Here is a 144,179-nt window from a genome sequence, read left to right on the forward strand (position 1 = left end):
GACCAGAAGATTACAGTGGGGGATGTGAAAATGCCCATAGTGATCCTATATGATCAGGCTTACCCCTTACAGCCCTGGCTCATAAAGCCTTACAGGGGACACCTGAACAGCAGTAAAGAGCAGTTAAACAACAGGCTAAGCTGTTGTCCCATGGTCGTTGTGTGCCTTTGGCACATTGAAAGGGGCTGGAGGTGTCTTTATGGCAAACCGGACCTTTTGGAAGATAGTATCCCCAAGGTGGTGACCACATGCTGTTGCTTACATAATACGTGTTAGAATACAGGCTCATATGTAGGAATTTCTGGGGCAGAGGTACTTTTTTTCTAAATGTGGACCACAACAGTGTGAAAGCACTCCCCACACCATGGTGCCCCAAGTTAGCATGCTCCAAATGATGGTTTAGTACAGAGCTGCTCCCTGTAGCAATGTGCTACCAGTAGCAGTTTCTGATTTGTATGACTGTAAGGAAATGCTCCTGTAAGATATTGCTACCAGAAGTAGCACAACCCTACAGGGAGCAGTTACAGTTTTTTTTTTTTGTATAGAACTGCTCCCTGTAGGACTATGTTACTGGTAGTAGTTACTGATATGTATGATTACAAGAATCTGCTATTATATGACATTGCTACTGAATGTAGAACAGTCATGCAGGTAGCAGTTATATACATATAGGCTGGGTCTAGACTGGCATGATTTTCAGCAAATGCTTTTAATGGAAAAATTTTTCCAGTAAAAGCATTTGCGGAAAAGAGCGTCTAGATTGGCACAGACGCTTTTGTGCAAAAGCACTTTTTACAGAAAAGCATCCATGCCAATCTAGACGCGGTTTTGCGCAAGAAAGCCCCAATCGCCATTTTCGCCATCGGGGCTTTTTTGCGCAAAACACTTTTTAGCTGTCTACACTGGCCCTCTTGCGCAAATACAAAAGAGGGCTTTTTCCCGAACAGGAGCAGCATAGTATTTGCGCAAGAACACTGACAATCTTACATTAGATCGTCAGTGTTCTTGCACAAATTCAAGCGGCCAGTGTAGACAGCTGTCAAGTTGCCAGTCTAGACGCAGCCATAAAGTGTAGGAAATGGCTATTGTAAAATACTAATACCAGATCTAGCAAATTCCTATAGACAGACTAGTGATTGTTATCATATTTCAGTCTTCTCTCACAGTACTCCAGTTGGAGTCTTAATCAGCGTAGAGTAGAGCTCAAGAATTACTTCTTGTGACTTTCTTACAACACTGATGTTTGCTTTTTTTCCAGGAGTTTTATGCCGTTGATTCATATTTAGCTTGTGGCCCAAAGCACTTGCAAACCCTCCCAATGTGTTATCGTTCACAACCTTTATAAGTACACTCTCTAAGCAGAGGCGACTGGTAAGGGGGGACCTGGAGGGCTGGGGTAAGGGCCGGACAACCTCCACCCCTGCTTCTCCTTTCCCTAGCTCTGCCCTTCCCCTGCCTCATCTTTGCACATACTAGCAGCAGCAGGGAAAGCACAGCAAGGTGGCTGCAACTCTCTTTGCTCCACTTCTGCCCATGCATTTTGGGGGATTGTGACTGTCACATAAAAAGTCGTATAGAAGTCCAGCAGCTTAGCAGGCCTGGGATGGAAGTTTTCATCCTTTAAGTACATAGCCTGGAACCCTACAAGTACAAACAGCAGCTGGCCCTTATTAGCTTTAACCCATGCCTTGAGCTTGGAAACTACTAAACTCGGTAAACAAGTTTGACCTTGGGCTCAGCTCATTGAGAGTATTAAGTGTGGCACTGAGCCAGTGCGCGCACACCCGGTTAACAACTGTAGTATAACTGGTGTAGGGAGTCCCATGTCCAGTGAGTCTCACCATGGACCTAGAAATCAAAGGGTGCCCTGGATTCCCCCACCTGGAGCCACATCCACTGTGGCCTGGTGTGAGGTGACAGGAACAGGACTCCCCACAGACTGAAGAGGCGTAAGCATTTCTAAGTGTCTATTACTCTTTTGTGGATTGCTCTGCCTGTGTTTATTGATGTGCCACTTTGTGGTAGCAAGGTAACCATTTGGCAGTGTTAACCCTGTAATAGTAATGATGTAGTGAGATTAATAAAAGCAACTATCCCTAATCAACTCTGTTGTGAAGCGAATCCATAATCCCGTTTGGCCATGGCCCTGTGATTTAACCGTGACCACTTGTGACCACCTGCCACCCCGTCTCATCCCTGCCTCAAAACCATTATTTAAAGCATCGATGAAGATTTTAAACAGAAATGTATCTAAAATGTATACAGTGAAGGACACTGTTCATTATGTCCTTCCAACGTGACTGTAAACTACTGATAACTACACCATGGGCACTATTTTCCAACCAGTTTTGCACCCACTTTATTGTAGCTCCATCTAGGTTACTTTAGTATAAAAAACTTTACTAAAGTCAAGATAAACCATGACAACCACTTCCTTCCCTACCATCCACAAGACTTCTTACTTTGTCTCTCCTAGACAGTTGGGATTAGGAACCAGGGCAGCGGGTCTGATAAGAGTCTTTTAAATACTCAAAAAGTATTACACAATCTCTCCAACTCTGCATGTCAGATATTTCACAGCATTCTGTCTCCTGTCCGTATAGCAGTACAGATAGTGAGGGACTGCATATCTGGCAGTGAAAGCCAATGAATTAGAACAGCTGTACCTTTAAGATCACAGGCAGGAAGCTGCCCTATGCTCCTACACAGCTCCCAGAGAGGAGTTATAAAACCCCCTCTCTGCCCCCCACCTCTGCCTTTGCACACTCAGCAGGTGATTCATCCCCCTGGGGTAACTGTTCCCCCTGCTGTCCCTCTCTATGTGTGGGGCAAAGCCCCCACATAGCAGCTGGCAGAGTCTCCCCCTGGAACTAAACCCCAGCTCCTACCCCCACTTCCTAATTTTTTCCCCCTCTACCGCCTCACCCTAAAGTGGCTTGATCCCCCCAGGCCAGTAAATTTCTGCCCTCTGCTCAGAACCTGGCCAACCCCTTCCTCCGTTTTGCCCCATCTCTCTTTTTAACCCCTGTAAAGTGTAGTCAGCAGAAACTTATAAATAGTGTGGGCAGGGCGAAGGGCAGTGGCTTCAGCAGAGCTACTGAGCATGCTCTGTGCACCTGGTTTAAATAATTAAATAAAAGCAGATTTGAGCAAGTTATGAAATCCCTCTGCCATGGACACTCTTTCCCCCCCCTTCCCCAAAGATTGGTGCCTTATTGCCACTGGGGTAACTGTTTTTACCACTTCTGCCCTTCCTGTGCTGGGGCTTTGCTCTGTGTCCCTACAGCAGCGGAGCTTACCAGCTGCTGCTCCCCCCATCAGCCCTGATGTTGCCCCAGCACCGATTCTAATGCTGCCTGCCGCCACTTCACCCCCTTGCCCAGTCAATTTGCACCCCTCTCTGTTTAGCCCCCCTTCTCCCATTTTAACCTGTAAAATGTAGTCAGCAGAAACTTATACAAAGGAAGGGCAGGGGTTTCAGTAGAGCTATTTAGCATGCTTAATACATGTGAGCATACTTAGTAACCTTAAATTCTCCCTAAGCAGCACAGTCCTAGGGAGCAACTCTCTACAAACCACCAGCTAGGGAAAGGTAAGAGCAGAGCACTGCCTGAGCCTCCCTCCCCCATGCTCCGGCCAGCCGGGGAACGCTGTGCCTGATTTCTCCCTTCCTCACCCAGGAGCAGCAGGGAATCAGCCCCAGCCTTTCCCCGACTAGCTGGAGCATGGGGGAGGGAGGCTCATGCAGCGTGCCCACTCCTGCCTTCCCCCAGATGGCTGAAGCATGTCTACATGGAGGCTTATGGAGGGGAGGGGTTGCTTTTGCACCCTTCGCACCCCCTCTGCATACGGGCTTGGAGTAAGGAGTGAAATGTTTGCCCGTGGGAGGCACTGCACCTGGAGGCATAGTTTGAACAGCCAGACACTCGTGCTGTTAAAGGAATGCATAGGGTGGCTATCAATATCAGGGGGGCTCAGAGGAACCACTTTGACAACTAGGGGCACTGACATTTCTGTATGTTGCATCTCTGCCTCATCACTCTGTTCATCCTGAGTTAGTCATTCCCATGAAATCAAGGGATGTTACAGCCTTCCATGGGGGCCAATATGATTGGTGTGGGTTGTGTCACACAAAATAAACTCATGGAAACCTTAATCACATTTGTCTTTATTGATCTCTTTCAAATATGGTGACAAATATAGGGTAAATATTTGGTGGTAAGGGTTATTGGAAAACCTCACAATTGTGTTAACATCCAGCTGTCAAAGTCACAGCTGCTGTGATGGGGAGCAGAGTGTGTTGGAAAATAGCCATTACCTGATTGAGAAAATGAGTGTGTGGGCATAGAGGGAGGGTTGCTGTGAAAAGAATTCTGCATGTGCTGATAGGGAGGCCTTTGGTTCTGTTTAATCTGCATCTTGATAAAACATTTCAGCATCTCATTTTGATCTTCCATGAGCTTTAGCATGTGCTCAGTAGCTTCTGTTCTGACTTTCATCTCTCTAGCCCTCCTTTGCTCTCTTTAAAGCACTGAATTCTGCATAACGTCCTTGGGCAGATCTTCTCTCATCCTCTGAGGTTTTTCCCTTAGTTGACAGAGTTTGTCTGTGGGGTGGGAGGGAGGCCTGCCTGACTTCTCAAGATCTGATCTATAAAAGTAACCATTAACAATAGAGTGATTGTACTGTTCCTGATAAAGATGGTAACACTTCACTAACATGCACGTCTCTGAAAAAAACTGGCCACTATTATTCTTACCCTAGAGGCAAACATAGATCTCTCCAGACCCTTTGATCCTGGTGAGTTTTAAAGGTACGGGAAGGAGGAGAAGGAGTGCTGGGCATGGGGCCTGTGAAGGAGCTAAGTCCTGCTTCCTTGTCTCTCGCAGCCCCACTGGACCACACAGCCTCCCAGTCGTCCTCTTACGGTGTTTTTACTTTCACTTTAAGGCTCTCTGACCTATCGAGGTTCAATTCAGTCTCAGTGCTATGGGCTTTATTCCCACCAATAGCAGTCGGGATAGGGGGACTTGGACCCACCCTCTCTCACAGGTCCCAGCCCAGGGCCCTAAGGACAGGTTCAGTTAAGCTCCTATCCAGCTGATGGGGCTTCCGGCGGTAACACACCAGCCCGTGGGCTCTTAGAAAGAAAGCCCCGCTCTGAGCAACTTTGTACCCCAGTGTAGTTACACAACAGAGTGGGGATCGTTATTCCCACACAGCCGCTGTATTTGACCCAATTGTCAATGGGCTGCTCGTACCCAGCTTCTTCCTTCTCGCTATCTCATTCCCCCCCTTCCTTCACCTCTGTCCCCTCTTCTCCTACTCCCAGCGCCACCTCCCTCCGCTCCCCGTTCTCCTCCCTTTTTCCCTTCTCGCCATCCACTTTTGTATTTCCCACCGGCCTTCTGGCGCCGGCCCCTCCCTGCCATACCCACCCAGCAAGTCCCCCAAGGCCTCACTGCCCTACATCACTCTCGGGCGCACTGTTGATGCGGCCGCAGTGCACACACCCCTGAAGCCATGTCGTTCAGCCCTCCTGTGGTGTGGGAACAGCGCACAGATGGCGGTCTGTGTACCGCGGTCCCCCCTGAAATATGGGGATCAGGGTGTGGGCGAATCTGTCCCGTTACACCCAGGGAACAGGCCGTGTAGGGTGTGGGGAGAGTCCGTCCCATGCTGGTGGGGTGGGTTGACCCCATCACAGGGCCCCAAAAAAGTATAGTTACACGCTTGTACAGCAGGTATACATGGAAACAATTTGTAATAATCCTACCCTTGTACACAGGCTGCCATGACTCTGGCTGACATATCCTTGCTGAAGATTAACAGGCAAGGATGTGAGTGGGAGGCATTCCTGACTTCTCAAGGTCTGATCTGGAAAAGTAACCATTAACAATAGCTAAACTCTGCGGTTCTGACAGCACAGTTTGAGGAATGGTTTGGGAGAGTGTCATGCCATGATGGTGGGGAAATGGCAGTCCTTCCATGGAATCTCCATGAGAAAATTAATAAGTACATCAGAAAAAGCTTCAACAGCCTTTCTCAGCAAGAGTACTTTTAACAAGGGGTAAGAAATCTTGTTTAGGGTGAAAAATTAGTCTATTAATAAATCTCAAGGGGTAGCTGTGTTAGTCTATAACTTTAAAAATGAATTGCCCTGTGGCACCTTAAAGACTAACAAAACTATATAGAATCATGAGCTTTTTTGGGTAAAAACCACTTCATCAGTCACTCAATCATGGATTTAAAAGTAACCCATTCTACAATGGAATTTTACTAATCAATTACAGAGAAAACTGGAATTCATCTACAAGATTAACACTGTTACCCTGGGCTTGAATAAAGACATTAGCTCAGTGGCGGGCAAATTCGCAGGTCTTCAGGGTTAGTCCCTGATGGGCCCCCACCTCTATGTTTACCTGTGCCTTTACAGGTAACAGAGGATCACAGCTCTGGTTGGCTGTGAATCACTGTTTGCAGCCAATGCAAGTGGTGAGAAGTGGCATCATGGTCCGCAATGCTTCCCACTACTCGCATTGGCTGAGATCAGTAATTTGCGGCCAACCAGAGCTGCGATTCTCTGATACCTGCGGAGCTGCAGGTAAACATAGTGTTGGCAGCCCGCCAGGGACTGACTCTATGGGCTGCTATTTTTTTTATTACTCACCCCCTGCATTAGCTGGTTGGCATATTCCAAAGCCAATCTCTCCTGCCTTTACCATCTGCATTTTCACATCAAAAGCTATGAATGGGACACATCCAGTCCAATAATTAATATTCTATTAATATTATTTGAGGGGGTCAACAGGCATGTTGACAAGGGTGATTTAATGGATACAATGTACTTAAATTTTCAGAAAGCCTTTGACAAGCTCCCTCATCAAAGGTTCTTAAGCAAACTAAGCTGTCATAAGAGGGGAGGTCCTCTCATACATTAGTAACTGGTTAAAAGATAGAAAACAAAATGTAGTATAACCCTTCTGTCAGGTGAAGCTAGCAGCAGCCAGGGCCAGGTTCAATACCTAGGGCTACGTCTATACTGCGCTGTTTTGCGCAAGAAATATGAAAATGAGCTGAAGCGTGGCATGTCGCTGTGCCTCATTTGCATAATTAATGAGCAGCCGCTTTCTGCGCAAAAACCCCCTCTTGCGCAAGAGCTGTTCTTCCTGAAAAAAAATCAGAAAGAGAGAGAAAAAAAAAGCAGAAAGCGCAAAAAAGCGGCCACTCATTAATTATACAAATGAGTCGTGGTGATATTCCATGCATTGTCTCATTTGCATATTTCTTGTGCAAAACAGTGCAGTATGGACGTAGCCTATGTGTTCCTTTTCATCCATGCAATACAGAACTAGCTCGAGCTCCCATCCAGTAAAGATGGGAAATTCACACACCGCCCTGGGTGTCTCTGAGCAGCAATGCTTTCCCACTCTTAAGCACAGTGTCTGAGCATAGAAAAGAAACAATTTCTCAAAAGAATACATGGTTTTCAAGACACAGTATTCACTGAGAAGAAACTTTTAATAAAAGGGAGGGAAGTAACTGGGCATTCTCATAACACAAGAGCTAAGGGGTCACCAGATGAAATTAATAGGCAGCAGGATTAAAACAAACAAAACAAAGTACTACTTAACACAATACACAGTCACCTCATGGATCTCTTTGCCACAGGATGTTGTGAAGGCTAAAGCTATAATAGGCTTCAAAAAACAACAGGTAAGTTCATAAAGGTTAGGTTCAGAAATGACTATTAGCAGGATTGGCAGGGATGCAAAACCATGATCTTAAGTGCCCCTAGCCTCTATTTGCCGGAAGCTGGGAATGGGCAACAGGGGGTGGATCACCTGAACCTGTTCTGTTCATTCTCTTCGGGGCATCTGGCATTGGCCACTATTGGAAAGCAAGATACTGGGCTAAACTGATCACTGGTCTGACCAAGTATGGCCATTCTTACATTCTTATCCACTGGCAAATAAGTTCCTCATATTCCTATACAAGGGAAAATCAGAAAGTCAATGGACTATGGAAACTATACAGAGCCTGTTATAGAAATACCAAAGGTACTGAAAGGAAATCTGATTTTACAAAGAGTTTCCCAAACAATCAGTCTCAAAGGGGTCGCTATGTTAGTCTGTACCTTCAAAAACAATGAGAAGTCCTGTGGCACCTTGGAGACTAACAGATTTATTAGGGCATAAGCTTTCTTGGGTAAAACCCACATCATGAAATGAATTGGTATGGAAATTTCAGAGGCAAAGGAGTATGTGTATAAAAGTACAACAAAAGAAAGAAGTTACTTACCTAGTATAGAACCAGGATTAATGAGGCTAATCACATTAGGGTGGAAGTGGCTCATTCACAGCAGCTGATGGTGAGATGTGAATACCAAGAGAGAAATTGCCTTTGTAGTGGGTTAATCAGTTTAAATCTTTATTCAGGCCTAATTTGATTGTACTGGATTTGCAAATGAATTGGAGTTCAGCTGTTTGTCATTGTAATTGGGTTTTGAAGGATTTTTTTTGTAGAAGGATGACACGTTTTAAATTCATTACTGAATGTCCAGGGAGGTTAAAGTGTTCCCCTACGGGTTTTTGTATGTTACCTTTCTTGATGTCTGATTTGTATCCATTATCCTTTGGCACAGAGACAGTCCACTTTGGCTAATATACATGGCAGAGGGACATTGCTGACACTTGATAGCATATATCACATTTGTGGATGAGCCCTTCATAGCGTGGCTTATGTGGTTATGTCCTGTGATGGTGTTGTTTGTTGTATAGATACGTGACAGAGTTGGCAACAGGGTATGCTGCAGGGATAGGTTCCTAGGTAAGTATTTCTGTGATGTGTTTTATGGCTGCTGGCGAGTATTTGCTTCAGATTGGGGGGCTATCTATGGGTGAGGACTGGCCTGCCTCCCAAATTCTGTGAGACTGAAAGATCGTTTTCCAGGATAAGTTGTAGATCGGGGAGGGGAACCTCCAATGACATGGCCCCGACTGAGATACGGAAAAGACACTCCTCACATTCTCCTTGCACACTAGAGTCCAGTGGGGCCCAGGCTAGTAGATTGGGTGCTCCAGCCTCACAGAAGCGGGGGAGTGGAGCACCAGCGTAGGCTCCCCAGTGCTGGAAGGAGGAGCCTTAAGCCTCGGGGGCTGGATCCAGACAAGCTTGGGGCCACATCCAGCCCCCACAGGCCTTAGGTTCCCCACCCCTGTTGTAGATTGTCAGTGATGAGCTGGAGTCATTTTAGCTCGGGGCTGTAGGTGATGACCACTGGTGTTCTGTTCTTTTCCTTATTAGGGCTGTCCTGAAATAGGTGACTTCTGGGTACTCATCTGGCTTTGTCAATCTGTTTCTTTACTTCCCAGGTAGGTATTTAAGTTTTTAGAATGCTTGATAAAGATCTTGTACATGTATGTCTCTATCTGAGGTGTTAGAGCAGATATGGTTGTATCTTAGAGCTTGGCTGTAGACAAGAGATAGTGTGGAAGCTAGAGGCATTTAGGTAAGAAACAAAACATCCACATGGTGCAGAGAATCAATACCTATCCTACAATCATATTACACAGGATATATCTCATTTTCTAAACCATTGGCCCTAGACCACCATTGACAGTCAGATTAGGGACAAAGTTTGTAAATGCCTTTCCATTTCATTCCTCTCCAATTCTCAAAGATAATTGGAAGAAATTTGGTATAACCACAGATACCACCTCCTATGCAGAGGGCCAAAGAAGTAGTCCCTGCACATCTGTTTTCAAGTGTGTACTCTGTTTTTGGAGGTAAGAGATTAATGGATTCCCAAAGGCAATGCCAGAACTTAAACTTTTAAATAGTTGCACAAAACCTTCCTTCAGGATGGAAACATTAACTTCATAATATTAAGACTTTATTTTAAAACCTAACCTGTCTGCTTCCAGAATATTTTGGTATTTGTCTGATCCCCAACTTGACTTAGGGCCCTGATGAAGATGAGACTGCTTTTGTCTTAAACTGATGATAAATGAAGCTGCAGGTATATGCTCCCTGATCATCATATTTGCTGTCTCCTGAATTGTTTCTTTCAATTTGCCTCTTTCAAATATGTCCTGTGAGAAGGCAAAATAATATCTTTAGGACTGTGCAGAGGGCAGTGCCCTTGGTAACTGTTATTCTGGTAGAAAAACCTGAGTACCTTTTGGTGAGAAGGATGAATTGGCACATATTGACCAGCAGCTGTATTAAGATCTGAAAATCCTTTTGAGAAATCTTGGGCAAAATGGAAGTCCTCTTTCTGACCATGCAGAATGAGGAACCATGTTCTTCAGGGCCCACCGTTTCTTCAGACACATAGAGAAACTTTAATGAGAAATCAGAACTTGCAAGTTTGGAGAGCTCATAGTTGGAAAAATGAAAGTCAGTCAGTTTGGAAGATACAGAGAAGAAATCCCAGTGTAAACTTCTTAGAGCTTTGAACAATAAACTTTACCTTTCTAGACTTTTGAACATATATCCAGAAAATATGTCATTTTGTGAGGTCAGACAACAGCTACACAGTTACATACCTTAACAAGGAGGGGAGTACCTGCAACCAGTTTCTTAACCAAGAAGCCATTTACTTTTTCCATGGAGCAGACAGGGATAAGCTTTTGTAAAAGCACCTGAAGAAAGCAATCTGGATTTATCTGAAAAGAAAGAGACTAGTGAGGAAATAGACTACAATATTTGTGATCCGTCATCCACAAAGAAGAGTGGGAACCAAGCTCCAAAGTCTGTTATAGCAAATTAAAACAAAGCTGGCAAACTGCTAAGGATATTCCTCCTCTGAAAAGTATTGTAATTCATTCTACGAGATCAGTGCTTACATCCTGGACTGAAAGACTTTGGGCCTCCTCTTTTATAATTTAATACAGGAATGGTATGTATATGTATTAATTTATCTGGTGATAGTATGGCTAGAAAATTCAATGGCACCCGTTATTTTAGTCTGTTTATAATTCTGATTTTAACAGAATGTATACTTTATCTAGTTGGTCACTGGTATTTCGCCTATCTTCTTTACTTCATATTATTATTGTGCAGGAGTGGTCATATGTAAATAGTATCAGAGGAGTAGCCGTGTTAGTTGAGATCCGCAAAAGCGACAAGGAGTCCTGTGGCACCTTATAGACTAACAGATGTATTGGAGCATAAGCTTTCGTGGGCAAAGACCCACTTCGTCAGATGTCAAAATGCATATGTAAATAGTTAACTGAATATCTAGTTAGCTACTAGCATGCCTAGCTGTTCACTTTTTCTAACTGTAGACTTTTGGAAATGCTCATATGACTATATGTTCTGGAAATTGAGCTATTTAGGGATTTGTCTTCCTTCCGTCTTTTAGACTGCTTCCAAATTCTGAAGCATGTATGTATCAATTGTTAGTGTGGACTGCTTGTCCTGTTATTAGAGAAAAGAAATTAACTGGTATGAATTATTTTTTTGCACACTTGTGTAGCTTGCTATTCCGGGATATCAGTGTTTTACAAATGATGAAAAGTCTTTTAACATCCTCATGAGGAAGGGAGTTGTTTAATCTATCTTACTTACCATTAACCTGAACCTTATATAGTACCTACACACCTGTGCAAAGTAGATGTTAAAGGTTTATTATTTGGATTTGGTAGTGTTTTACACCCACTTTGCACTGGTGTATGTGACTACACAAATTGCAGGGAAACAAGGATGAATCAAGCCATGAAAGATTAAAGCTCAGATTTGAAAGTTTCCATTAATTTTGAATCTCTCAGCTTCTGTGCACCCAAACTGATGTTCAGGACCTACATTTTAGAAATGCAGAGCACCCATAAGTTCCACTGAAGTCCTATGAGGCACCCAAAATCTGTAGTTGCTTCTTTGAAAATATTGGACTAAGTATTTTGGCCCAAGGTCACTACAAATATGTGTACACTCAAAATGGTACAGCAGCACACATGCTGCATATCCACCACTGTAATGCTTCAGTGTAGTTGCTGCCCATGCCAAGGGAAGGGGTCTCCTGTGGGAGGTAATAGCTAGTTAGAACAGTAGATCTTGGTTCTATTTACAGCTTTGCAACAGACTTCCAATGAAATTCTTCTGTGTAATGGCACTGTCTAGAATAGATGGAGGACTAGGTTGGGATAGCTACACTCCTCAGGGCTGTGGCTTTTTCACACCCTTGAGAGACTTTGTGTAACACTAGCTATACAGGTGCAAGTTTCCAGTGCAGATCAGCCATCAGAGAATCTGTTGCAAAGATGTAAAATAGATCAAGATCTACTACCTCCTGCTCTTAAGCACTAAAATCGATCATGCTTTGTGAATGAAATGCAGCAATGTCAGTGTAATCTATATAGATAAAATATCATATGTGTTTTTACACTGGCTACACTATAAATATTACTTTATGAGAAGTGTGACCTCAAGATTTAAATAGGAGGTGAGGGAACAGGAAAATTGGATTTAATTCCTGGAGCCCTGCGATTGCTTGATATCTAATGTCTCTGTGCCTTAAATTACTCCATTTTACAAATGAGGAAAGTATCATATAATAATTCAGTGGGTAGAGTGTGCTGATATCTTAGGCACCACAGAAATGAGTGGTGGCTGTATTATGATGCTCTAGGATCTTCTGTCTCAGCAACATGAACCATTTACTAAGGGTCAATATTTGCCAATGGTGTAAACAAAGCATCCTGCTGTCCCCTTGCCTTGTAGCAGCAGGACCCTTGGGGGTAAGGTGTGTGGTGAAAGGATTCCCAAAGCGGGCTTCTGGGTGCGCTTTGTGGAGACAGAAGTGGCTGTGCGGCTAGGGAAGCAAGACGCCCTTCGGCTATGCTAGGAGTGCGTGGTTGCCTATGAGCTGCTCTCCTCATGCACAGCAGCACAGCACTAAGTCTCTCTGAGCTGTACATCCCGCCTCAGCCAGCCTCCCCTCCACTCACTTTTATATTTACGCGCCCTTTCAATGCTCCGTGACGTGTCCCGCTTCGCGGCCAATCCGCGGCGCCCTCTGGTCAGGACAATGGAAGGGGCTCCACCAATCAGGTTGGCCGCTGGCTTGGCGGCCGCCAATAGGAGCGGGGCTGTGTTGAGAGTAATGTTACCAGCGCTGAGAGCGTGAGGAGGCTGCGTATCGATCCCGCTCTCAGCCATTGCGGTGCATTGGGCTACAGCGAGACCAGGCAGCACTGGGGGCCAGCGCGAGCAGCCGGGCAAGTGTCTCAGCGCCTGTGGCTCGCTGGTGAGTGAGGGAGCGGCGCAGCGCGCGAGGCGGGGAATATCCCGGCTCAGGCGAGCTGCGCGCTCCGGCGGCTGCGGGGCCAGCCCAGCGCTCGCTCTGCCGCGGCCACACAAAGGCAAACGAAGCTGCGGTGGCGGAGGCTGCTGGCGGGGCTCGCGGGCGGGGCGGGGGCACGAGCCATGGCGGGAAGCGGGAAATTGGGTGAAACGGGAGGGAAAATGTCCCCGTGGGGCTCTGTCCCGCGGGCGGGGGAGGGGGGGGGCCACTGCGGGCGGCGGCGCGTTGCTCCCGGCGCCCTGCGGCAATTGCCGCTGCAGGGCCGGGGGCGCGGAGCCGGGCGCTCCCCGGCGCGAGCTACTGCCGGGGCGCGGGGCCGTGTCGGCGGCGGGCGAGCCGGAGCTGCGCTCGCTGGAACATGGCTGACGAGCGCCGTGCGGAGGACGCGAGGCGCGGGAGGGAGGGAGGGTGAGGGCGGGGGCGCAGTTCTGGGGAAACTTTTCCGGCCGCTTTTTCTGCCTCCGCCAAGGCCGCTGCGGGGGGTCCCGGCCGGGGCAAGCAGCTGGCCGCCGTGTGCGGGGCGCCGGGGGGCTGCGGCCGGACTCGGCCAGCTCGTCAGAGGCTCTGGCCGCGCTTGGAAGCGCGCCGGCTCTCTCCCCCCTCCTCCCCCCCGCTGTCATGGCTGAGCGTGCGCCGGGCGCGCACACAAAGGAAGGCAGGAAGGAGCCATGTTCTCTGCGCGGCGGCGAGCAGCGGCCATTCCGGGAGGCAGCCGCGCTCCGAGCTGGCGAGAGCGGCGGGGCCCGCGCTCTTGCCGAGCTGTGGGGGCCCAGCCGCGCCGAGCGGCCGCAGCGCACGTTTCAGGGGGACTTTCTCTCATGCCCGGGCCGCTCGCTCAAAATGGGAGGAATCGCGCTGCTGTCGCGGCCGCCCTTCCCGGGCTGCCTCCTGCGCCTCCGCAAACCCTCTCCCCGCGCGCGCAGCAGGAGCCCCGCCACAGCCCTGCCTGGAGACTGCTCAGACACGCGCTCCCCGAGAGACACGACTGAGGGGCGCAGGCTTGGCAGTGAGGCTGTCTTAGCCTGAGGGCTTGTGGCAGCGCCAGCCCTGGGCTTACTCTAGATCCTGCAGTCACATCTGCAGCTGTAAAGCGGTACAGAGACATGATTAATAAACCGCAGGCTTCTTTTTTTTTTTTTTTCCACCAGCAACAGTGGCACAACAACACGATTAAAAATGTGTAATGCTTAGACGTATGGGGATTGGTTAAACACATGAAGCCACAACTAAACCTTCAGTTGCCCCCTCCTCTCAATTTATTGCCTCATGTCTTTCCAGAGTTGAAAGATTATTTTTTTACGGGAACATAGGCAGCATGGATTGTGTGGTGTTCATTGGTTCTGTCCCATTTGCAGCATTTTAAGAAAATCTCTTTTTAAGGGAACTGAAGCTTTTCTCCACCACCTTATGTTCAACATGGTAGGAAGACAGCTTTTCAATGCAACTTAAGATGAAGTTGCAGGGTTTTAATTGGAGTATTTAAGGCGAAAAGATGTTTACAGTGTTAATAAAATGAACTGGGAAATACCAATTCCTTTCATTTTCCCCCTTTTATTTCCCTCCCACTTCCTTTCTATATGCAGGAACAAATGAGCCAGCCCTGTGTGTACACTATCCTGAGTAAAAGGGTTGCCCTGGAAGCATCTCCATTGCAGGCAGGAATGACTTTGGTTCTATAGCCTTGTTTACTCAAGAGAAACTTCAAACCGGATGTGTTTAGTCACAGAGTAGAAATCTGTTTGTCCATACGCCAAACTGATCGGAAACGCTGCTTCTGTGGCAATACATGCACACACCACCCACTTGTTTCACTCCTTGAGTAGCAAAGTTTATACATCAGTGGGCTAGGGATGATTCTCCCCGCCTCCCCCAGATAATTATGGTGAATTTACATATCTAGTGTGTTAATGTGCTAAGATATTTTTACATTCCTTGTACCCTTTAAAAGATACGGGGATGTCTGTGCTCATTGAACACAATCTTAGTAGTTATAGATAAATAATGCTTTTAAGTCCGTTGGTTGGAACATACCATGTTTGAGTTCTATATTTAATTTGACTGTTTCTAGCCACACATTGTAGGGAGAATAGATTTTGCAGTATAATTAAAGTAGGAAATAACAGAAATAAAGCACAACCTCTGTATTTTTTATGCAAATTCATGTTTGTAAATTTTTTTTGAAGGTTTAAAAAAAGGGGAAATCGTTCATAATCCAACAGGCTGATCCAGATAGAGTACAGTAATATTTTTCCCTTGTCCCCAAACTATTTCCTTTTGTTTTAAACCTCTCTAGCCCTAATTAGCTGACATGTATGTGGCTGCAGTACTACGCTACCAACTAGGAGGAAATGCAAATTGGCTAGCAACAGACACTCCTTGATTGCTGATGACCCTTTAAATATAATCTGAAGTCTTTTGATGGTAGTGAAATGTCTTGAAGCCTAGGTTGTTTGTATTGACCAGGTGATCTACAAGTAATGAATAACTTTCTAGGAGAGGGCTGTAACTTGGGAGGTCTTCTCCAAGTTCAGAAAGCTGCTTTTACAGACCATAGTTAATGTATTCATTCTTCTTAGCTTCCTATGATATTGAGTGGGATCTAAAAGTAGTTATAAAGGTCTGTTTGTTTTTCTTTTGTGTTCTAGAAAAATAAGCAAAAATGGGTAAAGGTGATCCGAAGAAGCCAAGAGGTAAAATGTCTTCATATGCCTTCTTTGTGCAAACTTGCCGGGAGGAGCACAAGAAGAAGCATCCAGATGCTTCAGTGAACTTTTCAGAGTTCTCAAAAAAATGTTCAGAACGGTGGAAGGTAAGATGAGCCAAAAAAATCCTGTACTATCTTATAAGGTAACAGCATAATTACCTTAGATCAGGGGTCTTGGGTAGTCGTGTTAGTCTGTAACTAGGAAAAACCTAAAACACAACAAAGATCCTGTAGCACCTTAGAGACAAGATACTATTTATATATTTTTGGTTAGTCTTTAAGGTGCTACCAGGACCATTGTGTGGGTTTTTTTTTTTAAAGTTTTGTTAGGTATGGGGTTCTCAAATTACATTGTGCCATGACCCCCTTCTGAAAACCCCAGGAGGGGGGACTGAAGCCCTAAGCTCCACCACTTTGGGCAGGGGAATCAAAGCTGAAGCTCAAGGGCTTCCATCTAGGCACGGTGCCTGTAACCTGGGCCTCTGCAAGTCTAAGCCAGCCTGGGCAACCCTATTCAGAGGAGAGTCCTGACCTACAGTTTGAGGCCAGATGCCTTAAATGAATATAAATTCAGTCTTGATTATATTTACGTGTAAGGCAGGAAATACTATTTCTGCTATGGTTTAGAATGGCAGTGGATGCACTTTTAAATCATACACTCGTATTTTGCTTTATAGACTATGTCTGTTAAGGAGAAAGGAAAGTTTGAAGATATGGCAAAGGCTGACAAGGTTCGTTATGAAAGAGAAATGAAAACTTATATACCACCCAAAGGGGAAACAAAAAAGAAGTTGAAGGATCCTAATGCACCAAAGAGGCCTCCGTAAGTAGATTTCCAATTAGTGTTTGTTGCACAGGAGCATTGCATTGAAATGTATCCTTAAAATACTCTTTTTAAAACCAAGTTTGGGGATTTAAGTATAGAAGAGTACAAATCTAGTGGTGCAAGTAACCACATTTTAAAAACCTTTGGATTTACTGTTTCAAACAGTACATGATTTTTATATATCAGACTGGAAATAAAATATAACTTATGGTGAGCGTAAAGTTGCAACAGTTGGCCAGCGGTTGTAGTGGATTCTTTATTGTTGACCACTTTTAAACCAAAACTGGACGGTTTTCTAAAAACGGCTGTAGGAATTATTTTGGGGAAGTTCTGTACCTGTGACAGACAGGATATCAGACTAGATGGTTAAAATGATGCCCATTCTGGCCTTTGAATCTGAGAATCTATAAATCTGGTCCATTTCAACTATTGTTTACTGAAACTTGACCTAAAATTGAGTAGATTTGAAAATAAACCCAAAACTGTTCTGCTCAATTTATACTTCGATAGTATTTGCTAACAGCCACACTTAACAACTCTACTTTAAAATTGTGGTTCAATATTAGGCCCCAATACGGCACTGTTGTAGTGTTTGCAAAACTGTGTCCACATAGTCTCTTAGCAGTTAGTAGGGCTCTGTATTGGTGCAAGGAATTGCCTTCATAAACAGCTTATAGAATGAACGTGAAATTACCACGCCTGTATGGTGCCTAAGTCTTTCAGTTGTTTTTGAAAATGGGCCTACTACTAAAAAATAAACTAAAGAAGAATGAATGGCTGGTATTAACCTCTAGAACTCCTCCTACAGTAATCATGAGGTTGTATTTCCTGTGAAACAGCACTGTCCATGTTCTTAGAACTGGTAAAATAAGAGAAACTTGGTGAGTGGGGTAATCTACAAGATGGGAGTGTGATTTTTAGAGCACACTGTGTTGCATGTTAATTGGTTTTGTAGACTGCTGGTGCACGCTATATGTTCCCTAGTGTGGTTTAACATAGTACTATTGCATTGTGTAGTGAAGATCTCAAAACTTGCTACATCTAATACAATACAATAAAATTTTATACTTAATATTACAATTTTTTTTCTCTTTAGTTCAGCTTTTTTCTTATTTTGCTCTGAATTTCGTCCAAAAATCAAAGGAGAGCATCCTGGTTTGTCTATTGGAGATGTTGCAAAGAAACTGGGAGAGATGTGGAATAATACTGCTGCAGATGATAAACAGCCCTATGAAAAGAAGGCTGCTAAACTGAAGGAGAAGTATGAAAAGGTAAATAACAGGATTCAGTATGACAAAGGGTTCTCTTCTGCTCTAGTTCAAACTTGTAAATAATCATCAAGATTGTAAATAATCATCTTTTTGGCAAAATGATATAAACGCTGCATGCGCATAAGTTAGTGAGTAGTGTGTATGGAAGGATTGACACCCTCCGGCCCCCCTTAATACTTGTACATTTCTATGTCCTAAGCATAACTATAAATTCTCAGCATCTAGAGAATATCTGTATTTCAAATATTAAAAGTTATGGTTCATAGCAGCTTTTGAATTCTGCATCCAAGTGGCACTATTAAGTAATGGCAATAAGGGGAAAATATCCTTTATGGTTGTGTGTGTGTGGTTTTTTTTTTTTTTTTTTAAGCACATGTTCATATGTCTTTCAGTATAAAGTGTTTAATATTAGAGCATTAAAAAGGTGTTTGTATTTGATGCAACAGAACACGTCTGTGTTGATTTCCCTTTAACATAGCTAATGCATTTTAGAAAATTGTTAAATTGTTAATAGATTAACTTACTTTCTTGTATTGTGAAGTCTAATATGTACTTAAGTGATGTGAATTGCGTCGGCAATCTAGAGCAATGCCAATGGTATGTTGATTTCCAGAGCCATATTCCCATCCCAGGACAAGCTAGCTAAGGGGGTGGGGGATGATGAAATACATAACAGCCACAGACTTGTACTGGGGTGTATTTTGCACTTCAGCATATACGCTAAAATTTTGATCAATAGTGTCCTCTTGCTGGCAAACAAAACCACTTAAGGGGTGGTGGCACATTGATGGACAAATAACAATGTGGTAGGGGCTTCTAGCATTTTTTAGGAATCATGCCCTGCAGATACACTGTGGGGTGGGCAATAACGTTAGAAGTTGGGTGGGGGAGGGAGGGAGGAACACTTCACAAATTTTTGAAGTTACCCTGGGCTGTCCCAGAAAGGGCAGGACCTCAGGTAGAAATGTGGCCAGGATGCTACTGTGCTCCACCACCCACAGACTGGATTGGACTGTGGGGAAGTGTGTGAAGTCTTTACCTCTCCCCCCCGGCACCTAGAGAGAACTGCTAGCTGTTCTGAACCTCTAGTGGTTCAGTCAGGGCCTGTGGGTGTGGGAGTACGCGAAGTCTCTCACTGGCGGTTCACTCGAGATGCCACACACTCCCCTGTCTTCAGGTCTCAATTTGGCCAGTGGGCAGGGGAGCAGCAGGGCTAGATCCGGTCCGCAGAGGCTCTCTTGCCCACCCCTGCTGTAGGTTAGACTTTGTATGCAGCACAACTTGCACACAAGCATGTTAAGTCTAGAGTTCATAAATACTTAATTTAAAAACCATTGATATTGGTAAATACCTGTAGTTTATCTGAAGTTTGAAAAAGTATGAAGTTTGCATTTTTATGTAGGAAGTCATAGAATACACTTGGTGCATACAGAAGGTGGCACTGTCTACATTTTAATTAAAGTTTGTGTACCTTTTGTTTAATAAACTTCAGTTATGCAGAATGCCACAATTGCATTTTACTGAAGCATAACATTATGTCCTAGGTAAGTATTTTTGTATGCTTTTTTTTTTTTTTTTTTAATGTAGATATTTTAGTGGTTACAGAATATCTGCAAATTCTTCAGTGTCATTTGAAAGTTCATCAGAGCTCTTGCCTGGTTAAATCTTAGATCTTTTTTCCCCACTTCTCTTTTCAAGGATATTGCTGCATACCGGGCCAAAGGAAAGCCTGATGTAGGCAAAAAGGTAGTTGCGAAGGCTGAGAAAAGCAAGAAAAAGAAGGAGGAGGAAGAGGATGAAGATGATGAGGAAGATGATGAAGAGGAGGACGAGGATGAGGAAGACGATGAAGAAGATGAAGATGATGATGAATAAATCTCTTCTAGAGTAATTTCTTGACTATAAAGCATTTAACCCCCCTGTACACAACTCACTCCTTTTAAAGAAAAAAATTGAAATGTAAGGCTGTGTAAGATTTGTTTTTAAACTGTACAGTGTCTCTTTTTTTGTATAGTTAACACACTACCGAACGTGTCTTTAGATAGCCCTGTCCTTAGTGGTATTTCATTGGCCACTAACTTTGCCTGGTACAGTGTGGGGGTTGTAAATTGGCATGGAAGTTTTAAAGCAGGTTCTTGTTGGTGCACAGCACAAATTAGTTATATATGGGGATGTAGTTCATTTTTCATCTTCAGTTGTCTCTGATGCATCATAAAAATAATCGTTGTTCTGTTAACTGAATACCACTCTGTAATTGCAAAAAAAAAAAAAAAAAGTTGCAGTTGTTTTTGTTGACATTCTGAATGCTTCTGAGTAAATATAATTTTTATTAGTATTGTTGTCCTTTTAATAGGTGCCCTTGAAATATCATAATTTTTTTCTTTTTTGAGGGGAACTCATCTTTACTTTATTGTATGCCCATTTGGGATCACGTGATTATTACAGTTTTCATCTTTTCATATAACCAGCTGATAAATAAAGCTTTTGATCTGCATACCCTTCATAATCATGACAGGGTAAGAAAAGAAATATACAGGCATATGATAAAATGGAATTTTCTTCCGTAACTGGAAACAAAACAAAAAATTCAACCAACTGATACTTGCTCGGATTTTGTGAAATGTAATATTCTATTGAGTTGCGTAAGTTTACCAGTCTTGGAGAGTTGAGACGTATAGAATTCAATTTTACAACATGAAATACTTCAGGAAAAACCTAAAATGCTGTCCTAGAAGGACCAATAGGAAGGGTATACTCTTATCATGAAATGTGAGGAATTTACATATGTGACTCATTACTATGTAATGGAAGTTGTATTTGTAAATCTCTGAACATTTGTAAGAGAGAGATATGCCCCTAACATGTATGAAGTTAAAAATTATAGAAGTACCATATTGAACTTTTTGTGACAGTGCAGTGATGGCTGTGGACTTTATGCCATAAATCTCTCCTGGTAGTAAACAGCCCACAAGACAACAGGATTTTACTTTCAACATTTCTATAAATGGTACCATTATTTGTTAGATCTATGTAAATTCATATTTTTAATCTTAAAATTCTAGTTTTAGCCCTTTAAACAAAGTTGTATATTGTCTCAAATTAAAAATGAGATAAGATGTATTTTTCCTGTTAGGTTTTATACCGCACTCTTCATTTTTGCCCACTTATAAGTTAAATATAGTTGTATGGAAAAGTACATTTTATTAAATTTTGCATTTAAAAAGTGAAATCTTTAACTGATATACCAATGTCTAATTTGATTAAATGTAATTCTCTCTTCCAAAAGCAAAGTTTTTTGCATATTCAGTGAAACTTCAAGTGCTGGCAACTGTAACTATTTTCACATACCTGCTTACCAGTTTGGGAGACAATTTGGCAATTTCGTGGTTATAAAATTATGGTTCTCAAGTGCCAGTGTTTAAAAATAGCATTGTAATTTTACACGCTTTTGTGATGGAGTATTGTTTTGTTATACAATTTTGACTTTCAGATTCTTATTTCAATTTGCATTTGTTTATGTATAACTTCAGGAGAAATACTGAACATCTGAATCCTGGATGATACTAATAAACTAATAATTGCAGAGGTTTTAAATATTTAGTTAACTGACTCGCCTTTGTATTCTGTATACATTTACATATTTTTCTTTCAGCACTCGAGAGGCGTGCCAATCAACATGTCTCTTCATGGAGAGTAGGAAATCTAGGACTGATAAAATTACTTAAATAATTGTGATTGGACACTGTTCTTAAATCATAATAATTCACTAGACATTTTTATACAATAGTGTTTTTTTCCTCTTGGGCATGTTGGAGAAAATAAATTTTATTTTTCTTTCTCAAAACAAAGGACCTGTGTTCTAAACGATAGAACAAAAACAGTAATTTCTCTCTCTCTCTCTCTCTCTCAAAATGGGGGGTGTTTTCCTTTGCTAGAAAAGGATAGTAGTTCTCCTTTTGCTGTAGTTGTCAATGTCTTTCGCCTTCAGTAAAGTTGAAAATACAGAAACAGCATCCCTAAGTATGAAGGTAAGTGATGGGGGGATGTCTGTTACAGTTAATCTCGAAGAATTTTATTTTTTATGATTTGATGGATATTAATGTTTTTATGAATTTCTAATTTAATTTTAATACTTAATGGAGAAACTACAATAATGGTAGATGTTGAGATTCAAAAAGTTAGTGTTTCATAGTCATTAAAACATTCAGCATCTTAATATAGAAAGTAAGCAGTACTTGGTGTATCTGTTTACAGATGAAAATTAATCCTTCCAAGCCTAATTGTTTGCTGTCTTCTGAGAACAAGAACCAAAGGTAAATTTTCTTCTAATGTAACTACTTTTAGAGATTCATTTGGAACTTTAGTCTCAAATGTCTGATGCTATGTCTAGACCATAAAGTTAAGTTGGAAGAGGCTTTTCTGAAATTTGTCATGTTTACACAGTGCCAAACTTTGGAAAAACCTCTTTTGAGCCATTGGGATGGTGAAAGAATGTCTGCTTTTTCTGAAATTTTTTCGAAAATCTCGCATTCCTTGGACACGGCAGTGCTTTTCAAAAAGCATTGCAGTCTAGATGTAGCCTGAAATACTACATGGCCAAATTCTGCCCTTATGTATTGCTTTGAAATAAATTTAAGCGTAGTGAAAATGCAAAATTTTGCTTAAAAGGTTATTGATCACGGGTATCTGCAAAAAACTCAGTAAGAAAACTTGAAATGAAATCTACAAGTAAACAAAACTTTATATGTGGAAAGAAAATTGTTACGGACTTCAGATAAAATATTTACCTAAGATACAGAGGAGTTGGACTATAAACTAAAACTTTCTTCAACAGTAATAAATCAAATCTGGCTGTAAGCTGCAGGCCTGCTCACCTTTGTAATTGCCTTAATAAGATGCAATCACAGCTATCACATTGTTTAGCAATGGTAGATACAGTAGTACCTATATGTTAAGGACATCTTGGGAATGGAGGTTGTTCATAACTCTGAAAACTTAATAACTGCACAAAACATGGTGCTTTCAAAAGCTTACAACTGAAAATAGACTCCATCGTTTTGAAACGACGGGGGGAAAAAAATTTAAAAGCTTTTAGTAGTTTACATTTAATTGTACTGTAAACTAATCTGCTTTTTTCCTTCCTGCTCTGCTGCCTGATGGTGTATTGCTCGTTCCAAATGAAGTATGTGATTACTGTATGGCTCTCAGAGCTAGCTGCTATTAAGTGTTAAAGAACTGGGTACATGTGGATGTTAGTGTGTAGTTGATGAATCAATAAGCACTGGCGTAATTATTTGTGTAATCATATACAGCTGCTCTCCGAGTTATGGACCAACACTTGGTCCATAACTCGAACTGTTTGTAACTCGGATCCCATAGAGTTACATGGTGACTGCGCTGTTCGTAAGCGCGGATTGCCATTCGTAACTCAGATCTGCATTTATGACCACTTTGGTCATAAGTGCAGATGGTCGTAAGTCGGGGAGCGGCTGTAAACTACATGCAACCCCTCCCTTTGCTACATCTGTATCAGAGGCAACCCTAAACCTAAAATGCTGTGGGATTTATTCCTTCAGTATAAATTATTTTTAAAACTTCATTTAATCATTCTTTATATCCAAAACAAATAACTTAATACAAACAGAAGGGATGTCAAATATCTGTGGAATACATATGTTGGGCCTAAAATCACTGGTGTCCCTTTAAATGAGGGACTGAGTTCTGCAACAGTACTAAGAACATTTTGGCTTTCCAAGTTGTTACAGTGCAGCTTTCCTTATTATTCAACAGCTAGGCTATGTCTAGACTGCAAGCCTCTTTCGAAAGAGGCTTTCGAAAAAGCCCCTTTCAAAAGGGAGCGTCTAGACTGCACACAGAACTTTCGAAAAAGCAAGCCGCTTTTTCGAAAGGAAGCAGCAAGTGAGTCTGGATGCTCTCTTTCTAAAAAGCCTGTTTGCTTTCAAGAATGCCTTTTTTCGAAAGAGCACTTTCGAAAAAAGGCGTTCTTCCTCGTGGAATTAGGTTTACAGCCGTCGAAAGAAAAGCCGCATTCTTTCGACTTGACTTCGAAAACGCAGCTGCAGTCTAGATGCAGGTGAAGTTTTTTCGAAAAAAGGCTACTTTTTTCGAAAAAACCCCTGAGTCTGGACACAGTCCTACAGAACTGTCCAAGGAAAATGCTAACTTTCCTACCGGTTGAGGCTTTTCTAAAATTTGCACTTAGGACATGTAATCAAGTTATGCCAAGGATACCTCGAGAGAATGGCTGGATGCTGTCTAGATTAAAAAGAAAATCTAACAGTATAATACTGTACATTTTGACAGTGTCCAAAACAACTGGATATTCCAAGCATAGGCTATCTAATCAGAAAAACAAGGCTGGAAGCAACTTTAAGAGGTCAACTTGTCCATCTGCCCTGTGAGCTGAATTGGTTGGATGAGATTACATTTAGGGACGTAATAGTGTAGTCGATTAACTGATTATCCGATAAGCAAAAGCTTGTAGGTTAATCCTGTAGACCAGTGTTTCCCAATTTTATTTGGCCACGGAACCCCTAGTTGCCTTTTTATAAAAAATTTTTTTTTAAAAAAGCCCCTGCTGTGTTCTGTTGAGCAAAAAAAAAAACTCGCCATGGCTCTGTCTCTTGAACAGGGGGCAGGGGAGTGCTGGCTCTTCATGGAACCCTTGCTTTTGTAGACTACACACATTCCTTTTCCTCTCTCCCCGGCCCCTTCCCTCTGGCCAGTAAACTTTTTTTAGCAGGGTGGCCAGCCACCTTGCTCTATCCTGGCTTGTGACAGGTCTGGGACCAACCACTGCTGTGGCTCTGCATTTAAAGCAGGACTACTCAACATGTGGCCTGCAGCGTTTTGAGCCGTTTCCTGGACTGTCTGCCTGCCTCATTGCTGTGGGCTCCAGCAGCAGCAGTGGCGAGCTGAGCTGCATGGCGCCACATTGACACAGGCCACGTATGTAGGAGCTGCCAGCTGGTGTGGGGGGGGAGGGCAGCAGGAGGTAGCAGCAGAGCATGCCTGCTGCATGGGCCAGAATGGCGTCACCTCCCCGCGAGCTGCATGGTGTGGCACAGAGCCAGGCCATGGTGGTGCATGTGTGGGAGCTGTGAGCTGCTGGGGCGGGGCAGCAAGTGGCGGCAGAACCTGCCTCCTGCGTTAGCCACAGCGGCAGTGCCTCCCTGTGAGTAGAGCTGCATGTCGCGGCACTGAGCCAGGCCATGGCATCACGTGCGGCAACTGCCAGGGCAGCAAGAAGCAGTGGGGGAACCGGGCAGTGAGGCACATGGCAAGGCAGTGGCAGAGCTGGGCCATGAGAGATCTTGGCAGAGAGAGCGCAAGGTGGTGGTGGTGGCGGCAGCGAGGCCAGAGTGAGTGAGGTCTGCGCTGGGGCGTGGGTAGGGTTACCACATATTCTTTTTTTACAGGACATGTCCTTGTTTTCACATGTTAAATCACCATCTAGACGGGTTTATTAAAAAGCAAAAGTCTGAGATTTTTTTGCTCTGCAGAGGGGATCGGGGAGGGAGTGGTGGTACGTGACTTCCATGGAACACTTGGAGCCATGTGCCTGGACCATTCACAGTTGCTCTGTGCATGGGCCCCAACACCTGGAGGGAAAAGCGTGTGGCTCCAGTGAGACCCAGGCCATTACCCTCCACCCTGCTAGATTTATGTCCCTGGTTCTGTGGGAGGGAAAGGGCATTTGGTTAGAGCAGGGGGGCTGAAGTTGCCTAGCTTTGGGAGAGGGAAGGGGCATTGGAGCAGGAGCCTGGGGGGTACCTGGTTCTAGAAGAGGAAAAGGGTATTGGGCTGGAGCAGAGGGTCTGGGGTGCCTGGCTCCGGGGGAGGGGAGGAGCTCTGAGTTGGAGCGGGAGGACTGGAGGGTGCTTGGCTTGGGGGCGGGAGGGGTGCATTGGGTTAGAGCAGGGAACTGGGCATTTAAACTCCAGGCTTCTTTCCTTTCCTGTAGATGGGTGGTGGGTCTATTGGTTCCAGTCTCTGTTATGAGAGAACTGTGGGAGCTGGTGCTTGGTGGGGCAGGCAGGGGAAAGGAGAGGATTCTGGGAAGCAGGATTCCTGAGTTCTTTTTCTAGCTATGCCACTTCTCCTGTCGGTGCCTTTATCTTCACATTGATTGTACTTATATTTCAGTAAATATTGTATTGGCAGTTTTTGTTTGATTTATTAAAATTGTGAAGCCAAAAGAAAAAAGTAATCAATATAATGGTCTTCTGTTGATATGTGTGTTAGTAGTTAAATTCTTGGACTGTCATTGCTCATTAAAAGTGCTGTCATATGGCTGGAAATCGGGCAAATATTGCATTTTATTAATATCAGCAGAACTGACTTAAATGGGGCATGCGTGTTGTGTAGTCTTGCCTTAATCTTTGTATTCAGGCCCATTGGTGTGGAATAAGCTATTTGCATAAATATTTGCAAATATATGCAACCACTCTTAAGTTGCCACCCTTGGCATGTGCTGTGGGTATCATTGTGGCCCCCAGGGCTTCCAAGGTTGAGTAGCCCTGATTTAAAATGTATTGGGCATTGGGCGGGCAGGAACCCCAGCTCAGTTCTGGCTCACGCTGGGTCTGGGAACTCAGAACCCCCTAGACAGGGGCTACTGCCATCCTGCACTACTGCCTCTGTATGAGAGTCTGAAGCACGGGGCAACAGGCAGAGGGTTCATGAGGGGAGTGGTTTTTTAAACTTGCTCCCTTCATGGACTAGCTCCTGCCTGACACCTGGTGCTGCTCTTTGGAAGTGGAGCACTGGCTGCCAGACCTGCCCCTGGGGACTATAGAATAGTCCACTAACAGATAAGAATTCATGAGGCTACTCAACTAGTCAATTAACCAATATTTAACATCCCTAACTACATTATCAGCAAACTTCAAATCAAGGATCAGTGACCATGTTTTAAAATTGTGCTGAATGTAAGGAAAAAACCCACTTACCTGAAAAAATTCTTATCAGCCTCAATCTGTTTCAGACTACTAAATATTCATAAAGAAAATGACAAATAGGCTTCTGATGGATGTCAGCCAAATTAAAACATAAGGGGCTTGAATCTCCAATGATGACACCTTATGTAGCCATTCCTGCCAGTGCACAGGGATTAAAATACTACACCACCAGCATAATAGTACTTTTACACCCACTTTTCACCAGTGCATATTCATACAGAAGATACAGGGCAACGGAGAATCAGATCACTAATTTCCATTGAACTAAATAGACTGAATCTGGCAAGTATCTATTTCCCCTTTTAGTTCTGTGTTATTCATTTTAATTCACTAGAATTGCACCAATATAAACACATAAAAACTCCATGCACTTCAGTGGAATGTCTCCCAATTTTAACTAGTATAACTAAGATTAGACTTAGAGGCTACATCTACATTGGCAAGATTTTGCGCGCACCTGTCTACACTGGCCGTGAGTACTTGTGCAAGAGCACTGATGTTCTAATGTGTGAAATCAGTGCTTCTTGTGCAAGAAATATGATGCTCCCGCTCAGGAATAAGCCCTCTTGCACAACTGTTCTTGCGCAAGAGGCTAGTGTAGACAGGCAACATGAATTTCTTGCGCAAGGAAGCCCGATGGCTAAAATGGCCATCGGAGCTTTCTTGCGCAAAAGAGAGTCTACACTGGCACAGATGCTTTTGCGCGAAAGCACATCTCTTGCGCAAAAGCACATGCCAGTGTAGACGGGTCTTGCGCAAATACTTTAACGCAAAAACTCTTGCATTAAAAGTATTTGCGGAAAATCTTGCCAATGTAGACGTAGCCAGATTGTTTAGTGGGTATGACTTCATATGTTGTTTCACTTTATTTAATCTATTCCGTAACACTAAATAAAATCTGCTTCTTATGAACCCTCTCAACAATAGTAGTTTGCTCCTGTTTTATCTCCCAGTTAATTTAAATATCAACTAAATCACACATATTAAATATTCTAGATACTGAGAGATGCTAGTTAATACCTGCCACTGCAAGCATAGGTGCTCAGTGTCTATAGTTCAATTTGTTGTATAACATTTTTGAACCACAAAATCAGCATTATTTAGATACTGAAAATATTTAATAATTTGACAAAGGGCATATTATACTAATTTACATGTAAGTTTCCATCTATAGTTCTGCATATTCATAGCAGCAGCAAGATGATCTATTTATTGTCTGTCTTGATTGCATAAAGTGTTTTAATTCTGGATTATACAGATACATACTCTATTTTCCCAAACAAGCAGCAGTTAGGAAAGTAAGACACGCACTCATCCATCAGCAGATCAATGTCATGCTGTTAGTAGCTGGGGCTTGTGTCTGATACTAATTTTCTGCAGGGGTACTCATTCTCAGGCCCCACCCCAACACCATGCTCCAACCCCCACTCATCACAGCTCTTCCTTCTCCTGCCTTGCCTTTTTCCACCAATGATGGATGGATCCACTGAAGAGAAAGATTGATGGAAGAGCTGAGAAAATAATTTTTCTTCTCCTTTTTCCCCTGTATTCCCTCTCATTTTCATACAGAAGATGCTGACAATGCAAGGAATGCAGGTTCCAGAAATGAACTGGAACCCATTACTATAGACCCACTCCTGTTGTGAGTCATCATGAGGACACAGGGGTCTGCATTAATGGATTCTGATGTATGATTGGAGTCCAAGTTACTATTCATTGAGCTGCAGCATCTTCTCAGAGAAAAGAAATAAAAGGAGAATCACAAGAGGAAGATTTGTTGATGAACTATTTTATCAACTTGCTTTCCAAAGGTTCCAAGGGGGTGGCTCTAGGTTGGAATTTTAGGTGAAGCACTTGAGCCTTCTTTAGCTGTTCTACAGCCACCCATGCTGGCCCAGTCCCCATGTGAGCACCAGGCAGTAGTGCAGATACACTTCCAAAAGTCCTACTGCTGCTCTTTTACATATGTGCAAACTTAAACACAGAGACGTTAAAGTCCAAATTTGCAGATGTGCATGCCTGAAGCTAGTGCTTGAAATGTTTGTGGAGAGGAGGTCACAAAAGGCTGTATTACCCAGCCAAAAATGTTAACAATACAAAAACTAACTAAGAGGACATGCTTTAAGCACTGTGGCCCAGTCTACAAAGATACTTAGGCACCTAAATCCCAGACTTAGGGTGCATCTAGACAGCACCCTTCTGTTGGAATAAGCTACACAATGTGCACTACGCAAGTTGCACAGCTTATTCTGAGTCTAAATAGAAAGAGCTTATTTTGAAATTTAATTTCAAAATACAGCCAGTCTCCGACATACGAACACATTGACTTACAACCATCCGCACTTACGACCAACCTCGCAGTAGCACGTTGCGTCTGCGGTCGGGCAGCATGTTTATGTTTCATTCCCTCATATACATATCTTGCCCTTACAGTATTTTCTGTGTTTGCTTGTGGCCATCAGGGTAAGTACAGTCATTCCTCATTTAACACTATAGATGCATTTCTGAAAATGTTTGTGATAAGTGAAAATGTGCTATGCGGGCTTAATTTTCCCATTAAAAATAATGGAAAAGGGGGGGGTTGCGTTTCAGGTGGTGGTGGTGGCAAAGTCAATTTTTTGTTGGTGCTGGGTTGTCAACGTCAACATTAGATGTCTAGCAACACAAGTCACCATGGTTTGTTAAAACACAAAGATAAACATGTGAGTGAGCGGAGGAACGCTGTGACCACATGTATTCATCCGCTCATGCGTATTAACACTGTTTTCACCAACTTATACTGCTGCATGAAGTAGTCTGCCACTTAATTATTTTCGTGTTATTTTGGGGATGGTCTTGTTATTCGAAAAACATTCCCTAAAAAAAAAATCATACTATTGCAAAAACGTGTTAAGCGGGCACATGTTAAACGAGTAATTACTGTAACAGGAAAAGGGCTAGTGATAAGGGTGGTGAGAAAAGAAAGAGAAAAGCTATTGATTTGGAACAGAAAATAGCGATAGACAATACGAAGGGGGTCAAACAGTGTCGTTCATGTCGCGTAATTTAGGGCTATCAAAATCCACCGTAAGCACCATTATAAAGGATAGTGATTGCATTCGTGAAGCAGTGAAAGGGTCTGCACCTATGAAATAAAAAATTCTAACAAATAAAAGAGCAGGTCCCATCCTGGAAATGGAAAAACTCTTAGGCTACGTCTAGACTGGCATGATTTTCCGCAAATGCTTTTAACGGAAAAGTTTTCCGTTAAAAGCATTTGCAGAAAAGAGCGTCTAGATTGGCACGGATGATTTTCCGCAAAAGCACTTTTTGCGTAAAAGCATCCGTGCCAATCTAGACGCAGTTTTGCGCAAGAAAGCCCCGATCGCCATTTTCGCGATCGGAGCTTTTTTGCACAAAACAATACCGCGTTGTCTACACTGGCCCTCTTGCGCAAAAGCATTTGCTCAAGAGGGCTTTTGCCTGAACGGGAGCAGCATAGCATTTCCACAAGAAGCACTGATTTCAGACAGTAGGAAGTCAGTGTTTTTGCGGAAATTCAAGCGGCCAGTGTAGACAGCTGGCAAGTTTTTCCGCAAAAGCAGTTGCTTTTGTGGAAAAACTTGCTAGTCTAGACGCAGCCTTAGTGTTTTGGATGGAAGACCAAATTGAAAAACGTACACCGTTAAGCCTCATGACAATACAAGCTAAGGCTCGTAGTCTTTTTGAAGACTTAAAGAAAAAGGAGGGGTCTGACTGCAACCAAACTTACACTGCCAGTCACGGTTGGTTCAGCCGTTTCAAGATTCATGCAAATTTTCACGATGTGAAAATAAGTGGGGAGACAGCTAGTGCTGATTTGAAAGCAGCAGAAACTTTTATAGAAGAATTGGATAAGCTGATAAAAAGAGGGAAATTATTTGCCAGAACAGATATTTAATGTTGATGAGAGAGGTCTCTTGGAAGAAAATGTCTGAACATACCTACATACATAAGGAAGCAAAAACTATGCCTGGTTCTAAGGCTTTCAAAGACCATCTAACAGTCTTGTTAGGAGGCAATGTTTCTGGGTATAAACTGATACCCCTCTTGATTTATCACTCTGAAAACCCTAGAGCCTTCAAGAATATCAGCAAGGCTACTTTACCAGTCCATTATCGTGCTTAGAGCCGGACTTGTTCATGGTCACCCAGCAAGCCCGTGGCTGAGCAGCAAATAAACCCCAATCTCCTGACTCTGTGCTTAAAAACTAGACCTAGATGTACTTTTATTTTATTCTTCTTTAGGGCATAGTCATGCAGACATGTTGGAACTGAAAGTTTTATTCTTTTTATATTTCTTTTCTTAGGTTTAGTAATGTAAGGTAATATATAATCATATTTAAGATTGTAGTAAGTCAAATCCTTTAGTAAAATATATATCTCCTATATTTCCTTGTTCTAAGATCTCATATTGTGTCTGTTAATGAAGACTATAAGAATGTTAAAGGCAGAGGCCTTAATTGCTTAACGACACCTCTTTGTCTTACCAATATAGATGTTGATGTGCCGCATAGCCTTGAAAGTCTTTGTAACATTGCTTGTGTGTGTTAGAGGAGTATGAATGTGTCGAGATAAGGTGCAAAAGTTATATTGCTCAGAACCAGATGGCCAAAAAAAGGAGGGTGAGCAAGCGTGGGTGAAGACTAGACGACCTGGTAGCAGAGAAGCCATCTATAACCATACATGCGTACCCTGACTCAGAAGATGATTGGATATTGGCAGATTGACGAGCCTTGAAGCAAGTGGGCACCCCCGAAAGACGATTGATTACAGGATGAGCCTTGGAAAATGTTTTGGGAACACTGACATAAAAAAGATAATGTTCCGGTCACAAGCTGACAGAGAGGAATCTATGGATTTCAACAGAGAAAATGATTATAAAAGCAGGGTGCTTTGCTATGGAACTTTGGGTTCCACAAACATCAGATCAATCGACCGACAAAGGCCCGGCTCCCCCTCTGTGTTCGATCGATAAAGGCCCGGCTCCCCCTCTGTGTTCGATCTAGCTGGCCACTAGATTGATAGACTCTGGACTGGTAACTATAACATTGTCTGGCAAGAGTGTGTGTGTGTGTGTGTGTGTGTGTGTGATTGAAAAGCATATGCAACTGTTGTATTCTCAATAGATGCAGCATACTGCCTTTTCCCCTATAAAAGATTTCATGTGCTTCGTTACACATCTAAGGCTGTTAAAAGCAAAATTAGAGAGTGCAGCCTCTACAGTTCTCAAAAGACTCATCCTTAGATATAATTTTAAAATTTATCCAAGAGCTTTAGTATTGCTATCTATTTAAGTTTGTGATTGCTGGGAAGAATGGACCAGCTTCCCTTCTCTGCTGGACATGTTATTACACCCAGACTAATTGATCCCATATTGGCAGTTTCCTTCGAATAACAATTTTAACACGACATGGTTACAACTGTCTTTTAAGATAGGTAAGTAATGCTATTTCCATGTTATAGATTATGAAACTGAGTTATGGAAAAATTAAGTAATTTGCCCAAGATTAGAAGTCAGGAATTCCTAATTTACAGTCTTGTGCTCAGCCTGCTAGATGATGCTGAAAGGATCAGGGCAGAGATATTTTTGCTCACCTTCTATATGAGAGATTCCCCTGATTTTGGCCCTTTTGTCAAATGGTCTCTTTTACAAGATGCAGTGCATCTTCATGTTAGACCCACACCAACCCTTATTTGACAGGTCATGCTTCCAATTTTAACAGCTGCTGTCAAAAGCTTTCTGAGAAAAGGTGAAGCCCTGAAGATCAGGAAGAAAGCTGTTGTCAGACCCACTCAAGAAAGCATCAGTCCACATACCCTATGGTGTACAAAATAAGTTCCATAACACTGAACAGTTGGTAACAAGTTTGGGGCCTTACCAACATGGAGCATGTTTGAATCAGTGCCTTAGAAGTGAAAGGCCCTATATCCTATTACAGATTCCCAAAGGAAGTTGGACATGTTTTTTATTAAATCAAGCCATAGTTTTCAAAGAATTTCTTTGGAAATAGGAACTGAACCTTATGTTTGGTTTCCTGCCAAATGCAGGATAGTACATAAAGGCAATGAATACATATTTTTGAACTGCAAGTTTGTGAATTGGTTGTTAGATAAAATGAAAGAGAATTTTATAAAGAATCCTCCGATAGTGACACAAATGTGAAGGTCTGACTTGCTGCAAAATGTGCATATTTGGTGTTCAGATGCATAATATTTTTATTCAGATTTTTATAAGCTATTAGTAGTCTATATGGCTCACTAACAGAAGTTGGCATAATTCCTAATATCTCATGATAAACCTATTTGTTTACTTAATCCATGGTAGCTAGAATGTTGATGTTAGGTTTTATCATTCCCCTTAACATTTCACCTCCTATTTAGTGGTTTAGTTTCACTCTTTTGCCATAAATGTTGTTCATAGCAATATTTGGGTAGAGGAAGACAGTAGCTGCTGCAGGACTACTGCTGTGTTATGTCATTTCAGACCAACCTGATAGCTTTCTTTGATAGGATAACAAGTCTTGAGGATAAGGGAGAAGCAATGGATGTGGTATACCTAGACTTTAGTAAGGCATTTGATACGGTCTCGTGTGATCATCTTATCAATAAATTAGGCAAATACAACTTAGATGGGGCTACTATAAGGTGAGTACATAAGTGGCTAGATAACCGTTCTCAGAGAGTAGTTATTAATGGTTCACAATCCTGCTGGAAGAGCATAACTTCCGCAGGGGTCTGTTTTGGGTCCAGTTCTGTTCAATATCTTCATCAATGATTTAAATATTGGCATAGAGCAGTGGTCCCCAACCTTTACAGGCTCCCGGGCACCCAGGGGCGGGGCCACTCACGTACTGGGCGCGTGGGGAGTGGGGCCGCGCGTCCTGGGGCACGCCAGGTGCGGGGATGCCCTGGGGCTGGCACCTCCAGTGCGCCGCACGCCGAGGGCGAGGCCGTCCCAGGTTGTCGGCGGGTGCACACAAATGCCCTGGCGGGCGCCATGGCGCCCGCGGGCACCGCATTGGGGACCACTGGCATAGAGAATATGCTTATTAAGTTTGCAGATGATACCAAGCTGGGAGGGGTTGCAAATGCTGTGGAGGATAGGGTCATAATCCAAAATGATCTGGACAAACTGGAGAAATGGTCTGAGGTAAATATGATGAAGTTTAATATGGACAAATGCAAAGTACTCCACTTAGGAAGGAACAGTCTGTTTCACACATATAGAATGGGAAATAACTGTCTAGGAAGGAGTACTGCAGAAAGGGATGTATGGGTCATAGTGGATGACAAGTTAAACATGAGTCAACAGTGTGAAGTTGCAAAAAAAGCAAATATGATTCTGGGATGCAATTAACAGGAGTGTTGTGAGCAAGGCACTAGGGGTACGTCTAGATTTACTTTCACTTTCAAAAGAAGATATGCAAATTTGGTGGTAATTTGCGTATCTTCTTCCAATCGCTTTTTCAAAAGAGTTTTTTTCTAAAAAGCAAGCAGTTTAGAAAAAACCCTTTCTTCGAAAACCTGTAAACATCAATTTTTGAAAAAAGTTCTTTCAAAAAAAGGGTAGTTTTTTTTGCAAAAGAATCGCGTCTAACCTGCTTGTTTTTTCAAAAAAAACTCAAAAGTAATCAGAAGATATACAAATTACCACTGAATTTGCATATCTTCTTTCGAAAGTAAAAGTAAGTCTAGATGTATCCTAGAAGTCATTTTCCGCTCTACTCTGTGCTGATCAGGCCTCAAATGGAGTATTGTGTGCAGTTCTGGGCACCACATTTAAAGAAAGATGTGGAGAAATTGGAGAAGAGCAACAAGAATAATTAAAGGTCTAGAGAACATGACCTGTGAAGGAAGACTGAAAGAATTGGGTTTCTTTAGTTTGGAAAGGAGAAGACTGAGAGGGGTCATGATAGCAGTCTTCAGGTATCTAAAAGGGTGTCACAAGGAGGAGGGAGAAAAAATTGTTCTCCTTGGCCTCTGAGGCTAGGACAAGAAGCAATGGGTTTAAACTGCAGGAAGGGAGGTTTAGGCTGGACATTAGGAAAAACTTCCTAACTGTCAGGGTGGTTAAACATTGGAATAAATTGGTTAGGGAGGTTGTGGAATTTCCATTTCTGGAGATATTTAAGAGGGGGTTAAATAGACATCTGTCAGGGATGGTCTAGATGGTACTGGGTCCTGCTGTGAGGACAGGGGACTGGACTCGATGACATCTCAAGGTCCCTTCCAGTTCTAGTGTTCTATGATTCTATGGACAACAATAGACTCCCATAAAGATTTGTTTATTCAAACTACAAGAAATGATGGGCAAAAATCTGTTTCTCATTTGCAATGGTGCAAATCCAGAGGCACTTTATATAAGGTAATGAAATTACTTTTGATTCACACCAGTGCAAACTATTGGCAAAATTTTGTCTCATACTATGTATGAGATTCTTTTGGGGCTATGATCAATATTATAGAAAATACTTATCTGTGGGTCTGAATGTGACAGTTCTGGTTTTCTAGAGTGTAATGTCATGCACAATATTAGATGATACATTTTTGCTTTGAAGTTACAATGCAAATTAAGCAAAAAATGTCAGCCTTTGCTTAGAATTTCTTGTTTGGTTTTTTTGAAAGTGTGTCACAAGCTGACCAGGATTATTTAAAGTCTTTTTAAGATTTTAATTATCTTCCAAAGGTAGAAACATACAAGTTGGACTCAGTTGACTCAAAGCCAAACCTCCAGATTCCAATAAATCTTCATGTAATGTAAACATATTTCACATATATAAAAACAGGAGCTATAAAAAATTTAAAATTAATGTAAGTGTCTCTCATATTCTGCCTATATGCTGTTTAATAGTTACAGTGTTACTGGATAAAGGGAGAGCAGTAGATAGAATATATTGTTTTACTGTGGCATTACAGTAGTTAGTTTTTCATGAAATCCTCCTTTCAAACTCCTGTGAGGATCTGGAAGTGGTAAATGGACCTATAATATCTCTGAACTACTTCAGAACTAATTCTGGTCTACATTGTTACATAACAAGTTGCCCCAAAGACAACTATTGTCAAGCTTATCTGTGCTGTCCCATCCAAAGAATGGATTGTGAGTGATCATAATTTGCTCCCTAGTTTTCCCTTGCAGATTGCTATTGCTCTATACCAGGAGTGGGTTATTCCCCTTCTCACATAGGTTCAATTCTGATGGCTGGTGTTTTGGGGGCAAGTTTAAGGCTGCTAATCATGTTCACTCAGATTTGTTCCCCTTCACAGAGTGGGGCATTGTAGATCATGAGTATTCTTCACACTATCTCATCATATCGCTACTCTTTCCTCAGGACAGCTGGTGTCTGTCTTCTGTTGGGGGTTGACTCACTCTATTATCTGGTTACCACTCACTCCTATCTGTCTACTACTTTCTACAGAATAATTAGTGGGTACATTCGGCCCATAAATTTGAGTTTAAATCCATCTTCATTTGTGCTTTGCTGTTCACCTTTAAACCCAGTATTTTATGGGCTTTTTTTTCAGTTTTAGCATCACTGGAGTTAAAAGATAAGGAGATAATGGAGTGCACCGTTTAGAAGTCCACCCTGTAGAGAAGTGGCTGGCTTGCAGGACTGGTATTGAGATTTAGAGTCTTTCACTTATATGTCATCAATTCAAATAAGACCCAGGTTAAGAGTGGATTGTTTGCTATTTTAAAGAGTTACTATTTTAGGTTTAGTGGCCTATGAGAAATTAGTTTAGTAGTCCCCTCTCAATTCTGAATGGCAACAAAAATTTCTATCTTTGACACCTGTTCAGTGTTACCAACTGCCACAATTTTTTGTGTGTCATAATATTTGATGTTTTTCTGAAAATCCCAGTTCCTGTAGTCATGGAAAGATGAGAGAATCTCAGCTTTTTTTTTTTTTTTTTTTTTAAGCAAGTTTCTAGTACTCATAGTTGGAAAGAAAAGTTTGAACACGTGTCCTCTAAATATTCAAACAATAGGAGATAATAAAAAGAACAAATATAATTTTTTTTAAATTATATTTTTATGAGTTTCATAATTTTTTGAACACTTCTGCTTAGCCGTGTTGCTTATTGGCAGTCTCGAGAGAAAGGTCATTGCTTGAATGGACAATATGAGGGAACCTGAAATGTCTTCTTCCTTTTGGTGATCTCTCCAGCTCAGGAGAGAAATATTGGCATGCCAGCCAGTGTGGAGAAGCTTGTGCTGATGGAGATGGTGTTTCATTTGTTGTGAGGATAACTTCAGTCTACAGGGCCTTCATTCTGGTGTCTGAGATGGGCAATTTAGGAAGGCAGAAGGACATTCCACTCTCTTTGCTGAAGAGGTTCAGATATGCAAAAAGTGTTTTGAGTCAATAAAAAAGGAGGGCAGCTGGAAAAATGTGCATGTTTTACAGAAATTGGCAACCAGGTAGGCCTGTAAGGCCTCAAGGTTCATGTTTAGCATTGTGACTAGGGTTGCCAGGTATCTGGTTTTGAACCAGACAGTCCAATATTTGAGCTTTCTGTTCAGGAAACAAATTGAGAAAATATAAATGTCCGGTATTTTCTAAATAAGATGTAATGTAGATTGTGATGTAATGTTAAATGTGTGTGGTATCTTTGTTGAAAACATCTGACAACCCTAGTTGTGACAAAAAAGACAAAGGATTGTTGCTTCAACTGAGACTCAGGACAGATGTATAGATGTAAATGTAATACCTGACAGGAGGAACCAAACTTGGGACGTCTGGATCTTAGTGCATGAGCCTCTGCTGCTTGGGCTAAAAGTCAGCTGTCTCTCAGCTAAGGCTGTGGAGCAGGCTCATTGTTTCTCTCTAGAAGTGGTCTAAAAGTGACAGTAGATGGAATAGTGATCCACACACAGAAGGTGTGTAAGTTATGCCACGTCTAAGGAATGTGGATGCATTCTTTCGCCATCCCTCTAAACCTTGTTTCATGAGGAAGAAGGGATGGCTCAAAATAAAAGTTTTTTTCTGAAGTTTGGTGCCGTGTAGGTGCGGTTTGCAGTTTGCATATCTTTTTCCAACTTTTCTTTGTAGTGTAGATGTAGCGTTATATAAGCACAGAGGAGGGGGAAAAATAGAAAAAAGCTTCAAACAAAACAAGTGGATGGCAATACCCCACTGTAGCCATTGATTCTACCATTTAGTACCATTTATCTATGGGAGTCTTTCCTTTGCCAACAAAGGGATTTGAGTCAGGTCCATGGGCTGTGGCAGAGAAATACCAGTTCCTTTCTGAATGCCTGGATTTTTACCAAATCTCCCCAGACTGGGATTGCAGTTTTCTTGGACCTTTTTTCCAAATACCTTTTGAGGAGCTAATGCCCCTCAAATAGTCATTTTGTAGCTTTCTGCTGTATTTTCTCTTCCAGCAGGTACATATTCCTATATCCTACTGTACTCGCTGTTTAACATTTCTGAGGGTGGCAGAGCCTCACAAACTGGAGTTCAATCAGTGAATTTCATGTAAGGGATATTTACACTCTCATATCTCACATTTACAGCAACACACTAGAAAACCTCTTCCATCTTTGTTATTTGTATTTATCATAACTATTTGTATAACCCATCAGGGAACATAAACCGAAGCTAGACTGGACAATTTGTATGATTTGGCTGCCAACATTTGTTTGTTATAGATTTGTGCTGCTAACATCCATCATTTAATTATTCTCTAGTCTAGATAGTTATTCTTTATAAAGGTATAGACCGTAGTGTTGATAAAAAATTGTTTTAATGAATAGATTGGGCTACTTTGAAGCTATTTAAGTTAGTGTGGACAATTGATATAGTAAAAAATAACTCCTGGAATCATGGTTAAAGTTGCTCCCCATCTGAAATGGCACGTGATAAGATGAGCAATAAATCCATAATAGCAAGTGCATTTGTGCATTTATTTAAAGGCAATTTTTGAGATGGCTGGGGGAGCTGTATTGGAGAGTTATTTAAAAATAGAAAAATCTTTTATATAAGGCTATAAAATATAGGAATAGTTTTAAAATGGCTCAAAAGCATTTACTTCTTTAAATACTAGCAGATTTACATGACATTGGTTAAGTGTGTAATGGCATACTCAGGCCCCATACACAGATGGGGCCAGCAGGGAATCCTCAGGTCCTGGGTGAAGTGGTATGTGTGTGTGGGGGGGGGGAGAAATCAAGATCTGTGTGGGTGAAGATGTGTGTGTGTGTGGAGGGGGGGGGGGGGAATCCCCAGGCCCTGAGAGGAGCAATGGGAATGGGAGGGAGAAAGGATGGCATCTCTAGGCTCCATAAGTAGCCTGGTGTGGGGGGGAAGGCAAGGGAATCCCCAGGTGAAGAGGCGGGGAGATGGAGGAGACAGGATATCTCCAGGCTTCATGAGGAGACATGGGGGAGGGTGAAGGGAATCCCTAAGCTCTAGGTGAAGTGGCAGGTATGGGGACAGAAAAGAAATCACTAGGCCCCACAGGAGCCTCACAGTGTAGGGGTGAGGGAATGTCCACACATCTGTGTGGAGCGGCAAGGGAGGGGCAGTGTGCAGGCCTCCCTAGGTGGGAGGAAGAATCCCCGGGCCCCATAGCAGGGGGAGGTAATGCCCAGGCCCTATAGCTCTATGAGGGGAAGGAAACCTTACCCTTAAAAGATGGCCTGGCTGGCAACATGCAAGAGCTCTGTCCCTAGCCCCTCAGTCCCATGCTGGTGTGGCTATGGCCACTCTCCAGTATCCTATCCCCGCTTACTGCCCCCAGGGGCGGGATTGAGGATTGTGTCCCTCCTCTCTCTGCCCCTCCCTTTCCATGTTGTGGAAAACAGCTTTATTACCACCACTTCCCATGTTCCTGGCACAACCAAACTCTGACCTTGCTTTAAGTTAGGGTAAGAGGAAGCTGCCTGCCAAATTTGGTGGCCCTAGCTGTTACCATTTAGGAGGAGTTTTTGCACAAACAGACAGACATTTCATTTCTAAAATACATACCTATAGATAGATAGATTTACCTATAAGCATGTACAGCTGCCAATATACAAATGTATAATTCAATACAGGCATCCATATTTTTAAGTTATATAACTCCCAGCAGTTTTAATGGAAGTGTTATATTGTTTATTGTTAATTATTATAATTATTTGAAGTGCTGATCGTGGTCTATAGGCTTAGAAAGGCAGATTCACATTAATGGGTGAGTGAGTAAATGCTACTACTCAGTTCATTCTGTGCTGTTGTTCAAACAGTGAGAGGACTGGCATTTTGGGGTGATGGCCCCTTACTAGGCAAAGGAATAGATTGTACGAGTCAGAAGGTTCTAAGGCTGGTAGAAGTGACAGTCGGGGGCAGAGGGTAGCTGGAATTGAACAAGTTGGCATGGCCGTTGACATGGCTGGTGGGTTATGGCAATTGAAACTGGTGTTAAGGGAGGAGTATTTGAGACTGGGGAGGAGGAAGTGACAGTTGCATTAGGGATGGTGCAGTAACAGTTGGGAGGGGCAGTTGGAGTTAGGGCTGAGGGGATGGCAGATATGAATACCAGTTGGAAGAGGCAATTGAAATTGAGGATGCTAGAGAGGCGGATAGGAGCCCTTCCGCCACTGATGCTTTATCCAAGTGCCACTTCCTGCCCCCAAGTCCTGAATGACTCCTCTGCCTCATCAGCCAGCCATGCTCTACCTTCTATCACCACTTGACACATACTGCAGCTTCCTGATTCACCTCACTTCTTCCCCAACTGCCTAAATAGCCTCATTCATTTCCCATGTCCCTGAACTGTCTGCCCTGAACCCTTGGAGACTACCAGGACAGGGTTGTGCATTTAATAAGGCCTTTAACGTCATGAGAAGCTTGTGGAGAGAGGGGTATGCAACCGGTGGTATTTTCCTGAGGGAGGCACACTTTCAGAACATTAGGAAATGCTATATTTACTTTTTGTGAAAGTTTAATGTATGAATAACTGGTTTGGGATTTATATTTGAAATTTTAAAAGTTTCCCACATTCAAAGAGTATGGTAAAAAAACCCAACAAAATTAACAATTTTTGGTAAATTTGAAATATTTTCATTCTGTTTTTTGTAAAGGTCAATTTTTAATATATGGAATTTCCACATTTTTTCTATGAAAAAAAAATTCAGATTCAACATTGAACATTTTCTCTTTTGAAGAACAAAAATTTAAAAAAAAATATTTACATTACAAATCCCATACGTGAGTCTGTTGAGCACAAAAAGTGGGCAATACAAAAGCCAACCCAAATCCTAAAAATATTTTTAAACAACCACAATATTTGTTTTCTTCTTTAAAGCTTCCCGTGACAAATTTTAGAAAATGAAAAATTCCTAAAAGAATTGAAATAATATTGTAAAAAAATCTGGTTTTAGAAAATGATCAAATTTAGACCAGCAGCATGCCAATATCCCCCAAAATTGATTGAAAAATTCTCACAGGAATGGCTGCATGGGAGAAGTTTGGCCCAAGGCCAGACGCTGGGAGTTGAGCCCTGGGACCAGCCAGTGGATGGCGAATACTTAGCAACGCGGGGCCCAACGCATTTGCTTTGCTCGCCTTGCCCTAGGGCCAGGCCTGAACCTTAATTATGGAGTCATTATGACCTCTCCGTAATATTGCATACGTTTGCACAGTTCAGCGCTATAACAGTTCCCAGTTGAGCCTAAAAGTCAGGTAAACTTGTTTTTAATAGCTTAGACAGACAGTGACTATTCTTCCTAAATACACAATTTCATATGCATATGAAAGTGAAAGTATTATTTTGTGATGTGCCCTTCTTATAAGAACAGAATGATTTGATTTTGTTAAAGAAGGACTCTTTACTGTGTCTAAATATTTTGTTTTGAAGGACTTCGCTTTTAAAAACAGCAGTATTTGCTTCTTTTTGTTTCTACATCTGTTTGTTGTCTTATAGCATTCATATATTTCCCAAGTAATACCAACAAGATAACATGATTCTTTACACTATAATGCATTCCTTCTCTTTTATTAACATAATAATGTTTCCTTGTAGTTCATAAAACTGTTGCCTCTTTTTGACCAGCTTGCCAAAGTTTGAGTTCTTGGGAATAGCTTGGGGATATTCCAATTAGTTTGAATTCTTGGGGATATTCCAATCAGAGGAAGAAACTGGTGATAGGAATTTTCTTTGATGTAATCTTGTTTATTTCCAAATGCAGGGAGAAACAAGAACAAGAAAAGTAGTTTCTAGCTTTCAGACTTCTTTATGAGCATACTGTGAAGCTAAAGTGCAGGGCTGGCCTTAAACATATGCTGCTGCTTACGGCACCACTAAATTTGGAGCACCCTTGCTCCAACATTGGGCACCCTTGCCCCAAAAGTAGTGGTGCCCAATGTTGCAAATGCCTATAGATGGGACTGAAGGCAGCCCTATTCCCCAACTCCCACCCACCCTCCTACAGGCTGTGCTGGCTCTGCCAGCCACCAGCCCCTGACTTCTTGCACCCATGGGCTCAGTGCCATGGCTCTGGTGGCCCTCATGTCCCAGGCAGTTGCAAGCAGAGCTCATGAGCTGGAGGACTCTGGAGGAGCAGGGAGTGGCCATGCAGTTAGGAGCCGGAGAGTAGTAGAGGTTTCTCTTTCGAAGTGTTGCTTTTCTCCAACCTGTGGTGCAGCTGACCTCTGCTCCTCCAGCCCACACTTGCAACACTCCTGCCACTCAGGCCTCTTACCCTGAAGTTCAGGTGAGCCTCCCTCCCTGTCCTGCTCCAGGGTTGCCAATCTCCCACACTGGATGGAATGGACACCATTGCAACAAATGGAATCCGGCCTGGGAGAGTTGGCAGACCTACCCCCAAACCTTCTGCCCCTGCAGCCCTTCCTCGCCTTGTGGTAGTGGAGAGGGTGCCGGTGGTGGGCTGCGTAGGGCACCAGCACTGGTAGGGACATCACTGCTCGAGTGACATGCACATACCCCTATCCAAAACATGTGATCTTACAAACCACACCTGAATTTAAAACACAAATCTTCTTGGTTTTAACTGGGCCCTCTTAGATGTTTGATCCTTTAAAACCAATACTCTGAAAAACTAAACTTAGAAAGAAATTTCCTGAAGCATTTTTCTGAATTTCTAGTTTCATTTGGACTCAAAATGCCTTTTTTTTAAAAAATGGAACCGGGGGAAATGTGATGGGGAAAGGTGGTTTGAAATTCTGAACTACTACAGTAATCACCTAAAGAAACATCCAGGAATAGGTCTAACCAAAATTGAACAATTGAAAGTTAATCTTTTAATTCCTGGAGACTCCAGTACAATCTGGGAGGGCTGGCAATCCTATTGAGATTCCCAGCATGATATTTTTTGTGTCAGTATGTGGAGTGAGCAGGGGTGGCCACTCACTGACCACGAAGGGGAAGAACCTCTTTCTGAGCCTGTGTGGGCTGAGCTGTGGTCTGCCCCTTTAACTCCCCAGAAGCCAAGGAACAGGGCAGGAAGGATAAAAGCCCAGCCCAGGAGCTAAGTAGACACACAGCTGTTGGAGAAAGCGCAAGCCTGCCCGGAGCTCTCAAGCCAGGAGGGCCCTGAGGACCTTGGAGAGGCTGAGGACTGGTCTGGACCACCAGGCCCTTGCTCCAAAGAGATCTTCTACACCCTGCCCAAGGGTTCAGACCACTATGACCATGAGAACCAGCAGACAGCGTGGAACCAGGTAGATGTCGAGGGGGAATTAGGCAGTGGTCCAGGGGAAGCCAATGGCTGTCAGGTTGATCTCATAACATTGTAGAGGGTGTCAGCATGTTGCAGGCTGGATCCCTGCAGACTCCAGTGGCAGCCATCGCTGCCACTGCTATGGTCCTAGGCCAGGACGCGGTGGAGTAGGGAGGGCTCATGTCCCCCTTGCCATCCCACATGCTGGGTGGCAGTCTCCCCCTCCCCGCTCATGCCTGGGGAACTGTAGCAAACAATGCAAGTATGCAGGGGCAAGATTAGAAGGCAAATGCACAAAATGAGCTCAGTCTAGCTAGAGACATAAAGGCTGTGTCTACACTGGGCCACTTATTCCGGAAAAGCAGCCGCTTTTCCGGAATAAGCTGCGAGCTGTCTAAACTGGCCCCTTGAATTTCCGGAAAAGCAGTGACGATTTACTGTAAGAAATCAGCTGCTTTTCTGGAAAAACTATGCTGCTCCCGCTCGGGCAAAAGTCCTTTTTCCGGAAAACTGTTCCGGAAAAGGGCCAGTGTAGACAGCACAGTAGTCTTTTCCGGAAAAAAGCCCCGATCGCGAAAGTGACGATCGGGGCTTTTTTCCAGAAAAGCGTGTCTACATTGGCCACAGACGCTTTTCCAGAAAAAGGGCTTTTCCGGAAAAGCAGCCTGCCAGTGTAGACGCTCTTTTTCCAGAAATACTTATAACGGAAAACTGTTCCGTTTTAAGCATTTCCGGAAATTCATGCCAGTGTACACGTAGCCAAAGGGTAACAAGATGACATTCTACAAATATATTAGAAGCAAGAGGAAGACAAAGACAGGATTGGCCCATGGTTCAGTGAAGAGGGAGGAAAAAAAATAGGAAACTTGGAAGTGGCAGAGGTGCTTAATGACTTTTTTGTTTCAGTTTTTGTCAAGGAGATTGATGGTAATGGGATGCCTAACATAGTGAATGCTAGTGGAAATGGGGTAGGTTTAGAAGTTAAAATAAAAGAACAAGTTAAAAATTACTTAGAAGTTAGATGTCTTCAAATCACCAGGGCTTGATGAAATGCATACTATAATACTCAAGGAGCTGATAGGAGGTATCTGAGCCTTTAGCTATCATCTCTGAAAAGTCATGGAAGTCAGGAGAGATTCCAGAAGACTGGAAAAGAGCAAATATAGTGCCCATCTATAAAAAGGGAAATAAGAATAATACAGGAAAATACAGACCAGCCAGTTTAACTTCTGTGCCAAAGAAGATAATGGAGCAAGTAATTAAGGAATTCATCTGCAAACATCTGAAAATAAGGTGTTAGGTAACAGCTACCATGGATTTGTAAAGAACAAATCTTGTCAGATCAACCTGATAGCTTTCTTTGATAGGATAACATGTCTTGTGGATAAGGGAGAAGTGGTGGACGTGGTATGCCGAGACTTTAGTAAAACATTTCATATGGTCTCTTGTGACCACCTTCTCAATGAACTAGATGAGGCTATTATAAAGTAGGTGCATAACTGGCAGGATAACCATTCTCAGAGTAGTTAATGATTCACAGTCATGCTGGAATGGCATAACAAGTGGGGTTCTGCAAGGGTCTGTTTTGGAACTGGTTCTGTTCAATATCTTCATCAATGATTTAAATCCGCGTTTCTCAAACTGTGGGTCCTGACCCCCTAAAGGGTTGCGAGCAACTTAGAGAGGGGTTGTGGTATCACAAAGTTTGAGAACCCCTGATTTAAATGATAGCATAGAGAGTACAATTATTAAGTTTACAGATGATACCAAACTGAGAAGATCTGGAAGTGCTTTGGAGAATAGGGCCATAATTCAAAATGATCTGGACAAACTAGAGAAAGAGTCTGAGGTAAATAGGATGACGTTTAATAAGCACAAATGCCAAGTACTCCACTTAGGAAGGAACAATCAATTGCACACATACAGACTGGGAAGTGATTGTCTAGGAAGTAGTACTACAGAAAATGATCTAGTGGTCATAGTGGACCACAAGCTAAATTTGTCAATAGTGTGACACTGTTGGAAAAAAAACCCAACATGATTGTGGGATGTTGTCGAGGGGTGTGTTCCCCCACGGTGTTGGGGCCGCCTCGCTAGATAATGTCCCCACGTGTCGGCCCCTCTGTCTGGTCTCTATGACCTTCTATTAGGGTATATATGACCCTTACGGCCCAATCCAAAAGTACCTTTCCCCTGTATTAAGGTATACCCGGCTCTTGAGACCCAAACCCAAATTACATGTCCCCCTGTTAGGGTATATATAGCCCTTGAGGCCTAGTCACAAAAAAGCCTCTCCTGGCCAGGGTAGGGAAAAGGGTGGTAGGGGGACCCAGGCCCTCCCTCTCCACCGGTCCCAGCCCAGGGCCCTTTAGGCAAAGACTATTGCTCCTGCCTGTTCGGCGGGGAATCCGGCTGCTACACACCGAGCTGCTCTATCAGTTCTCTGCCCTGGGCTGCTTCCTACTATGCCCTGGTACCACTGTAGTCTGCTTGCCTCCAGGACCGGTCCTTATTGGGGGCTGGTGCTGGGGTTGCGGACTCTCCTCGCTCCCTCGAGGTGGTGGCTGCTGGCATTGCTGCGGGGTTGGCTTCAGGCTGTGGCTCCAGCTGCGACTGCTGGGCTGGCTGCTGCTGAGGTTCTGGTATCAGCTGCTGCAGAAACACAGAGGGAGTGCAGCCTGACCTACTCCTTCCCCCCGCTGCCTTTCTAACTGCAGGGCTCTCTCTGCTTTTATATGCCCAGCAGAGCTGGACGGGCAGGGCCTTCTCAGCCAGCTGGGCCTGGGCTACTCTCTGCCCTTCAGTGCGGGGCGTGTCTGCCCCATCACAGATGTATTAGCAGGAGTGTTGTGAGCAAGACACAAAGTTATTCTTCCACTCTACTCTGAACAGTTGGAGTATTTTGTCCAGTTCTGAGCACCACGTTTCAAGAAAGATGTGGAAAAAATGGAGAAGGTCCAGAGAAGAGCAACAAAAATGATTAAATGTCTAGAAAACATGACCTATGAAAGAAAACTGAAAGGGGATATGATAGAATTTTTCAAGTATTTAAAAGGGTGTTACACGGAGGAAAGAGGAAAAATTGTTCTCCTTGGCCTCTGAGGATAGGACTAGAAGCAATGGGCTTAAATTGCAGCAAGGAAGGTTTAAGTTGGACATTAGGAAAAACTTCCTAACTGTCAGGGTGTTTAAACACTGGAATAAATTGCCTATGGAGGTTGTGGAATCTCCATCACTGGAGATATTTAAGAGTAGTTTAGATAGAGATGATCTAGATGGTGCTTGGTTTTGCTGGGAGGATAGGGGACTGGACTTGGTGATCTCTCATGGTTCCTTCCAGTTCTAGTATTCCTATGATTCACCTCTGACTGCTAACTGTAAAACTAACTTAAACAACCATTAATCTATTTACACAACAAAGAGCTAGAAGCACTAGGGAGAAGGCACTTGCAAAGCAAGAAAACAACAAGTTCTAGCAGCCGTCACTGACCGTAAGAAGGCACTGAGGGACTGTTGGGTCGGTAGGGTCATATATAGGGTGTTGCACCTGCACCACTCCAGAGGGCTCCACAGCCGACCCAACGGGTAGCATCTAGGATAACAACTTTCCAGTAGTTGTGCACACAGCACATGTACACCTCAATTGGAATAGATATGAGCAATACATCTTGAAGAACAACAGTTACAAAGGTAACTTTTTTTACTGTTATATGTAGTTTACAATGGAAGCTGAAATGGCTAATCCAGACAATGGTACTGAAAGTGGTAGTATGGGCCTCAAAGAAAGGACAGTGTCTGCGTGTATTGGAGAATGGTGTTGTGCAAGTTAATTGATACTGAAGCATAGATTTTGCCTACTCTGGCATTTAATCACCAGGGCAGCTGCACTGGTGTGAAGTTCTAATGTAGACATCAGTGTCTGAAATTTCTGTATAGATAAGGCCTAATGGTCAGAATTACATCATCAGTCCACTGATAACAAATACCCCTGATTTGGTTTATATTGGAGATGGATTTTTGGTTTTGGGGGAGCAGCAAGAAGGTGTTCCATGTTACAGTCATGCAGAGTCTAACATCGACATCTAAAACAACAGTATTTATTTTAGCAAAACCTCCCTTCAAAACTACATACTAAAGAACAGATGGTACATCTGTTTCTATTTCCAGTATGATGTCATTAATCTGTTTTTAAGAATCTAGTGTGTAGCTAATCAATGGATCATGGGAAAGATTCGTGAAGGAGGGGGGGAAGGGAACCTGTAAGACTCCTGTCACAGTTTTCCCCTGATTTATTCTTTTGGGAGGCAGGAATGGAAGCAGTTTTGCCAATGAATCTCAGATCACTGCAAAGGCAGGATCCTCTGCATGAAGACCTCTCACCCCACCCTGTAGCTCTACCTGTTTACGAGTCTATTGCAGTAATTTTGCCCTTGGAATCCTATTTTTAATGGTTTCATACAGTTCCCTTTGAAATCAATGGAAAGATTCCTCTGGACTTAACTGGGATTTGGATCAAGCCCTTATTGCAGCCCCAAGCAGTACTAGTCCTGTACCAGTTTTTCCTGCATAGGGGTGAAGTGTCTCTCCCAATGGCCCCTCTCTCTCATCCTAGCCTCCCTTCCATGGCCCCTAATCTCTGATCCTTCAGCGTTTGCTGTGGGAGTTTCTTGCAGAAGATGGGGATGATGCGACTGCAGCAGCCTGGTGCTCACTGGTAGTCTAATATTAGCAAAAAGATTTGACCCATTGAAATTAGCTTTGGTTAGAAGTTAATTTCCTCATATCAGGACTGCCTGTATTTAACACTGGAGTGCTTTGACACCTATTATCTTGCTTTAAATGCTGATTACATTTTAGTCCTGCTTCATCTCAGTAACAAGAAGGGGCATTTTGCAAACACAATGTCTGTCATTTTATTATTACCACAACATAACAGTTTCACAAGTTTGCCACTCTGTGGCTTCAGCCTGTAGGGCAGCATCTGGAACTGAAGTTGAATTTTAATTGCAAAAGCCCTTTGGGTGGCCTGATTCTCCACTTTGCTCGTTCAGTTTCACATCAGCATAGCTCAGTGGAGTGACTGAGTGACAAAGTAGAACTCCAGGCCCTTACTATACTATTGGGAGAGGAAATTAATTGATTAATTGATTCAGTGCTTTTAAAAGAGGGTTTATTTTTGAAGTATTTAAGGGAGATTTGTTTTAGCCTCTTGCATCCAGCAAGACACTTTAAGAAGTATTTCAGCAGCTTAATACAGGAAATGTTACTTTAAAGCCCAGGCAGCATAGTTATCCCCCCCACACACACACATGTCCCTCCATTCCCAGCAAGACTGCCAAATCCAGAGTTTTTCAGGAGCAGTTTAACAATCTAGCAAACCAAGGAACTACAAAATATGCCATGTGAGTCAGATGTTTCTGGTGTAACAACCATATGATCAAAAAGTTTCTCAAACAAAACCATTTGCTGGTAGGATAGGCTGGAGCCAAGTCTCTGTGTTGCAAGGCCTGTATTTAGAGCTGATTTTTGTAAATGTCAGGAGGAGTTATTTAGTGCCACCCAGTGTTGGCAGCTAGAAAAAGAGAGGTTAAGTAGGGTTACAAATGAGTGGTTTTTTTCAGTTAAACACAGGAAAAAATATAATACTGGCTCTTGCACACTATGTCAAGGGTGAGCAGCAATTCTACAGAAGCTTCACAGCAATAACAAATCACTGAAATACAGCTTCCACACAGTGGAGCTACATTTTATATCTGATTTTTTTAAACCTTGTATACACATTTGGAAATCAATTTAATCTATTTTGGACAGATGCAGATTTCCATTGAACAAGGCCCACTCCTCTAAACTCTGGAGAGAGAGCGTGAGAGATATTGAAAGAGATGTGCTGATGTTTCTGGTCTGATGTTCAAGAAAGTTAGAGCAGGACTGACTGTTTGTAAGTATAATGTTAAGAGATTTCTCTTTCCCTTTTCCCCTCCTCTTTACAGAAGTTAAAATATTCTTTCCTCCCTTTCTTTATCTCAACAGTTGCATGTGATTTGTGTTTTCCCCGAGGCCTGTAACACTATACTAAATCTCGCTTGTCATTTTAGGCAGAAAAATAAATACCCTCAGAAGCAGAGTCTAATTTTTTATAATGTATGTTTTGTCCAGTTCTTGCTGCTTTTGTCCAAGATCACAAAGCGCATTATAAAAGTGGCTAAACGTTACAAGCCTCATTTACCAGATAGGGAAATTGAGGGCAGAAGTTATATGAACTACCTAGCCAGGTCTCTGTCAGAATTGGGAATAAAACCTAAGAGTTCAATTCTGTTCTCTGCTTCTAATGGTATGTCTTCCTTGCAATTGATGGTGCGACTGTAGCACAGGTAGGCACACCCACACTAGCTTTAATCTAGCTAGCATGAAAACAGTGGTGAAGATATGGTGGAATGGCTTCAGTACAGGTTGTAGGCCTGTATGCAGGAATTTTTGTGGGGGGGGAAGGGTACTTTTTTTGTAAATGTGGACCACAATTTTTTTTAAATATAAAGAAGTTCAAAATAATCATTCAGTGAGTGTGCATAAGAGAGATTAATGAAAAATTTGAGTGGAAACATTCATTGGTAAAATGATTTAGTTATAACATACTAAAAATATAGTAATAAAGGTTTTATAAATTACAAATTATATATTAACAACAAATAGTCTAGTAGCACCTTAAAGACTAACAAAACATGTAGATGGTATCATAAGCTTTCGTAGGCACAACCCACTTCTTCAGGTGACAGGAGTATAAATCCAGATCCAAGAATAAATAAGGGAAGGAGGGGGAAGGAAGGAGAAAGAGACAGTGAATAGATAAGCCTCAGGGGTAGCTGAGTTAGTCTGGAACAGGAAAAACTTAAAAAACAACAAATAGTCTAGTTGCACCTGAAAAACTAAATAGTTACAAGAGGCTGATAACCATTAGTTTGCACTTGGAAAGGAAGATGACCAACACCAGATTCTAAACAGACATCAGGAACCATTAGCACCTTCATTGTTTGGTTGGCCAAGTCATTAAGATGTGGAAGATAATGTGTGAGCCATCCAATATCGCAGTTCATACCATTTTCATAAGAATTTAACTTGTGAATGAAGTTAAGTTCCAACTCTTCTCTGTGTATTTGGCTTGTGAAATTGGTCTGAAACAAAACAGCGACTTGGAGATCCATTAATGAGTGTCCAGGAAGATTAAGGTATTCTCTAACACCTAGAATTTTGTCCAAAACCTTTGGATGCAAGAAGCGATCACTTATAAATCCTGCACTAGACAATTTTGATGCAGGAGGGTGCTGAGAAAGGTCAGTGATTGTCACACACCACCCAGCTGGGAGGGGAATATAATCAATTGCACATTTTAAACGGGGGTGGGCAATAATTTTTGATGAGGGGGGGCACTCCAAGAATTTGGTAAATGGTTGAGGGCTGCACTCTTCCATTGTATTAATGCAGGAGGTGCAGGGGTTTGGGATGGAGGCCGAGTGCAGAAAGGAGCTTGGGGTAAGGGATTTGGTTGTGAGATCTGGGAGTTTGGGTGAAGGAGTGGATTGTGACTTGGGGCAGTGAAATAGGGTACAAGAGGGAGTGGAGGGTCTGGGAGAGGAGTGTGACCAAGAATAGGGGTGTAGGGGATTGGGTTGCAGGGCTTGGGAGGGATATGGGTGCAGGAGAGAATTCTGGCCTGGGGGAGGGGTGTAGGAGGAGGGAGTGCAGGGTCTAGAAGGGGGTTGTAGCCTGGAGTAGGTGGGTAGGAAGGAGTGCAGGGGCTGGGAGGAGGTTGTGACCTGAAGAGGGGTGTAGGCGGGGATGCAGTGTCTGGGAAGCTGTATGGGGGTTGGAGCAGGGGTGTAGAACGTTTGGATTATATGGGGGTAGGGGAATAGGAAGGGGGCAGAGGGTTTGGGGAGGGAGGGGCCAGGGTGCCAAAGGCAGGCTCAGGCTGAGACCCTTTACCTGGGTGACTTCCAGCCAGCAGCCTAGCAGGTTCCTTAACCATGGTCCCTGCCATCCATGCCCCTGTACTGCTCACTGCAGCTATTGGGACCATGTTTGCTCTTGCAAACACTGTGGACCCAGGGCATGAGGGAGGAAGGGCATTTGATATGCTGCAAGTCCTGCAAACAGGCAGCTGCTATTGGCTGGAAACCGGCCACTGGGACGTACGGGGGGGCGGGAGTAGTGCGAGAAGCCTCTGACCCCTCCCTCAGGCTCTCAGCATTCACAGACGCACTTGGCCCCACAGCAGCTGGCTTCACTGAGTGCCAAGTGGGGGCAGGGCAGGCAGCAAGTGGGCTGAGGCTCTTGCAGGCTGGATCCAGTGGCATTTTGTCCAGCCATTTGATACATTTGATACTGCTGGGGTAGCTGCAGGTCTGAGCTCTCCTCATGCCGCTGAGGGACAGTGACTGCTCCTGGCTCAGCAGCACCGACCCGCATGTTCACCAGGGCTATGTCTACACTGGCGGCTGCTTGCACAAGAACATCTTGCGCAAGGGTTCTTGTGCAAGAGGTCTTGTGCAAGAAAACGTCCACACTGCCATGTGCGAGCTTTGCTTTTGTGCAAGAGCGCCCATCGCAGTGTGGACTCTCTCTTGCGCAAGAAAGCTCTGATGTCCATTTTAGCCATAGGGCTTTCTTGTGCAAGAAATCCCTGCTGAGCGTCCACACTACTCTCCTGTGCAAGAGCTCCTGCGCAAGAGGGCTTACATCTGTTAAAAAAGAGCATAGCTCTTGCACAAGAAGCCTTTTCTTATCATGCCGTACTGTAAATTTCCTTGTGCAAGAGCGGGAAGGCAGTGTGGACGCTCTACGGATTTTTGCGCAAGAAGCCGTGAGTATAGACCTAGCCTGGGGGTTTCCCTTTGGTTCCCTGCCCAGACAAGCTCACCTCCCCAGGGTAGTGGCAGGGCCTACCTGAGGGATCCAAATCTGGCCTGGTAGCAGCTCCTTCTGCTTCAGCCACCTTCACTCATATCGAGCCGTGCTGCCTGTTAACCTTTGCTGAGGTTGAGCCCCGGCGCAGACCCCTGGTCCAGCGCTGTGCCCCACTTTGAAGCCTAGAGAGGGCAAAGCACTCCGAGCAGGTCTCTGAGGCCTGTGGGGCAGTGGTCACGGGGCACAGGGCAGCACTGGAGTGTGGAGCAGGTGGACCATGGGGAGTGCGTTTGCACCTTTTGCACCTTCCCTGTGTATGGGCCTGGGTTGGCAATCTAAGTATGAATCCAACTCTGTAGCTGGGTGACTAACTTGAGTGCACAGCCATGCCATTATATCTTTACTGTTATTTTTACCCACTTGTTAGCCTCTTTCCGCTACAACCATACCTTCACTTTGCAGTGATGGCATCTGGCACAGCACAGAACTCCCATCCCAGAAGAAGTGGGGGCTAATATGATTTTAAACCACTCCTGTGACCTCCTGATTCTGGGCTTAGTAGGGAGTCCTCAGAGGATAGCCTGTAATGATCTTCTGTAGTACCTGTGCCAGAGAAATCCTCCCTGGCTGAATCCAAGACTTCAGAAGCACCTTTATTTTGCTCAGCTCCTTCTTCCTGCACAAGAAGACCAGATTGAAGGGTTAGCACCTTGCCTTAGATCTCCTGACTACCTGTCTCTTCCCTAACTACTGGAACATAAAGTATCAGGATAAGAAGAAAACACTGATTTTCTTTATAATATAATGAGAACTGCATTAACATTAATGTGCGGTTACTCTCTGAAAAGTAGCTCTGTGAATGGCCCAGGCTATATCATGGTTCAAAAAAGAATTAGATAAATTCATGAAGGCTGGGTCCCTCAATAACTATTAGCCTGGATTGGCAGGATCAGTGTCCCTAGCCTCTGTTTGTCAAAAGCTGGGAGTGGGTGATGGGATGGATCACTTGATGATTGTCTGTTCTGTTCATTCCCTCTGGGGCATCTGGCATTGGCCACTGCTGGAAGACAGGATGCTGGGTTGGATGGACCTTTGGCCTGACCAAGTGTGGTCGCTTTTATGTTCTTATGAATAGGACATTAAGGGGTTCCATGTTATACATTTATAACTATATAGCAAATGTGCTCAGCTTACAAGTAAAAAGATAATGGTTTCCTAATTGCCAGCTCTTGCCCTAGGACTTGGCAGTCAAGTTCTGTTTTTTTCTGGTTCACACTTGATCGTTAGTAGTAACGGTTCTGAAATTATTATTTATTCATGTTACCATAACATGCAAAGGTGGTAGGTGCTATACAAAAAGTTAAGAGGAATTTTAGTCCTTCCAAAGAGTTTACAGTCTAATGCCCAGATTCAGGAAAGCATGTAAACATATGTTCAAAGTTTAGCTCATGCTTATGTGTTTTCCTGAATAGGAATGTTTTCCTGAAACAGATGGAGGAGATGAGAGGGGAATGAAACAAGCAGAGTGTTCATGAGGGTGACTGACACACCTACTGCTAGTTCTATGTATATTACAGACGTATATAGGTGAACCTTACATAATCTATCCAGTTAGCCCTTGATATAGCCATTTGCACTTCTTGTAGGTGTTACAGTAAGAAGTGAGTCCTCAGAAGGTCTTGAACGTGGTGGCTGCTTGGACCAGTTCAGGAACAATATGCTTTGCATGAGCATGGGGCTGCATGGAAATCTGTGTGATGAGGCCATGGGAGCAGCAGATAAATAGAACATTGAGGAAAATGCTGAAAAAAAAGATTTTTTTTTCCTTGCAAGTAACTGCTTTTGTATCAGGCCATTTTTGACACATTGTTTATAAAGATGTTATTTACTTAAGTAATATTACCATAGTTGCAATCAACTAAGGCATGTGAGCTGAATACCCCTCAACATAAGAGCCTTGTGTCAGGGGCCTTCAGCTCTGGAACAAGTTTTCCCTCAGGTCTGACCATCAGAGCCTACTGTAAGGCACATCTATTTGAGGGTAAAGCTACACGGAAGAGAAAAAAAATATGGCTGGCCCATGCCAGATGATTTGGGCTTGTGGAGCTCAGGCTGTGGGGCTGTTTTGTTGCTGTATAGACTTCCAGGTTCAGGCTGGAGCCCAAGTTCTGGGACTCTCCCACCTTGCAGGGGCTCTAGCCTAAACCCAGATGTCCACACAGCAGAGAAGCAGCCCTGCAGCTTGAATCGAACAAGCAGGGCTCCCAACCCTCCAGGATTGTCCCGGTGTTTCCAGGAATTAAAGTTTAATCTTTAATTAAAGCTTGTCATGTGATGAAGTCTCCAGGAATACAACCAACCAAAAGCAGCAATCCAAACTCATGAGGCTGGTATGGGCCAGCTGTTGGTGTCTAGCTGGTGTGTAGCCATCTCAGGGGAATTGTGGTGGGAAGGAGATTTTGGTGTACTGCGGGCTGCTGAATTTGATCTGCCTTTGTAATTTATGCCAGGGACATCTGCAGCTTTGGATATGTCTTTCCCCCGCCCTTGTATTATAGCGCTATAACTGAATAATGATGATGGTAGTGCCCAAATGCTCCAACAGGGCTTGAGGCCCGCTTTGTGGAAGGACTGTTCAGTCACAGAGGAGTTTACAATGTAAATGAAGACACAACAAGCTGAAGTAATAAACAAACGGAGGCGTGGCAGAGGGAGGATGAAGGTAAAAGCAATGGGAATGCTAGGTTATGCAGATTAGATGTGTGCTCAGTTTGCAGGTCTGAGATTTTCTTTTTATAGCTGTAATGAACAGAAGGTGTAGATGATGTCAGTAATCTTCATTGGCTGCCTGCCCAGCCTTTATCAACTGTCAAGTTACCTTGCATCTCACAGCAGATTTAGTCCGAGGAGAGATTTGTGGATAGGGCTGTTGCTTTATGGATTAGTTTGGAGACCCCTAATCCTGTTGAGGTTTTGCCGTGTGTGCTATACACAAGACCTTTCAGCTAGTTACCAACAGGCACTTCAAATGCTAGCTATTATTAATCCTTAGGGGAGCCCAGGGGATGCATATATTGTGCAGTAATACATGACAGAAAGGAAAGACTGTAAAATCCAAGGTACAAAGTCTTTATCAATCAGTTACAGAAAGAAGCTGCTGGGCACTTTCTATCTAAGGCACAAATCCTGCAGAGATTGTTGCATGTGTTTAACACAAGAGCAGTCCTGTTGAATCTCTATTAGAATATTCCTAATCTTTCACTGGTTGATGTTTCAGTCCTCTGCCCTTCTATCTGTTGGTGTCTCACTTCTCCCCCCAGAATGTACCACATACTTCTTGGTGCCCACTTCCCACTCCTTTCTCCCGTGGCTGAGACAGGTGCCTCCCGCACCCTTCTTTCCAGATAGAAGATGGGAGGGAGAATGCACCCAGCTAATTCTGGGAAACAATGGCAGATAGGGGCAGGACACCATCCCCTCCTCCCCCTCGCCCCCCCGCAAAAAAGAAGGCTCTATGTAAAGAAGAGAGAACTTAGCATCTGTAGGGAGGATCAGGGTGGGGAGAAAGGATGTTTGTTCCCTTGCCATTGGTACCAACACATGGAGACAAGGATACACATTGACTCTTCTCCTCTCAGAAATGCTGGGGAAATCACTTTCCTTTCCCTTGAAGGGGTGGTGGGAATATATGAGGGAAGGGACCTAGGCATCTTCCCTCATTGCTAGAGAATCCCAGAGAAGGGAGAAGGTAAAAAAGAACATCACCCTACAAGGGGTCAAGAAAAAGGAGGAACTTCAGAAGGATCTTTTTCTGCCTCCTCTCTGAAGCTGCTCCTAGGCTGGAGCCTACATGTAGGCAGTGAGACATCTTCACCCTTCTCATCCTGGGGGTCAGGGTTCAGGGAAGGGAGGGCCACTAGGAGATCTCATCTGCTCTCCATTGAACCCAGGCTATGGAGACAGGGCCAAAGAATACATTCCCTGGATAGAATGTTAGCCTGTTTTCTAACCTTAGGTCTTAAGCTTGAGTGTTGTGTTGGTTTTGCGTGATGTGTTTTTAAGATTAGATTACAAATTTCCTGCATTTTATGCTTTAAACAAGGGTCTGTTTTATTGTTTGCCACATGATATTGCCACATGAATTCTAGATACCATAAAAAGGTGGGTAATGTGTTCTCTTGTTTATGTCAAGGTCAAAGTGGCCTGAGCCTGGACCCTTTGAAAATGAAGCTGCTTAAGTTTTATTCTCCTGCTGCCTTCACCATTTGTTGAAAGTGTGTGGCAATATTTAGTCAGATTAGATCACATAACCTCAGAGTCTTATTGGAGCCACTGTTGCTCATGGCCAAGAAACTGTTATTTATCCTCTTTCACATTCAAATCACACAGACCCTCTGTGACGGGGTGGCACAACTACGCACTAACCGGGCCTCCCCCCCGGGGGATGGAGAGGCGCGGAGCGGCTTTCCCCACCGTGGGGGAAGCAGCGGCTGCGGCAGGAGCGCGCCGCCCAGCTGGCGGCTTGGCCAGTGCTCCCGTGGACATGCCGGGGGAGGTTTCCCCCGCCCCGGGAGCGACCGCGGCGGCGGGCGTGCACCACACAGACAATGGTGGGGATGGTGCCCCCGCTGACGCCCCAGGGGAGGCTCTGACATACGCCGACGTCAGCGCGGGGAAGGATGCTGGGGGCGGGGTCAGCAGGAAGCGGGGAGGAGCTGCCCTGGTGAATGCCGGCGCAGGCGTACTAGGAGGAATGGGCGGCGTCCTCCACAATATAAAGGCAGCAGAGGCACTCGGACAGGGGAAGCCAGCCAGAGCACCGGATGAGGGGGCTCAGGGCCTCAAGGAAGCAGCACGCGAAGCACCCTGATGAGGGGGGGTGAGGAAGCAGCCCAGGGCGGGTGCAAAACAGGAGCCCACAGGTTGATGATTTGCGGCACGTAGTCCCATCATCCAGGTGAGGGGAGAGAGGATATTCTCCCCCACCTTAGGGCCCTGGGCTGGGGTCTGGAGAGAGGGAGGGCCCGGACCCCCCTCACCTCCCCGCTCGGGGTATCACTCGGACAACCAGGGAGTGGCGGAACCTCATGATCCGGCAGGGCGGGCCAGCCGGGCGGGGGGAAAATGGAAGCGGAGAAGGGGAACTGGGTGACATGACCAGGGCACCCCATGACACTCTCGTCAGACCTTTGTTACAAGAAACTCATAGATTCCAAGGCCAGAGGGGACCAATGTGATCCTTTTAGTCAGACCTCTAGTAGCACAAGCCATGGAACTTCCCACAATAATTACTAACGCACATCTTTTAGAAAAACATCACAGCTTGATTTAAAAATTGTCATGATGGAAAATGCACCACAAGCCCTGGCAAATTGTTCAGATGATTACTCTCATTGTTAAAACTTTAGGCTCATTTCTAGTCTGAATTAGTCTTGCTTCAGCCTCCAGGCATTCTTTTGTATTATGCCTTTCTCTGTGAGACTGAAGAGCCCATCATCAAATATTTACCCATTCTCCTTCTCTTTGTTGAGCAAAATAGATTATACTCCTTGAGTGTATAACTATCGAGACTGTTTCCTAATCCTTTAATAATTCTTGTGGCTCTTCTCCGAACCCTCTCGAGTTTATCAACATCTTTGTTGAGTAGTTGACACCAGAATTGGACACATTATTGCATCAGTAGTTGCACTACGATCCAATATAGAGATAAAATAACCATTTACTCTGACTTGAGATTCCTCTGTTTAGTTATCCAAGGGTAGCATTAGCCATTTTGGCCACAGGGTTGCACTTGGAGCTCTTGTTCAGCTGATTATCTACCATGATCTCCCAATCTTTCCAGAGTCACTGCTAAGGTAAGAGACGCTGACCTTATGCTATTGCAATAGCCTAGTATTAGGACTTGCTGTGAGTACTCCTATAAGATTTAGACAGTGCAAAACAGCTTCCCATCTTGTATAGGGACAGCTTGCTATGAGTGCACAACTGTCTGTATTCAGCAGCACTGACTACTCATTGTCTTCTGGTTGCCATTTAAGGTGTTGACTAAGTCCTTAAAACACGAAATGGTCTGGGATCCAGTTATTTCAGCATTCACCTCTTGCCCTATGTCTCGTCATAGAAATGAAGATGGACTGGGATGTCCTTGCTATCACTTCCTAAGGGCTGACACTTCAGGGACTGGTCTAGAGCTTGCTCTGTGGAGGAGCTGGGCCTCTTCTCTTGAAGCTTAACCTGGCTGTTTTCAGGGCACATAATGAAGTAAGTTTATTTTGTTTGGCTTTCATCATTTTACAGCCTATAACACCCCTGAGCCTGGCTGAAGTCATTGCTGCTGCAGAGGATTCCCAGGTGCAATAGTAGCAGCAACTTCTTACGCGACCTTTTTAGGGCACCTGTAAGATCCCATTCTTAAAGAGGATGAGCTTTTCACTCAGTTTTTACACAGTCCTCAAGCACGCCAAACTCCCATTGATTTCAGATGCTCAGATACCACAGGCCTTTGCATGGAAGACCATCTGTAGAATAGGAAGGCATGAGCACTGGGCAGGAATTCAGGATGTGGTGCTTTACAATTTGGAAATGTGCAAGGCTTGACTTGAACCAAACATACCAGGTATGATAGGAATCAAACCCTAGTTCTGACAGGAGGCTGGGAGAGAGTCAAGATGATTTGCTGTACGTCCTTTCCCAAAGAAATGGTTCTGTAACTTTAATATAGCTTTTCCAATGAGTTAGCAAAGACTCCTTTCTGTGTTGGCCATTGATTCCTGCTGCACATAATTGGCACTTCTGAAAGCATGTCAGCCCCTGTCAGTCATTTTGGATTCAGTATTTTAGGAAGTGGTGATTTAGTGCAGCAGGGAGTGGGCAATATAACTATCCTTTGGTTGAAAGGAGGTGTTTGTAAATACACCTCCAGCAACCCTGGCAGACTTTGTACCATTTGACTAAACTCATAATGTCCACCTGGAGACTTTGCCAGGTGGTTGCTGGGATGGAATTTTCACTATTATCTCAGTTTGGATTCCGTGGCTTAGTTTGGTTGCCTTGTTTTCACATGTGATCACAATCTGCTCCATCTGATCCATGTAAATCTGGAGTAATACCATTTGCTTCAATGGAGTTACTCCTAAGACCACTGCAAGTGAGATCAGGATCTGCCCCATAAGAGGAAGGAAAATCTCCTGAGTCCTGAAATAGCATATTCAGTAGCTTAGAATAAACTAGTTTATTTTCTCTTCTGCATCTTCATTAGCAGAGCTTAGCTACAGAATATTTCAAGCTTACTAGTTCAGCTGGGGTACCCAACCTGCAGGCTCAAGATGCGGCGTGCTGCTTTCTGTGTCATGCCCTGAACTTCTTGCCATGCCAGCTATGGAGTTCAGTTCAAGAAAGGATGAAATAAGGACTGGTAAGCCATGTTACCTCTAATCCTTTCCATCCATATGTGGATTCTTCCAACTATGTGTACCAAGGCAGTGGTTCCCAACCTCTGGGCTACAAAACTGCTGGCTGCCAGGCCATGGCAGCTGTCGGAGCTCAAGCTGATTGTTCCAGGAGGCTCAGCTCCGACAGCCGTGGTGGCACAGGTGGCAGCAGCAGGAGGTACCACCCCCCACTCTGCTCTTGGGGAAGATGCACTTGGGGAGGTAGGGGACACGAAGGAGGGAGGTATGTATCACTCCCCTGTCCACATGGCAGCTTTTGCCAGTGGCAGCAGGAAGCGCCTCCCCAGGGCTCCGCACTTTCCCTTCCCTGTCTGCGCAGCTGCTTTTGCCATTGGTGGCACTGGGGCTGAAGCGGCGGCAGGAAGAGGTGGAGTAGGAGGCACCAACCTCACTCCGCCTCCCCCCATAATGACGGCCCAGCTGGGGCTCCACTCCCTACCCATGGGTGTACAAGACGTACTTGGGGAGGGAGGGGGCACGGAGGAGGAAGGCTGCTCTCCCTGCCCACACAGCAGTAATGGCCACACCCCCTAGAGGGGGGCATCCTTGCTCTGGGGAACGTGGAGGTGGCGTGGGGCAAAGGGTAATGGGTGACAGCATGGTGGGATCATGAGAGTGTTTGCATGGGCTGCATGGGTCAGAGCTTAAAGGGTCAAAGGCATGAGGTGTAGGAGTGGGGGTCAAAGAGTGTTAGGAACTGGGAAACAAGGAGCTGAGTTGGGGTTTGGCAGATCAGCATCATTTTATTTGCATATTTGCATATTCATTATCCAAATAATGAGTATGCAAATACACAAAATGTTACCAGTCTGCCAAATGTTTGTGAATGGGTTTGCCCGTTCGTGGCATGAAAAGGTTGGGATCCACTGTGCCAAGGCACATGCAAATGTGCACCATCAATAGAAACACAAAATTTAACTGGGCACTCAGCTAATCAGCCGGGCAGCTTCTGAATTGAGCAGCTGCACAAGCACACAGCTTACAGGGAACACTCCCAGTGGTAAGAATAGATGTTATGCCCAGACTTTGGGTGAAATACTGGCCCCATTAAAGTCAGTGGAAGTCTTTCCATTAACTTCACTGGGATCAGGAATCAATCATTGGAGTTTTTGTAGTGGGAATTAGGAGAAGAGTGGATGAACGTTTCCTATTAAACAGGATGAAGGGATAATGTATACAGGCAGTCCCCGGGTTACGTACAAGATAGGGACTATAGGTTTGTTCTTAAGTTGAATTTGTACGTAACTCGGAACTGGCTCCAGATTCAGCCGCTGCTGCTGAAACTGACCAGGGGCTGACTACAGGAAGCCCGAGGCAGAGTTGCTCTGCCCCCAGCTTCCTGGAATCAGCCACTGATCAGTTTCAACAGCGGCTGAATCTGGAGCCTGGGACAGAACAGCTGGGGCGCTGCCAGGTAGGTCCCCCCAGGACCAACCCGGCAGCACCCCAGCTGCTCTACCCCAGGCGTCCACAACAAAAGCCTGGTCTGCTGGGGGGGGGGGGGAGCGCACTAGCTGGGCCCCCCCCCCCCCCAGCAGACCAGGGAGCAAAAGCCGCGGAGGCGGCGGGGTCCTGCGCTTCCAAGGCTTTGCTCCGGAGCAGACCAGGGACACCCGGAGCAGCTTTTCTCACCCCGGAGGACGCGGTGGCGGGACCACTGCGCGTCTGGGTGGTCCCGCTGCCCGCGAGTACCGGGGCGAGAAAAGCCCTGTTTGTAAGTGCGGATCCGACATAAGTCGGATCCGCGTAACTCGGGGACTGCCCGTAATGTGTTTGTGACAGTCCCCCCTACCCATGCTTTATGAAAGTTCTCTCATAAATATGAATATGCATAACTCAGATGCTTTAAACAAAATACCTCATGTAACCTATCAATGTCGATGTTACAGTCCACTGGATCTGTATATCCTATTTTGGTGCATGTATCATTCTTGAATGAAAACTTAGAAATAGGAAGTGCGAGACTTTATTGTTTTAAATGTGCTAATGAGAGCCATTACTATGCCTACTTCCAAAGCCTTATCTACTTGTTGATCAACTTAACGACTTGTAAATAGCCTTATTTGTCCTGTAAGTCTAAGCAGTGGTTGGTCCTAGGAAGACATGTGACCATACCATTTAATACTGGGATTCCATTTTGACCCTGGCATTTTTCCATGAAAGAGGGACTATAGAACAAAAGGTTTCCATTCTTGGGGAAAGACTATTAAGCAATGGGAAGCAATCAGCCCTTTGCCTTCCCTAGGCCTGGAAAACCCTGGAAGAATATAAAGAACTGGAGATCCAATTCATGGTAAAAGAATCTCTAACCTGAAGATTATGCCTGAAATAAGAACAGCTTTTTAGGGTAAGAATCTGCTTGCAATAAGCTTTTTAGTAAATTAGAACTATTCATTTTCTTTTCATTTTAATTTACTTGTTTGCTCTGTTTATTTTCACTTGCAGACACTTAAATCCTACTGTTTATACTTAATAAAAACACTTTTGTTTACTATAGGTCTCGTGTAAATAATTGTTACTTTTAGAGACAATCACTGTGCTTATCACTCTTTCATTGGTAAAGATGGTGACCATCCTCATGAGCTTTCCTTGTGTAAAACTTATACACAGAGAGAGACAGATTTATTTGGGGTTTTGATCCCTTTTGGGGGTTGGTTTCTTGGGTGTTGAGCCCTAGAACTGCATTCTCTTGGCGCTATAGTGGTTCAGTGTCTGCATTGCTCCTCAGGGGGGTGATTACCCTAACTTTGTGCCTCCAAAGTCTAGGAGACTAAAGGAGCTGGCCCAGCAGGATAGGGTGTTGGGAAGCTCCAGAGAACAAGAAAGCGGGTGCCAGGGGCATGAACAGCACACTGGGGAACAATCACAAGAGGTCTTCTGTGACTGCATGCTCTCACAGTGTGCCTCACAGAACTGGAGATAAATTGGAGACACTCTTTCTCCATGAAACTCTAAGGGTATGTCTACACTACCCCCCTAGTTCGAACTAGGGGGAGTAATGTAGTCATACGGAGTTGCAAATGAAGCCCGGGATTTGAATTTCCCAGACTTCATTTGCATAAAGCCGGCCGGTGCCATTTTTAAATGCCGGCTAGTTCGGACTGCGTGCCGCGCGGCTACATGCGGCACGAATTAGCTAGTTCGGATTAGGCTTCCTAATCTGAACTAGCTGTATGCCTCGTGGAACACCAGTAACAGCCTCCTATACCTCAAGCCCCTGCCCTAGCCCTAAGCCCCTCTGCAACCAAACACTCTTCCAGGGTATGTCTACACTACAGAGTTAGTTCGAACTAACGGACATTAGTTCGAACTAACTTTCATAGGCGCTACACTAGCGCTCCGCTAGTTCGAACTTAATTCGAACTAGCGGAGCGCTTAGTTCGAACTAGGAAAACCTCATTTTACGAGGATTAAGCCTAGTTCGAACTAGCTAGTTCGAATTAAGGGGTGTGTAGCCACTTAATTCGAACTAGTGGGAGGCTAGCCCTCCCCAGGTTTCCCTGGTGGCCACTCTGGCCAACACCAGGGAAACTCTATTGCCCCCCTCCCGGCCCCGGACCCCTTAAAGAGGCACGGGCTGGCTACGGTGCCCATGCCAGGTGCAAGCCTGCCAGCACCCAGCCAGCAGACCCTGCACCTGGCACGGCTCGAGCCAGCCACCCGATGCCCCCCAGCCCTCCCCCTCTTCCCGGGACCAGGCTGGCGGCTCCCGGGAGCTTGCCCGGGACCGCAAGAGGCGGGCACCCGCCTGGGCTAGTGCGGAGATCGTGGACCTTGTCCACGATCTCCGCACTAGGCACAGGAAAGTGGCCATCTAGGGCAGGAGAGCTGCCAGCCTGGCCACCCAGGAGCAGGTGTGCATAAAAATCAAGGGGGTCCACTGAGACCCCCGACCCTGAGCCCTGAACTTACAATGGCCGTCCTGGGTCAGACCAAAGGTCCATCTAGCCCAGTAGCCTGTCTGCCGACAGCGGCCAACCCTAGGGACCCTGGAGGGGATGGACCGAAGACAGTGACCAAGCCATTTGTCTCGTGCCATCCCTCTCCAGCCTTCCACAAACCTTGGCCAGAGATACCACTCCTACCCCCTGGCTAATAGCACTCCATGGACCCAACCTCCATGACTTGATCTCACGTCCCTTTAAACTCTGTTCTAGTTGTAGCCTTCACAGCCTCCTGCAGCAAGGAGTTCCACAGGTTGACTCTTTGCTTTGTGAAGAAGAACTTTCTGTTACTAGTTTGAAGCCTGCTACCCATTCCTTTCCTTTGGTGTCCTCTAGTCCTTCTTTGTGGGAACTAATGAAGAACTTTTCTGTATGCACCCTCTCCACCCAACTCCTGCTTTTAGAGACCTCTATCCTGTCCCCCCTCCGTCTCCTCTTTTCTAAGCTGAAAAGTCCCAGTCTCTTTAGCCTCTCTTCATATGGGACCTGTTCAAAACCCCTCATCATTGTAGTTGCCCTCCCCTCTCCCACCCTCTCTCTTCCCCTCTCCCACCTCCTTTTCCCAGTCTCCCCCAGTTTTGTTCAATAAAGACAGATTCCATTTTTGAACACAATTGTCCTTTATTTTGTACATCAAGAAAAGGGGCTAGGGAAGGGTAAGTGGAAGGAGGTGAGGGAGGAATGGGGCACAATCCCCCGATGGGGAGGACTGGGCTGGCTCTGCGGGCTTCTGGGGGTGGAAGCTCTCCTGCAGCCCCCCATTGCCCCCCTCTCCCCAGATGGCAGCCTGCGGCAAGTGCAGCCGGTCTGATGGCCGAGTGCTGTGATGTGTCCAGTGTGGGCACTCCGGGCACTCCAAGCCAGGACTGGTTTGCAAGCAGGGCACCCCTGAGAACTGTCTGTCCGGGGTGGGGGTCGGGTCCCTTTAAGCGCAGCCCTCGGCTAGCCTGAGACAGCATCTCCACGCTCTTAAGTCCTCCTGTGATGCCCTGCCGGCACTGCTTCCGGCCATCCTTAAGCCCAGTTCAGGGTCCACTTAATGTGGACATGCTAGTTCGAATTAGCAAAACGCTAATTCGAACTAGTTTTTAGTTCTAGACGCGTTAGTTCGAATTAGCTTAGTTCGAATTAACTAATTCGAACTAAGTTAGTTCGAATTAGCGCTGTAGTGTAGACATACCCCTAGAGCCTGCACCTAGAACCGTCTCTTGCAACCTAACTGCCTGCCCCAAGCTCAGCTCAGAGCCCCTCACACTACATCTCTTAACCTAAGACCAAATCCTACACCTCAACCCTCTTCCCCAGCCTGGAAAAAGTGAATGAGGATGAGGGATGGAGGGAGGATGGAGTGAGCAGGGGCAGGACATCAGAGAGGCAGGGTAAGGAGCACAAAGGAGGTAGGGCAAGGATATTTGGGTTTGAGGTAGATCTTGGATTGCACTTAAATTAAAAAAGTGATCTCATGCTTAAAAAGGTTGGAGACCACTGCTCTAAATAGTCCCCATAATGGTAGTTTGTTCCCTCTAATATCAATCAGTGAGGCAGCCAGCAGTTTCTGCTTCTCACTCAGATTTTTATTCCTTTTCATCACAGTCTGCCCCTGCCTTATCTCTCTAAAGCCTGGGGCCCCATGGACCACTAGAAGTCTTTTGCAACTCATTTCCAAGGCCACTTCACTGAACATTTTTTCCCCAGCTGCTTCCTGTTGTTTTTTGACAGGCTTTTCTAATGATATTTACTGCAACCAATGAATTAACTTGCTTCTGGAGAAGCTGCCAGATTTTTTGTACAGTGGTGTTTAAATCTTGATCAGTCACTTTAATTTTAAATCTCATAAAATGGGGTAGTCCAAGCTGTCCTATCACAGCCCCATACCGGAATGTGGTTCCAAGTGGTGCAAAGCAGCTCTCATGTGCTGCACACATGAATAAAGCACATTGGAAGCACTCTTGATTTTGAGGGAGTGAGCTATGAATATTCTGTTCAAGGGAGATAGTCAGTCTAGTTTATGAGGAGATGCTTTATTTAGAAAGCTAGTCTGGCTAGAAATGAAGGACTCCTGTTTTAGATTATATTAACCCATAAACCAATGAAGGAAAATACATGCCCAGAGCATTAAACAAGCGATAGTATATAAATCCATCTGACATGTTGCTGATGTTACTCAGTGAAATCATTGAGAATAAAGTCCAAGTTTTCAAACTCAGATGCCTAAAAGTTAGTCACCTAAACTGCTAAAATCAGGACTAAATAAAAGTGATCTGTTGTTTGTGGGTGCTCAGCACCACTGAAAATCAGGCCACTCTTATTTATGTGCCTCAATATGAATTTAGATGTCTGTCTTTAGGCATCCCAATTTGAAAAAAGAAATGGCCTAAATGTAAACTGTGCTCTGGAGTTTGGTATTGTCTTGCCATGTGTGAACATGCCATGCAGACACTCAGTTACATAAACGTAGCTCAAGATGCCAGTATGCAACACTGTTCATGACTTGACAGAGGAAGCTGACTTTAACAGAGAGCTGTTGCTAAACAAAGAAATGGAACTGAACCAAAAAGCAAACACAGGGTGGAATGTAATCAGCTGCCCCTTTTCCTGTTTAACGTCTGCCTTCTTGTATTGGAATGAAGAGCTAACAGAAGACAAGGCATCCGGTGCCATGGGGAGTTTTTTTGATCAGCTTTGATGACAAGGCAGACTCCTGCAGCCTTGTCTGCAAAGCATACACAGTGTTGTTACCAGCTGCACGTTTGCAAGCAATGGAGGGATGTTTTCAGATAAAACACCCTCTGCAGACACAGCTTTCGGAGAAGTGGCTAGATAGATCTTTGACTATCTGGTCTCATTGCTGTCCAATGACATGCTACCTGAAAAACAGGAAAGGCTCTTCTCCATCATGCCCACCCTAGAGCTCCTTTATTGGGTTCTGAGCAATTGGAGACATGGGCTTGGGTTAGAACAGAGGTGGGACAAATACAGCCCACGGGCTGGATCCGGCCCACCAAGCATTTCTCTCCAGCCTGCCCTGCTGATTAGCAGAGTGTGTATACTTATAGCTGGCAGCATGTGTTCAGCTGCCCCTCCTCCCCCACCTTGCTCTGTCCTGCAGCTGAGCTGCTCTCAGGATTCTCCTGCTAGCTGTGGGAGGAGGCGGGGGAGAGATGGAAGGGAGAGGCAGAGCTAAAGTCAGGGTGTTAGGGAGAAGGAGACACACAGGAGCTGCTCCAATCTGAAGTGTGGATGGTAAGTGACTCAGAGGAGTGCAGAGGGGGAAGGGGGACACAACAAAGCAGGACAGATTTCCCTTAAGGAGACAGCGTGTGGCTTCTCTCAGAAACTTACCCAGCAGCAGCCAGCACACCTACTCTCTGTGCCACACACACAGTCACTGTCACATATACTCTGCTGCACACACTCTGTGTCACAAAGTCTATCTCACATACAAAATAAAATGCAGGACAATGTAGCACTTTAAAGACTAACAAGATGGTTTATTAGATGATGAGCTTTCGTGGCCAGACCCACTTCCTCAGATCAAATAGTGGAAGAAAGTAGTCACAACCATATATACCAAAGGATACAATTAAAAAAAATGAACAAATATGAAAAGGACAAATCACATTGCAGAACAGGAGGAGGATGCAGGGTGGGGGGGAGGAAGGAAGGTAAGTGTCTGTGAATTGATGATATTAGAGGTAGGGAGAGTGGTTTGTCTCTCTCTGTAGCCCCCAGGCCATTCTTTCTGCCAGAATGGGGAGAGGCTGAAAAGGGAATTTATGGACAGAAACATTCTGGAGGAGGAGAAGTAAAGGGAGAGGGGAGAATGCTGAAAGGAAAAGCAGATAAGGAACTAAAAGAATCAGGGAAGAAGAAAAAATTGTGGTGGGTGAGAAAGGGAAGAACAATGGTCTTAAAGTTAAAAATAAGTGGATTTTCACAAGCATGGAAGGCAGCCTATTAGAAAAATGAGAAATTAAAAAAGATGAAGGAAAAATATTCTAAGGTATATGACTGAAAGATTTATAGCAGCGCACCAGCACTGCTATATAGTTAAGACTTAGCATCACTTTCTGTTTAAACATAAATGCTCTACAAGAGTTACTTTATAGTCCATGATATATAGTAGCAACATAAAACAGAGTGAATTTTTCTAGGTGTTTATATGGCTTCCTTTACTATTGTGTCTGAGCACCTCACAATCTTTAAAGTGTTTGTCCTCACAATACCCATATGTGGAAGGGAAATGCTAGTATCCTTGCTTTATAAATGAGGAACAGAGGCTCAGAGAGGCTAAGTGACTTGCATATGGTTTCACAGGGAATCTGTGGGGACACAGGTGTTCCAGTCTAAATTAGTGCCCTGCCACTGACTCAAAAGAAGGGGTCAGAAAGGACTAAACCAAAGACTAACCGCAATAGGTTGGAGTGTCCAAAAGGTTTCAGCCCGGTGTTCCAAATGATTTTCATCATTGGCTTGTTGCATCATTACCGTAGCATCTTTTCCTTGCAGTCTCTTCTCTCCCCTGTTGTGTCTTGACTGGGATTTCTAGCGCCTTCAGGGATGCAAATAATTAAACCCTTACCTAACACCTCTGTGTGTGTGGTCAATAGAACTGACCTGGTTCAGATCCATGTTCTATCTGTGCATATGGTCCAGATTTTACCAGCCATTTTCACAACAAATGAAATCTTGTATATTGACATTAATAGAACTTCTTGCGTAGTAGGTGACTACTCCCCACAGTTCTAGGCAGCAGAATTTGGCTTGTAGATGTTGGTGCTCAAAGGTACCCAGAACAATATACACACAAACTGCAGGTGCTTTTTAGAAAGGGGCCAACCCAATTAGTGATGGAAAGTACGATCCCTAACCACTGCTATAAAGAGTTTTATGTGGAGGAGATATGATCTTGTTCTCCTGCTCCGTCAGTTACTGCTTCTACACACCCCTCTCCCCAACTTTGCTAATGTTTAGCTCTTCAAGACTTTTAGCCTGGGTATGCTCATGTATATCGCTTCTAAACATTCCTGGGAGGGAATCTGGATGGTAACGTTTTGCTTCAAAGCATCTCTTCAAACATCTGTTTGTACTTACTGCACAAGTATTTAGCACAGAGTAGCACATACTTGCCTATAGCTCCAACGCAAAGGTGTTAAACAACATCTGAAATATAAACAGAATAGCCTGGAAAATCTTATAGGTGAGGTTTGTGCTTTCTGGTTGTAGATTTAAGGCCCAGTCCTGCTCCCAATGAAATCAAGAGCCCGCAATTCAGCCCTGTATCAGTGCTGAGCCCAGAGGCCATGGAGGAGTAGTGTGATTCTCTATGCTAGGGACCTTCTTGTCACAGGTTAGAGCAGTTTTTGGGCTTCAAACATGTTAGGTGTAGTTTGCATTTAAAACATTTTGCAGGCTAGCAATGCTGAGAGAGGTATGCTGGCAGGTATCTCCTGGTGTAGACATAGATTATAACAAGAAAAAAAACCGTTAAAAAAATGTTAAAACCTCCCAGGGTATAGCTTAGATTGGTTAAGTGACTGATAAAAGTTATATTGGCAAAAGCACTTTTATCTATTTGTATGTTTGTGCAAGATATCCGTCTGTCTATTTGTTCAAGAACTCCTCCCAAACAGCAAGAGCTAGGACCATCAAATTCAATATATAACTTCCTCTTATCATAACTTAAAGTAAGGTGAGGGTTTGGTTGTGCCAGGAAAATGGGATGTGCCTGGAATTGGACTGCTTCTCAGAAAACTATAGAGAAAAGAGACAGAATCACCAAACAGGTGAAAAGGGATGCCCACCCTCTCCACCCCTTCCCCCCGCCCCACCCCCCGCCCTGGGACAGCCCCAGTCCGAATCCTCCCATCTTCAGTTGCCCTTTTGGGAGGATGGTGGTGCTGAAGCTTCCACCCCCCCCCCCCCGATTCTTATGAGGACATTGCTGACTGTTCCCCTTTGTCAGGGAACGAGGGGCAAGTGCACAGTTTGCTGCATTCCTTACTCTGGTTGGGGAGCACTGGAGGTAGATAAACCTGGACCTGCTCATGCTCCAGCCATGGGACATGCACCACTCCTCCATCTGTGTCCACTGGAGCTGCAGTGGCCATGGAGAAGCACTTGTCACACGGCCCTATGCAACTGTGCTGAGAGAGGGCTAGAGTAGTCCTCTCTCCTGGGGTAGCCTGCATACTAAACCCCTCATATCCACCCCAGAGTAATGAAGAAAAGCAAAAATTACTTGAATTAAGGACACAACCAATGCTGGGTAAATCTTCTAATGTTGCTGTAACTGTCTATGCATGGGTCTTTGCAGATACAGAAATGACATGAAATAATAGCCCCCCCCCCCAAAAAAAAACCCAACATTGCTATACCTGCAAAAGTTTTCGGTGTCAACTTGACCTTAACCAATGTCTTAGAGAGAATTAAGAAGGTTTTTCAGTCATGTGATGCTAACTCAATGGTGCAGATTTGAATGAAAATCCCCACTCTTTTCACCCATCAAGACATGGCCAAAGAGAACAGCCATCTTAAGGCAAACGGCCCACATGCAAGGAGGCTGTCAAACCAGACATCAGAAGCTAGACTGTAGTTACTTTTGATAACCTGAGTTATCATTCCATAGGCCCCAAAGATCAGTTTGTGAGATGTGGGAGTGTTTTGTTTTGCAGTATTTGAAGGCAAAGTCAGTCTGTGCTTACTTCCTAACAGACAAGCCCAGACAACTACATGATATTCTGGAAGGAGGAGCTCACTTAAGTTTCTCACATTTCTTGTTTGAAGAGACACGGGTCAGTTCCATTGTAAGGAGCTCAACGGTTAGGATTTTAAGTCTGATTTAGGTAATTTTGAACTACCAGGGAATATCCTGTGCCTTATTCTGATCTTCAAAACTGAATTATTGAGTTATTACGGAAGATGAATACAATCTGTGCATCTATTAAGCTGGATTCTGAAACTGCTCACTAAGTAGTAATTCCAACATGTAAAATAAGGCATACATTAACCTGCATTATTACATTTATGGACCAGTTTCACTGGTGATAAGAAGAGATCCAGCAGTGGTTACCTCAATGCATCTGTGTCCCTTTCCACAGCTGAGGATATGACACAATAATCTGAATCCCCCAATGTTACAGAAACACAACATTTGGAGGCATGGCATTTTAGACAAGTTGTCATACTGGAGAACTTCTTTCACTATGTCACACTGTCTAGAATGTCTCATGATTGTGAGAGCCTGTCTCAGGACAAACAGTCATAAACAGGGTAGATACCCATAAATGGCTGTATTATTATTAGATTTTATCAACAAATATGGACTCTTAGATCATTGTATTAGTCTTATCATGTTGTCACAGACAGTCCTCTTGGGCTCTCCAATCTATGTAGCCACCAAGGCAAGCTGGAATCAGTGATAAATGGTCACTTACACCAAATATCACAAAAGATTCAGGTTGCTCCCAGTCCCAAGAAACCAGTCATTCACCCAGATCAATTGGTACATAGATCTTACACTAAAGACAACACCTGTAGCCAACCCTGTAATAAACTATTAAAGGTTTCCTAACTAGGAAAAGGAATTAAGAGAGTTATTTGCAGGTTAAAGCAAGCAAACATGCATACAAATAGTTATCTGTGATTCATAAGGGTGACAGATGTCAGAATTTGTTCAAAGTGTTCTTCAGGCTGGACCCAGGTTGACTCTGGTGATCTCTATTTTAGTTTGTTGTTTGAACTCTTACAGGGCCAGAGACACTAAAGAGATTAACAGTTTTATTTTGAGCCATTTAATCTTTCACATTTGGCTTTTTCAGTCCATGAGACAAGCTTCCTTGTGTGTATCAGTTCCAAGGTGTGCCATCCACCATTCCTTTTTATTGTGATGTTTCTTAATAGCCTGCTTAATCTTGATAGGTGATGGTGGTGGTAGGGTCTATTCCCAGGCCAGGATTCAAAAATTTAGAGTAAACATTTTTAGTTATAAAGCAAAACTTCCATATTTCCTTATAACAGGGATACAGGCATTACAAGCAAGATTAATGTATGCAGCAATTTACAAGCATTTCATAGAGTCTAAACACTAAGGCTACATCTACACTGCAATGCTATTTCGGGATACCTGAGTATCCTGAAATAGCTATCCCATGTCTTCACAGCAAGGCCATTATTTTGGACTTACTATTCCAATGTCCCTGCAAACTTCATTCCACGAGGAGTAAGGGACATTTTGGAATAGCACTTTATTTCAAAATTTGGTGCTGTGTAGACAGAGCCAAATAATGAAATAAGCTATTTTGAAATAGCATTGAAATAAGATATGCAATTTGTGTAGCTCAAATTGCATATCTTATTTTGAGTTACGGTGCGGTGTAGATGAACCCTAAATACCTTTTTAAGAGTAATGCCTACTTTTAACACAATAACGTATAGGTAAGCTGATTTGGTTTCCAGCTATGAATCTGTCAGTTGTTAGCCAATGCCTACAGCTTTGGCCACAGTGGGCACTTGGTTTACCAGCCTCTCCCACTAGTATTTCTTTCTTTCTCAATCCAAGCAGCCAGGCACTTAGATGGTCCACCATATCTTAGAATCTGAACTCTTGTTACTTAAAAAGATGTGTGTTCTCTCTCTCTTTCTTCCTTGCTGTCCTCCAGAAAGCAAGACCACAGTATGTTTAATGAATAAATGTATGTGAATGAGGGCACCATTAGGGGAAAATCAGAGTGTTTGACACTTGGCTCCACATGCTAGTCTTTGCCTGTTTCTTGTCTTCTCACATTGTAAGCTCTTTGGAGATGGGGACCATCTTTTTGTTCCTTGTTTGTACTACACCTAACACAGTGGGGTCCTAGTGTATAACTTTGGCCCCTGGGCACCTCCACAATACAAACAACAATGAGAATAATTACTCATGCAGAGCTTTTTATTAACACAAGGTAACTAAATAGTGCTGATTTTCTCTTGCTCTATAGGAAATAATTTAAAGGTAATTCTTAATAGGCAGTCGGGCTTTGTCCTTTATCTAAAATGTTTGAACTGCCACAAAGAAACAGAAGACCTTTAACCTGTATGTAACCCACCAGCCAACACCCAACAACATCGCATAAACATCAGAAAACATCAATAAGGAAGGAGAAGTTCTTGAGTCTTGCCCAGGAGGTTGCCACTGAGATGCTTTTGAAGTTTAATTATGCTGCTGCTGGCAATATTCCTTGCATAAAACATGTTATTCTATGTGCTTCCAGCAGTTAGGAACAGGGTGGGAAGGGTATGTTTATCTTAGAATTAAACTGAGTTAGAACCAGAGAGTACTCTAGCTTTTATATGTTCTGTAATGGGTTACTCCAGCAGTGATCAGGATTCCAGGTCACTAGTTTTTATTATATATATTACAGTAGAGCATCTAGGGCCCCAACAGAGGATCAGGGCCCCACTTCGTTGGCCATTATACATGAAACTAATAAGACAATCTGTGGCCCAGAAAGCTATCACTGTAGACATATGATAAAACACAGTGAGTAAATAAGAGAGGCATGTAGCTGGTGGGAGGACAGATAACAGAACCACAAATGCATTTTCAGAGCAGACAGTGACCTGTGCACTGGTTTATAAGTAAAAAAATGAAAAAGATTTAAAATATCCCATGGGGTAAAGGAATATCTCACCTTGATTGGATTTAAATGTAGTACAGCTGAAAGGAGACGGGCTAACAGCCCAGTGAATGAAGTCCTCTCTTCTGCTAGGGAATGTCTACACTACCACCCTAGTTCGAACTAGGGTGGTTAATGTAGGCAACCGGTGTTGCAAATGAAGCCTGGGATTTGAATTTCCTGGGCTTCATTTGCATAAAGCCGGGTGCCACCATTTTTAAATGTCCGCTAGTGCGGACTCCATGCCGTGTGTAGCCTAGCCATCTCTGCTCATTCAGTCTTTGACCTCCCTGCTGACACTGCTTTCAGGGGTGCCATCTGGTTTACTAGCAAGATTAATGTTTGTGTCAATTTACAAGCACTTTCCTGTTCTCCAGGCACTGGTCTGATATAGCCAGTACACTTGTAGAATCCATCAGACTTTGAGTAAAAATGTCAAAGGTGCCTAAGTGAATTAGGTGCCTAAGTCTCATTTTCAAAAAAAAAGCAAGGATTTAGGAGTCTTACTCTCATTGAAAGTCCTCAGTTTCTATGTCACTTACACACATTTTAAAATTTGTGCCTTATTTATTTTATGTAAATACTTAAGGATGAACACTTTACTATCTGAATATGAACAAAATTAGCCTCAAGGTTTCTGCAAGGTAGGGAAATAGTATTCTCATTTCAGAGATGAGGAAACTGTGATTGGCCTTAAATCACACAGAAGTTCGATGACAGATCATACACCTCCTGATTCCTGGCCCAGAAACTTCATAATATTACCCTTCCTCTTAGATCAGGAGTCTATTGCTCTCAAGACAAATATGGCTCAATATGGAACCAAATGCAGCATTTTTGTAATTCCCAAAATGCATTCAACTGTTTAAATTAAAATAAAAATTCAAAATTTTAAACAGCGTAATTACTAATATAGCTTGAATATGTGCATGAACCTAAATTTGATCAGTTATGATGTAAATGTCAAAGAAATGTACAAAAAGATGCAGCAGCAGTATTCCCATTAAATAAAGTATGTGAGTACAGTGTTTCATTTATGCTATTATTAATCATTATGTCAGTTATCAATAATATTAAGTTGTATATTTTGAGTCATGCCAATGGGCATTCTTATACAGCTCTTTGTTGACCACTTGTTCTGAATTTTGATATAGTTTGGCTCTTTGGTTTGAAAAGTTGCCAACCCCTGTTTTAGATGGTAAAACAATAGCAACCATTCTCAGCGTAGCATAGCCTGGATCCAGTGAGCTAGAGATGAAAGTTTATTTCTGATCCAGAGTCATCAAGTTCCCTGGAAGATGTGACTTTTACTTCAGTGATTGAGATCTTGTTATTCTGTAGAAATGTAGGGCACAGACAGGGCGGACCAAGCCCTGAGGCCAGAGAAGGGCCATAGAGAAGTCCTCTTGGCAGGCTAGAATGGCTGGTTCCTCCACAGCCAATCACGATCCAGGAAGGCCTACAAAAGGAGCTGCAGGACTAGCAGCAGCTCAGTTGCAGCTCAAGCACAGAAGGGAGAAAGTCATGGCTGGCTGAACAAAGGACAGCTCCGAGATTGAGAGATTGATGGACTTGAAAGTAAAGCCCTGAGCTAAGGGCAAAAGCGTTGTTTCCAGGAAGGGAAGCCCCGGAGGCACCACTCTCAGGGTATGTCTACACATCAAAGTTAATTTGAAATAACAGCTGTTATTTTGAATTATCTTTAATAGCGTCTACACAGGCAAACCACTATTTCGAAATAAAATCAAAATAGCGGGGTGCTTATTTCGAATTTGGTAAACCTCATTCTGCGATGAATAACACCAAATTCAAAATAGCTAAATTGAAATAAGCGCTGTGTAGACGCTTATTTCAAAATAGGGGGCCTCCAGCCCTTTCCAGGGTGCCCTGGTGGCTACTCTGGGCCAATCCAGGAAAACTCTTCTGCTCCCTCCCCCCAGCCCCGGAGTCCTTAAAGGGGTAGAGTCTGTTTGGCCACAGGGCCTGTGCCAGCTCCAGGTCTGCCAGCCCAGAGCCCGCAGGTGCTACCCCAACCCAGTTGCCAGCATGAGCAAGCCAGCCAGTGCCAGCCAGCCCTCCACCGCTCCCCAGGAGCAGTCTGACAGCTCCCAGGAGCCTGCCAGAGGCTGCAAAAGGCGGGCACCTTCCTGGTCCATTGCAGAGATGATGAACCTTATTGAGGTTTGGGGGGAATCCTCTAACATCCATGATTTCTGCACTAGATGCAGGAACGCGGCCGTCTACGGACGGATGGCTGACAGCCTGGCCACCAAAGGCCACATGCGCACCCAGGAGCAGGTGCGCATGAAGATAAAAGAGCTGAGGCAGGCCTATGCCAAGGCCACAGGGGGCAGCTCCCAACCAGGGGCAGACCCAGATCCCTTGCCCTACTTTGAGGCCCTGGACCATATCTTGGGGGGCCGGACAGTCCATGCCCCCCAGGTGGTCATCGACCCTGGGGCAGAGGGCCCTGACCAGGGCACAGAGCAGGAGGAGGAGGAAGACAATGGCCAGGAGTCGCAGGAGCCTGTAGGGAGCGTAGCTCTCACTCTGGACCATACCAGCAGCAATTTCACCGCTGTCTTCCGAGGCTGGGGAGGCCTCGACATGTGAGTGCCAACACTGTCCCCTTATGTGGGGCGGAGGGGAGGAGAGAGGGAGCCCAGGGACCATGCATGTGGGCCTTGTGACCACGGATCACACATGTGCATGTGCCGTGCTAGCTGGGGCAGGCCACATCCTCTCCCCCACACCACCCTCCACACCCACCCACACTATACACATCACAGGGGCATGGGTACAGTCCCAGGCTTGCTCACAGTCCTGGGGATAGCAGGACATGATGGTGAGGAGACCTGCTGTCCTCACCTTGCAGAGGGGGGCTGGGCTTCACCCACTGTGTCCTCAGGGAGAACTGACCACCTCTCTGGTTTCTCCACAGCTGCACCAGTTGCAAGTGCAGGGCGCACCACCCCTCCTGGGATATCCTCCTGCACCCGGAACCAGGAGGGATACCAGCGGCAGCACCTGGGGTTACTTCAAAGGCAGGTCCACAGCCAGGAGCACTGGGTGCAGGAAGACCTCCAGCTGCGGTGGGAGAGCTTGCAGGAGCTGCGTGACCAGGGCCGTGCCATCCACGACCACCTGCAGACTATGGCACAGAGATTGCTGCTTGCTGCCGCTCCAGCTATCGCTCCTCCTCCCACCCCTACTCCCTTACCCATTCCCCTCTGGGGACGCTGAGGCCCCCGCACCCGCAGTGCTGGGAGACAGGTGGGCCGGTAAGATCCCCAACCCTGAGATTCTCCTCCCCTTTCCTCCCCTTGCCTCCCCCTTCCTGCTCCCAGGTTTCTCCCTCCCCTTTCCCACCCTCATCCCCCACTCCCCACCCCAGTAATGGTCAAACAATAGAGGTTTTCTTGGCAACATATGTGTTTTTAGTTCACATAAGAAAGGGGGGTTAGGGAGGGGAAAGTGGAAGGACTTGAGGGTGGAATAAGGCACAAGGCCCCAGTGGGGCAAGCCAGGGAGACTTTACTCCTCCTCTGTCTGGAAGCTCTCCCGCAAGGACTCCTGGATACCGGTAGCCTCCCAATAAGCCTCCCGGCTGGCAGCCATGTGGGACTGTGTGTACAGGCCAGCCAAGTGGTCAGCCTCTGCCATCCAGGCTGGCAGGAAAGCCTCCCCCTTCCACGCACACAAATTGTGCAGCACACAGCACGCTGCCACCATGTGTGGAATATTCCTCTGGGAGAGGTCAAGGCAGGTGAGGAAGCATCGAAATCGGGCCTTTGGCTGACCAAAGGCCCCCTCCACCACAATGTGGGCCCTGCTGAGCCTGGCATTAAAGGCCTGCCAGGAGGGGTTGAGGTGTCCCATGTAGGGCTTCATGAGCCAGGGTTGTAGCAGATAGGCTGCATCCTGCACCAGACACACAGGCATGTCCACGTCCCCAACCCTGATGTGGCGGTCAGGGAAGAAGGTCCCGGCGTGCAGCCTCTGGCACACAGCAGTTGCGGTACACCTGCGCATCATATGCTTTGCCGGACCAGCCCACGTTGATGTCCAGGAAGTGGCCCCAGTAGTCAGACACGGCCTGCAAGATGACTGAGAAGTACCCCTTCCGGTTAATGTAGAAGGAGGCCTGGTGTTCCGGGGCATGGATGGGGATGTGCATCCCGTCGATTGCCCCCCCGCAGTTGGGGAAGCCCAGGGCGCTGAACCCCTCAATGACCGCATCCAAATCCGTGAGGCAGATGACTCTGAGGAGCAGCACTCTGTTGATGGTTTTGACCACCTGCAGAGGGACACACGAAACCGAGAGTCACTGGGGTGCCAGGGTGGCCGAGAGTGTTCCTTCCCCACTATTGCCCCATCTCCCCATCCCTCCCCCCGCAATCCTGGCCACCGCGGGCAGTCCGAAGTGCGGCTGGGACAGAACAAAATCCTCCCATGGAGGGGACTTGCACCCCCTCTCCCTCTTTTCCCTGGGGCAGCCCATCCACTCCTTGCCCCCCCCCCCCCGGCACAATGGCCGAAGACTGCCATACCTGCATGAGCACTGCTCCGATGGTGGATTTCCCTATGCCAAACTGGTTGCCAACGGATGAGTAGCTATCCGGGGTGGAGAGCTTCCATAGGGCGATAGCCACACGCTTATGGAGGGGAATGGTGGGCCTCATGTGCATGTCCCATCGCCGCAGAGCAGGGATGAGCCACTCACAGAGCTCGAGGAAGGTGTCCTTCTTCATCCTGAAGTTCTGGGTCCGCTGTTGGTCTCCCCAGCACTCCAGCATGATATGGTCCCACCAGTCGCTGCTGGTGTCCAGGCGCCAGATGCAGCAGAGCACGCTGGCGTCCAGGCGCTGCTCCTCCACAGCCCCCAGGGGGGTCCGGAAGAAGACCTGGGGGTTGGGCTGCCACAGATGGTGCCAGGCAGTCTCCAGCACTTGCTGCCAGGCTTGCAGCAAAAGATCCAAAAGAAGCACCAGAGTGCCCAGGGGCGGCTCTGGCTCCATGGTGCCGAGTGCTGTGGTGTCCCGAGTGAGGGCAACTAAGCAGGCAGAGAGAAAAATGCTTTGCTGTCCCTCATTGAGGTATGCAAGCAAGCAGGGAAAGCTGAGAACCAGCTGTCCACGGGGGTCCCTTTAAGCACAAGCCTCAGATAGCCTCAGACAGCAGCCACACAAAGCAACTACTGACCTGATGCCCTACTGGAACCGGTTTCAGCTGCCCTTAAATGCGATCCAGCGTCCAATCAGTGTGGATGCGCTATTTCGAAATAGCAAAACGCTATTTCGAAATGCATTTTATGTGAAGACGCGTTATTTTGAAATAACTTATTTCAAACGAACTATTTCGAAATAAGCTATTTCGAAATAATGCTGTCGTGTAGACATACCCTCAGAGAGAGGCAGCAAACTGAGAGAATGGCACTGAACTGAGAGACATTCTATAAGGGACACTGGAATGGGTCTCTGTTAGAGGTGTGCCCTGGAAGGGGTTTGTGGTCTCACAGAGTGTGAGTTAGCTGGAGGGCGGAGTAGCCGCAAGGCTTTTAAGACAAAGTGCAGGAGCCCACACTTGGACAAGTGGGGGAGCTTGTGTGAGGTGAGTGCTCACCCTGTTACAAGCAAACTGCAACCCATACATATTCATGAATTGCAGCTTCACCCATGGATTGAGATAATTTGTTTTATTTACACTTATAAACTTATGTTCATCCAAGCTTTAGCATTTGGGTGCCATCCGTCTGGAAAGACATACATGTCCTCGTTTGGCTGGAACTAGCACACTAAACATCAGATTAGCCATAGTAGCATAGATAGTGGAACAGGATACATGCTCTTTGTACAATCCTACCTGAGGCCCAGGTACATCGTTGGGCAGCTAACCCATCCTGCTGCCCAAACCATTATGGTTATGCTGCTTGTGTTAGCTTTGTCCAGCATGTCTACCCAAGCAGGAAATTATGCTTCCTGCTCTGGTGAAGATACATCCTTTGATGGATTAACATTGGTAGGTTCTGAGGAGGAAACTCCTGAATTAAGAGGTGTGTGTTTGGCTCCCATAGAAGTGGGAAACATGGTCCAATGATTAGATGCTGGCTATGATTCAGTGGATCTAGGTTCAATTCCTGATTCAGAAAGAGGCTTCTTTAGTGCTCTGGGGCAAATCCCTTAACCTATTCTGGACCTTGGTTCCCTACATGTAAAATGGGAATAGCCCTCCCTTACCTCATAGGGATGTGGTAAGAACAAAACTCCATTAATGACTGTGAAGGGCTAAAAATACTGTGAGGCGGGCACTTTAATTATTTGGGTTGGAGGGAGCAGGGCTGCCATGCATGTGGGCAGTGAGAAGATGAGGGTAGAAGAAATAAAAGCAAAGATCTTAGGAAGAGAGGACAGCTGAGCTGCAGCCAGAGTGAAAGGCACATAAAGGCGAGGAAGTGAAGTTGAAGCTAGATGAGTAGAAGGGCTAGTAAAGGAATTTAAGTGTCCAGATAATATGGGAATGAGAACCTTTATATTACTACTGTAATCAGATGGGAATGATGGGAAAACTTTGCACATAAATATACTTATAAGAGAAGACAGATTAAAAATGGACTCAATCAGATGTTTGAATAAATAGTACTTTGCACTTTTGGAAATAATGTTCAAGCAAGAGGAAGAGCTTTGATATATTAAATTCTCATGTACGTGTCTTCATTCTTGTGGTTTAATAATCATAATTAGCTATGAAGGGAAGGCAAATAGTCTCCATCCCACATATCCTCAGATAATAAGGAGGATAAAGATATTTCAACTGTTGGTAATGACTTGTAGAGCTGTACATTGCTTAAAACATCCAGAAATCTGAGCCAAGAAATCCCCCTTGAGGCTGCAATCAAAAATGTTTTTGGCTCTCCTCTGTGAACAGAATTTTTATTTGATCAACTGCGCTATAGCAACAGAGATACAATTTAGACTCTGGATGCTTGGTTCTAAATGGGCACCGCACCTCACAGCATTGTTAGAAATTGCTGTATAGTGAATCTCTGGGGTAGTGAAAATGTACCTTTTAGTAACAATTTTGAGCAAAGCATGAGGACAATCTTTGAAAGATTTGGATTTTTGTCTCTCTATTTGCTTTGGTGTTTGTTTCATAATAGTAAGTTATGCAGAATAAAAACATATAGTCCTGCCTGCCTGTAAATAGGTGTTGATGTGCTACATGAGAACCAGTTTACGTGGCATTTCTGGAGGGAGCCAACATTTTAGTGAAAATACTGAATGTCACACTAGAAAAATCATGGAAGGGATCCTTAAGGAATCCATTTTGAGGCACTTGGAAGAGAGGAAAGTGATTAGGAATAGTCAGCATGGATTCACAAAGGGAAAGTCGTGCCTGATCAATCTGATTAGCTTCTATGATGAGGTAACTAGCTCTGTGGACGTGGGAAAGTCAGTGGATGTGATATACCTTGATTTCAGCAAGGCTTTTGATACGGTCTCCCACAATATTCTTGCCAGCAAATTAAGGGAATGTGGATTGGATAAATGGACAGTAAGATGGATAGAAAGATGGCTAGAAGGCCGGGCCTGGGGGGTAGTGATCAATGGCTCGATGTCAGGATGGCGGTTGGTTTCCAGCGGAGTGCCCCAAGGTTCGGTTCTAGGACCGATTTTGCTCAATATCTTTATTAATGACCTGGATGATGGGATGGATTGCACCCTCAGCAAGTTTGCGGATGACACTAAGCTAGGGGGAGAGGTAAATACGTTTGAGGGAGGTGATAGGGTCCAGAGTGACTTAGACAAATTGGAGGATTGAGCCACAAGAAATCTGATGAGGTTCAACAAGGACAAGTGCAGAGTCCTACACTTGGGACAGAAGAATCCCAAGCAGTGTTACAGGCTGGGAACCAACCAGCTAAGTAGTAGTTCTGCAGAAAAGGACCTGGGGGTTACAGTGGATGAGAAGCTGGATATGAGTCAACAGTGTGCCCTTGTAGCCAAGAAGGCTAATGGCATATTAGGTTGCATTAAGAGGAGCATTGCCAGCAGATCCAGAGATTTCATTCCCCTTTATTCGGCTCTGGTGAGGCCACATCTGGAGTATTGTGTCCAGTTCTGGGCCCCCCACTACAAAAGGAATGTGGACGCATTGGAGAGGGTCCAGCGGAGGGCAACCAAAATGATTAGGGGGTTGGAGCATATGACCTATGAGGAGAGGCTGAGGGAGTTGGGTCTGTTTAGTCTGCAGAAGCAAAGAATGAGGGGGGATTTGATAGCAGCCTTCAACTTCCTGAAGGGAGGTTCCAAAGAGGATGGAAAAAGGCTGTTCTTAGTAGTGACAGATGGCAGAACAAGGAGCAATGGTCTCAAGTTGAGGTGGGAGAGGTCTAAGTTGGATATTAGGCAAAACTATTTCACTAGGAGGGTGGTGAAGCACTGGAATGGGTTACCTAGGGAAGTAGTGGAATCTCCATCCCTAGAGGTGTTTAAGTCTCAGCTTGACAAATCCCTGGCTGGGTTGATTTAGTTGGGATTGGTCCTGCCTAGAGCAGGGGGCTGGACTTGATGACCTCCTGAGGTCTCCTCCAGCTCTATGGTTCTATGATTCTATGACCCACAGAAAAATCAGTTGGGACTGCACAAAAGTGAGAAGCAAAAAAAATCCAACATCTAGGATTGCCAGATGGTTTCAACAAAAATACCGGACACACTTGACATTACATCGCAACCTACATTACATCTTATTTAGAAAATAGCAGACATTTATATTTTCTCAATTTGTTTCCCGAACTGAAAGATCAAATACTGGACTGTTCGGTTCAAAACCGGACACCTGGCAACCCTGCCAACATCACCGATGTGACCCCCGACTGAGGAGATACACTTCCCACATTCCTCTCATACACCAGAGAGTATGGGGGCCCCGGGCTAGTATATTTTGTGTGTTCAGCCAGTGGTGAGGTGGTTGTGGGGGATGGAGCTCTTTTCAGTGCTGGGGGTCGGGGAATCCCAGGCCTTGGGAGCCTTAGGTTCCCCACCCCTAGTCTAAAAGATAAACACAGAGAAGACAGGGCATGCTGGGATATTCAGGAGGGAAGAAATGAGTTTTTTTCACAGCTGCTCAAAGAAGAGTGTAAATTTTTCCCAAATTATTGTGTGTTGAAATTTGTAATGTTGAAAATGACATTTGGGAAACTTCAAACAGCTCTATTATAAATATCTTACCTTTATTATAAACTCCAATCTCACAACCAGAAGAAGGGCATCTGAGCAGGGATTCCATAGATTCCACTGCCAGACAAGACTATTGCAATCCTCTACTCTGAGCTCCTGTGCAACACAGAACTCCCCCACTGTAATTCCTTCCTTCAAGGATGAATATCCTTGAGATAAGCATCTGATACTGATTTAAAAATTGTCAATGGTGGAGAATCCACCACTAGCTGGGTAAGCTGTTCCAATGATTAATAGCTCTCACATCTAATTTACAGTCTGTTTAGCTTCAACTTCTAGCCTTGGACTGTTTTATACCTTTCTCTGCTAGACTGAAGAGCGCATTATTAAATATTCCCTGTATAAGTACTTACAGGTTGTGCTGAATGCACCCATTGATATTCTCTTTGTCAAGCTACATAGATGGAGCTCCTGCAGTCGATCACTATAAAGCATGTTTTCTAATCCTTTAATCATTCCTGTGGATTTTCTATGAACTTGTTCCAATTTATCAACAGCCTTCTTGAATTGTGGACACCACAACTCGATGCACTATTTCAGCAGCAGTTGATCTACTGTAATATAGAAATAAATAACCTTTCTTCTCCTATTTAGATTCCCTTGGTTGTGCGTTGGCCCTTTGGCCACTTAGAATATGTCTACACTTCAATTAGACACCCATGGATGGCCCCTGCCAGTTGACTTGCCTTTGGGCTAAGGGGCTGTTTAATTGTGGTGTAAATGTTCAGGCGGGGCTGGGACCTGAGTTCTGAGATACTCCTCCACTCACAGGCACCTAGCATTTGGGCTCCTGCCCTGACCTGAACATTTACACCACAGTTTAACAGTCCTTGAGGCCAAGAACCATGAGCCCAAGTTGGCTGGCATGGGCCAACGTCTGGGATCTTATTGCAGTGCAGACATTCCCAGGGTTACTCTGGGAGCGTGTGTTCAGCTGATTACCCAGCAAGACTCTTATCTGGGAAAGAAGTAAGATTTGAGTTCTGCATGTTGTAACTATGGCCTACGTTTTTGTTTCTAGATGTATATATTTCTATTTAGCCATATGAAAACAAACATTTGTGCCCATTTTACCAAGTGACTCAGGCCCAATGGGACTCTACTTGGAACACTCCTCTTCAGTGATGATTCTCTGTTTACAAATGCATTTTGAGACCTTTCTGTTAGCCAACACCTCTGATGGTGGTGATGGGCAGGGAGGGTTTGGAGTTCTGATGGGCCCGGGGTTTTTCTGGCCACAGGAGAAGGAGTCAAGAGGTGCAGGGCACTGCTGTGGGGAGTGCAGAGTGTAGAGCCTTGTGCAGACAGGGTAGGCTCAGGGCTAGTCTTCCTGAAGGGAGTATCCGCTCTCCGCTCATGGTGCTACAATGGTATACATTCAGGTTTTTTTGCAACCATAATATCTAAATACATAGGGTCGATTCTGATCACTGCTGTGTCCATCAGCATGAAGCAGCTGGAAATCTTGTCTTCCTGAGGATTCCCTTTATGTATAGGAATCCTCACCTGGAGTAGGGCTGACAAAGCCATTCTTATTTCAACTCCTACCTCTGTATCCCAAGGCCAAAGCACCACAGGCACAGAGTGCAGCTACACCTGAATGATCCCGAGCTGCTGGCAAGATCGCTTGGTTGCAGGGACAGCTGGAGGTAAGCAGCCTAATGTTCTAACTTGCACCAGATGCTGGACCAGTCCCAGACAAGCTCCAGGACTAGGGATCATAAGAGTGATTTAAAGCCATCTTTCCTTCCCTCCCAGGTCTTGTGCAAAATGCATGTTGGCTGGACCAGGGAAGCTAGTTCTTAATTTTTAAATGTATATTTCACTTTTACAGGAACTAAAGGGACCATAGAGGAGTGTCAGAATCACGTCTGGCTTATTTCTGATCAAGGTGACAATTGTAAATGCACCATCTAAAGCAGGAACCTAAATTTTCAGTAAAAGGGAATTCCCATTTTATTTATTTGTCCTTTTATGAAAGGGCCCCATAGCCCACTCACTCTAGGTCCCGTCTACACTGTACAAAATGCTGCATGGGTAAGGATGGGACACAGTCTACCACCATGGTCTTTCCGGGTAGCTGGGAATGAACAGTGTTTCCAAACTATAAAAATCCAGTCCTATAAAGTGGTTCAGAATTTAAACAGGACTAAGCTCTGTGCACACTGCAAGGTTAAACCACATTTTTTAACCATGTTGGGGAAACGGCTGGGTTGAAACTTGGTCCCCAGTCATTTTTGTACAATGTACACTGGACCTATTCTTGCTAAGAATATTAACTGAGCAACAAAGGCCAAACTGAGCGAAGGCTAGATGATGCTACCTTATTAGCATAGGTTCTTTGCAGTGCATCTTACATGTCTAAAAAGAAATCCCTCATTTTTAGAAAAATGAGCCTAGTCACTGCTTTTTAAAACGTACTGTAAAATCTGGCATGCGAGAAGGCAGATACATGCAGATTGCCCAGGGGCAGTGACAGGCTCCACAACTCTTTGTGTAACTTGTCAGGGCAGTGAATTGCTCTGACAAGTTACACAAGCTTTCTCAGCCGCAATGAATTTGATCCTTCTCTTTTAAAACAAGTAGCAACAACATAACCCTATGCCCAGGTCACATGGTTCAATCAACAACATACAGTAGCAATTGGCCTAGAGACAGGCCAATCCTTGCCTACAGACAAGCCCATAATCTGAAGCAAATTCTTTCCAGCAGCTACACACCACACCTCAGACCTACTCACTCAGGAACCTACCCCTTCAGTAAACACTGTTGCCAACTCTGTTCACGCATCTATACAAGCAACACCATCATACCACATAAGCCACAACATCAGAGGCTCATACAACTGCACATCCTCTAATGTGTAGGGTTGCCAGCTGTTTGGTTTTGAACCGGACAGTCCAGTATTTGAGCTTTCTATTCAGGAAACAAACTGAGAACATATAAATGAGAAAATATAAATGTCCAGTATTTTCTAAATGAGAAGTAATGTAGATTGTGATGCAAAGTCAAGTGTGTCTGATATTGTTGTTGAAACCATCTGGCAACCCTACTAATGTGATCTATGCCATCAAGTGCCAGCAATGCCCCACTACCATGTACATTGCCCAAACTGGACAGTCTCCACAACAAAGGATAAAAGGACACAAATCAGATATTAGAAATGGTAACACACAGAAACCTATAGAGCCATGTTTTCCAACCAATTCTGAAGCAGTAGCTCTATAGTGCTATAGCAACCCACATTTATATGTTCTCAAAAGGCCAAATGTTGGACACCATGGCTGTAGGGCAGGGGTGGGGAACCTAAGACCTGGGGGCTGGATGCAGACCCCAGCTTGCCTGGATCTGGCCCCCTGAGGTTCAGGTTCCCCCTCCCCCCTCCATTGGGGAGCCCATGCTGGTGCTCCAACTCTCTGCCGTACCTGCATGGGGCTGGAGCACACAAAATCTACTAGGCTGGGCCTCCCAAGGCTCTGGTGTACAAGAGAAATGTGGAGAATGTTTCTCTCTTCAGTTGGGGGGCTAGATCAATGAGGGGCTGGGGGGGGGGGTTGCTTTTCACTGGTGTGCAGCTCCCAACTGATTTTTTTTCTGTGGATCAGCATTCCTGACCCAAAAATGGTTCCCCACCCCTGCTATAGGGCACTCATTAATGTACTTAAAAGAAGCCATTCTTAGACTAACACAGCTACATATCTATTACTATTCTATAAAGGAATTTCACAAGCCAACTAAAGACAGAATGTAGAATTGACCTTCATATACAAATTTGACACTGTCTCCCTTGGTCTGAACAGAGACTTGAATTGGTTAATATATTATATAACCAGTTTTCCTTGCAGTCAACACCCTACTGACATCAGAAGTTGAGTATGGGACACTTCCAGCCCACTCAATTAGCCTCATTAGCTCTGGGACTACAATTAACAGAATTTTTTCCCTTCCCTCTCTCTTTTTATTCTGAGGGTCCCCCTTTTTTTCTCCACTCAAGGTTACCTCATCTGAAGAAGTGGGTTTTGTCCATAAAAGCTCATGATATACTGTGTGTGTGTGTGTGTGTGTGAGTCTAAGCTGCCATAGGACTGACTATTCATTGTTTTTATACAGTAACAAATGTTAGTGGGCTTTTTAATATCCAATGAGAGCGATTACAATTGAGTGGGTTTTGCTAAGGTGATTTTTGTTTTTTGCTTTTTACCATTAGGGAAAATGACATTTTCGTAAGAACTTCTCAAGCTCTGCTGGAGCTGTTAGTGCTGCTGCGATTCAGGATCTTACAAAGCTGAGGTGATGCTGGAGCTAGAACTCCTTTGCTTATAATCTTGCCAGACTTCAGCAGCTGAGCTGGACAGGGGACGATTAAGGCAAAATCACTGCCAGACACAGCAGGCAGCAGTGCACAACATAACTGATTGGGCTGCCCTATGAGGCAGGAAGATTAACATCTCACGCAGAGGCAACTGGTGAGGAGATTTCCTGGGAGGCGAGGGGGCTGTCACCAGCCACATACCCACCCCCCATCTTTGGGAAGGACCGGAAAACCCCCCTCATCCCAAGCCCACATCTCCCTGCCCTTGCTCCATCCCACCTCTTCCTTCAGCTGTGCCACACCACTTTAGCTGCGTTTGGGGGCAATCCCACCCCTCCTCTGGAGCAGCATGAACAGAGAGCAGAGTGAGCTGGGGCCACCTTGCTGCACTTTCCCCACCACAGCATTGCTGATGAGTGCAGGGCCGGGGGTGCAGACTCCTGCTGCCAGCGCTGGTCCTTTGGCCCTGCTATTCTCCCTGCCAGCTGCTGGCTGGCCTGTCAAGGGTTCAGGCCATGCCACCCCATCCTGCATTCCTTGGCAGCACCACAGCAGGGGAAGTGCAGCAAGGTGGCTCAGCCTCTAGCTCATGCTGCTCTCAGGCTGCACTGCTCAGGGGGAGAGAGGACCACCCCTGCACTCACCAGACGTGGTGGAGTGCTGGTGGAGAACAGCATGAGCTGGGGTTGCCTGGCTGCACATACCCCGCCACAGCATTGCCGATGAGTGTGGGAGGGAGGGTGAAGACCCCTCCTGCTGGCGCTGGCCCTCTGGCTTTGGTAATCCTCCCTCCCCCCGTCCCCCCAGCTGCTGGCTGGTCCCTCCGATCCTAGGGGTGCATGTGACGACTCATGCTTCCCCATGTGTTGCTGATGGTCTCAGGAGTGGAAGATGGCAAGAATCCATCTTGGGAGGGAATGTTGGAAGGATGAGTCTCTTTAACTAAGAGCCATCTGGGTGATTTTAGTCCTGGGCAGTATTCTTGGGGTCAAGGTCCAATTTAATCATAATATATCTATGAGTATAGACTTGAGGAGCTGGTGTTTGAATGAAAGGCCTCCCACCAGAATCTAGGTGTTGCAAGAAACAATATTGATGATTTGCTAGTTGACTTTCTTCTCTCTGTCAGTACTGAGACATTTCTCGTCCATTTCCTTGATATGGGCTTTGAATTGAAATGAAACGTTTCAGTTTTTGGTTCTTCTCTCCTCACTCTGCTTCTCTCCTCTTTCTCAGTGGAATGTTCAGAAAGTTGGCAGGGACGACCAAAATCAACAAATGTGGTGTTGCTTTCAATATTTTCCACAGGAAATTCTTACTATATTTCTCCCATCTCTACTGTGACATATCAGGGTATAAACCTGACTAAAGAGCAGTTGCATTACCTGTACCCTGCAATCTTTACGATGCCTTGCTGAAGCATCTCCCATCTGGACAATTCCCAAACAGACTTCCAACATGAAAGCAATACCCTGAGTATGTGTGTAACTGCAGCTTGTCAGCCACACTTGGGTTATACTCTAGGGGTATGTCTACACTACAGTGCTATTTCGAATTAACTTATTTTGAATTAGTTAATTCGAAATAAGCTCATTCGAAATAACGCATCTAGAGACAAAAACTAATTCGAAATAGCATTTTGCTATTTCGAAATAGCGCATCCACACTGATTGGACACTGGATCGCATTTAAGGGCAGCTGAAACCGGTTCCAGTAGGGCATCAGGTCAGTAGTTGCTTTGTGTGGCTGCTGTCTGAGGCTATCTGAGGCTTGTGCTTAAAGGGACCCCCCTGGACAGCTGGTTCTCAACTTTCCCGCTTTCTTCCCTACCTCGGTGAGGGACAGCAAAGCGTTTTCCTCTCCGCCTGTTTTGGTCGCTCTCATTTGGGACACCACAGCACTCAGCACCATGGAGCCAGAGCCGCCACTGGGCACTCTGGTGCTCATGTTGAACATCTTGCTGCAAGCCTGGCAGCAATTGCTGGAGGCTGCCTGGCACCTTCTGCTGCAGGCCAGCCCCCTGGCCCTCCCCATACCCCCCTTGGAGGCCCAGGAGGAGCAGCACCCGGACACCAGCGTGCCCCACCGCATCTGGCATCTGGACACCAGAAGCGACTGGTGGGACTACATCATTCTGGAGCACTGGGGAGACCAACAGTGGACCCAGAACTTCAGGATGAAGAAGGACACCTTCCTGGAGCTCTGCAAGTGGCTCACCCCTGCTCTGCAGCGACGGGACACATACATGAGGCCCATCATTTCCCTCCACAAGCGGGTGGCCATTGCCTTCTGGAAGCTCTCCACGCCGGACAGCTACCGATCCGTCGGGAACCAGTTCGGCGTGGGGAGATCCATTGTCGGAGTGGTGCTCATGCAGGTATGGAACTCACCGGCAACTGGGCCAGGAGGGGGGGTTGCAAGGAGGACATGGGCTGCTCCAGGGAAAACGGGGGAAGTGTAAGTGCCTTCCCCGGGAGGGTTCGGTCGGTCCCGGCTGCACTACAGACCACCCACGGTGGCCAGGATTGCAATGGGGGTTGCTCCTGGGAATGGAGCACGGGGCAGTGGCGGGGAATGAACACTCCCAGCCACCCGGGCACCCCAATGACCCTCGGTTGTGTGTGTCTCTCTGCAGGTGGTCAAGGCCATCAACAGGGTGCTGCTCTGCAGAGTCGTCCTCCTCACCAACCTGGATGTGGTCATTCAGGGGTTCGGTGCCCTGGGCTTCCCCAACTGCGGGGGGGGGGGGCAATTGACAGGATGCACATCCCCATCCGTGCTCTGGACCACCAGGCATCCCTCTACATCAACAGGAAGGGGTACTTCTCTGTGATCCTGCAGGCCATGTCTGACCACTGGGGCCAGTTCACGGACATCAATATGGGCTGGTCTGGCAAGGCACACAATGTGCGGGTGAACCGGAACTCCTCTGTGTGCCAGAGGCTGCACGCTGGGACTTTCTTCCCTGACCGCCACATCAGAGTCAGGGATGTGGACATGCCAGTGTGCCTGCTGGGGGTTGCAGCCTACCCCTGACAGACCTGGCTGATGAAGCCCGACATGGGACACCTCAAGCCCTCCCGGCAGGCCTTCAATGCCAGGCTCAGCAGGGCCCACATTGTGGTCAAGGGGACCTTTGGTGGACTGAAAGCATGATTTAGATGCCTCCTCACCCGCCTTGACTTCTCCCAGCACAATATTCCACACGTGGTGGCAGCGTGCTGTGTGCTGCACAATTTATGTGAGCGGAAGGGGGAGGCTTTCCTGCCAGCCTGGATGGCTGAGGCTGACCGCCTGGCTGGCCAGAATGCACAGCCCTGCGCATATGTCGACATCCGGGAAGCCCTGTGGGAGAGCTTCCAGGTGGACGAGGACTGAAGTCCTCCTGGCGTGCCCCACTGGGTCCTTGTGCCTTACATTCCACCCCCACCTCCTTCCCCTTTCCCCTCCCTAACCCCCCCTTCCTGATATACAATAAAAACACCTGTGCCACAAAAAACTCTCTTTATTTAACATAACTGGAGTGGGGAGAGGCAAGGGGGGAAACCTGGGAGGAGGGAGCTGAAAGGGAGAGGCAACGGGAGGACGGGGGAGGGGAAGCTCAGGGTTGGGGGTCTTGCCGGCCCTCCCATCTCGCAGCACTGTGGGTGCGGGGGCCTTGGCATTCCCGGGGGGGTGTGGGTATGCAGGTGCTCGCGGAGGGCACAGCTCTGCTCCCGCAGCTCCCGGAAGCTCTCCCGCCTCAGCTGCAGGTCCTCTTGCACCCATTGCTCCTGGCTGTGGACCTGCTGTCCCTGTAACTGCAGCTGCTGCCTCTGGAACTTCTCCTGGTTGCGGGTGCGCCTGCTGTCCTGGGTGCGGGTGGATGGTCCAGGCGGGGTGGTGCGTCCTGCAACTGCAGCTGCTGCCTCTGGAACTCCTGGTTGCGGGTGTGCCTGCTGTCCCAGGTGCGGGTGAATGGTCCAGGTGGGGTGGTGCGTCCTGCACTCACAGGTGCTGCAGCTGCGGTGAAACAAGAGAAGTGGTCAGTTCTCCCTGGGGACACAGTGGATGAAACCCAGCCCCCCTCTGCAAGGCGAGGACGGCAGGTCTCCACACCATCACGTCCTGCTATCCCCGGGAGTGTGAGCTGGCCCAGGACTGCACCCCAGCCCCTGTGCTGCCTATAATGGGGGGGGGGGGAGGGGAGATGTGTCCTGCGTCTGTGTAGAGGGGAAGTCTGGAGGGAGGGCAGTGTGCAGTGTCTCACCCGGGAGTCAGGAGCCTGTCATGTGCCTTCATTTGTAGACGCATGTGGGGAACAGACCAGGGCCCCTGCATGGCACCCAGCTGGGACCACATTTCCTGGATGGCACGGCAGAAGCACAGATTGCCACCTGCTCCGTAGTAGGCAACACTGATGCGCACAGTCCCTGGGCTCACCCCCCCCCCCCCCCGCCTCACATAAGAGGACCGTGATGTCACTCACATGTGGAGGCCTCCCCGGCCTCAGATGAGGCTGCTGACGGGCTCTCCGGTTTGGCCCGGGGGTCCTGGGTGCAGAGCACACCCTGTGCAGGCTCCTAGCTGCCATCCTCCTCCTCTTCCCCTGTGTCAGGGGCAGGGCCCTCTGCCCTGGGGTCAATGATGACCAGGGGGGCACGAACTGTCCGACCCCCCCAGGATGCGGTCCAGGGCCTCGAACTGTGGGCAGGCCTGTGGGTCAGCCCCTGGTTAGGAGGCCCTGGCATAGGCCTGCCGCAGTTCTTTTATTTTGCTATGCACCTGCTCCTGGCTGCGCATGTGGCCTCTGGTGTCCAGGCTGGCAGCCATGCAGCTGTAGACAGCCACATTCCTGCACCTAGTGCGGAGATCGTGGGCATTGGAGGCCTCCCCCCAAACCTCAATGAGGTCCATGATCTCCGCGCTAGACCAGGAAGGTGCCTGCCTTTTGCGGCCCCTGGCAGGCTCCTGGGAGTTGCCAGCCTGTTCCGTTAAAAGCATTTTCGGAACAGAGTGTCTAGATTAGCACGGACGCTTTTCCGCAAAAGCACTTTTTGCGGAAAAGCGTCCATGCCGATCTAGACGCGCTTTTCCGCAAAAAAGCCCCGATCGCCATTTTTGCGATCGGGGCTTTTTTGCGGAAAACAAGTCTGAGCTGTCTACACTGGCCCTTTTGCACAAAAGCTTTGCACAAAAGGGACTTTTGCCTGAACGGGAGCAGAATAGTATTTCCGCAAGAAGCACTGATTTCTTACAGTAGGAAGTCAGTGCTTTTGCGGAAATTCAAGCGGCCAGTGTAGACAGCTGGCAAGTTTTTCCGGAAAAACTGGCCAGTCTAGACACAGCCAATACGTATACTCTCTATGCCAATATCTAAATCGTTGATGAAAATATTGAACAGAACTGGTCCCAAGACAGACCCCTGCAGAACCCAACTTGTTATGCCCTTCCAGCAGGATTGTGAACCATTAATAACTACTCTTTGAATTTATCACCCTCCTGTTTATAACAGCTTTTTATGCACTATCATGTCCCCACTCATCTTCTCTTCTCCAGACTAAACAAAACCAATGATTCAGTCTTTCCTCAAACTTTCCTCAAAAGGCATGTTTCCTAGACCTTTAATCATTTTGTTGTTCTCCCCTGGACTTTCATCAATTTGTCCACATCTTTTCTGAAATATGCTGCCCAGAACTGGCCATGGTACTTCAGTCAAGTCCTTATCAGCACTGAGTAGAGTGAGAAAATACATCTCATGTCTTGCTTACAACAATCCTGCTAATACATTCCAGAATGATGTTTGCTTTCTTTGCAACTGTGTTGTGCTGTTGCCTCTTATTTAGTTTGTGATCCATTATGACCACCAGATGCTTTTCTGCAGTACTCCTTCCTACACAGTCATTTCCCATTTTGTATATATGCAAACTCCCTAAGTCTGTTTTTTTTCTTTTGTTTTTATTGAATTTCATCCTATTTATTTCAGATTATTTCCCCAATTTGTCAAGGTCACTTTGAATTCTAATCTTGTCTTCCAAAGTGCTTGCAACCCCTTCCAGATTGGTATCATCTGCATATTTTATAAGTGTACACTCCGTGCCAATAGCCCAATTGTTTATACCAGTATGTGATACCTTCAAAGGTCTCCTACCATAAGCACATCTTATACCAGCAAAGCTGCACTTATGCTGCGATAGCTATTTTCTACACCCCACACTACCAAGTGAAATTAACTGTACCAGTAAAAGCATAGCCTTGATGGTATAACCGTTTCTGTTATAGATGCTTTTCAAACACATCTGTCAGTCAGGGACCACCCTTCACATCCCTGAGTGACATAGCTCTGCTGGAAGCAGTCTGTAGCAGAGAACTAGTCTCAGGCCTTCTACAGCTTTTATGTGTAGACCACTTTACTTTTACCAGTATAGTTGGAGGTACTACCTCCCTGGTTTGGACAAAGGTGTACAAAGGCATTAATACTGGTATAGCTATTCCTATACAGGAAGGGGAAAAAGCTATACTGCAATGAGGCATCTTTATACCGAGATGCCTCACTGGAGGGCTATATCCATATAACTACATGATTAAAAAATCATACTTCAACTAAAATAGTTATACTGGTATAATAGTTGTATGGAAACCAGCAGCATTACTTCTGATGTCAGGTTGGTAGTTTTTGGTTCCTGCAAAGCTCAATTCTGTGAGCCCTCTGGATTGGCAGAACCAGAATGGAAAGGAGAATCAAGGTTTTCCTTTAAAAAGTCTTTTTTTTTCCATGTGGAGAAAGCAGCTACTGCACTAGGAGGCTCCATGGCAATGGGATTGGATATGAACTGAGAGAGTCCAGTTTTAAAAGGAAGGGCTTTCTTCTCTTTTCAAAGATCTGATTTACAACACTTGTACCTGGACTATCATATGTGGTCTAGTCGACTGACATGAGAACTCTTCAGAGAGCTTCCATGACTATTACTTCTAGGATGCTCATGCCTGTGACATCTTCTGTGCCTAGCTGGGTACATACACCTGCCAACACCATTCCTCTTCTTGTGTGTGTGTTTTTTTAGTTATCTCAGGACATTTTATAGCACTACTCACCATATGATCCGCATGCTTTGATATCTCAGTTGGTCAAGATTGGACCCATGTTCATTTCCCCAGCTTGTTTTCACTCTTAGATCTTTGCTTTTCAGAGCCATGTATTGTGTTCACATTCACAGCTTCTAGAATCTCTCACCTGGGATGAATGGGGACTGGGAGGAGCCTCAGGATAAAGCAAAACAATTCTTTAAGTTTCATTTCATATGAAAGACAGCAAATTGTAAGAACCACACACAAGTCCTGAATTTCACAGACAACCTTCTACCATTCATTGTGCCACCACTGTTGGTTTGTTTGTATTGGAATGGAGAGGTGGCTTTAGAATGCTTGCCTGAGGCTTAGCAAAACCTCCAAGCAGCGCTATTATTTCTGGTTTCTTCGCAACTACCTACCTCTGTCAGAAAAATCTTGCATTTATTCTGTGAGTCCAGTGAACGGAGATCTGTTATGTTTTCTCTGGCCCTCTGTTTGGTAGTATTTTATAGGATGAGACAGAAGCATATGTAAAATACAGAACAGCTCGAGTTTCTAGAGCTCCTTCCTCGTCCCCTGTATCATAAAACAGGTGAGAGAGATGCTATACCTTACATATGCAGGGTGTCTGACAGACTTTGCTGGGCCCTGGGCAAGGTGGGGGTGCATCTCTGGGCCTCTGGAAGTGGCGGAGGGGCCTTGTGAGGAAGGGGAGGGACTGGGGGGCTTAGCTTTCTTCAGTCAGCCCTGCAGCACTGCCAGGCCTTCAGCAGCTGTTGTTGCTATTGGAGTCTTGGGCCCTTTTAAATTGCTGGATCCTAGGGCAGCTGCCCCCTTCACACCTTTCCCCACCATTGGTGGGCCTATCCATAGGGCTTGCTAGTACCCATGCCCGTGTGGATACCTATGCACAAATGGGGCCCAAACACAGTTCTTGGTCTCAAGGAACGCAAGTATAGCACCCTTGCAAGCAGTGTTCCCTCTAAGCTGCGGGGCAGCACTGCTTCACAGGTGATTAATTAGCTCCACCCAGTCAGTCAGCTCTGTGCAGGAAGCCCTGAGCCTCTGACTGGGCAGGGCTGAGTAATCACCTGTGAAGCTGTGTAGCCACACAGCTTAGAGGGAACACTGCTTGCTGGTGCGTATTCTGAGGGTGGGCAAAATACAGCCTGTGCAATGGATCCAGCCCGCCGAGTCTTTGGAGCCGGCCTGCTGAAAATGCCTGGCTGCTGAGGCCATGTGCCTCTAGGCGCTGCATGCCCCTTGCAAATGGGAGAGGGAGTGGGAGACTTCACAGCTGCCCCCCACCTAGGGTTGCCAGATGGTTTCAACAAAAATACTGGACACACTTGACATTACATCACAATCTACATTACATCTTATTTAGAAAATACTGGACATTTATATTTTCTCAATTTGTTTCCCGAACAGAAAGCTCAAATACTGGACTGTCCTGTTCAAAACCGGACACCTGGCAACCCTACTCCCACCCCCAGCACAATCATAGCAGCTCCCACTGGCTGATTTCCAAAGTGAAGAAACTACAGTAGAACCTCAGAGTTCTGAACTCCTCAGGAATGAAGGTGGTTAGAAACTCTGAAACTTGTGCAACTCTGAACAAAACGTTATGATTGTTCTGTCAAAAGTTTACAACTTAACGCAGCTTTGAAACTTTATTCTGCCGAAGCAAAATGCTGCTTTTAACTATCTTAATTTAAATGAAACAAGCTCAAACAGTTTCCTTACCTTGTCTTGTATATATATATATATTTTAAACTTTCCCTCTTTTGTAGTCGTTTACATTTAACACAGTACTGAACTGCATTTGCTTTCGTGTGTGTCTCTGCTGCTGCCTGACTGCATACTTCTGGTTCCAAATGGGGCACTTGCGATGCATGGGAGGGCTGAGAGGCCACATGCACCCCCAAATGCCATAGGTAGGAGGAGAAAGGGGCCAGAGCCTCTGATGGCCTGGGAGATTAGTGGGGAGACCTGGCAACCAGTAGCAGCAGGGGGAAGCAAAGCAATGCAGCTTCGCTCCCCAGCTGTCAGTTGCATTGCTCAGTGGAGGAGCAGGACCAGCCCCACAAACTTACCAGTGGGAAGTGAAGCAACACAGTTGGCAGCTGGGGGAGCAGAGCCACACTGCTCTGCTTCCCCTTGCCGGTGAGAACTGGAGGGCCCAATCTCTGCTATGGATGTCAGCCCCTCCCACTAGTTTGCTGGGCTGCATCACTCAGGAGAGGGGATTGGAGGGAAGAGGTGGAGTGGGAAGAGGCGGGACAGCGGCAGGTCCTGGGATGGAGGGGGACTTGTCACAGCCAGCCCTCCCCCAGGTGATCTGGGGAGCAGTCACATGACCAGTCCCCCCCCCCATGCGTTCTTTCTAACTAGTCTCCCCTAAAATGAGGTATGTGATTGACTGGTCAGTTTGTAACTCTGGGGTTCTACGGAAAAGTGAATCCTATGTAACACCCCCCTGAGGAGAAGCCCAAGGAAGTCCAATGATGTGCAAAAGGAGGTAGAGAAAGAAACAAAGCGGCCATCCTGCCAGAACTAATGCACTTCCAGTTCTGCATAGAAAGTACCTTTGCCTGCTTAATTCCCATTAAAATTGTTCTTGCTCTCTTCCCAACTGGGATGCATCCCTAAAGAGGGTTTTGAAAAGCTGACAATGTCAACTTTTAAAATAGTAGTTGAGATTTATTTATTCATAAACATCCAGATTCCTGTCACTTTCTGAACCTTTTCCAAAGGGCATCCCCATTCTGTATTTCAGAGTTACAGTAGCTTCCCTGCCTACTCTGCAGGGATGTTACTGTATGATGTCTCCATTTAACTCCTCTTCTGTGCTCTGTTTTACACTGTTTGTTATTCATGAAAGGAAAAGAGAACAACCCAGCCAACAAAGATAGATTTCACACCTTAAAGCATTTATATTTGTCTGAACAAGAGGGGAAAAATGTAATCTGACACACACTTTTTCCACAAATAATTTCCTTTTAAAAACAAGATTTGTAAAGGATATAAAATTACATGATGGAAGCTCAGTTGCAGGATGTCTTAATCCTGTAAGTTACTGAGCCCTTGGCAGAAAGGACTGGTCCTGTACAGACAATCAATCTTGAATAATGATTGATTTTTCTTAAGAGGGGCAGCTCAGAGGAATGACTTGAGTCAGAAAAGTGGAGGGCAGGATAGGTGAAAACATAATAGGAAATGTTTTAAATTGCAAAATTTGCTACTGATTTGGGTGGCGTCGGGACCATGGCAGACCAATAGGGACCATGGAGGGTCCTCTAGAACAGGGGTGGCAAATGCCAGCCCGTGGACCAGATCTGATCCACCAGGGTTAGTTCCTGGCAGGCCCCCTCCACTGCCACTACCTGCAGCCATGAAGGTAAATACATTCGCAGTTCCTGTTGGCTGTGGATTACCGTTCCCGGACAACTGGAGTGGCAGGAAGCGCTGTCCCCATCTGTGCTGCTTCCCACTGCTCCCATTGGTCTGGAATGTCAATCCATGGCCAACAGGAACTGTGATTGCTGGTACCTGTGGCTGTATAGGTAACTATAGCGGTGGCAGTCTGCCAGGGGTTGTATTATGTTGTTGTCCCCCCCAGCCTCCCTCTCCGATGCTCCGGCCAGCCGGGGGTAGGCTGGGGCTGATTTCCCCCTTCTCCCCGCGAGCAAAGTCCAGCCTCACCCCCACTATTGGGGTGGGAATCCACCCAGTGCTTCCTCTTCAGAGAGGGGCATGGAGAATCTGGGGCGGGGCTCATGCTGCTCTCTGCTCTTTCAGCCTCTCCAGGGAAGGGCAGTTTTCAGCACAAGATGGAATTTTGCTATCAGCCGTTTGGTGAGTACCAGCCTGAGGAGCAGCCAGGCTAGAGTTGGTGGCACCTTGTGACCTCCAGGCTGGCACGGATCTCCCTTTCCCCGGCCACCTGTCAGCGTAGTGGGAGAGTGCACAGTGCTGGATTGAGCCATACTTGCGCCCCAGGCAGCGGGCGCGTGGCGCATGCATGGCCCCACACCCGAGCGTGCGGTGCATGCACGGCCCTGCCCCCGGGCACGTGGCACCCCTCACTTCAATCAGGCGCCCCCCATAGGTTGGTGTCCTGGGCAGCTGCTTGGCTAGCCCCCCTCTTAATCCAGCCCTGAGTGTGCAGCATCTGCTGCGTTGCTCACAGCCAGGTTGGGAGCGAGTCATATGCAGCCGCGCTCCACCAGACTGGCACAGTTGTGACCCTGCTCCCGACCCAGAGCAGAGACTCAACCCCAGGTGACTGCTCAGACTCCAGCAATCACTCCTGCTTTTATCAGCCTAAACAACAGCTGTTAAAACCAAGAACTCTGATGTCCTACACAGATGGGTCACTTTAAGGGTATATCGGTGCAGGAGCTGGAGGTGTCATTTCCAGCTGGGGTAAATGCTTGATCTGAGTGAGTGAGCAAGCTGAAAATGGCAGTTTCACTGCAGCTGCACAGCTGGTGGGACAGATCACAACCAGATCTGAAACCCTAGATACATATTTGAGAGAGCTAGTCCTTCCTTCTGCCTGTGCAGCCCTTGCTAAGGGGTTATTTTAGCACTCAGGCTCAATCAAAGATAGAGTATGTACATGAGCTGGAAACAACACCTCCAGCTGCAGTGCAGACATAGCCTGAGGCTCTGTTTTTCCTGAGTAATTTAGAGCAAGATTGTCACCTCCATTCCCACCTGCCAATTTTAACCTGGAATAGTTTGCTTAATGACTTGTTCTTCACAACCCTCTTCTCTCTCAACTCTCCCCTCCCCAAGCCCAACTTTTCCACGGGGGCCTGCCTCACCCTTAGAGATGGAACGGTTCTCAAAGTATAAAACCACACTGAAATCCAAAGCCAGTTGTGCTTTGAACACTTTAATTGTTGCCTACATGTTCCCTCTTAAAATGGAAACTCTTTGGGCCCGGCCCATGCATTGCATGACAGTGAGCACACTGTTGGCACTCAGCAAATAATTAATGGGTTGGGAGTTTGAATACACGGTGTCAGCAGCTGGTCTTAATGCATCAGTATCCAAGGAAGACAAATCCTTCAATGCTAGCAAAACCTGGCCTCTCCTCCCTGCTGTTCCTGGGGAAGGGGAAACCCTGGTCTTGCCCCTGCACTCCACCAATCACTAGGAAGAACCGTGTATTGGAGGAGAGGGGGGAGGTCAGATATGGTCCTAGAGCTCTGCTTCCAGTCTTAACAGGAAGGGTTGAGGGGGTTTGTTTTGGTGGTGTGTGGGGGGAAATCTTTGGTTTTATGGACTCCTGACTGAGCTCCAGAGTGAAGTCTCAGTCTGGGAGATGTTTCCTTGGGGCCATGCAACATCTATAGAATGTCTTGTCTGTCAGTGATCTAGAGGAAGCCCTCCATCCTTCCCAGGAGACTGAGTTTGATTCTACAGTATTGGGGATTTAGCTTTGCTCCAGGGATGGAAGCCATCCTTGCTAACCTTGTAATGCTCATACTGGCAGCTGTTGGGGAGTAAACACTCTCCTTGGAGAGGCAATAGCTTTCATCCTAACGAACGGCTGAAAGAAATTAAGTCACCACCTAGAACTTGTGACTGTGTACTTCACTCCTGGCACTCAGGAGCCCTGAGCATCCCTGCTAACAGAGATTATCAACAACATGGACCAGATGCTTGGCCCCTGCACCTGGAGGGCCAGGGGATCAGGCCTGCTGCAGATTTCCTTTGGCCTAGTGGAATCTGTGTGAGATGAAACCAGTGTAACTGGCTGTCCACCACCCCTTCCACACAGCCGTTCCAGGAGCTCCTGAATATTCCTCCGCTGGTGTAACAATCTCTTAAAGGCCATTACCCCCAGTATAATTCACAGCAGCACTGAGGCTGTTCTAACTTGCATTGGTGGATAGCTCCAGTGTTAGGTAACTGTTCTAAGCTAAGTTCTTCTGCATCTGAGACTCTGGCTCCAGCTTTTGAAGAGGGAGATCTACCATTTCCCTTAAAAGAAGTCATAGCCCAGCCAATTCTGTGGACTCAGCAGACCTCATAAACTACCACCCTGACTCAAGTCTCCAACTTTTGAACAAGTTACTTGAGGAGCTAGTGAAGAACCATGTCCAACCACACATCAACTGCCCGTATCTTAGCCCTTTCCTAGCTGCAGTTCAGGCCAAGTCATGGCATGGACTAGAGTTTAACACTTGTAGTGCATATGAAGAACTGCAATCCTATTCCTCAGAGACCTGTTCCAGCAGTTGATACTTCTTACCATAGCATACTACCGTCTTACTTCAGAGACGCAGCAGGGGCTAACGGGAGAGCTCCAAATGCCTCCAATGAATGAGCCTCTGGACAAATCCATCTACCATTCCCTATGCCAACTGGGGCTCCATCTACACTGTAGCATTTTTGCGGAAGAGGAAATGCAAATGGAGAGCTCATTAGCATATGTCACGCTCTCATTTGCATGTCCTCTTCTGATCCTTTTTGCGGAAGAGGTTTTTGCACAAAAAAGCGGTGTAGACAGGGTAGTCTACAAAAAAGCAGTGTAGTCTTTTGCTCAAGTACCCTTATCCTTCAAAAAATGAGGTTTACAGAGTTCTTGAGCAAAAAGGGGTTTTTTTGCGCAAAATGGCCCTGACCACACTGCAGTTTTTTGTTCAAAGACCTCTTCCGCAAAAAGGATCAGAAGAGGATATGCAAATGAGAGTGTGACATATGCTAACAAGCTCTCCATTTGCATTTCCTGTTCCGTAAGAGGGAAGCAGTGTAGATGTAGCCTGGGAGTGTTAGGACTGTGGTGGATACCCAGCTGTAAAACTGAAATGATGTTGGACAGCTCTGATATTGCTGCATCCTAGGAGGGAGGATTCTCATGGAAGTTCCTAGTGCTGAGTCCAATTACCTGGACTAGTTACCAGGGAGAAAGTTTAGCCCCCAGCTGCAGAATTCAGATTTGGTTATTAAATTGTCTTCTCTCACTGGGGGTGTCTGGAGGAAGAATCAGAGAGTGTACAGTGCCCCAGCCACTCCTCCATGGATGCAGCACTCTAGTTGGCACAATATAGAGCAATTCTTAGGCTGCTGTAAATTATACCAGGAGCTGGTTCAGCTCCAGAACTGCAGGATCAGAGTTATTGTAGGTCACAAAATAGGTGCAACGAAGGAGTCAATTTCCCAATTTTAGTCATTCTATATTCTACTAATGCAGCAATAAACAAAATCATTATACATAAAAATTGCTTTAAACGTGAGGTGCATTTGAATAATAAAACATTCAGAGCTATATTTCAAAACTGGGTGTGGAAAATGTATATGCCCATTGATGCAGGCCCAGTTTAGAAGCACAGATACCTCCATGGTGCATTTACAGTGGGTTGAACAAATATGCACAAACATGCTCACTTTTGAAGACTTGGCCTTAAAGAACAAGTAAAGTGCTAACATCAATTAAAACAGAAACATGTTTTGATCAGAGAAACTCACCTTTACAGATGGTCTCAATGAAACTATTCCACCCTTTGGGGCAAATGAGAAACAGCATGTGATGTGGTTGTGCCAAGGGACAAGGAGAGGGGAAAAAGGAAACATATGGAGGGAGAATGACTATGCTTTTACAAGAGGGGACATTTGCTCAGAGCAAGTTTGGTGAGTACAGAAAGTTACGTTTTTGAAATACCCCATAAATAATTAACAAATGTGAAGGGGGGCTGGCTGGGTTAGAGGACAGGCGCCTAGAACTGTGAAACTGTAAAGTGCCCTGGACTTTGGTTATAATCTAGCCAGGGCATATGTGGTCACAGATACAATCAAGGGTGTACACTTTTTGGAAATGTTAGCCCAGTCAGTCCTACATGACTTTGCAATAAAACAGCAGGAAATGATAAACCAGGGTCAAAAAGATCTTGAGAATTCCACAGTCGAAATAAAGAGTGAGCAAGAGGAATTAGCACCAAGAAATGGGATTCAGATGTGAAGAGCTGATTGCCTGAAACACGTCACCAAATTTCACTTTTATCCATGCTTAACTTCCAGAACTTCAGATTGAGTCAGCTAGAGAGAGCTTCCAAGGAATATGAAACACTATGGCCCATCATACAGCAGAGGCTAGTGGGGAAAGAAACAGGAGCATTGGGATATAAATGATGAATTGAGATTATATTATCCTTGGTGCTAGCACAGAACTGGCATGACAGCAATGTATCCAGTACCAGGACCGCAAGAAGTGCCTTCTTTTTCCATCTCTCTCCATCTTCTGCTGGGTTAGACACCTGCTCTCTCCATGTGCCCTTGGAATAGTCTGAATAACAGTATTCCTGTCTCCTCATTCTGACTGTGTTCTGGGAAACATCACCCATTCTCTCTAATCTCCAAGGGGAAACACCCCCCACCACTTGACCTAAAATGAATGTTTTAGAAAATGTCATAACTTTTATACATATTTCAAAATGACAGGGCAAGAGACAATAACATTCAAAGGTTCTGACCCTGTGGGTGCTCAGCACCTACCATCCACAACAGTTTGGCAGCTCAGGGAGGGGCTTGGGGCAGTGGGCGGATGGGGGGCCTATGAGGGTACAGAGTGAGGGCAGGAGAGGCAGAGTGAAGGTGGGATCTTGGGGGAAGGGACAGGGCCTGTGCTGGGGTAGAGCACCTTCTTGGAAAAGTAAAAGTCAGCACCTATGTTAGCAATAATGTGCAATGGAGATAGAATAACACTACAGTGAAGTCTACATAACCTCTAGGAATCCACATTTTAAATGACTCTTGGAAGCAATGTACCTGAGCTACAAAATCATAGAATCATAGAATCATAGGACTGGAAGGGACCTCGAGAGGTCATCGAGTCCAGCCCCCCGCCCTCAAGGCAGGACCAAGCTCCGTCTACACCATCCCTGACAGATGTCTATCTAACCTGTTCTTAAATATCTCCAGAGAGGGAGATTCCACTACCTCCCTTGGCAATTTATTCCAATATTTGACCACCCTGACAGTTAGGAATTTTTTCCTAATGTCCAATCTAAACCTCCCCTGCTGCACTTTAAGCCCATTACTCCTTGTCTTGTCCTCAGAAACCAAGAGGAACAAATTTTCTCCTTCCTCCTTGTGACACCCTTTTAGATATTTGAAAACCGCTATCATGTCCCCCCTTAATCTTCTTTTTTCCAAACTAAACAAGCCCAGTTCATGAAGCCTGGATTCATAGGTCATGTTCTCTAAACCTTTAATCATTCTTGTCGCTCTTCTCTGTACCCTTTCCAATTTCTCCACATCTTTCTTGAAATGTGGCGCCCAGAACTGGACACAGTACTCCAGCTGAGGCCTAACTAGTGCAGAGTAGAGCGGCAGAATGACTTCACGAGTTTTGCTTACAACACACCTGTTGATACAACCTAGAATCATATTTGCTTTTTTTGCAACAGCATCACACTGTTGACTCATATTCAACTTGTGGTCCACTATGACCCCTAGATCCCTTTCCGCCATGCTCCTTCCTAGACAGTCGCTTCCCATCTTGTATGTATGGAACTGATTGTTCCTTCCTATGTGGAGCACTTTGCATTTCTCTTTATTAAACCTCATCCTGTTTACCTCTGACCATTTCTCTAACTTGCTAAGGTCATTTTGAATTATGTCCCTATCCTCCAAAGAATTTGCAACCCCACCCAGTTTGGTATCATCTGCAAACTTTATAAGCGTACTCTCTATCCCAATATCTACATCATTGATGAAGATATTGAACAGTACGGGTCCCAAAACAGACCCTTGCGGAACTCCACTTGTTATCCCTTTCCAGCAGGATTTAGAACCGTTAACAACAACTCTCTGACTACGGTTATCCAGCCAATTATGCACCCACCTTATCATGGCCCTATAAAAGTCAGAGTCACTGCTGAATTGTCTCAAAGATTGGGGATTTGCAACTTCCATTCTGGCAAATCTCAAATCTGCTACACATATCAGTAACACATGCTCATGATCTCTTACACTCTCTTCTTATTTCATATGAGCACACTTACCTGGCATTAACCAGGTTCTTCAGGATAGGGCCTTGTGGACCCTCCCTTTGCATGTTATGGAAAACTGTCCCTTTCCTGAGGCTTTCAGTTGTCCTGGCACAAGCAAACCCTGACCTTGCTTTAAGATGGGAGAAGAGGAAGCTGCCTACCAAATGCGGTGTCCCTAGCTCTTTAGTTTTTAGGAGGAGTTCTTGAACAAACGGACTCACAGACAGACACAGTCTAAAATCTATACAGAGAGAGATTATTATTATTCCTTCAACCTTGCAAAGAAATGTCACAGCCAGTGATGCAGTACTTTGCAGATTTTTGGTTGCGGATAGCACCTTGTCATATTAGAAAATAAGGTCAGGTCCATGTTACAGACCTATGTCTGCATAAATACATCACTTAGGGGTCTAAAAAGTCCACACCCTTGAGTGATGTAATTATACTGACCTTAACCCCCATGTAGACAGCATTGTGTAGATGGGATAGCTTTTCCTATCGAGCTACCACTTCTTGGGGAGATGAATTAACTACACAGATGAAGTGTAAACCTACCCTATAGGCATTGGAAGTGGCTTTTCCCTGAGAGCGGACAAAGGAGGGGGCTGCACTGTCCATGGGTAGAAAACCAGTTAACTTTCCTCTGCACCTCCTCCAGGGAAGTAAGCTCCACAATTTGGAGGCCTCTGCCCAAGATGGAATTAGACCATCAGAAAGGCTCACCATGAGAAATGCTGAAACTATAGGTTGCTTTAACTCATTTAAGACTAGGAAAGACCCAAGCAAATTCCAAGTCTTTAGATACCTGAAATCTTAACAAGTACTTAATTTCAGCCAGCTGCCAGAGCTTGCTAAGGCTGAGTCACAGCACCTCTAGGCTTGGCAGCTCATCAACCTGGAACCTCTGGGCTTGCTACATCTGTTGTGAAAGTAACAAATTTGCTTCAGCCTTGGCACCTCTTTCATTACAAATGAAACCCTGAAACAGATACAGGTTGAACCTCTCTACTCTGGCACCCTTGGGATCTGATTGATGCTGAACCAGAGAATTTGCCGAACCCAAAGAAGCTCAATATTGTCTAGCAGCATTACCAACACTGCCACTGCTTAGTAAGCTCATAGAAAATTAGAGCTAAATAACAGCACAGAACACTGAGAGCCAGGTGGCTGTATGCAAACTTTATGGGACCATAAGAAACTTGGCCACACCCATGAAAAGTGGACCTCTGGCTAATTAAAATCATGCCAGACAGAGATGTTGCTGGACCCGAGAATGCCGGACTAGAGAGGTTCAACCTGTATAACTATGTCACTCGGAGGTGTGAAAAATCCATGCCCCTGAGAGATGGGCAGTTAAACTTACTTAACATAGGCACCAACAATGTTAAAAATTAGCAGATGCTTAGCACCTACAGGCAGCCATGCTCCAGTCCCTCTCCCTTCTCCCTCAGGGTTGGAGAGACTTTGGTGTGCTAAGGCCCCCATAAAATTGATGGGTGACTCCTTTAGGCAGACTAGTTTGCTGGGGCTATCACAGTAGATGGCATGGGCCCATGCAGCATTATTACCCCTACTCAGAGCAGGGGTGGGACAAGTGTCTCTGCCCAGAGACAGGTGACAGCTGGCAACCTGAGATCTGACTGGGCATGCCTGAAGTGGACCCCACAGGTGGGATATACCTGGAGTCATCTTAAAACTGCCAACATTTATCTAACATCAGTTCATGTTGAGCCAATCACAACATAGGTCTTCATATAGGAGTCAATGGAATTGCAGCCCAGTATTGGTGACCTCCTTGTCTCTGACTAAGGATGAACATGATGCAGGTGTTCATACTGTCCTCCAGAAGTCACGTGATAAAATAGATATGTTTGAACCCAGAAAACAGCATAATCTGAAAGTCACTTCACCTCTCTGCTTCTGTTTCTTGTCAGTGTTGACATAGGCTATGTCTACAGTCCCGGCTTCTTGCACAAGTACAGCCGTTCCTGCACAAGAATCTGCAGAGCGTCCACACTGCCCGCCTTCTCTTGCGCAAGTACATTTACAGTACGGCGTGGTAAGAGGGGGCTCCTTGCGCAAGAGCTACGCTCTTTTTTGACAGGTGTAAACCCTCTTGCGCAGGAGCTCTTGCGCAAGAGGGCAGTGTGGACGCTCGGCAGGGATTTCTTACGCAAGAAAGCCCTATGGCTAAAATGGCCATCAGAGCTTTCTTGCGCAAGAAAGCGTCCACACTGCCATGGGAGATCTTGCGCAAAAGCACAGCTTGCACATGGCAGTGTGGACGTTTTCTTGCACAAGAGTTCTTGCACAAGAGTCTAGACATAGCCTTAGTGAGTAGTTCTTTGGGCCAGGGATTTTCTCTTACCATCTGTGGACATAATGGCTTGCACAACTGGGCCCTGATCTCAGCTGGGAACTCTGAGTGCTACTATAATACAAATAATGCTACATTCAGAGGGAAAATGTTTTGTACACTGCTTTGTTTTAGATGGGCTCCAGCTAGGTGCATCTGAAGTCACTCTGGTGAAGAAAATGGAACTATCCCATAAATTGCCACTAAGGAGAGCTCATAGCATGTTTACCTCTCTGCCTAACTTTGTGTCAAACTTGTCTAAAACCAATGGACCTTTGGAGCAGTTGCTGATACAAGTCAATGAATTAATCTAGGATAATCACTATGCCATTGAGCTCCAGAATACAAAGAAAATGCATTTATTGCATGCTTACTTTGCTTCAAATAAGTATTGACTCTGCTAACCAATAAAGTTAAGAAGAAACTTAGTGCTGTACTGTCCCCGGAAGACTGGTTACAATGTTACACATGAGTCACTCACCACCTCCCCCCTCCTCCAAGGAACGTTATGCACAAATAAAAAAGGAACTGTGTGCACTTGTGTTTAGCTGCAATCACCTTCCTCTCTATGTATGGTCACTAAATTTATTTGACAATAAACCGCTTGAATCAGTTCTGAAGAAACCACTCTCTGCCTCATCATGCAGATTATGCAGTACATGATTTTCCTGTTGCAGAGACAAGACACTCAATTGCAAAGTTATTCTATTGGACTCTGAACTTGTGTGTTTACCTAAAATTCTATTCTAGAGATGGTTAGAGTGTGATGATTTAAAATGGACTCATTTTGAAATAGGCCACTGTAATTGTGAAATGCACAGATATTTCAGGCAAAGAGCACTATAGATAGTTTGGAAAAGACCAAATATAAATCAAGAATGGGAGCTCCTGAAACATGACATTATTTTGTGGAAAATAAGGCAGAAGAAGTTTTTTTTCATATCTGCATAATCACAGCTGTAAGTTCTAGGTTTTTAGAGTAAAGCCCTGAAATTCAGTGTCTTTGGTTAAAAAGAAGTTAGGAATAATTCTTTAAAAACTATGTTTCTGGTCTGTCAGTCTAAGGCAAACAACTGCCATTGGAATCACTGGGAGATTTGTATATTGAGCAGCTACAGGACTAGGTATTTATACAGAAGAGAAGTACCAAAGGTGCTTTTTTAAAGTTAATCAAGATGAAATCTAGAAAGAGAAGAACAAGCAATATTTTACAAGGTTTCACCCTGACCTAATACTTTCATGCACAATCAGTGTTTGCTATATTTGGGTCTTCTTTCCTTTCTTCTATTTCATTTTCCCTTCTCTCTGGATCACTAGTCTGTTCTGGATTACTTTTCTTCAACTCACTATATAAATAAGGCCTTTTCTCAACACCATCCTACTACATCATTTTCTTTTCCCGTATCACTTGACTTTCTGAAGCCCCCGATTTTTCAATGTTAGCAAAAACAGGAACTAAAAGCAAGCCAGTACTACTATTCAAAATATGTGCCGTTGCTTAAAAAAAAATCACAGTTAAAATATGCTGAATCTTGACAGCTTTCAGTTAACACAGTTGTTCTGTCTTCGTGGTTTGCGGATCACTCCATAGAAGACTGAAGAGGAGAACCACTTTGATTTTGTAGAATTTGAGTTCCACTCCTGCAAGATTTGTAACACTGACCTACACTTGTCTTGTTCTAAGCATTTGGAGTTGAAAAGCGAAACCCTCTGAGCAAAGTGCACATTACTGCACAGTTGGCCTCTTTTCTCCTATCTTAGAAGGCTTGCAGTAGGATCTTTTGCTCTGAGCAGATTAGATAGCATGTCTTCAGGGAAAAGAGAAAACCACAGAGCATGCTGTACGTTGCTCAAATGCTCTTGTTTCTTTAGGCCTCAGAATAACAAGGAAGGAAGCTTGAGGCTGGTGGTTTGGCAGGTGTGAAGCCTTTTTACACAGACATCTGTTTTTAGTGGTAACTCTGGGGCCATGTCTGAGTGGAGAAACCCACCCTCCTCCCCTGTGGTGCACGGAAAGAGGTCTGGGTTCCTGAAGTGATGTGTCTGTGCTGTCAGCTCCCTCAAGCTGCACTTTGAGCCTTTGCACTGTCATATTTGTACAGGAGGATTTCAAAGTGAGAGAATTCCTTCCTCTAAATCAACAACTGCTTAATGCAGCTGTTCAGCTGTTGCAGTAGCAAGAGGTTGCTGCTGCTGTGTTGGTAGTCACAAAATGGATGAGAGAGAATACAAAATGGGTGAAAGATGACACTGCACTAAACTCTTTATGAAGACTTTTACCTGGATACTCCTGGCTACAACACATGAAAATTAACTTTAAGCCAGTGGCTCTGTGTATAGCTCCTTTCCCCCTCACATGTCTTATTCCTTCTGTCAGTGGTGCTGTGTAAAACCATTTCCCTCTTTCCTCCTATTACAGGCTCTGTGTGCCTCATTTCCCCACTACCCCCCATTATGAGGGCCCCTGATTGCCTCCTGCCAGAGGTCTTTATTTATCTTCATTCCCTTCCTCCTCCCACACTAAGGACTCTGCCATCACCTCTCTGTCCTCACACCCAGTGCTCCTACTGAGCACCTCTTCCTGGCCCCCCCACCAGGACTGCTTTGAGGTGGATCTAAGTTGGATCACTGGGGTGTATTATGCTGCTAGAGGCTTAACGGCATCCAGCCCCTGTCCTGATCTCAGGGTCCCCAGTCACTTTCAGGATGCATAAAAGTGACCTTCTATCTGGCACCCCCCAGCTGAGTTTCAGAATCCGCTGGCCAGGTACTTAAATACACCCCTCTCAGGGGACTCCGCCCAAATGTGTGAAGCTATCTGGTTTCCAGCTCAGCTCTCTGAGGGGCATGCAGCAATTGTGAAGCAGGCAGTACACACACACACACACACACACATACACACACACACACACACACACACACACACACACAGAAAACCCATCTCTTTGTCTGTTTGCACTTCCATTAACAGATAATGCACAGAACACACAAAACAATGAAGACCCCTAAGCACTATCAACCAGGAGTCCCGTGGCACATTAGGATATGTCTACACAGCAGGGCTGTGTCTAGACTGGCCAGTTTTTCTGGAAAATCAGCTGCTTTTCCGGAAAAACTTGCCAGCTGTCTACACTGGCTGCTTGAATTTCTGCAAAAGCACTGACTTCCTACTGTAAGAAATCAGTGCTTTTTGCAGAAATACTATGCTGCTCCCGTTTGGGCAAAAGTCCCTTTTGCGCAAAACTTTTGCGCAAAAGGGCCAGTGTAGACAGCTGAAATTTGTTTTCCGCAAAAAAACCCCAATCGTGAAAATGGCCACTGGGGCTTTTTTGAGCAAAAGCGAGTCTAGATTGGCCACGGACGCTTTTCGCAAAAGCATCTAGATGCTCTGTTCCGAAAATGCTTTTAATGGAAAACTTTTCCGTTAAAAGCATTTCCGGAAAATCATGCCAGTCTAGACACAGCCTAGGGCTATTTCGGGATACTGGCAATATCCCGAAATAGCTACCCTGCGTCTTTTGAATGTGCCCACTATTTTGAGATCTATTTCAGCATCCCTGTAACACTTGTTCCCGTCTCCACCCCGCCCCACTCTGTCTGTTCCAGCTTCTTTTGTTCTCTTTTTTGGTCATTTTCCAGTACTCCCAAACTTGGCTCCTTTCAGTGGAGAGGACAGGTGTTCTCCCAGGTAAAGCAAATCCACTCTCCCAAGCTGTTTTACTTTGACTAGGTGAGAGCTGATCCTTCACCATTACCTCGGGCCTAACAGACACATGACGCAACCTCTTTAATTATGGTGGCTCCAAATACATGTAGGTTGCCCAGGCCACAGTAATTTTATGATATAAGATCATAAAATAAACCTTAATTCAGGAGTGTTACACTCCCCATTGCGTTGCCCCAGTGCCCCTCCCCCCATATCAGAGCCACCCTTTACCGTAAACCAGGGAGTGTGTGCACAGCTCCATTCTTCCATCTCCCTGTGCCCCCCAATTTAAGCCATTCAGGGCCTGGACATGTTAAAGACCAGTGGGAGGATGGGCAGATCTGAGCTAAGGGGTATTGTTGTGCAAGAAGGCGTTTAATGGGTGCTATCAATTGATGCTTTGATCTCCTGCTGAACAGATGATAACTCCACCTGTCCTCCATTTATTTTCCTCCTTTCAATATTAGTTTCCCCCTAGATTAATAGAATTCTCTATTGATGACTAAAACATTTCCTGATATTTTGGAAATGATCGGATGTTCTGTTCAAAAGCTTATCCTGTAGTGTGTCTACAGACCAACACTGGTAAACTGAGCATGAGGCCCTGCAAGCTTGGCCAATTTGTGGTCGGAGTGAACTGCTTCCTTTACCCAGATGCAGTGACCGAGTCTCAGCTGACCTCATGTATTGAGGTTACAGAATTCCATTACTGTTGTTATCCATGTGTAGGGCAGACAACAGAATTGCTGGGCCCCAGGGCAAATTGTGGGGATGGGCTGGCTCTGAACCCCCAAAAGGGGAGGTATCACAGGTGGAGCAGGGCCTGTTCCTGTTTTATTAAATCAAGGAGGTGGGAGGTACCATTTGACTGAAAACAGGCTCAGGCTCTCAGTCAGACATTGTGGCTATGTCTAGACTGGCATGATTTTCAGGAAATGCTTTTAATGGAAAAGTTTTCCATTAAAAGCATTTTCGGAACAGAGCGTCAAGATTGGCACGGACGCTTTTCCGCAAAAGCACTTTTTGCGGAAAAGCGTCCATGCCAATCTAGACGCGCTTTTCCGCAAAAAAGCTCCGATTGCCATTTTCGCATCGGGGCTTTTTTGCAGAAAACAAATCTGGGCTGTCTACATTGGCCCTTTTGCGCAAAAGTTTTGCACAAAAGGACTTTTGCCTGAACGGGAGCAGAATAGTATTTCTGCAAAAACACTGACAATCTTACATGAGATCGTCAGTGCTTTTGCAGAAATTCAAGCGGCCAGTGTAGACAGCTGGCAAGTTTTTCCAGAAAAGTGGCTGATTTTCCGGATAAACTGGACAGTCTAGACACAGTCTATGGGTTGGATTCTCCAGGCCCTTTTACTTGTATAGCCATTTACACCTGTGCAGCCGTGTTCCCCGCCAGCTTCACAGGACATTAATCAGTTCCACCCAGGCAGTCAGCCCTGAGCAGGGAGCCCCGAGCCTCTGACTGGGCAGGGCTGATTAATCACCTGTGAAGCTGGGCTGCCCCCCAGCTTAGAGGGAACTCTGCTGTGCAACATGGGCGTAAACTGCCAACCGATGGTAACCTTTTGCACTCGCTTTGTACCTGGGCAAAGCATTACACAATTTGCAAGGCAGTGGAGAATCAGCCCCAATACAGTGATTGTCACCAGCACAGTGGGTGGTGTGGAGGCTGCAACTGTGGAAGGGAAGGGCAAAGATTCCAGGGAGATGCATCAAGAGAGTTTCTTTGCTATGTTGCCTGTGTGCCTTCTTTGGAGACATTTTAATGTGATATTTTGTCATTCCATTTCTATTTGGGGAGTTGAGCAAAGAGTGGATGGTTTGGGAGCAGAAGTTGGCTTCTGCTGTCCCTGATGCCACCCCGTGAAATTATCAATGCTAAATTTCAATCCTCTGACATCCAGGCCAGAAGGGGCAAAACACTGGTTTGGTAGCATTTTTGCAGCTCCGTACATTGAAGACAGGATTTCTCCTATATCATGGCTAATACACTCTTTGGCCCATGGCACTAGCTAATTATATAGAACAGCATTCAACTGGTAGGCTAAATCTACTGGATTTTTGAGTCTGGCACCACCTGCATAAAATTCTGTCCTTTTTTTGTACAGCAGTGGTCTCCAACCTTTTTACATCCAAGATCACTTTTTAAGTCTCAGAACAGGTGAAGATCTACCACCCCACCCCTTCCTTGAAGCTCCGCCCTCTCTTTTCTCCTGTCCATCACTTGCTATCCAGCCCTTATACACTCTGTTAAACAGTTTTTTTAAATTACGCAATATATAAAATTAAAATCACATGTTTATGGTTATGAAATAAATGGTCTGTTTTTAATTTATGATATTTAAATGTCAAATGAAGCATTTACAATTATACATTTTGTTCTCTGCTATTTTGTAAATCTAAAATCAAGTATTGATAATTATATATTTTTTCTTCCAATAACAAAGTCTCAGTGTGACACCTGTGACTGAACAGTATCTGCCAGCGTCTTGAAGTCTGGGTTTTAGTCTGAGATTGCTAGTCGTATACAGTCCATCAGATGGGCATCTGTGATCCTGCGCTCAGCCTGGGAAGCTTGCTCCAGCACAGCTGGAGCTAGATGCAGCCTCCCTGGGCTGAGCGCAGGGCAGCCGGGCTGGAGGGAAGAGAAGTGGCTGCCCGGCCAGTTGGCCATGGTGCTCAGCCAGGGTGCACCAAGCTCCACGTGGGCAGGTGCAGAGGAGAAGCCACCGATCAGCTGGAGCGCGGGGTAGCCTCTTTCAGCTGAAAGCCACAGTCAGCTGGCTGGGGTATTTCAGCCTTCCTGACCTCCCAGCTCCCACCATTCCTCGCAGCTACTCACCTGTGTTGTTGCTCGGTGAGTAGCTGCTCCTCAAATAAGGAAATCTAATGTAAATGTACTGCGCATGCACGCAGTTCAGAGAGGGCTCAAGAGCTACTCTTGAGCCCCTGAGATCTACCAGTAGATCGCGATCTACTGGTTGGTGACCACGGTTGTACAGAAAGGAAAATCACACTGTAATACTGTCACTCTAGTATCTTTCTTTTTTTCTACCTAAAAAATAAAGTGGATGTGTGTTTTGACTTTTGATTTTAAAGATACTATCTCCATTTACCAGCTGGCTAGAGTTTTGGGAGATATTTTTAAGCGAGATTGCACTTGAACCTTCTAGTTTGCAAATGTACATCCTCAAGCCATTTGATTTAGAAACAGAACGTGCCTTTTTTAAACACTCTATCTCTTCCTTGAAATGAGTCTCACCGGGAGAACGGCAAGGAAATGTTTTAGAGCATAATGAAAGAACCTAATCAGACATACTAGTGGCTAATAAAAGAGCATAAAAATAATAAATGACTTTTTGGCAGAGATAAAAACAGAAGAAAGTGGCATAATTACAGGAAATATCCAAACCGTGCAGCAACAGGCGTTTTGGGTCAATAGGTTACAGGAGCACCACTGCAGACGGATCCCTGTGGGATAGCTTGATTGAATAATTTAACTGATTTAGTGTTAGTGTAAGCAGTAAATAGATATGTCAATCCAGTGCAGCCCTAAATTGTTTCATTACAGTGTGGCTATGGTCAGAAAACTCATTCTGTGGAAAATGGCACCTTGTTGCTTCACATATTATCCACTCCCCATGGGGTAAATGTTCAAAGCATCACACAGGGTTTTTAGCTGCATGACTTCTATTAAAGTAAATAGGAGCTGAGTGAGGAGAAAGTGCAGAATATTGAGATGTTATACCTATAAGTCTTTTGAGTCTTCCGCTATCTGCTTAGTTCATTGACAAAGAGACAAGTTTACTACTGTCAATATGGCAAGGCCAATGAGGCACAGGAAATGGGAAATGAGCCTCTGTTCAGTTGTGCTTTACTAGGAACATAATCCTAAGAGCAGATGGTGTAATCTAGAACAGGAGGAATTTAGAGGGATTTTTTTCAGCTGCCAAGTGGTAACTGTGATGCCGTCAGCTAAGCGAAATCCAGGTTTGATTTGTAAAGTGTGCAGTTCTATCCTGGAAGTTGTTGATGGAGAATTAATAGGGAATAAGACAAAGCTGGTCACAGACCTACTAGTATTGCCAACCCCAAATGTTCAAAAATCATGAGTCAGGCTCACTAAAAATCATGAGATTGCTTTAAAATCGTGAGATGAAGTAAAACTAATCGATTTAGTGTTTTGTTCGCCTTCTGCTTTTTGAGCCTTTAGAATTCACTGGAGTCCCATTTTGAAGTTTTCCCCACAGCCATGATAGCTGGAAACTTTTTTTCTTTAAGAATAAGGCTGAAATCATCACATATCTACTGGACTCCAGGAGTTGGGGCATTAAGAAAAACAATAATTATCATGAAACTTATGACAAAATCATGAGGGTTGGCAACAATGCTTTCTAACCACAGCTACCTGAAAGGGAAAAGTTTACTTTCTGCATTACATGTAATTCTGAGGTTTTCAGTACCCCTTTCTTGTCATGCCAAGACAGAAGTTGGCAATAACATAGCAGCAGTTTAGCCATGGATTGCCATTCCCAACCAATGGGAGCGGCGGGAATTGGTGCGGACCAAGACACTGCTTTCTGCAGCTCCCCTTGCCTGGGAACAATGATCTGTGGCCAACAGGAGCTGTGATCATTGGTACCTGCAGCCATGCAAGTAAATATAGTGGTGGGGGCCCACCCCGTGTTAACCCCGGTGGACCAGATCTACCCTACAGTCTGGTATTTGCTTATCCCTGACTAAGCTGTTTTTTTCCTAAGATCTTACTTGTTTCACAGGTATCTATCAAATCACAGTACCTCAGACAAGTGCTCCAGCTTGTGCAGGCTTGTTCTGGCCTCTTGCACTGGGAAATGTGATCATACTTCTATTTTTAAATTGGCTTTTCAATATTGAAAAATAACCTACCCTCCAGACAGTATTATAAGCTTTTGTTTCTCTGTTTATTGCTTGCTGAAGAGAAGGTAAGCTTAAGTGAACTGAAATTCTTGTTTGTATCACTAGATGGCATACGACTATGATTTGCAGTGGAAAGTTACAGAGAGGTAGCAGTGTTAGTCTGTAACTGAAAAAACTTAAAAAACAGCAAACAGTCCTGCAGCATCTTAGAGACTAACAAAAATTGTAGATAGTATCATGAGCTTTCGTGGTCACAACCCACTTCTTCAGATGAAAGAATCTACATTTAAAAAAAAAATTTAGTTTCTAAGGTGCTGCAGGACTATTTGCTGTTTTTAAGGTTTTTTCAGTGGAAAGTGAAACAGTGAAAGCTATAGTTAGACTGAATTTGTTCTGTTGTTTCTGCCTTGCTGTAACATCCTTTAATAAGACAGAGGCCTAAATCTTCATAGATATTCTAAGAAAAGAAGGGACCACTGTGATCATCTTGTCCGACCTGAAGAACACATGCCATGGAACTTCCCGAAAACACCTCCTGATTAAATCAAAGCATTTAAACAAAATCTAGTCTTGGTTTGAAAATGACCAGAGATGGAGAATCCACCACAAGGCCTGGTAGGTTGTTCCAGTGGTCAACTATTTCCATAGTGTCGTGTGGTTCTATTTATTTTAGATCTAATAGAAACCAGGACACTCTAGGGCTACTTAACCATTTTCTTATTTATTGCAAGCTTTAAGCAGTTAATACAGTTGTTTAAGTTTTATAAGCCTTAAAAACAATTACTATACAATTGAAACCGTAAATACTATGGATTCTAAAGCAATTAATACAGCGCAAAGCAATGCAAAAGCGATTATAGGCAGTCCCCGGGTTACGTACAAGATAGGGACTATAGGTTTGTTCTTAAGTTGAATTTGTATGTAAGTCGGAACTGACTCCAGATTCAGCCGCTGTTGCTGAAACTGACCAGGGGCTGACTATAGGAAGCTGGAGGCAGAATTGCTCTGCCCCCAGCTTCCTGGAATCAGCCACTGATCAGTTTCAACAGTGGCTGAATCTCGAGCCTGGGACAGAACAGCTGGGCTGCCAGGTAGGTCCCTGCAGGACCAACCTGGCAGCACCCCAGCTGCTCTACCCAAGGGTCCACAACAAAAGCCTGGTCTGCTGGGGAGGGGGGGGGCACACTAGCTGCGCCCCCTCCCCCTCAGCAGACCAGGGACACGGGGAGCAAAGCCGCAGTGGCGGGTGTCCCTGGTCTGCTGGGGACCGTCTCCAGCAGACCAGGGACACGGGGAGCAAAGCCGCAGCGGCGGCAAGGTCCCACGCCTCTGAGGCTTTGCCAGAGCAAAGCCTCAGAGGCACGGGACCCCTCCACCTCCCCGGCTTTGCTCCGGGTGTCCCTGGTCTGCTGGGGACCGTCTCCAGCAGACCAGGGACACCCGGAGCAAAGCCGGGGAGGCGGAGGGGTCCCGCGCCTCTGAGGCTTTGCTCTGGCAAAGCCGGGGAGGCACGGGACTCCGCCGCCGCTGCAGCTTTGCTCTCGGTGTCCCTGGTCTGCTGGAGACGGTCCCCAGCAGACCAGGGGCACCCGGAGCAGCTTTTCTCGCCCCGGAGGTCGAGGTGGCAGGACCGCTGTGCTCTGGGTGGTCCCGCTGCCTGCGAGCTCCGGGGAGAGAAAGCCCCGTTCGTAAGTGCGGATCCGACATAAGTCGGATCCGCGTAGGGGACTGCCTGTACTAGAAGAGCTACTATAATACAATCAGGGGCGGCCCATGACCCAAGGCAGACTAGGCGGTTGCCTAGGGCACCGCCGGCCTGGGATGCCCTATGATGATGTCACGGGGTGCCTGGGCACCCGATGATGATGTCATGGCCATTGACAGCCGTGCAGGTGGGGGCGTTGATCGTGCCTTCCGCCTGGGGCGCTAGCTGCCGCAGCCGGCCTCAGGCCACTCCTGAATACAATAATAAAGCCTAATTCACTTACACTTCACGCGTATGCTACCTACAGTACCAGGCAGGTGGTCGTGGTTCCTTTTCTTCCCATGCATTGGAGAGCCATGCACTGGGTTGCGTTGTGAAGGGCCTATTTACTTCTGGTTACATAGAGCAAGACCTCTGACTCAATCCTGCCCATTCCCTCTCATTGGTTGTTCTTACTAAGCCCATTTTATAGCAAAGCGAGACTTGGTCGTTCTAATAACATTTATCAATTGGCTATGTATTGTGTAGGATACGTAAAATGCCCAATGCCCCTTTTTGGGGTACATCCTGCTCAGGATGTTGCAGCTATGTGCGGAGTTGACAGTTTCATGGCTGCATCTGTAATTTTTGCTTATCAGAAATGGAAGTATCAGTACAAGGTTGCTTGTCATGTGTTCTTGATGTGGTCACGTGCTTAATCTGCATTGTTATTCAAAACATTCCTTCCTCTCACATCTTCTCCCTCCCAAACCATGCCTGCGTGCTTATGTGCACCAGACTTGAGAAAGGCCTGGGTTTTGCTTAAAAGCAGACATCACCATTTATCACCAAGACAGGGTAGTCCAGGATCCCCATCACATAGGTAAAAATGTATACCTTATTACCAGGCTGAATTTGTCCAGTTTCAACTTCCAGCCATTGGATACCACACCTTTGTCTACTAGATGGAAGAGCCCATTATTAAATACTTGTTCACTGTGTAGGCGCTTAAAACCTGTGATCAAGTCACCCTTCAACCAGCCTTCTCATTGTTAAGTGAAATAGAGTGAACTCCTTGAGTTGATCACTACAAAGAATGTTTTCCAACCCCTTAACCATCCACATGGCTCTTCTCTGAAGTTTGAATGAAATCACTCTAATATACTAACTTTCTTCTTGAGTGTGGGCACCAGAACTGTTCTAGTAGCAGTCACACTAGTGCCAAATACAGAGGTAATTTAACCAGGAGCAGCCTGAGGCCGGCTGTGGCAGCTGGTGCCCCAGGCGGAAGGCGCAATTGGCGCCCCCACCTGCATGGCCATCAATGGCCGTGACGTCATCATCGGGTGCCCCGGGCCAGCGGCATCCTAGGCGACCGCCTAATCTGCCTAGGCTCACGGGCCGCTCCTTACTCCTACTTAAGGTCTCCCTATATCCACCTAAGGATCACATTAGCCATTATGGCCACAACATTGCACTGGAAGCTCATGTTCAGCTGATCATCCACCGTAACTCATACGTCTCTTTTTGAGTCACCATTTCCTTGGATAGCGTCCTCCATTCTACAAGTGCATGCTACATTCTTTCTTCAACGGTGTGTGATTTTATACTGCCACATGAAAACACATTTTTTTGGGGTAAGCCCAGTTTACCAAGTGATCCCAATCACTCTCTAACAGTGAATTTCCCCTTGAATGTATTTACCACTCTCCCAGGCTTTGTTGGCAGATGTGTTTGAATTAATGATACTTTTCACTGCCTTGGAAAATGGGTGTAGTCAACTTGGATTTTCAGGAAATGCCAAAGAGACAAAATGGGTGCACTTTGAAAAGGGTCAAAGTAGAGAGAGCGCTGAAATGTAGCCATGATGGAGATTGTAGAACATGTAGAATCTTACGTGTACCAAGGAAGCGTGATCACTGACTAGATGGTTCTAGACAGTATTTGGTCCTGCCACGAGGGTAGGGGACTGGACTCGATGACCTCTCGAGGTTCCTTCCAGTCCTAGTATTCTATGATTCTATGATTCTGACGGGTCCATTAAGAATAAAGTTGAAAGACGATGTGCTTAGCTACAAGTACTGTGCAGAAACTGATGAAATTATGGACTGATAAAACCATTGCCTCTGGTGTCAAGGTGAACATTTATCAAAGCAGTGTTCTAACCATGTTACTGTGGTCTGGGCAGCTGCATTAAAAGAAAAGAAAAGAAAAGAAAAGAAAAGAAAAGAAAAGAAAAGAAAAGAAAAGAAAAGAAAAGAAAAGAAAAGGTTGGAGGCAGCGGAAATGAGAGTTCTTCAGAGATTGCAGGTGTTAAATGGAATGATTTTGAGACAAGGCATTAGAAGGGGTGTCAGTATGGGTCTGGCTGCAAGTAGAAAGATTCTGATGATGGAGACACTGTAGTAGACAAGCAAAAGATGTGATGACAGAGAAAATAATGCAAACACAACCAAGATCAGCCTGTCCTAAGATTAACCACCAGCTATATGGCAGGTCTTCCTATGTTGGGACATAACTAGTCTAGGCTTACAGAAGGAACATGGACAGGAATGAACAGTAATATTGTATTGTTCTTGTGTGTGCTCCAGGATAAAAAATGCTCCAGGATAAAAAGAACAATTTTGGGGTCACTGAAAGACCTTATTTCAGGCCATCCCTTTTATTAGCCTTCGCCAGTAGGAGCTGTCAGCACCCAGGGCTGGGTTCAATATGTAAGGGTCCCTTTTCAAGATTATAACATAGAACTGGCTCAAGCCCCCACCCTGTTACCTGGGAAAATTACACACCACCCCAGGTGCCCCTGAGAGGCAATACTTCCTTACGCACAAGCACAAAGTCTGAGTATAGAAAAGAAGCTTTTAATGAAAGAAGTCACCCAACATTCATTAGAGAAATTGCCACAAGCAGGATTTATAAACATAAAACTGTGAGCAGGGCCTTACCGTGGAGTGCACAGAGCAGAGTTTTCTGCCTCATGTTCTTGCATTCTACAAAGAAAGTTACTCGCCCCGGTGCAGTAACTGAGATGTGTGTCCCTATGGGTGCTCCACTGTAGGTGCTGGGCTTGCCCCGGTGCCACAGAATGGAGATTTTTCTAATAGCAGTACCCAGCCAGACTGCACATGTGCAGTGGCGTCTTGTGGCGTTCGTGCTCTTTTGTGTGAGTGCGCAGTCCAGCCCCCGCCAGTTCCTCAAGGCCGCCTCAGAATCTGGAAGACATAAAGAAAAAAGGACTCCGAAGCGGGGAGAAGGGTGGGTAATGGAGCACCCATGGGGACACACATCTCAAAGAACGACAGTTACTGCACCGAGGTGAGTAACTTTGCTTTCTTCTTCGAGTGATGTCCCCGTGGGTGCTCCACTGTAGGTGACTGAACAGCAGTACTCCACTGAGCAGGAAGGAGGGAAAAACGGACTCCCTATTTATCTGCTGAAGAGAGCACTGCTGATGTCACAGTGGTATCTGAATGTGTCCTCTGATCTATAGCGTAATGTTTTATAAAGGTGTCATATGAGGACCAGGTGGCTGCTCTGCATATGTCCTTAAGGGGAACACCCTTGAGGAAGTCCATTGAAGCTGCCATTGCTTTTGTGGAATGGGCTCGGGATTGTGTCGGAAACGGAATATGCTTGGAGATGTATGCCTCAGTTATACAAGTGGTTATAAGTTTTGAGAAGCGCTGGGATGATATTGGGTGTCCTTTCGATCTCTCGGCCAAAGACACAATCAGTCGGTCAGTTCTTCTGAAAGGTCTTGTGCATTCTGTGTAAAAGGCAAGAACTCTTCGAATGTCAAGTGTATGGAGGGCCGCTTCATATGCTGTGGCGTGAGGTTTCGGGCGAAAAGATGAGAGGACAATTGGTTTATTCACGTGAAAACTTGATGATATCTTCGGGATAAATGCTGGGTGAAGTCTTAGGACTATGCTAGCCTTATTGAAGATAGTATACAGGGAGTTGCCATAAGAGATGATAATTCGCCAACCCTATGTGCTGACGTAATGACAAGAAGAAAAACTACTTTCATGGTTAATATCTGGCTCAAATGGTGGAGTAGTTAATGCTTCGACATCAAAGTTCCATAGTGAAGGAACTGGCTTACGGGGAGGGTTTAAGTTCATGAGGCCCTTCATGAATCTTTTTGTGGTTGGGAGGGCCAAGAGGGAGGTGCCGCAATAGAGGTCTGCGTACAGTTACCCATGTTTCGGCGTCTTTGAGGCCTTTGACGTGAACATTGGTGGTCAAAGGTTCTTTGTTGCTGTTGTTGCCACTGTTGTCTGATATATGGGTAGTTGTTGGTAAGGAGTATATCAACGTCTCCTATACGGTGGGGTATACATACCCAATGTCCGAAGGGTTGTGCATGAGTCCTTGGAAGAATGTAATACGCTATTGGTCTTTTCAGTAAACAGCTTGTCCCTATCGAATGATAGGTCTTCAACTTTATTTTGTAGGTCCTTTGGGACTCCCGCTGCTTGAAGGTAAGATGCTCGCCGCATGACTATCGCTGTGGCCATGGAACGGGCTGCTGTATCTGCCACATCAATCGCTACCTGGAGGGCCATTCTTGCCGACATATAGCCCTCCTGCACAACCGATTTTAGTCTGACTCTGGCAGGTGGTCCATCAGTGGGGTCAACTTTGAAAATGTGTCAAATACGAGATTGGAGAGGTGTGCAGTGTACCTGGCGATTCTGAGCATAAGTGTTCCGGATGTGTAGACTTTTCTGCCCAATAAATCAAGTCTTTTTGTGTCCTTGTCTGAAGAGGCGTGTTTGTATTGTGGCGTTTTAAACCTGACGGGGTGCATCCACTACTAAAGAGTTGGGACAGGGATGGGTGAAGAGAAATTCCATACCCTTCGGAGGCACAAAGTACTTTTTGTCAGCTTTCTTGCTGGTCAATGGTGCAGATGCTGGGGTTTGCAAGATTTCCTCAGTGACCTCCAATATAGTTTTGTCTAGGGGGATAGCTAGCCTGGATCTATGCTATGGCTGGAGATTTTTAAGAAGACGATGCTGTTTGTCCTTTATTTTATCCAGTGGTATCTCTTGGCTAATTGCAACTCGTTTGAAGAGTTCTTGGAACTGCCGGAGGTCATTCAGTGGGGAAACGTCCCCAGGAATGACGGCTTTGTCTGGGGAAGAAGAGTGGTCAGTAGGGGACACCTCTGGTGGATGCTCCTTCATGGAAAGATGGGTGTCATTCGGTTCCGATGGAAGCTGAGGTGGAGATGTTGGTTGTCCCGTTGGAGTAAGAGGAGCTGGAGTCAGTGAGTGTTGGAAGATATGCAGTCGCAACATGACCTTCCATGCAATCTAGACCTATATTGATATGAATACTTGCTATGTGAATCACGGTGGTACCTGTCATCATGGTGGTAAAGTCTGTCCAGTGGTGAACGCCTGTCAGAGTAAGTAGGTCGGACGTGTTCCCAATGATGAATGTGAGGAGAGCGGGTGTAGGAGGCTGTAGAAGAAGCCGGAGAGGTGGAAAAGTGACGGTAGTGGTGTTGCCGGTGTTCCCTGTATGATGCTAGGAAGGGGGATGGTAGCCTTTGTGGAGAGTATGATGTTCGGTGGTGGTAACCGCGGTAAGGTTTCGGGGATTGCCGTGCCGGTGGAGAAGGAGACAGCACTCGGTGCCGAGGCATGCGGCTTGGGGCCAACAGTGTGCAGAGTCGGTGCCATTGGTATCGGTGCCGAGTCTCTCGGTGCTGCATGGAGGTCTGAACCAGTAATGGCCGCTGGTACCGATGTTGTTGCTGCCAGTGCCGATGATACTCTCGGTACCAAGGTGTCAGTTGGTGCCGGAGGTTTGGTAGCAGGCGGTGCCGAGGCAATCCTTGGTGCCGCTGTCAGTGCTGCTTGTGCTGGTTTCTTGATTTTCGGTGCCACGGATGTCTCTGAACGCGGCTTCGCAGTGCCTGAAGTGCTGGGTTTATCCCTTGTGCTAACTCTGCTGTGTGAGGTGGCCGGTAAAGACCTGACCAGTGATGCTCGCGGCCTTTTGGGCGAAACGGCTGCAGGAGACGAAATCCTACATTTTGGGGGCTGATCTCCTGAAGCTGACTCCGAGCGCGGCAGCTGGCGGGCTTTATCAAATAAAACCATTCGCAGCCGCATTTTCCTGTCTCTTCGGGCCCTTGCAGTCAACTTGGTATAGTGTGGGCACTTCTGGGGGACATGGGCTTCCCCAAGGCAGTGGATACAGGAGGAATGCCCATCAGAGGCGGGCATTGCCTCGTGGTAAGTGTCGCATTTTTTAAAACCGGGCGATGACGGCATTGCAATTTTTTTTTTTAGATGAACAGAGAAAACTACGTCTATGTTATAATATATAACTATGTTTAGCAAGAAGGACCATAGGAAGAACGGGGGTACATGAGAAACCGTATTACAGGGTTTTTTTTAAACTAGGGAGAATTCTAAGAGGGTAAAAACTAGAAGAATAACGACTTTTCAACAACTTTTAACAAGAAGGATCTCACGAGAAGGAGGGAAGTTGAGGAGAGCAGTTCACTCTGTCTGTAGCCTGAGGTGGTCAAGAGGAACTGGCGGGGACTGGACCGCGCACTCACACAAAAGAGCGTGAATGCCATGAGATGCCACCAAGCATGCGTGGTCCGGCCGGGTACTCCTATTAAAAAAATCTCCATTCTGTGGCGCTGGGGCAAGCCCAGCACCTACAGTGAAGCACCCACGGGGACATCTCTCAAAGAAAAAACAAAAGTTCCTTTATTGTGCCCCTCCTCCACTCAGTCACTGTACCCCTCGCATGGTGGGTGTCTTTGGTCAGTGAGGACCTAGGGTTTAGAAGTGCACATGTGTGAGTTTGCTTCTCAGCCGAGGAAGAAAACACCTGCCTTGTTCCACTGTCTGAGCACTCGCTCTGGCTGGCTGCCCCGCCAGCTGCTGTTCCTCTCTGTTGGCTGCCTTGTCAGCCGTTGCTCCTCACTGTCTGGCCACCCTGCCAGCCGTTGCTTCTTGCCACAAGGTCACCCTGTTAGACACTGTTGCTTGTCACCGATCACCCTGCCAGCTACTGTTTCTCACCATCTGGTTGATGGCTTGCTACTTTCAGAGGCTGCCCATCAGCCTCTCTTCTGTGACCTCTGTTGGTCAGTCTCTGAGGGCTGGGAGACGGTGGTGGGGCAGAGCAGAAAAGACTGCTGGGTTGCTCTAGCTCCTGCTATTGTGGTGACTGTGGTGGGTGATGACCCATACTGCTGCCCGATGCCAGAACCCCCAGTAATCCCCTGGCTCACATCGCTCAGGAGAGAGGGCTCCATGCAAGGGAACTGTGCAGAGCAGGAAAGGATGGAGTGAGGGCAGATTTGGGGGAAAGGATGGAGGAGACAGAGCTGGGTTGGAGCAGAGCTAGGGTGTGTGTGTGAATGCGTCAGGGGGGGTTGCCCTGGCCCTGTGCCTTGGGGAATGGGTGGGAGGATTGCCTCAGGCCCTGCCCCTCCCTTGGGATGGGCCTGCCTGTCTTTGCATTTGGCACTCATGGAGAAGGGTAGACGGGTGCTTCTGCTGGGGAAACCAACATTGAGTAGTGGGATCACACTGTCATGAAGATGTGGGATGAAGATCAGTGGCTGCAGAACTTTAGGATGCATAAAGCATCCTTCCTGGAGCTGTGCGCTGAGCTGGCTCCAGACCAGCAGCACAAGGACACCTGAATGAGAGCTGCCTTGTTGGTTGAGAATCATGTGGTAATTGCTGTTTGGAAGCTGGAGACTCCCAACCTCTGCTAGTCAGTTGTAAATCAATTCGGAGTGGGAAGTCTCCTATTTGAGCTGTACTGCTGCAAATGGGTAAGGCAGTAAATCACATTCTGTTGCGGCAGAGGACCGTGGCTCTGGGAAATGTGCATGATATAGTGTCTGGCTTTATGGACATGGGATTTCCCAACAGTAGGGGCATGTAGATGGCAGACATATTCCAATAGTGCCAGCCCATCTTCCACCGAGTACATCAACATGAAGGGAAACTTCCCATTGCTACTGTAGGTGTTTGTGGAGCACTATGGGAGTTTCACAGTCATCAGCAAGGGGGGTTCTGGAAAGGTACATGATGCATGAAACTTCATGAACACCGGCCTGTACAAAAAGCTGCAGGTAGGGACTTTCTTTCCAGCTCACAAGATTTTACAATGGCGGATGTGAAAATGCCCATAGTGATCCTGAGAGATCTGGCTTTTACCTCTTGCAGCCCTGGCCCATGAAACTGTACAGGAGGCATCTGAACAGCAGTAAGGAGTGGTTCAGCAGGCTGAGCAGGTGGCTCAGTGTGGTTGAATGCACTTCTGGGAGACTGAAGGCAAGATGGAAGTGTCTCTATGGCAGGCGGGACCTCACTGAGGACAATATTCCCATTGTTAGTGAGACATATTGTACTTTGCATTATGTGCGAAAATAAGAGGGAATTATTTGCTCAGGGGTGTAGCACTGAGGTTGCTCTTTGAAAACGAAGGGCACTGAAATAAATCTCGTAACAGTTGCTTCCACTCCCTCCCTTTCCTTCAATGCAACACATAATTGGAAACATGCCTTTAATGCCTGCACCTGGGATCGCAGTGACAGGTCTGAGACATTATTAAACTGTAAATAAAAGTGTAGAATCATTCTAAAAGTGTACCTTTATTCATTGGAACATAGTGCATTGAAATCCAATGAAGCTTCCCACACACACACACACACACCCACATGGTAAGAGAGGTGCTGGCAAAGGATTACAACTCACAGATGTGGTTAGGTCCAGGCATCAAATACACAGTTGGGAGAGGGGGTGGGCGCATGGGAAATTTTGGACTCTCAGAGAAAGAAAAGGAATGTGAGGACATGGTGGGGTATTGCTGTACATGGAATTTTGAATCTGCCATGGGGAAGTGGGGGTGGAGGGCGGAACATGTTAGCTCCTTATGTTATGCTTATAAGAAGCACACAGGACCTTTTTCAGGGGAAGAGGCAATACATTGTGTTTATTGAGAATACAGTAGAGAAGACGTACTACGTTAATTCGAACTAAGTTAGTTCGAATTAGTTAATTCAAACTAAGCTAATTCGAACTAACGGATCCAGACTAAAAAACTAGTTTGAATTAGCGTTTTGCTAATTCGAACTAGCATGTCCACACAGAGTGGACCCTGAACCAGGCTTAAGGATGGCCGGAAGCAGTGCCGGCAGGGCATCAGAGGAGGACTTAGAGCGTGGAGATGCTTTCTCAGGCTAGCCAAGGGCTGTGCTTAAAGGGACCCGACCCCCACCCTGGACAGACAGTTCTCCTATGGGAGTACATGGATTGTGCTCAGCAAGTGCCCCAGTGGGCAATAGCTACCAGAAAGCGGGCAGGATCATGGCCTGTTTTGTGTCTTCTGCTATATACACATCATCCATACAAAAGGAAAGACATGGGCGTGCTGGGGGCTAGAGGTCTGGCTAAATATACTTGCTACTGTTCTTGTAGCTTTGGAAACATAATGTATACAGAGGGCTGGAAGAGGGCTCACAGACAATGTAAAGGACCCTGCCTGATGCCTGTTCACCACTGCCAGGCACAGAGCTTGCTGGACTCTCTCAAAAGGTGGGAAGGCTTCCACTGTGATGTCTTCTTCATTTGTTTTAGATTCTTCATTTGTCTTAAAAGATCATTCCATGGGAGCCCCAACAAAGAGTCATTTTGACTGAATGAGCTCCAGATACACCTGGCTCTTGCTTTCCCTCCGGCAGTACATGCGGGCACTTTGGGCAGCAACTTGCCCCCGGGAATTATTCAGGAACTTCTATCGTCCCTTTCAAAATACAGATGGGATTGTTGACAACCATTTGCTTGGGAATGATGCTACAGGGCAAACAGACTGGATTCATTTAAGTGAGCTGTTCTTTTACATATCACTTAGGGCAAAAATTTGTAATATTTTATCAAACAAGCCATATGCACTATGTCTTCTCTGCTATTATACTGGAAATTTGTTCATTGCAAAATATGTGTTAATTCTGGCATTTACTGTATCATATTTATATAATGTATCTGCAAAAGGAAGAGCTATTTGTACTCTCACTGTATTAGTCATGGATGTAGGCCAGCTTGTGACATACATGATCAATATACAAAATACAGGACTATGTAGCACTTTAAAGACTAACAAGATGGTTTATTAGAGGATGAGCTTTTCTGGGCCAGACCCACTTCCTCAGATCAAACTATTTGATCTGAGGAAGTGGGTCTGGCCCACGAAAGCTCATCCTCTAATAAACCATCTTGTTAGTCTTTAAAGTGCTACATAGTCCTGTATTTTGTTTCAGCTACACCAGACTAACACGGCTACATTTCTATGATCAATATAGTGAGAGTCCAAGAAGGACTCTGACTATCAAATTTGGATAACTTAAATCACTTTCTCGACAATCCTTCTGTGATTTTTCTTGTGATGTAGGACTGTTCATTTGTTTCATGAAGAATTCACTTGTGGCTGATGTCTGGTGAACCCAGTCACCATAAAATCAAGCGTGTGGTGGCAGGTATTGCAAGAGCTAACTCAACACACCCTTCTCAATAATCTTCCCTGGGAACAATTAGAGACAAGGCAATAATTGGTGAGTTCAGGGTCAACAGGTTGTCTCTGGTGTCAGAGTTGAAAATCACATCTTTAAGGCTGATCGCTGTCTGGCTTTATTAAATACATTCAATAAACCACTCAGCTCCTCTCGACACCCTCAACTTTCTTGATCATCTGCTAACTTCCCCAGCTTGTTCAAAAATGTTTAGGGGTATAGAATTTCTGCCATATGAGGAGAGATTAATAAGACTAGGACTTTTCAGTTTGAAAAAGAGTTGACTAAGGAGGGGTTTGGTAGAGGTCTATAAATTCATGATTGGTGTGGAGAAAGTACATATGAAAATGTTATTTACTTGTTCCCATAACACAAGAAATAGGGGTCACCAAGGGAAATTAATAAAGTAACAGGTTTAAAACCAAACATGAGAATGTATTTCTTCATGCAACATACAGTCAACCTGTGGAACTCTTTGCTAGAGAATATTGTGAAGGCCAAGACTATAATAGGGTTTTAAAAAGAACTAGATAAATTCATGAAGGATAGATCAATGAATGGCTATTAGCCAGGATGGGAAGGAATGGTGCCCCTGCCCTCTGTTTGCCAGAAGCTGGGAAATGGGCAACTTCATGATTACGTGTTCTGTTCACTTCCTCTGGGGCATCTGGCATTGGCCATTGTTGGGAGACAGGATACTGGGCTAGATGGACATTTGATCTGATCCAGTATGGCCGTTCTTATGTTCAGCCTCCACGCAGTCACTAAGCTGAGCGCTCACTGAACCCAGAGGTACAAGCTAATGTCCCCATTGTTACTATTCCAAACAGCTTGCCCTCTGAAAAATGCTAAGTACAAATAAAAATACTGCACAATATTTAGCCACTGCCTCTCACTCAGATCAGCCTCCCTGATTTAGGGGAAGCAAAATGCAGGACAATGTAGCACTTTAAAGACTAACAAGATGGTTTATTAGATGATGAGCTTTCGTGGGCCAGACCCACTTCCGTTTGTTCTGAGGAAGTGGGTCTGGCCCACGAAAGCTCATCATCTAATAAACCATCTTGTTAGTCTTTAAAGTGCTACATTGTCCTGCATTTTGCTTCAGCTACCCCAGACTAACACGGCTACATCTCTACCATGATTTAGGGGATGCATTCTGTTATCATCTCCCTCCAGTGCTGGAGGGCTTCTTGAAATTCAAGGATTTAAAACATTGTTATTATAATTATATCTTCTTTTAATCTCAGCAATGGTTTGTGTAATTATCTCCCTCTATTACAGTTACAACAACGGGTAAAGAGCCTATTAAAAAAGAAACATGTTGGATATAGAGAAATACTGCCAACTACAGTACCAAGGAAATATTACAGTTTCCCTTTGCCACAAAATAACAGTTCTTCACCATGGATAAATAACAATTCCAGGTCTTCTGGGAGTAATTCTCTTTTTCTCAGAAATGGGTTCAGAGCACACTGTCCCAAAGAACAGCCCGTTTTCCAGAGTGCATGTCTGTGGTGGCCTTTCTATAAAATGGAAGAGCTGGCAGGCTAGGAGCAGTGGGAAAGGAGGGACATACCAAGAAAAATAATGGACTGAAAGAGTGTTCTTACAATGGAATCAAGTGGCAGAAAAAGCAATTTCCCCCCCTCTTCCCCCCCATGTACCTGAGTTGCTTCATAGAAGTTCTTAGTCTCATTTTGATGTCTTTTTCATCTGATCCCTTATCCCAGCAGCTGTGTCCTATACCCGGGCTACTCAACTTTGGAAGCTCTGGGGGCCCACAATGATATTCTCAGCACATGCTGAGGGCTGCAATGTAAATATGGTTGCATATACATGCTAATATATATGCAAATTGCTTCATTCACACTGATGGGCATGAATACAAAGATTAAGCCTTAAGCCGTGGTGCTGGACCCAAACGTGGCCAGTGTGCGCAGGTCAGCACCTCTCAGGCTCTGTCCACAATGCTAAGCAGCCAGCACTTCCCACAATGCCCAGGTGCTCCTGGCACCTTCTCCTTGGGGGTTAGAAATGCCAACGCCCTGTACCCATCTGCTCCAGACACCCCGTCTGCTTGCATCTTTCAGTGCTCACTTCGCCTGGGAGACACCTCACCGTTGTGGAGCGTGTTCCCAGTGGAGGCCATGTTTAAAGGATCCCACCCACAGGCCACGTGTTGAACCCCGTGTAAGCCCAAACCGCACAGTGGGCTGCAAACAAATGGGCCATGGGACACATGAAGCCCATGGGTCATGTGTTGAGTAGCCCTGGTTTAAAAACTGAGACATTCTTGTCACATCCTGAATCCCTGTAGTAGAGGGTTACCAAACTGCGGATGTAAAAGAGTAGTCGAATAATCTACTGCCCGACAAGCCTAGGCTTATGGGGTAACTGACTCAACTACTCGCATTTCCCCCGTCACACTTGTTGCTTCTATATTAAAGGCAGCAAGGGGGGAGGGGGGAGGAAAATCAGAAGCCTGTCTCTGTGGTGCAGGCTGGGAGGGAACAGGGGAGGCAGAGGTGCAGCAGTGCTGTGGCTTTGCCTTTCAAATTTAGTAAGAACTGCCCAGCTCTCTGACTACATTTAAAAGGCAGAGATGCAGCGTGGGATGCCGGGACCAGACCCACACATCAGGCAGCTCTTACTACATTTAAAAGGCAGAGCCTCAGCGGTCTGGACCCCGGTGCAAGCCAGATCTGAAGCAGTCCCAGCTTGCGCAGTGTCCCGGACCTACTCCTGCTATGGCTCTGCATTTTAATGTAGTAGAAGCTGGGCTACTTCCATGACCAGCTCCTACTACATTTAAACTGCAGAGCTGCAGCGGCCTCTTACAAATTGTATCGCATACACGATTAGTCATTTACTCGACACTTAACATCCTTATACCAAAATGCATTAACTGGATCCAAACTTTGGATCCCACATGCTGGCTGGGTCTGAAATAGTAACATCCAATCACTATTTCTAGCTTTGGGCCTGTAAAGTCCACTTGATGCAGGCGTCCTGTCTAAAACCCGTCCTTTCAGTGGGAGATTCCACATTGCAACTGTTCTAAGATTATTGCTGAGGCTTCCGAACTACCAAGTCACTTATGAATCCTTCCCCAGAGTCTTGACCACACCACAGCCTCTAGTTCAGGGCTACTCAACTTTGGAAGCCCCAGGGGCCACAATGATACAGCACATGCTGAGGCCCGCAACGTAAGCGTGGTTGCATGTACATGCAAATATATATGCAAATAGCTTCTTTCACACAATGCCCCAGAGCTCCCAGCACCTCCTCCCTGGGGGCTAGAAACGCTGATACTCTGTACCCATCAGTTCCAGCCAGCCCATCTGCTTGCGTCTTTCAATGCTCTCCCCACCTGGGAGGCATCTTGCCATTGTGGAGTGTGTTCCCAGTGGAGGTCATGATTAAAGGATCCTACCTGCAGGCGGTGTGTTGAGCCCCACGTAAACCCAACCTGTACCGTGGGCCACAAATAAATGGGCCACGGGCTGCATGTGGCCCACGAGCCACGTGTTGAGTAGCTCTGTCCTACATACTGGTTCTGTTTTCAGTTTTCACTTACATGGAAGCAGAAAAGCATCTAGGGAGCCAGGCAATGGCCTGGAAGTCCATCTGTGAGTCTGTTCAAGAACTGCTCTTAAACAATAAGAGCTAGGATCACCAAAGGCCTACTTTACTGATGTTTGTAAAGCACTTTGATATGCTCCAATCAAATTAATGTAGAAGAATGCAAAGCATTATTATGATCTGTTTACACACACACACTCCTTTCTAATAAGCACTTTGTATATTTGCTCTTCATCTGTTCTCAAACCTTTGTATTGGTGAGTCAGTCCTTTCACACAAAGTCTGTGAGTGCAACCCCCATTATAAATTTAAAACACTTTTTTTATTTTTAGCCCTTAAGTTCCTCCAGTCTCGCTGGGGGACAGGGTGTGTGCACAGGAGTCAGGGCTGGGGGCAGGAGGTGGGATATGAGGGGCAGCGCACAGGGACACATAGGGGGATGAAGGCAGTGCTGCTGCAGTTATGGTAGCTCCCTGGGATACCTTGGGCCACGGTGGTTGGTGGCTGGGGCCAGGACTACAATGTCCAGCAGCTCCTCTGTGGAGATGTGGGGGGAGACACTGCTTGGCCCTGGACCACATGGCTCCACCTCAGAGGGGCATGGGGATGCACTGGCCAGTCCTGGACCACATGGCTCCTCCATGGGGTAAGGAGGCAGGGCCTTACTGCCTGCTTTCAGCTCATGCATCTGCTCTGCTGGGGAGAGGGCGCCAGCCCATGCAGCTCCTCTGAGGCCGGGGCAGTGGCACACTGCCCAGCCCAGGTGGTATTCCTGGGGAGGGTGTGGCAGCAGGGCCATTGGCAAGTGAGGCTCCCGCTTCCCCCGGTACTGTGGCCAAGGGTTTGGGGCAGGGCAGTGTGGATAAATCCCTTTAATATTATAATTCTCATAGAACTTTGTATTAAGATCTTGTCCTTTTAGATATTTCTCTAAGTGTTCTTATAGAACCTCTGTAACATTTCTCCTATAACTTTGTATTGAGAAACTTTCCTTTATATATATAAATAAATCTTGTAAGAAAAAAAGTGTCTTTTGAGCTCTCCCCTTCCCTTGATTGTCCTGTTGACATGAATGAGGTGTGAGTGGAGAATGAAAGGTGAGCACCTCCAGCAGCAGTTCCAAGGGTGGAGAAGCTCTGGGAGCCAGATCCAAGACAATACCTGTAAAGTGAGCTCATTAAGAAGACTGGACATACAGACACCTTGGGAGTCAAGCAGCAAGTGCCTGCCCTTGGAAGAACTCTTTGAAGCAGCATTAAAAAAGGCAAGGTGATGACTAATTGGCTGCATGAGAGGGACAGATATGAGGCAGCTTGCAGAGGGACCCAGAGTTTTCATCTTGTCAACATGGGAGCATCAATCTGTATTGGCAGAAGCCCGGCTCCACCCTTCCCCCATCTAACTCACCTGGCCAGTGCAGTTAGGGGAAGCAACTTTTGGTAACAACAAGACGGAGTGTGCTTGTGTGTGTGTGTGAGTGCATGAGTGTAATGTATCATATGCATATGATAAGTATTGATTGATCTATGTACGTTCAATAAATGTGGCGTGTTGCCTTATCCCCCTGAAAAAGATCCAGGGTGCTTCTTTTAAGCATAACAGCAGGGGGGCCACTTACCTGTGGCCGCTGACCAGCAGTATGAAGAACCCTGGTCCTAGCTGGCTACTCTCTTCCTGGTGCAGCCGCACTCCTGTGGTCACTCTGCAGTACAACTGTCCCTCAGGCTTGCTCCCCTCATTAGTCATTGTGGAGCATAATTGTCCCTCCTATCAGACTCCTCCCTTTCCATGTTATGGAAAACAATCCCATTCCAGGCACTTCATGTGTTCCTGGCACAGCCAAACCCTGACCTTGCTTTAAGTTATGATAAGAGGAAGCTGCATCCCAAATTTGGTGGTCATAGCTTTTACTGTTTAGGAGCAGTTGCTGGAGGCAATGCAAGGTTTGAGATGGAGAGTGAATTAGTTAATTTGAACTAAGCTAATTCGAACTAATGCATCTAGACCTAAAAACTAGTTCGAATTAGCATTTTGCTAATTCGAACTAGCATGTCCACATCGAGTGGACCCTGAACCGAGGTTAAGGCTGGCCGGAAGCAGTGCTGGCAGGGCATCAGATTAGGACTGAGAGCGTGGAGCTGCTGCCTCAGGCTAGCCGAGGGCTGTGCTTAAAGGGACCCGACCCCCACCCCGGACAGACAGTTCTCAGGGGTTCCAAGCTTGCAAAGTAGTCCTGGCTTGGAGTGCCCTGAGTGCCTGCACTCGGCACATCACAGCACTCAGCCATCAGCCCGGCTGCACTTGCCTCAGGCTGCCATCCGGGGGAGGGAGGGCGAGGTCAATCGGGGGGCTGCAGGAGAGCTCCCACCCCAAGGAGCCTGCAGAGCCACCCAATCCTCCCCATCGGGGGCTTGTACCCCATTCCTCCCTCACCTCCTTCCACTTACCCTTCCCTAGCCCCCCTTCCTGATGTACAAAATAAAAGACACGTGTGTTCAAAAATAGAAACTCTTTATGGAACAAAACTTGGGGAGACTGGGAAAAGGAGGTGGGAGAGGGGAAGAGAGAGGGTGGGAGAGGGGAGGGCAACTAAAATGATCAGGGGTTTGGAACAGGTCCCATATCGAGAGGCTAAAGAGACTGGGACTTTTCAGCTTAGAAAAGAGGAGGCTGAGGGGGGATATGATAGAGGTCTATAAAAGCACGAGTGGTGTGGAGAGGGTACATAAAGAAAAGTTCTTCATTAGTTTCCATAATAGAAGGACTAGAGGACACCAAATAAAATGAATGGGTAGCAGGCTTCAAACTAATAACATAAAGTTCTTCACAAAGCAAATAGTCAACCTGTGGAACTACTTGCTTCAGGAGGTTGTGAAGGATAGAACAATAAGGGTATGTCTACACTACCCCCCTAGTTCGAACTAACGGGGTAATGTAGTCATACGAACTTGCAAATGAAGCCCGGGATTTGAATTTCCCGGGCTTCATTTGAATGTTGCCGGGCGCCGCAATTTTTAAATGTCCGCTAGTGCGGACTCCGTGCCCGCGGCTACACGTGGCACGAACTAGATGGCTTCCTATTCCGAACTACAGGCAGTCCCTGAGTTACACGGATCCGACTTATGTCGGATCCGCACTTACGAACAGGGCTCTCGCCCCAGAGCTCGCAGGCAGCGGGACCACCCAGAGCGCAGACCTCCGGGGCGAGAACAGCTGCTCTGGGTGCCCCTGGTCTGCTGGGGACCGTCTCCAGCAGACCAGGGACACCCGGAGCAAAGCCGGGGAGGCAGAGGGGTCCCGCGCCTCTGAGGCTTTGCCAGAGCAAAGCTGGGGAGGCGCGGAACTCCGCCGCTGCGGCTTTGCTCCCCGTGTCCCTGGTCTGCTGGGGGAGGGGCGCAGCTAGTGGCCCCCCCCCAGCAGACCAGGGAGACGGGGAGCAAAGCCCCAGGCCTGTGGTAGAGCAGGTGGGGCGCTGCCGGTTGGTCCCGCAGCACTGCTCCTTGGCGCTACTGGACCAACCCGGCAGCACCCCAGCTGCTCTGCCCCAGGCGTCCCCAAGTCAGCCGCTGCTGAAACTGACCAGTGGCTGACTACAGGAAGCCCCTACCCGGGGCTTCCTGGAATCAGTCGCTGATCAGTTTCAGCAGCAGCTGACTTGGGGACGCCTGGGGTTCTTAAGTTGAATCTGTATGTAAGTCAGAACTGGCGTCCAGATTCAGCCGCTGTTGAAACTGATCAGTTTCAGCAGCGGCTTAATCTGGACGCCAGTTCCGACTTACATACAGATTCAACTTAAGAACAAACCTACAGTCCCTATCTTGTACGTAACCCGGGGACTGCCTGTATCTAGTTCGTGTAGCCACGGGCATGGAGTCTGCACTAGCGGACATTTAAAAATGGCAGCGCCCGGCAACATGCAAATGAAGCCCAGGAAATTCAAATCCCGGGCTTCATTTGCAAGTTCATATGACTACATTAACCACCCTAGTTCGAACTAGGGTGGTAGTGTAGACATACCCTCACTGTCTCTCTCTCCTCCTCCTCCTGCCTCCCCCTTTCTCTAAGCTCTCCTCCCCCTCCTGCCTCTCTCTCTCTGCTCTCCTCTGTTTCCGTCGGGGATGCACGCTTATCCAGGCCCCGCCCTCTGGGCGTGTATGTCACTGCTCCGCCCCCCTGCCATGGTGCTCGGCTGACTTCTGCGCTGCTCAGCCAGGCCACCGTGCAGGAGCAAGCAGCGCAAACGGCCATTCATTCTCTCCGTCTCTGTCTCCGTGTCTGCTCCGCTTTCCTCCTTTTGATCCGGTGCCCTTTCCTGATGTCAGAGACGCACGCTTGTCCAGGCCCTGCCCCCGGCTGTTCCCTCTGGGCAGCACTGTTGCCTCCCGCTGTGGCGCTCTGCTGACTTCTGCGCTGCTCAGCAGGGCCGTGCGTGGGAGCAAGCGGCACAAGTGGCCGTTTGCGGTCCGCGCTCTCCATGCAGCATGGGGCTGAGTGGCACAGAAGTCAGCCAAGCACCACGGCGGGAGGCAATAGCGCCGCCCAGAGGGAACAGCCAGTGTTTCAGCATTAGAGTCGCAGACATTGGGCTACTATATATATGAAGGTGGGTAGAAAACTCCATATCTTGTATGGCAAGAGAAGTGATTAACAATATTCAAATACCCAAGTCCAGACTGGTGAGCCAATGAGTAACTTTGGTGCTGTCCCAGATAAGGACTCCCAACAAATTTCACATTGCTAAACATATTGGGAGATTGGCAAATCAGTGTTCAGTAGCCTCCTACTGACAGTGTTACTCAATTACTTGTGACAGCAGCACTGAATGAGTGTTGTCATCTTGCCCCTCATTAATAAATGAAAAAAAATTGAACATAATCTCTCTCTGTCTCTTCCCATTGTCAGGGGATAATAGAAACAGTCACTATAGACTCTCTGCAAACATAACTTGTATTTGTCTAACAGACTGTCTAGAGTGTCACTATGCTCACAGGCTTCTGCTTATCTTTCTTGCTTGCTGCCTTTGCGCTCTGCCTCTGTTCTTGTCTGTTTTCAGTTGTGTGTGTTTTGCCTTCATAGGCATAAGAACATAAGACCAGCCATACTGGGTCAGACCAAAGGTCAATCTAGCCCAGTATCCTGTCTGCTGACAGTGGCCAGTGTTAGGTGCCCCAGAGGGGATGGACCGAAGACAATGATCAAGCAATTTGCCTCCTTCCATCCTTCTCCAGTCTTTGACAAACAAAGGCACCATTCATTACCGCCTGGCTAATAGCCTTTTATGGACCTAACCTCCATGAATTTATGTAGCTCTTTTTAAAACTATGTTATAGTCCTAGCCTTCACAGGCAAGGAGTTCCACTAGCAGACAAGTACGTGAGCACTCACACAACTCACCAAAAGCCCTTTATCCGCTCATCCCAAACTCCTGGGTAGGTTACAGCCCGCTTTTCTTTTAGGTGGGAGGATTCTGATTAATTCATCCTGAGAGGCATGTGAAGTGATGAGTGTGTTCCTATCCAGTCTCAGAGAGGTAGGTTTGAGATCAATGCAGTCATCAGTTCCTCAGCATAACACTATCTTCTCACTGTTAATACGATATTGTTCCAAAAAGGGTTCTGGTAGATTTCGTAAGAATCCAGAGCAGATTTAACAGGGGGAAGGGTCTTTGCTATAGTTAAGTATTGTGCATCTGTATACTGGGACAGCCTCAGGCAACTTGCACCATCCCTTCATTTGTTGGCATTTGGACAGTTCTCTCATGCCACACTAATGTTCACAGCAGGAAACACTATTTGTTATGCCAGAACACAAGGCGAGAGCCTGAGAACTTCCAATCTAGCATCAGGACTGCACTGGGGGAGGGAGGGATTCCTTTAAACACTTAATTGGGAAACCTTACATATAAAAGGTGAAATTATTGTTTTTAAACATACAGTATGCAGTGTGGTAGCCTTGTCAATTCAGGATATTCAAGAGAGGTAATAGCTGTTATTGGACCTCACTTCTGTTGGTGAGATTAACAGGCTTCCAAGCCACAGGGAGCTCTTCCTCAGGCCTGGGAAAGTTATTTGTCTATACTGACTCTTTACTGCACTGCAACTTTCTGGCTCTGGGGTGTGAATAAACACCTCCCCCCAATGCTGCAGCAAGTTACAGTGCTGTAAAGTACCAGTGTAAATGGGTTCTCAGCACTGGGAGATACGCTCCTCCTCGGTGGTTTGCATAGTTCTGTGGTCATAGTTTCACTTTAAAGCTCTGCTGCAGCAATACTTTAGGGTTTTAAATGTCATAGCGAAATACAAAGTGGAGCAAATTGAAATGTGTTAACTATTTATATTAAATAACCTGCTCCATCTTGTATTTAGCTGCCTAAGTTGCTCTGTGTAGCTCAAAAGATTCTCACCAACAGCAGTAGGAACAATAAAAGATATTACCTCACCTGTCCTATCTTTTTAACACACATTAGGCTTTTTTAAGGAGGCTGCTGGAGGACTGTTAGGGTTGACAGTCACACAGGGTGCATCTACGCAGCACAGTTATTTCAAAATAATGTGAGCGTCTACACAGCAGTTCCTAATGGCTGACTGTCGGGGGGGGGCATCACTGACGGGGGGTTGTGGCCCCCTTCTACTGGCCCATGTCTTGGTCCAGGCCCTTCCCTCAGGGCATATACGGTACCCAAAATTCTCGGCCCGGCTCTCAGGGCATATACGGTAGCCAGGCCTAGTTCTGGGGAAAAGCCTCTCCAGGCCCAAGTGACTCCCCAGGTGCAGCAAGGGGTAGTAGGGGGACCCAGGCCCTCCCTCTCCACTGGGTCCCGGCTCAGGGCCCTGTGGGCAGGGACTCTAGGTCCTGCCAGCTTGGTGGGGAATCCAGCCACTACCCACCAAGCTGGATTAGGAAACCTCTGCCCTGGGCTGCTTCCTACCACTCTAGCACCCCCCTTTCCTAGCCGGTCCATCTGTGCAGCAGTCCTTATCAGGGCTGGAGTTGGCAGGATAGGTGTGCCCGTTACTCCGCAGGGTTGGGGTCGGCTTCACTCCCGGGGTCCCACACCAGCCTTCAGCTGAGTCCGAGATGCCACAGGAACACTGGATTTGCAGCCTGGTTCCTCCTGACTTCTAGCTGCTCTCCCCTCTGCTAGGCCACTGCCTGCCTTATATACTGGCCCGGCTGGGAGCATGCCCAGCAGGGCTGTAAGGGCGGGGCCCTTTCAGCCAGCTGGGCCTGGGCTACTCTCAGCCCTTTAGTGTGGGGCTTGTTCCCCCCATCACACTGACTTATTGCAAAAATCTGTAAACCTCATTCCACAAGGAATAACGCTTATTCCAAAATAGCAGCAGTGGAGCATCCACACTACTAGTATTCCAAAATTGCTGTTTCGAAATAGCTCCTCCTCTGGGTCATTCAAAATAATTACTCCCCAGTGCCTCCCGGGGCTCTAATTTGAGGTAGTACGTCCACATTAGGGAAGTCTGCCTCAGACTAATTTTGAGATTTCCCTGTAGTGTAGATATTTCTAAATAAGCATGCTGTGTAGATGTACCCACAATGTCTACGTTTGCATGCCACATCAACCTTAGTAGATTGACTCTGGCTCAACACTGTTTGAAGAGGTGGTTTTACTGCTTTGCTGAACCAGAGTGCTTACATTGCCTGGTGACAAATTTGAGTGTAGACACATTTTCACAAGTAGATCAATGCAAGGCAACCTATGCTGACCTAACTTGGTAGTGAAAGCTGGCAGAATTAGCAAGGAATCTTAAGCAGTACTGTGAGTTGAAAGGAGATATTGTGGGTGACTACGGCTTCTCTACACACAATTGATTTGCTTTATTTATATGGATATAGTAAATGTGGTATGGACCTTACCTCTCCATCCACCCAGCTTGGTGTACACCTGAAAGTTTTACCAGCATGGCCAAGTTGATTAGAGAACTGTGGGGAAAAAGCGCACATCTTACCAACACAGCTATGCTGGCAAATGCCCTATTATAGATGCAGCTAATGGTGGCAACAAGTTGTTCTGCTGATATAGCATGTTCCGCTTGTTCACCAGTAAAAGCTATGTCTCCACAAGGAGAGCACTATTGGTGCATCTCTACTGGCAAACCCTTTCAAGTGTAGACAAGGACTTACAGTGGACACAGACAGGCTATATGTACACTAGCTGTATGTGTGTCCATGGACATAGCCTTGCCACAGCCCACATGTTGTCCACATCTAATCTCCAGAATCACATGTTGGAAGGTGGGTAGAGGGTGAGGAAGCTAGTATGCCTAAGGCTTGCAGATAAGTACACGTTCCAGGCTGTGGTGTGCCCCCATACTGTACCAGTGTGCACTAGCGTGGATGCAGTATAAGGAGTGTGCAGAGTCAGGCGGTTGCCTGGGGCCGCATTTCCTTTTTTTTTTTTTGGTTGACAACATTTTTTTTGCTTGGCCCGGGGCCACCAATTGGTTAGAACTGGCCCTGGGAATGTGCACCAGGTCTCAAATTTTAATAGTCCTCCCCATTCACACAGTGCACAGACTGAACTCTTTTCTACCCGATCCTTTCCAATCTATAAAGGTCCCTGACCCCCATTTTTGCTGGTGGCAGCAAGCTACACTGACCATTTTGGAAGAGTTTTTAGCTGCACTCTTGATCAATCCAGGTAAAGAGGGTCCCTCTCTGAGAGCAGCTGCTGACCACACTGGTTACTGATCAGTGTGTGGTCAGAGTACATTGTCCTCCATGACTTCTCCTGAAGCAGCAGGAACATTCCTCTCTACCAGGAAATTTCACAGAGGCCGGAATGGGCTGATACTTGCAAACTCCAGTCCTGTGCTGGGAATGCATCAAACACCCACACTGCTTTACTGGAGGGCAAAAGACTCCAGGAGCTGCTCAAAGAGGGCCCCGGATATGTGCTCTTTCTATGACGAGTGGGACTGGGTGATGTCTGGCCCACCTTACAACCCCATCAGCCTCTTTGTCTGAAGGGATTCTGATCCGGGGGCACAGAGGATGCTCCGGAAGAACCAGAGGATGAGTAGCATGTGATTCTGCACCATTACCAAAGGAGCTTGTTAGGGAAACCTCCCGAGCAAGACTCTGAGTCTGGTAAGTTACAGTGGACACACTCACTTCCTGCCAATATCTTCTCTTGCTCTGGCTGCCTAATTCCAGATTTTAAGCCCAACCCCTGCTCTACTTCACCCCTTACATGGTCATTAAGCACGATGCAGCTATAAATCAATGAGCCACTGTTATGCATTTAGGGAAGAGGGTGGTTTCAGAAAGGTCCAAAAAGACATACACCCAAATCCCTTCCTGTCAGAACCCCCTGAGCATCCAGGAGAGGAACAATGAGCCTGTGGGAGTCCCTGAAGCCCACCAAGAACTTGTTCTCTAACCTAAAGGCAAGAGACATCCCAGTTTGTCCCCAGGAACAATTACCCATCATTGTCATCTCCCTTTTCTCTTGGTCCCACACTCCAACACCCCCTTCTTTTTCCCAGGGCTAAGAAATAGCTGAAGTCCCAAGGATACAGGGGAAGGATAGGGAAAGTACAGCTAGCATTCATGTGCTCATAGAAAGCACTGCTAGCTACTTCTAAATGCTGCAGAATTCCCACCAAAGAACATGGGGAGATAAACATCTTGATGGCTTGGTTCACATGCAGAACAATTAAATATAATCCAAGTAACAATACAGGCATCAGCCACTACCCACTGACTCCTCCTTCCTCCACAAACCTTGACCATTTTCAACCCTAGTAGCAATTCCTATGCCTGCCAACCCCTAGGTGCAATTAGCACTGCAGACAAAGAACTAAAAAAAAAAGAGGAAAAGGGTGGAACACTCCTCCTCCAAGCAAATGTTGATAAGGTCATTAAGAGACATTCAGCACTCTGGATAATGCAGGCTTGTAAACAAACGTGAGCAGTTAAGACAAAAGCATTGTGCAATGGCCATAGTACAATTCAGCCACCCTCCTCGATAGCACAAGCCCAACCCAAAGCTGTTAATCAGGTGTAGTGCCTGGTTATAATTGTTAGGAGTATGTGAAGTATCACAGGAACAAATCCTCTAAAAATTAGATATTTTTATACTAAGTACTTGACAGTCAGGGCTGTCATTATCCTTATGCAGAATATGGAACTGCATAGGGCACCCAAAACTTTGGGGCACCACTGGTTCTTAATGTCCACCCACCCACCTCTTCCAATCCCTGTGCTGTGGCTCTTGCCTCCTCCAAAGAGGATCTAGTTAACCTAAAAGTGAAAAAGCCTATCAGACCTATTAGCAGAACACTGAACCTGTGAAAGGGCCATTCAAGTGGTAATGAAGCCATTTAACAGGCATTTGCCAACTCCAGGTATATACTGTCAGTTTATATGCCACAGGACACTTCCTTGGTTTAGAACTGATTGTGTTAGTTAACAGGCCCTCAGTTTAAAATGTGCTTAAAATATTTCCTTAGTGCATTGTGGAAAATTATAAAATTACATCTCTCAAAAATGATTCCCTCTCCCCCAGCTGCCAACACACATCTGGGCACTAGTAGGGCACCATAAATCCTAAGGACAGCCTGGCTGCTAATTGTCTCTCATGGGCTTTTCCAGCAACTGCACAGGGTGTAAAGGTGCCCCTTGGCACTTGCCTGCCTCCATTCTCTGCCAAGATGCGTTCACATATGGCATCCCTGATTTCTCTGGCCTGCTGGGAACCAGGACTAGTGGGCACATGGGTGGGATCCAGAGGCCTGTACAGATTTTTATAAACCAGCCTTGTCCTAATCCCACTCAGGACAGACGCGCTCCCTATGACCCTCACAAACGTTATGGAGTGCCCGATATATGATTGTAAGAACGGCATTTTCCACTTTGGAATCCAGACAGTACATAGGCACCAACAACTGTGCACTCCCCAACCAGTTGGCAGCCACTGCACTTGCAATTGAATTCTCATTTTCCAGGGTCATTAAAGTTGCAGCATAGTTTCATAAGCCAAGTTTGGAACAGGTGTGCAGGGTTCCCCAAAATAACAGTTGGCAGAAACACACCATAGGGAATCAAATTGTGTCCAGCGGATAAAGTCCCTTCTTCCCTTTTCAAATATATTTGCAAACTCCTCAGCACCTTGGCATCATGTCCCTTTCTAGTGTCTCCCACATTGTCACTCATGAGGGCCACGAAGCCTCACAAAATGTATGAATAGTAACCTTTTTGGTTCACACACTCATTCCCCCCATTATGGTGGGCAAAGTATTGGGATACTTATGTTATCTGTGGCTCATGCATGGTTCAGAAACGGCTTCCTCTGAAATCCAGCTATTCTTCTTTGGGTAGTGTCCCTATGGGTGCTCCACTGTGGGTGTCGGGCTCGTCCCGGCGCCACAGATCAGAGATCTTTTAGCTGTTGTCTGCCGGACCGTGCATACGTGGTGGCCGTCTTGCGACTTTTCGCACCATTTCTGGTCACGTGGTCCGGCTCCTCCAGTTCCTCCTAACCGTCTTCGGGCGCAGATGGAGAAACAGCTCCCGCTCGTGTCTTTCCTGACAGGAATTGAGAGAAGGAAAAAAGTTGTTATAGTTGTTAATAGTTAGTTGTTCTGTTTTCTCGTAGTTATAGTTAGTTCATAGTTCTTAGTTAGCGTGTTAGAAAAAAAAAAGAAATATATAGTTATATTTATCAAAATGCCTGGATCCCCAGGATTCAAGAAGTGCGCCACATGCAGGGAGTCCATGCCTGCTTCAGACGGCCATGTCTCTTGTATAAGATGCCTTGGTGAGGGACACATACCTCAAAAGTGCCCCCACTGTATTAAACTGACTGCCTGGGCAAGTCGTGACCGTGACATGCGGCTCAAAATGTTGCTGTTTGACAAGGCCCTTCAGCCACAGACTCCGCAGCCATGCTGCCCCGCCGTACTTCTCCCAAGGCGGCGCAGAAGAAGAAACCCTTTCCTTGTCCTGCTCTCTACCACCACCTAGAGTGAACATGGGAGACAAGCCGGGCTCCTCTGGATTGACGGTGACCCACAGACCAGAAAAGGAGAAACAGGTGCGCAGTACACTGGCACCGAGCCCAGCAGTGCATACCGCACCAAGACCGATGTAGGCACTGAGGCTGGCACCCACCCCAGCACTGACATCGTCGGCACTGAGCCTGGTCCATCCCATGCATGTCGGCACCAGGCTTGTCGGTGCTCATCCCATCCGCACTGACTCCGTTGGCACTGCCTGCTTCCATACCGACTCCATCGGCACCGACCGCTTCGGCACCAACACATCGTTCCTATACGGCACCATTTTACACATGGGTGATGACTGCTGCATCAATGCCACCTGCACTGCCCATACATAATTCTCCAGCACTGACCAGGGAAAGAAAGAAGACCCACAAACTTCCCACACCATCTCCAAGCCCAGAACTGGAAGCATTCTCCCCAGAGCCATCTGCTCCATCTTCAGTGCGGCCCTCTCATCCAACCCATTGTATGTCCAGGACCTGACAGTTTTCACCCAGCATATCTCCTCATTAAAGATACCATCATTACCACCGCCATCATTCACTTTCACCGGCTCACTCCAGGGGTAGGTCAAGAACCCCTAGGTCTCCCTCATGCTCCAGAAGTTCCAGGTACAGGGATGACCATAGATGTTCATACAGGCATTTACCCTACCGTGATGATCATAGGCGCAGGCACTATAGTCACTGGGACCAGTGTTTCCATTCAAACATTCAGTGTTTACCTGCCCATTCAAGGGGCATTTCACCATCACCTGCTCCTTCATACATTGCCCCAGACAAGAGCAGATCTGCCTCTCCACCTATGGAGAGACCACCTACGCCCACCGGTGACCAGCCGATAACAGTTCAACAGCTTACGGCGGAGGGCACACATCTATCCGATACAGAGGGGTCACACCAACAATCCCCCACAGACATAGTGTCTTCCTCTTCTGATTATGCTGTATTCGCAGGAGACACCTCACTGACAGACGACTTGAAGGATTTTCAAGAACTGTTTAAAAGGGTCGCTGACAGTCAGAATGTCCAGCT

At 45.8% G+C, this 144,179-nt stretch overlaps 1 protein-coding gene and 2 long non-coding RNA genes across 3 annotated transcripts; 2 read left to right on the forward strand and 1 right to left on the reverse strand.

Annotated features, from left to right (window-relative positions):
• The first annotated feature begins 13,091 nt into the window (after positions 1 to 13,091).
• HMGB1 (high mobility group box 1) lies at positions 13,092 to 21,707 on the forward strand. The gene is made up of 5 exons (XM_006125307.3): positions 13,092 to 13,249; positions 15,952 to 16,115; positions 16,688 to 16,833; positions 17,933 to 18,107; positions 19,806 to 21,707. Exons 2-5 carry the CDS (start codon positions 15,966 to 15,968, stop codon positions 19,980 to 19,982), a joined length of 648 nt encoding a protein of 215 aa, XP_006125369.1. The 5' UTR covers positions 13,092 to 13,249; positions 15,952 to 15,965; the 3' UTR covers positions 19,983 to 21,707.
• A 27,455-nt stretch (positions 21,708 to 49,162) lies between these two features.
• Positions 49,163 to 87,010, forward strand: LOC142826527 (uncharacterized). Its single transcript, XR_012900720.1, has 3 exons — positions 49,163 to 49,438; positions 49,580 to 49,706; positions 76,662 to 87,010. It is a non-coding gene; the product is annotated as an uncharacterized LOC142826527 (long non-coding RNA).
• Positions 87,011 to 90,812: 3,802 nt separating this feature from the next.
• On the reverse strand, positions 90,813 to 101,935 carry LOC142826528 (uncharacterized). The gene is made up of 3 exons (XR_012900721.1): positions 101,804 to 101,935; positions 94,343 to 94,508; positions 90,813 to 91,270 (listed from the first exon to the last, which is right to left on the reverse strand). It is a non-coding gene; the product is annotated as an uncharacterized LOC142826528 (long non-coding RNA).
• Positions 101,936 to 144,179: the final 42,244 nt, after the last annotated feature.

Source organism: Pelodiscus sinensis, chromosome 1 (assembly GCF_049634645.1).
Source record: "Pelodiscus sinensis isolate JC-2024 chromosome 1, ASM4963464v1, whole genome shotgun sequence".
Lineage (NCBI taxonomy): Eukaryota > Metazoa > Chordata > Testudines > Trionychidae > Pelodiscus > Pelodiscus sinensis.

Coding starts and splice junctions, on each gene's coding strand:
- HMGB1 (XM_006125307.3), top strand. CDS start 15,966: ATGGGTAAAGGTGATCCGAAGAAGCCAAGAGGTAAAATGTCTTCATAT. Junction 16,116..16,687: donor AATGTTCAGAACGGTGGAAG/GTAAGATGAGCC, acceptor TTTGCTTTATAG/ACTATGTCTGTTAAGGAGAA. Junction 18,108..19,805: donor TGAAGGAGAAGTATGAAAAG/GTAAATAACAGG, acceptor TCTCTTTTCAAG/GATATTGCTGCATACCGGGC.